The sequence below is a fragment of the Streptopelia decaocto genome (assembly GCF_964273445.1).
Source record: "Streptopelia decaocto genome assembly, chromosome: 3".
Lineage (NCBI taxonomy): Eukaryota > Metazoa > Chordata > Aves > Columbiformes > Columbidae > Streptopelia > Streptopelia decaocto.
The window spans coordinates 61,565,067-61,709,245 of NC_138656.1; the positions used below are offsets into that span (position 1 = coordinate 61,565,067).

Genomic DNA, 144,179 nt, shown 5'->3' on the forward strand with positions numbered 1-144,179 from the left:
CTGTGATTGCAGGATAAATTAGCAATACCTGCTATAGGATCCTTCAGTCTGCAGTATATGAGAATGAACTGAGAGGTAAAGAGGGACTTGAGAATTTCATATAGAATTACCCCTCTAAAGTGGGAATTTTTTGGGAAAGAAAAAAGTACTTTAGTCAGAGTTCAAAGTATAGTATTAATCTGAATGAAGCCACTTTTCTTATTCATCTAATGATGTCAAACCTAATAATACCATATATCTCTTTTCAGTCTGACATAGCTTTACCGATTCAGTTCCGAGTCTCACATGCAAAGGAATGTGATTCACGAAAAATTCCGCAGGTAACAGATTTCCAAGAGAGGTGAGTATGGAGGGTTTCCCTGACACAGCGGCCATGCCATCCCTGCCACCAGGATGCCTGTGGTTTGACTCTTCTGCATCACACAAAACTAACTGAACCTCAGGTTGCCTGCAAACCACAGAGGACTGTACAGCCTTGCGATGTGGAGGCATGGCAACGCTCCACCGCCACAGTGCGGGGTCATCAGAGTCTGCACACCAGTATGGCTGTACTCAAAATGAGTGTAACATCATGTAGCTGAGATTTCTCTGTCAGGATAGCCCATGAGTTGCCCAGATCCCATGTATGAGTGTTCACTGCAAATAAAATGGATACATATTAATTGAGGTTGCCACAACCTCAATTAATATGTGAATATCAAACAGTAATTCTTCTGGATGTCTTCTGGAACTTGGAATTAATTTTTCTGCTGAAAGCCTTTGTTGTGTTTTCCATGTGTTAGGAAACTTCCCACCCTACTCTAGGACCGGGTTTTGTTGTTGGTGGTGGTTTTGTTTGGTTGGTTGTTTTGTTTGTGTTTTTAGTTGTTGTTGTTTGTTTGTTTGTTTTTTAAATCAGTAACCAGAAAGGCCAAAAAATGAGTCTCTGAGAGATTAGCATATGGACTTTTCTTGATGCTTGACTGCATCCCTATATTCAATAAATCTACCTTACCACAGATGCATTGGTGAACACACAGTTTATGGTAGTAGCCAGTTTCCATGACAAACTTGTAAAGTGCTTGCTAAATTGATGTGTACAACCATATACAACAGAATGCTGTCTCTACATATACATATGAGTCATTATAATGTGCTTTAGTGCAGAAATGTATACCACATTCAACCAAGTCATAATGACAGCCTTTTGTTTTGTCTTTTCTTTATGTCTGTAGCTTCCATTAATATATCCTTTCAGTCACCTATAACAACTAAAACTGGATTGAATCACTAAAATGAACATTTCCATACCTTGCAGAATTTGTATACTGATTTTAAGTATTTACTGTGATCATGTTTAAGTATTGTCATCTACGCAAATAACCTAAACTGTTTGAAACCTGATAAGTTTCTGGCCTTGATAATTTCTTCTGGCAGTGAATTTTACAGTCTAATTCTGTGCTGAATGAATATTGTTTATTTTAGTCAGTTTAAAATTTGCCTTCTTTCAGTCCAAAAGAATTTCCTCTTTTACTATGAGGAAAACAACAATGGCTATTTATGAGCCATTCCCTAGTATTTTCTTCTGTCATGTCCCATTTTATACATCTCATTTCTAAGGCAAATTCTTAATCCTTTTAATCTTTCTTCATGTGAGAAATTTTCCATTCCCCTGATGTTTCTCATCACTTATCTCACTTTGAATCAACAACATACTTCATAGACCAAAGTGAATGCCACTCTCTGTCGCAATCATATCTCACTTTTTTATTTGCATTCAGTGGTAAAAACAATTGATGAGGGATTTCCAATGAGCGCTTCATAGTGGCTACAGACACCATGCTCTTGGCAACTGTGCTTGAACTTGAACTCATGCTCTCACAGCTGTATGGGTTGAGGAGGTTCCTCTCCATGTAGAGACTGAATTTCCCTTTCTGGGCTGATGTTTGGGTCACTGCAGACGAGAAGCAGTCTGAGAGCCAGCAGGCAGACAACAGGATGATGGGGCAATTCGGGATTACACCCACAGCGTTTCAGGAAGCACATGCATAGCTAAAGTCACTGATTTTATACCTTATTGTAAGTTTACATACTTGTGAGGAACACAAATGGCCCATGTTAAAACATCCAAATAGGCAACTTTTCCAGATCAAGTTGCCATTACATTACCTATTAATCTAACTCAGCAAGAAGTTCTATAAGGTCTTGACTAACATAAATCACTTATATGTGAAACTCGTTGTTGTGCAGACTGATCTAGCCTCAAAGAAATAATAAATATATTTAACAAGCCCATTCATACTCTGAAAGAAAGGAGACATTTGCTATTTACCATATGTACAAAATGATCATTTATTAATACTCTTCACTTTCTGACTCCTAAATCAGCCTCTGATCTAGATGGTGTCATTTTAAACAAAACCAGACATGTATTATTGGCTGCAGTTCTTTTGATCTAGTCAGACCATTTATCAGCTGGAAAAGTGCTTAGTGACAGTGATAACATCTATATTGTAAAACTTAACCCCCATACTGCATAGTGTGGTATAACATCTGGAATAATGCTGCTTTATTCCCTGACCATGTCATGCTTAAGTTTGGTTTAAAAGGAAATAGAAATAGACTGATTGTTTTTTAACTAAGAACTTTAAAATTACCAAAAAGCTTGAGTAACTTCACTTTAAGAAGAAATAACAGCATTCAAAAGACTTTCTGCTTAGCTAAAATACATTATTAAATATTTTATTAATTTATTAGTTCTGTTAAAAAATCATTAGTAATGCTGGGGCTGGGAGTGCCCAGGAGACTGCTTAAAAAACAGATTACCAGTGATGCTGTCACCTGGATTAAGACCAGTGGTCTTGGTTCACTTCATAATGAACCTATCTTAAAGTAGTATGTAATCTCAGTGGGCAGGAAGGAAATGAACACTCATGGTGTTTACCAGCAGTGACCTGGTTAGTGATTCCTCAGTCAGAGCTGCTGGAGCCAGACTGATGAGGTTCTCGGATGGTATTTTAATTGCTGCTGAAGGAATAATGTGTAGTTATAGACTGATTTGCTGTTGGTTGAATACCTTTCATGAGTGTTGCATTCACTTACAAATACCACAAACTGAGGTATAGCTTCGGCTTGAGGACTAAAGCTTATTATTTCTTGCGCACGTTTCCCTAAAACAATGATATGGGTGTCAGACTTAAGGGGAGGCAAGAAATGTTCACAGTGTATTAATGAGTCTTTGAAGATACTGCTGAAATATGAAATTATTGTGCTTCTCTATGAAATCGTTGTTCTTTTGTTTGTTTGTTTGTTTTTGTTTCCACCACCCCCTGCCCAGGTCTTCATATAATACAACCTCCTACATTTTAAATGAAAAGAAATAGCAGCCTTCCAAGTTCACTGTTAAAGCCATGGAAAGACTACATAGTGTAACATCTATGCTGGGCTTAGACTGTCTTTATGTTTCAGAACTACTTTTTTCTTAATACTAATTTTTAAATCTGGAAAACAATGCTACATTTGAGTATCAAGCAAATGAAATGTGGGTCACATCTGTGGAGGACACAGTCACTAAAAATCAAGAGTGGTAACATAATAAATCTGAACATAAAATTCAAACACAAAAAAATGATTATTTGGTAAGCAGCTGATGATTAATGTAAACAACATGAATAGGAAGGATAAAAGAAACATCTTTGCAATAGCATGGCCAGGTGTGAAATAAGAAATGCCACTACTTGAAAGAAAAAAATGCTAAACTTACATGATTAATATTTACTGGAGATTTTAACATTTGAAAAATAAGGTCTAAGTAATTTTGGAACCAGAAAGAGTGTCATTTCTCAGGCACAGCTGTTGGAGGCAGACCGGCAGGATGCTCTGAGGCCTGTAGTGCTACAGTGTCTTTAGTTACTTCACTAGAGGCTCAGCCCCTGCTGGAATCAGGTTTGAATTCAGAAGTGTGTCACCCTGGCTGTGTAATATTAAATCAAAGTGTATGATAGCAATTTTTCACTTTTGCGTCTTTGAGCCATATCAAGAGATTGGAACAGAGAAGGATCAACACAACTTCTGTCAAACCTCTGCTGGAGACAACATGCGGGTCACTAAAGGTCAACAGGACATCAGCATTAATTAGAAATCCTTGTTTCCTATTCCATTTTAATCTTGGCACCATATGGAAGACATTATACAGATCCTAAGTTTTTGCAGCTGCATGTGCTGTTCTGTACAATTTAGTTGGAAATATGCAAATAACTTAAGGAAACAATCTTTACATTTGCATACCATTTGTATACGAACACAAACTTTGGCTTATGTTTGACACACCCTGCCTCTGGTGGCGACCAGGAAGGATGTGGAGTCACAGATAGTGACAGTTTTGGCATGTGGGCCGAGATGAGACAATAGTTAGGTGGCAGTTACAAAAGCAGAGTACGTGTGTTGGTAGGGATGTGTGGCTATGTGGTGGGATATCAGAAGACACACAGGTCATGCAGGTGGCTGGAAGAGGCTGGATTTCTGGAGTTGCCAAGACCAGATAAAAAAATGGTAAATAAACTACTAAAAGTCTTGAAGACGGAGACATCTGACTTGAGAAATATTAATGGGATTGTCTGCCTAGCAGCTCCTGACAATGGAGATGAACGCAGGTATCTGGGGAACAGCTGGACTGGGGGATGTAGAAGCAGCCGAGTCTGTCAGAGCTGGAGCTCAGGAGTGACCACTGGCAGGGCCTGTGAACAGGGATCTCTCTCCCACCTCTCTCTGCCACTGAAGCTTCCAGACTTCTCTGCTTGCCTTTCTCTCTCTGACCCAACAAGAGGAGTAACTGTAGGGACATTCCTTGATTACCTGATCCCTTGGAACTGCAACAGCACTCACATGCTGAAAATAATTTTAGACGGTGCCTGCATTAATGTGCCAATAAAGTCAAATCCAAACCTTCATAGAGCCTAATTCTTTGACATTTTGTTGCTTAACACTGCCAATAGCAACACTAATTAATAAAGTTTGCATTTACCTACAGCCAGCTCATTTAATCCTGGCCACTAGTGAGTCATTGGATTGTAATGGCTATAGGTCACCAACAAGCAAGGTCAATTCAAGCTGTTTCAGACACAGAATTGAAAAAAAAATTGCAGTTAATCTCAAAGCCTTTTAAATTCTGCTCCTGTGGTGGTACACACATAGAAACACAGTATTTTGAGAGTGTGTTTAAAAGAGCATGCCCTTCTTTGAACTTATGCCAACCCAGAATACTATGTTGTCATCGATGATTTAATTGCTTTGAATAATCTTAAATATGCTTGCTTACATATGTGTGCACGTGCTTGCTGCAGTTTATCACATTTTGAGATCCGAATAATGATGTAGCAACGAGTTAAACGTCAAATGCCAAGACTGCAGCCAACTGCAGGGTCAGACCCCTGGCAGCCTCTGCCGCGGGGTGGCCGGACGCCGGCACTCAGTGTCAGCTTCAGCATGGCGCGGGCGGGGCTGGTTCCCCGTCCAGGAGCAGATGAGGCGAACAGCCGTTAACGCGGGCCTGGCCTGCCGTGCTCTGCGCGGGCCTGAGCCCGCCGCCACGGGAGGCTGCGAGCCGAGACCTCCCAGAGCCGGCGCCGTAGCGGCTCTTCTCTCGCCGTCTCTGAGGAAGCCAAGGGCAGCGGCCCGGGGCGCAGCGCGGGCCCCACGGGCTGCCCAGGCCAGCTCAGGCGGCGCGAAACGAGCTCCCGCCGCTGACGTGGAGCCGCCCCCTGCACGCCACGCCACCGGCCTACCAGGAAGCGGCCGTACGAGGCGTGAGACGCCGCGCATGCGCGACAGCGCGGCCAGAGCGGAAGGGTGCGCGGCGCGCCTGCGCAGGGGAATTCCGCCAGGCCCGCCGGACACCAACATGGCGCCCTAGGTCCGCCGCACCAGCGCTACCGCGAGCAAGCGAGGCGGCCGCCGCCGCCATCATGTCCCGGCACAGGAACGTCCGAGGCTATAACTACGACGAAGGTAGTGGCAGGCAGGAACCGGCGGCAGAGCTGTGGGGGCCGCCCCGAGCAGCCACCTCGACTGCCGGTCCCCTGGCGCCTCCCCCCCTCGTCCGCACCCTTTCCGCCTGCGAGTCCTCCCGCCCCGCGGGGCTGCGCGGCTGCGCCCGTGCTTTGGACGGTGTAGCGGGTGAGGGGGCGGCTGCTCCGCTCCCAACGCTGTTGAGAGCCCCCGGCGCCCCGCGGCCGTCAAGGGCGGTGGGAAGGGTGGAGCAGCCACTCTGCTCCGCGGGGGTTGGACCAGGCTCCGTGCGAGGCCCCGCCCGTTTCCCGCCCTCTCCGACGGCGGGTCGCGCGCACGTCGCGGCGCTGCCCCCCGGGCCGCCCCCCGTCGCCGCGGTCTCCCGGGAGCTTAGAGGCGGGTATGGCGCGGCCATGGCGCGCAGGGCGAGCCGTGTCAGCGCTCGCCTGTGTTGCCCGAAGCTGCCCGCTTCTCAGTGGGGCGGGGGTGACTTGAAAACCAACCGCACTGCAGTTGAACTTTGAACTTTCTTTAGTCTTGTAAAGCTTACAAGTTCGTGTTCCCACTATGTCTCTAGCCAATGTTGCTGCTATTCACTAATAATATAGATAAAGCAGTTCCTAACAGAAGAAATGCAGTTTTTGAAGATGGAGTTGAGCATCTAAGGAAGAACCTGTTTTTCACACACCTTTCTGTCATATTTTACTCAAGCTTGCATGGAACAAACAAGCTTTTGTGTTAGAACTTGGCCCATACCTGCAGTGCTGCAGCTTTCTTCGTGACCTGTCCCATTAACTTACGCAACCTGTAAATTGCACCCTTTTTTCTCAATGGTTTTGTTTGCCTTGGCTTGAGCAGTGGAAAAATGGACACGCTTCCAGTTGATATTGGTATTTTAAATAACCCTTTGGTATAGGAGCAGCTATTTTATTGCTTCACTGTCAAAGTTGCAAGAAGTATTTCTGCCTGCCTCTGGTCTTTTGCCATTGAGTGGACAAATTGGGGTTTGCACTGTGATCTTGGAATTTTTGGAGAAGTAATGTAAATCCATGTGAGCCATAACGTCTTTATGGCCTGCTTCACAGGTTTTACTAGTCCAAATGTACCTAACATAGGCAAAATCTTAGACTGGATTGAGGGTTTTACTGCCTGGTTATTTCCTCCTGTAAAGATTTTCTTCCTCACAGATTGGTTGAAATGTGATTTCAACTGAACCTCTGTCATCTGTGGAGTTGGGTGCCCAGTCTGTAGAATTCCTTTCAGTGTTTGTACACTCATTAGAGTCTCTTAATGACATTGCTGAGATAGACAGTAATTTGCTGTAGCCATATGAGGTGTAAGTTGCTAGTGCTATTTGAAACTTTACTGCATCTGCATTACACATCAGGTTTAATTAAAGTGTGTATATGCATGGTCTTTATACTTATACCATATAATACTTTTGCAGTCACAATCGTTTCTGTCCCAAACGAAGTACACTGCTGTGTCTTTTATTTAATGTAATGTCATATGTCCCTTTTATGCCACTTGAAATTCTGTAATGCCCTGTCTGGCCCAATTGTTTGTCTCCTTTCCGAAGTAAGTATTTGCAGTGTTTTTTGATCTCCTTTTCTAGGAGACCTTAGGTTTCATGGCCTTTATTTGACTTTATTTGACTTTATTTGACCATATTCTATTTCTGCTTTCTCCTTTTTGCGGTATTGTGACCACAACTGAATGTGATATTCCAGCTGAGTTTTTTGGTGATACAGCTGTTGATACTGTGGAGTGCTTCTCTCTGTGGCTTCTACTCTGTTCTCTGTAATTTCTGTCATTTTTTTAGTGTTTATTTTTATGGTCAGTGCAAGCTGAGCCATTTTCACTGAGGTGTTTCATAGTGTAGAAATTAAACAGTACAGGAGATACAAATGATTCAAGTAATGCACACTGACAAGACTTACCTTGATTTCACTTACTACTATGAATGCTGACCATTCACAGAACTCATCCTTGACACTCTACAAGTATTGTCTAAACTACAAAAAGTGTTCCTACCTTGGAAAAAATGTATAGCTCTTCTCTAGACTTTTTGTAGGTTAATTAGTTCTAACATGGAACTAGGAGACTCTGTGTTCTTTTTGACATGATCAAAAAGTAGATAACAACGTGCTCTTTTTAAAGAAAAAAAACAAAACAAGCCTATAATATATTTTCTTTATCCCATGATACTTAATTTCCAAAGTAGCTTCCTGGGTCTTTCACTAAACTTTTTGTACACTTGTGCCAGCCCTTTTAGCTACTGCTTTTCCTTGCCATTTTTCTTCCTCTTTTTTTTTTTTTTTTTGGTGTGTGTGTTTTTTTTTTGTTTTTGTTTGTTTGTTTGTTTGTTTGTTTTTTGTTTTGTTTGTTGTTTTTTGTGTTTTTTGTTGTTTTTGTTCTGTTTTTTAATTGCAGTGGATTATAGAGTGAAGTTTACTTTGATTTTTTCTCATTACATGCTAAGAACTAAATGAACTTTTCTTGCCCCAAATTTCAAGCCAACATAGATGGATACAGTGTTTGTAATGTCCAGTTCTGTGGTCTGCAAGTTGATATCAGAATGCAGATTTTGGGTTTTTTTGGTGTTGGCTACTTTTTTTTCTTACTCTTTCTAAACAACAGAAAAAATACATGTAATTTGTGAAACTGCCAAGTCTGTGCAATAACACATTGAAGAATATTTCATTACTTTTCATATATTTTAGTAGTACTTAGTGAAAATCACACAAGCATTTTAAGATTTATATAATAGTGGGATTTCTTGGGGGGGTGGGATACTTTGCTTTCTCTTTGTGTTTCCTGGTAACTGATTCTTGAGACTCTTTTTTTAATGGAGAAAGTGTATGGCTGTGTTTATGTAACTGTATAAGATTCTTGCTTTTTGGCTGAAATAATTTTGCATATACAAAGGGAATTGTCAATTGTGTCAATTTTCAATTGCCTTGCTGAACCTGAGTGGAAAGGTAGATGGCTGTGAGGATAGGCCAGAGGAGGATGCTGAGAAGTAGGTAGGTATGGAGTAGAAATGCTGATCCTGAGTTGCTGGAGTAGAGATTGTAACTGAAATGTCTGCGGTTAAGACTGTTGAGAGGTCAAGCATAAATATGAAGAGAAGTACTGTGGGTAAAGATTTGTGGAACTGCAGAAAATTTGATTTGGTGTAGCCTTCCAAAGGAGATGCTGAAGGAGGAAGTATGAAGCTTGGCAGCTCTTGAAAATGTTCAGCTTCTGAATGGATAGAGTATTAAATGTTAAAATGCTATGATTGTAACTTAGAATTTCTTACCTAGGTAAATAAACAGTACTTAACTGCACTTCTGGAATACTGGAGATGCATAATTTCTTAAAGCCTCATGTAAAAAAAAAATACCCTTTGATTTATAAATTAAGTACTTAGAGCTTATGCAGACTAATCTTACTGTTTCTGCTTCATAGATTTTGAAGATGATGATATGTATGGCCAATCAGTAGAAGATGATTATTGCATTTCTCCTTCAACAGGTTAGTTCAAATGGTTACACATAAGCATTGTCCATTGATTTCTACTCTGATATTAATAATAATAATATAACTAATATTTATTTATAGAATAAAACAATATTTAAAAGCTACTGAAACGTCAGAAAAGTGCCTAGTGGCCATAATCCTGTAAAGGTGTCTGTTAGGTGGCATTAGACATTGTTGTACTTTTGGAAGTCACAGTAGACAACTGGGCACATCTTCAGTTGTACAAGCGTATTATCTTGGATGGTCAGAATGTACTTGCTAATGTAAAAATCTGATTTACGGGAATGCATTGATAGTCTTGAAACATTTGGTATTTTAAAAAATTATTAGTAGGGCTGGGCTTAACGGTTGTGATTCTGCACCTGGTAGTTGATGTCTTTTACACAACTTTGAGTAAATGCAGGATAGGGAGTCTCATTGTAGGATGCAGCACAGGTCCTCACTGGCTTCTGTTCTCATGCAAGACCATGGGGACCTAATAAACGTTCTGGCATTTGTAATGTTGCGAAGTAGATATAAAAATAGTGATGCTGTGTGCTCAGGTAAGACATAATAGGAGCGGCTCAGCCCAGATGAATTCAGCCCAAGCGTAGAACCTTTAGGTTGTGTTCTCCAGTCAAACCTCTGCAAGATCATCAGTTCAGGGTTTCCTCGGATTTGGTGTCGGTGTTTCTAGAGCTGAGGAGGCCCTGAAAGTAGTGTGGCTGATGCTGATGTGGAGCTGTGCTGCTGTAGGTAACAGGGCTGAATCCAAATCCATTGTGACTGTGATGTAGTCCATGACTGCTGGCCACAGGTACTTGAGTTAATTAGGTCTTTAAAAATCTGTTGCTCTGTCATCCTGTTGATTTTAGATAAGTGGATCTAGGTGTGTATTTTTATTATTTGTAGTCACATTCCCTGAGTTAAATACAGATTGTCTTCCATTAAATTTATACATTTAATTGCTGGAATTTTTCAAACCTTTCCTAAGAAATAAGGTCACCTTGTATTTTGTGATGAAAATGTGCACTGTGTTTACTTTTTAATCAAGTAAAAACTGCTAAATTGGAAAACAAATTCTTGATTATGCACAGTAATTTTCCTAAGAATTACATAAGCTTCATTTGTAAAACAATCTGATATAGATTGTGTAGCAGTCTTTTAATAATTGCTTCAGGTATGGTCATTGAATATGAAATAGTATGCATTTGGATAACAGTTGCTAAGGCTATACTGCTTCTGGATATGCTTATGGTTTCAGCATGTGTTTCAGAGCTGGGGAGAATATTACAGAATATAAACAAAGTTGTTTACATTATGCTTTGTATATTTCTGAGTGTATGTAATCACCAGGGCTCATGTTCTGCAAGAAGTTTTATCTATATATGCCTTAATGTGTTTCTAAATCAGAGTGGAATTATGCACTTATTTAAAGCATTGTGTGAATATACATTTTAATTCATGAGCTGTATTTCTAGTGAAATTCGGAGAAGGATGTGTTCAACTCCATTAAATTGTTATCAATAGTTTGACAGTGCTATACTGTAAAAACAATGTTATTTTCATTTTTTTTTTAACTTGTAACTGAGGTAAAAAAAAAGTGGAGTAAGGTTCTGAAGATATTAGGCCATTGATGGTATTTCTGTATAGAAAATACTATTTTTCAAACCTGACCTATATTCTTTTATGTGAATACTGAACTTTGCAGAATTATTGCATTACATGGATACAGGGATATTGCCCTGTCTGTGGTTTCACTGTGATGATGACTTCTTTATATTCTAGCATGAACTGCTGTATGCTCTGTACAGTCTTCAGGTAGTAGTAATTACGCAATAATGTCCCATCCCTGCCCTCTCCCCCACCCAAAACCACTGCAACAGGTCAGTGTCCTAACTTTTTTTTTCCATTTTAGGTATATTTTGTTTTTAAAGGAGGAAACATGATTTGACTTTTCTTTTTTTAATACTTGTTTTTACCTAAACAGCAGCTCAATTTATCTACTCCAGACGAGACAAACCAGCAACATTTGCTGAGCCATTAGAAGAAGAATATGGTTATGAAGGTACAGATGATACTGCTGATTATTTTACATCCAATCATCAGTTGACTGAAGTTGATCGAGGTAATTACAGAAAATAAGTAATTCTCAGAACAGTATCTTTTATGAAGTAAGGATTTACTAAAATAGTGTCAAATTAGTGTTTGTTACTTGACTAACACTGCTCACAATTATGTAGTCTTGTAGAACAACACTTCATGAGCATAGCTTCAGTGATGGTTCTTCAAGCTCCTAACTACCTTTTGTGTACTACTTGTAACTTTGTTGCATACACTGAAATATATTCTTAGTTTCTTATTAGAAATAAAGAGATTTGGTATGAAGTTCAAATGTAAGAACAGCTGTATGGGCTCAGGCCAAGCACCCATGTAGCTCAAGGTCTTGAGTCTGCAAATGGATGCTTAAGAAAGAGTATTAGAAGCAGAGTATTTGTAGAATGATCTTTTGCTTGTATTGCATTCCAAATTATGGCAAATAGTGGTATTTGAGAGGTTTTCGGTCACACATTCGCTTTAAACAGTAACCAATATCTTTAGATGCCTGTATCCTCTACAATCTTTTCCTGCCCTGTTTTGAATTTATTAGGTTTCAGTTTCCATTCAGTACTGCAGCCATGAATTCCATGTTACAAGCCAAGTTCTGAGCTGAGTGGTTGGGAAAAAATACTTGCTTTGTTTTGTAAACTTGCAGCCTGATAACTTAATGACATGAAAAAGATTCACAAGTTTCTTTCCTAAGTGTTAGTAGTTAACTTAGTTTCTGACGTTTTGGAAATAATCTGGGTTATTTTAAAAATGTTTATAAGATCAGAGTAAAGTATGCTGGTGACTGAACAGACAATAAAATGCATGAATGAAATTTGGTATTTAAAACAAACAAATTGCAGAAAATTCAGAAACAGTAGTTAGAATAGAAACAATCTAGATTCCATGTCAAGTAAATTGCTAGAAGCTATTCTAATGCACAGACATATAGGTAAATATGATAAATCGGGGTGTAATATACATGTTTTTACAGCAGGAAATAAAACCGTAGAGGGCAATTTGAAAGAATCAGCCAGTATGTGGATACAGGTGATCTAGACAATAGGGCACCCTGGCTTTTCAGAATGCTTTTGACAGACTCCATCAGTTAAGAATTGATATTGGAACAAGAAGGAAAGTAATATTGTGGACTAAAAAAAGATGGGAAAGAAACCTAGAAATAATAATTTCTACTCTGAAAACAGCAGTGGTCCCACAAGACTTGTTGTGTTTGGTATAGTGTGTGGTGTTGGCCATTAATACAAAATTATTGATTGCAGTCAATCTGGTTTATTGCAGGGTTGGACTAGATGACCTTTGAAGGTCCCTTCCAACCTAAACTATTTTACGATTCTATTTTAAGAGTTTGTTAAGATTGTGTGTGTTGAGGGTTGAATAATAAAATGGCCAACCGGCACATTGTGCAGGGCTCTGCCAGTACTTGTTTTGCAGAGCAAATGTCTGCTTGAGCTTTAGTAACCTTAGGAAGTTGCAATTCTGTGGTGCTGAATTCCCTTAGCAAAGTTCTTTAAACATCACCATCTTTGAGCAGGTGTTCAAATAAAGAATCTGTACTTGTCCTCCTGTTCTTTGGTTCCTGTTTTCTAAAATCTGAACTGACAGTAATTGTGACATGCAGGAAGATTTTCTTCTGTTCTCTTGTATTTTTATGTCCGATCACACAACTTTCAGTGAGTGGCATCCTGGTGAACTTTCAGTCTCTTGTGTGGCAAGTCAAGACTTAAGCAACCTGTCTTAGCCAGGGCTTACACGAGTTGCAGAAATATGCTCCAAAGAATTTTTTTTTTATCAGCCAAAAAATATATTACAGTTTTAGGAAAGGTAAATATTGAAGGTAGTTTCAAACCTGGTGTCTTGGTCTAGAGTTTTCAATTTTTAAGGCCTGAGGCTCCTGAAAATGCTGTTTTACTTGGGATGCTAATTATAGGATCTGTAAACACTTAAAATATGGTGTTCAATGGGATTCCATGTTGATTTACTAAATTACTCTGGACTTTTAAGGTGATTATTTGTATTTCTTCTCTGCAGTGAAGACAGTTAATTTTACAACATCAAAGTACTTCAGTAGTGAGGCTTTATAGACTAATAATCAGTGGTATGTTCCTTGTAGCAATATCTGAAATTGGTCAAATATTATGTAGGGTTTGGAGGCAAAGTTTATCATGGCCATGAGTGAGAATGAAATTAATTTCTGAAGATTTTATCTCTTACTGTGATATTTTTCTCCTGTTTTTGTTAATCAGATGTATTGTGCTAGTGGTTAGGCCACTTAAGACTTTTTTTTGGTGCAGCTTATAACAGTAATATGTCTCTTTTAGCCCGTCTTAATTCATGCCTTGATCAAATGAGAGAAGTTTTGGCAGAGTCTGTACCAGAGGAAACAATGGTGCAAGCAGTACTGGACAGTAAATTTGATGTACAGAAGGCTTTGGATCTTGTGCTTTCACAAGGCACTAAGCAAAATGTGAAGAACAAGAACGAGGATGCTGTGATTGTAGGAAAGACAACAAAAGGTATACTGCTACTTAATTGTTTATATTCAAGATGATTCATTTCTATGTACAGTTTAATTTTGGCTTTACAAGCTGTAAAGATGCTTGTCATTGCATTAGATATTTATTAGAAAATTTAAAAAATTACTCTTCTATTTCCATATTCTAAAAACATGTAAAGAAAACAGCTTTTCTTAAGCTGAAAGTCAAAATAAAACCTTACTGTCAGCTTAAATTCAAGCTGCAACCATCTGCAGTTCACAGTAAATCTCTTATTTCTGATATGACTTAACTGAATGAAAAAGCCCTGAAAGTCGGACATCTTTGAGTTTTATGCAGGTCTGTTATTTCTTTGGTGAACTGGCATCTCCCATGCCCAATACTTCCCTTTTTTTGGTAGTGTATGTACAGTAACTTTTAAAAAATTACACTTAAATCTTTGTAACCTTTACTGGCATTCTTTGCTGATTCTTAAAGTTTCTTAGGTATTTCAGTAGATACCTGTAATTTAGTTGTAAGACATTGCATATCTTGGAATAACACTTAGTAATTAAATGCCTTTTCATGTTTCTTCTTGATTTTTTTTTTTTGTTGCTGCTGTCAACTCTAAAAAAAATGGAAATTTCATTGTGACTTCACTTCCATATGAAAATTACTGGCTACTGTAAGGTAAGGAGACTTACTTTGTTGTCCAGAAATGTGTATCGATACAGGCAGTTTCTCTTGTGCAGTAGAAAATGTTGCTGGGAACTCGAACAAAACTGGGTTTGGAAACTTGACAGCCAAAAGTGGTTCAGCTTGTTACTCTTTAAATACAAATGACAAAATGTTCCTTAATGCTGAAAAATCCAATAGGCCTTCATCTGAAAGGAAAGGATTGAAATCCTCTTCATTTGCTCTGTCATCTTCTTTCAGTGATGATTTGTGTAAAGGATCATTTTGTGAACTTGTGAATAAACAGGCAGAGAATCAACTATCAGAAAATGCTAATGCAGTAAGTTTGATTTCTGACAGTGAAGATGTTTATTTTAGCATAGGAAGTAACCCATCTGGAATTTCTCCCTTTAAGAAGTTGGAATGCAAGGAAACACAGGACTTGAAATCCTTGCTGATGCAGAATGTGGTTTCTGATTCTCTCAGTCCTGAAGACAGCATTCCTCTTCTTTCCTCAAATACTTCTGACTGTAATAGTAATGCAAATTTTTATGGTCTTCCATGTTTAACAAGTGCTTTAGGAAAATTGGCTCTTGATAAAGAAGTGAGTCACACTGTAAACAGAAAGAATGAACTTGAAAAGTTTTCTTCACTTGTGCAGAATAGAAGACAAGAAAGCCCCTCTTCAGACATGGCTGCTTTGCCAGTGTTAAGGTCTGCGAGTACATCATTGGCTGACTTACTTCAGGAGCACCAGGAAAGCAGTGCCAGCCACTGTTATTCTTTGGCTGATCTTTATACCAAATCAACAGCAAGTCTCACTGATATGAATTTGGGAACCTCACCATTGTCACAACTAGTGAGTCAGCCCCAAACTTCAGGTGGGATGCCAGAGTTAACAGGATCTTTGTCTTCTCTTGCCCTCTCTAAAGTTTCTCCACTAAAGGAGGTTGAGAATTTATCACTCTCGGATTTAATAGCAGAGACTATTGAAATAGACAAAACTCAACAAAAGATGGACTTCCCCCTGCTCAATGTAACTGAATTGAGCCCCCCTAAAAGAACCAACATTGATTTAAGTGTCCTTGTAAAAAGTGCAAATGTATCTGCAGAACAAAATGTGTTAGGGCAGTCAAATATCTTAAACCCTGAAACCAAACTTTTAAAAGAAAAACAAGGAAAGTGTTCTGGTTTTGCCAAAACAAATAAAAAAAATAAAAGAGGGCTTATTCCTAAGAGGCAGGATTTGTCCCTTTCATGGATGAAGGCACTTCGTGCAAGACCTTCAGCTTTTGCTTTAACCTTGTGTCTCCATTATCCTCCAAAAGGCTGTAAGCGCCGCACACTTGGTATACATAAAGCTTTCCTATACAGTAGGCAAGTACAAGACATAAAACCCAAGGAAACTGGTCCTATAATAGCCATAACACCATTTGATTTCAAATCAGCATCTCCTGATGATATTGTGAAAGCCAGCCAAAAAAAAGCTTTTACAAGAGAGTAGTAAGAAAAAAAAAAAAAATCAGTGTTTATATCTTGGTATATTTTAAAAAATAATTAATTATGTAGGACCTATTTATAATCCAGAATTGATTTTATTTTTTTAATTGTTATATTACAGTTCTCACTGTTTAGTAAAAAATTTGTATGTGGACTTCTAAACTGTTGCACTGAATATCTTTATTTTTGCCTAATTTTCACTGACAATTTAACATTTTTAACTTTTGCAAAGTCTTGAACTTTAGTATATGGATATTGCATGCACAAAATTCCATAAACACCGTTAGACTTCTTGAAACATCTCTCTAGGTGTTGAAGATACAGTTCATGGGGAAGAACACTAAATTATTATTTTGTAAAGTAATTTAGTTTTGCTACATGGTGTATAGTTTGGGGAGTGGGAACCTCGGTTTATATTACGACTGTTTTATTAAATGTTCTTAGATTTTCTGATAAGGTATGTTATTAAACTGCCAGTTTTGTAATTGGTATTTCCAGTCAATGTCATTATTCTGTTTTTATACTGAGTACAATATTGCAACAGAAATATCTATAGTTTTTAAAAGCCTCACTAACCTCAGGTTTTGACAGTTTTAATCACGGTAGGACATGTATAGTAGGACCAAATTTGCAGGGAAGCAAGCAATTAAAATTGTGTGCCCCCCCTCCAATCAACTGTCAAAATGTGGTATTCAGAATTTTAAAACAGCTATTTTGTGGGTATATACGTGTTGCATGGGTTTAATGAGAAATTTCACTAGGATTCTGTGGTTTATTGTCAAGTTTTTCAGAAAAGTATTGGAATAACAATTCTTTCAACTTTAGCATGAGAGTCTCTGCTCAATGGAAAAAAAGTCAGGCAAAGCAGAAGTATTTGTGTCTGCCTGTTGTCTGTTTTGAAGAAAGCTTCCTTTAGTAATGGAAATATGTTTTCCTCTTCTCTTTGTACCCATTGCTGTTACTTTGAGTCTTTAGATGGAAGATCAGAATCAGGACATTCTGGATGTATTTTTTTAGCTGATAATGACCAGATTCTGGTGTCCCTTTTAGTCAAATTAGTAACTGCGTGTATGTTTCAACTTTCCTTTTAGTATGTGTAACTACTTTTGATATATTTCCAGTGTCAAAGTCAGTATTTTAGATCCTGAACAGCAATAAGTGCAATAAACGTACTGCTGCAACTAGAAAAATGGTTGTTCATATACTACCATACACTTACTCATGCTAAACTTGGCAGCTAGTATGGAACAGTAGATACAATTTTAGTTTAGTTCTAATCTAATTTTTGTTGAGCATGTTATGTCAAAAAGGAGACAAAAAACTTTAGGCTGATTCACGACTTCAGGTTGGACTACAATTTTGTTTTAAATAAAAATAAAACGTTCCAGTCCTCTCAGGTACAAATTTCATGTTGTATATATTTTGCTTGTTTGTCTAGTTGATGGTGTTGTCATTTAGGACTATGAGCAGTTTGACCTCTGACCTCTTGAATGAAATTAATGTTTCTTACCCTTACTAATAAAAGTTTTCTATAATGTCAGTGCTGCATTGTTTATGTTCTAGTTAATGTGTTAATCTAGTCATGACCATCTTTATTTATTTTGAGTGCCTTAAAACATTGAATCTTGTGTACATACTGTGATCTGAGAAGTTAATGAGCAGAAGCTTAATTGATTTATTTCTTCAGAAGAGTTCCTGTGGAAGTCCAGCTGAAACTGATTGTATACTGGTTGTTTTGTTAATTAGTCTTTTTGTCCAAAAAGCAGAATTTACTGCTATGAAATGCTTTTCAGTGATTAGCTTCTCTGTAGTTAGTCCAAATATTAACTTCCCACTGCTTTAAAGGCCAAGTTTATTTTTCCCACTGAGGAAAAATGTCCTGTTTGGAGATTGTATAATTGAAGTTCAGTTTTTCCAAAATTGTGTGTGTGCTTCTAGTAGAGAAGTTCCAATTTTTATAAGTAAAATATGAGTGCAAAGTTTGGTGTTGTCATGCCTGGTACGTTGTTAGCTGTTTTTGCTTGCTTATGTTTGAAATACTCTTGAGGCTCTAATTAATGTAGGTAGAGATTTCTAGTACTTGCGTGTTTAGCTTCTTTTTTTTCCCATTTAAATCTCTCTTATTCTTGTTGAACTTCTCTTTGGTTTTGGTCTGTTTTCACATTACTGTGTCTGTTCTTCTTTTCATAAAACTTCTTGGCATTTTTAATAATTTTTGAGCTTGAACTGGACATAGACCTGCGTGTATGTCCTGTGATTCCATTGGGAAGTATGTATAAGTAGTAAGTGGCAATGTGTAGTACCTGGAGCTCAGTTTTGCCATAGGCCTCATGCATATTCAAGTCTGAATAAGTGACTGAAGCCAAAGAGCATCAGCATTATAAATTTATCAGAGATCTTACTGTGGGGTTGATACGTTAGTAAACAACTTTAAATCTTGTTAGGTAGCTAGATTTTAATATATAAATACTTTTTAATTTGTGTTTGTGTTAGTATTGTTAGTGATTTTAAAGAAGCAATACATGCTGTTCGGTGTATAAGAAGTAAGGGAGGGATTTTTCTTCAGTTTGCAATCCTGAATCCTGAAGTGAACCTTGAATTAGTACAGAGCTGCAGGCTGAACGCTGCGGAGGTGCCTCAGTGGTGGATAAACCTGAATTCCAGTTAATTTTCAGTAGAGATTATTTATTTCCATGCTCAGAAAATTTTACAGTTTTGTTTTTATAAGCAAAAGGTAATGTGTTACATTTGCTTTTTAAATGAACTAGGTATTTTAATAATTTCTTTCATTATTCCTTAATTTCAATACTGAGAACTGGGTTCACGTCATTAGTGCGAGGTTTCATTGCCTTAGAATACTGCATGATATTATGGTACATGGCATTTTTGTATGAGAAGTCTGTGTTTGGGCTTTGCTCTGAAGTGTTTCTGCTTAATGAATGTTTGAATTCTTGTTAACTAAATCTGTCTATTTGATGCTTAACAGTGAGCTTATTTTATTGATGGATGTATAAAACTTCTCTTCCCCCCCATTTTGCAGCTAGTGTGTATCTTTGTCCAATACGGGTAATTGTGTTGTTTTGGAATTCACGTATTAACATTGCAAAGTACTTGTGTCTGTGTTTGCATATGGGCATAAAAAAGATAATATTAAACTACATAGACATACTAGTTTTGGTATTCGGACTGTATTCTCCTAAGGTATTTTGTACATTAAATTTATTTTGTACATAATTTTTATGTGGCTGCTGACTATTTTTAATATAAAATTGCCTTGTGGACATCACTTTGTGTACCTAAATAAAATGCACATTCTTAAAGTACTGACTTAATTACAATTTATTGTTAACTTACCTGATAGTGTTGTGATTGAATGTTCTATAATGATTGTGTCTACTGTGTAAAGAGGCTCCAGTTCTTGTCTAGGTTTTAATGGGCATACTTCTTTCCATGGAAAATTTTTTTAGAGAAAGTAAGGCAAAAATTGAGATGTACTCATGTGTATTCAGATGCCATGTTTAGGTTCCAGTTTGCTTTTGGTTAGAAATGGATTTGTAAAGTGTTTTTAATAATTTTGATAGCTTTTTTAAACCTTATTTGCATCTTGAAAAAGAAAAGATATCTGTGAAATAAGAGAAAAGCAACTTCGTAAAGTTAGTTCTCAAGCTCTTTGTTAAAGTGGAAATTAGAGCTACAACATTCTTAACATGTCTCTAAATACCTGTTTCATTTTTCTCTTTTGGGTTTCCTTTTTGTAGCTGATTTCTCTGAACTTGTTTTGGGAAACCAGGGCAAATTGAAAATCTAAGTATGAGAAGGGTAGGGAAATAACAGCCCTCATTGGGATATCAAAAATGATTGACGCTTTGGACCCCTTGGGATGTGACTAAACATAACTATATTCAGCTGGTTGTTAATTACAACAGAAAACACTTTTGTTTTGAGAAAAGTATAGAATGTTAGGAATGTAAGCTTCAGATTGAAAAAAAAAACATTGGATTATAACTTCATACACCTGTTTTTTACTTTCTGTTCAGAAATAACTTTATAAGCAATTTCTCATTGAATTGTTCAGACAGTTCTCAGGATCTCAAGCTTCAGAAGCAGAAAGCTACTTGAATTTCTGGAACTGTTTTGCAATAGCATTTCAAAATCTTATTTTGAAGAGAGTGGTGCAGTGAGGTAGTCTTTGCAATTTTGTGTTTTACCCTATTTTCTCTAATCATGTATTTCAAATACATTTTTCAGTAACCTACATTTTCTGAAAATCTACGTTTCTGCAAAAAGTTAAAGAACAACTAGTACTACTGCAAAAATTAATAACTGTACAAAATATTTGTATAGATTGTGTATATTAAATGTATATAGTTTATAACAGTACCTTTATACAAAGGCAGTAGTTAGTTTAGGGCTATATATATGCACAAGCATTCGCATCTCTTTCCTATCTAAAATACTCAGCTTTTCAAAGTTGTTAAAGCATTTTTGTATTAAATGTTGATGATGAATTGTGGTTAGGAGGAAAAAAAAAGGCAAAAATGTCATCACATTGTAATTCATGCAGTAAAAATAAACTTCTGAAGTGCTGAAAGTGGATACTTCTCTGCTTTTCAGTTTCTTTGGAAATTGAGTTGAATTTTTATGGATAATTTACATACTTCGTTGGTTTGTGTGAAGTATAGACAGCTGATAAACTCTTAACTAGATTTTGTGTTCAACTCATTGTGTCCAAGCTGCTGTTCAGATGATGAGGAAATGTCATCAGTCCAAATTATCTATACTGCTGAGTGCTGATGGTCATTTTGACCTCAGAGGATTTTCTGTAGGGAACTCAGAGAAATTCCTTTTGTCAAACTGCTCTGTTTACTCTGCATCAGAAAACAATGTGATGAAACAAGAGTCAAAGGCAATGGTGATGTATTTATTTTATTTCTTGAAGCCAGCTCTCTTGGTCTTCCCAAATTGCTGTCCTAATGCAGTTCAGTGGGAATGGGTCTCTGTTTTAGTATCGCAGTGCCATACAGCCAGTTCCTTCTTTATGCAGACTGTTTGCTGAAGTATACATTTTTACCAAAAGTAAAAAGCTAATTGCGGTTTGTGTTTTTGGGTGGTTGTGGAGATGAATGATTCTTATGAAATGGTTCATGGTTTTCTGGAGTCTGTGTTGTTACGGAAGTGTTCATTTGGTTTGTGGACATGCTACATTTCTTACTTAAAAATGGTCCATTAAAAAAAATTGTGACTTCTGATGCGTATCAGTGGTTTGTTGGTCAAGTAATTGATTTGGATGCTTAGTGTTGGTAGGATTACTTTAGAAAAGAACCCGTTGCCCTTCTGTAGAACTTTCTGGTAATAAAATGACCAGAAGATGACTAGAGCCTGTAAAGTGGTTGTAGACTGCAGAGATTAAAATGATACAGTTTGAAAGAACTGCCGAACAATTTGTTAAGAAATACAGACTTAGGAAGACTGAGTGAAAATTGTCTTACTCTTTGTAATGAGAATATGGGGATTTTAGAGGAGAGTTTCTTGTGGAGTATTTACTCATCACCATGTCAATGTATGGAAGTAATAGCTGATGAAGATGGATATTATTTTAATATTTCATTTGACTATTTTGAGTCTCTTTGTCCATAAATCAAAGAATGGAATCTTAATATAAATTTCTGTTTAACTGGTGACATATGTGGCATTTTTCAGGTGTCCTTTGTTTCACCTCAGCAGTGGGTATTAGTGACGTTCAGAGATTGCAATTTGAAATGCACTATTGTAAGTTTGCATTCACTATGGTGAAGAGAAGCAAGAATTTTTGTTTCATGAAATTTAGCTAATTTTTATGGTTTCTCTGAGAAACCTTTAACAAAAGCTCAGATTTCTAAAAAATGTGTATGTAAAAATGGTACCCTCTTAGTCAAAAGGATCTGCATTCTGTGCATATTCATTTCATTTCTGCCTGCTTTTTCTAGGTAAACTACATTTTCATTTCTTTTTGCTGGTGTTAGCATTGTAGAACAAACACAGATACTGGTGAGTGAGCTAGATTCTATTCCATTTTGGCACCATTAACGGAATTGTTAACCACTTTATGACACTAAGATTTTTGGTTTTAGTGATGTCTGAGCAAGAAGAAGGTCAGATGTCTGTAAATGTGCAGTCCTTGCAGGAAATTAAAGCTACTGTGAACTGAGCATTTTTAGTTGGATTGTTGTCAGGGTAGCAAGGAATCTAGTCTTTTAATGAAGTTGTTCTTATAGTTGTGCTGTCTTTATGGGGGCACGGGCTATTTTGTATTATGGTGAATTCCTCAGGAACAGCACCAAGAACAGGGCCTTTATAGGAATATATATGTATAAATATTTAATAAGCAACAAGCTTTGACAAGAGTCAGAATTGAAAGTAAGGCACAGGAAATTGAAAAGCCTTACTAATTATATGCCAGATAATCTAGGAATAGAGCGCAGGTCTCAAGCTTAAGTCTAATTTTCTAAATACTGTGCTATACTCTTTGCTTGCAGCTGTTAATAGAGACGCAGGTATTTCTTCACTGGCATTTCATTTTGATTTATGATTTTTATTTATAATGCCTGTATTCGGGTTTTGACTTATGTATTAAGGACAGTGTAGGCAGTTTCAAAAATATAAGCCACAAGTAAAATCAGCAGGTGCTTAGATTGCATTTTGTTAATGTTGTTTATCTTAATTTTCTGTGATTTGTTTTTGCCTCTCCTGTATAGATATCTTCCTTCACTTTTGCTTTACACCAGTAACAAACAAACAAAAATCCATGAACATTACCACAGTGACTTAATATAATTAGCTTTTTGTTTTCACTCGGTTGAATGCAGCAAGGTTTGGTTTTGGTTCAGAATGATGAGCATTTTTCAGTCCATGGGCAAATACTTCTTTGTCTTCTGACTTTTTATGCTACAGATACACACTTTGATAGCAGCTGCTTCCTAGTGCAAAGTGTCAGAATGCAGATTATTGTGCTTTAACAGAGAACTTTTAGCACTTCTGTTTTGTGGTTAACAGACAAGCGAAGTTGGGAGTCTTAAAAGAAAATATAAACAAACTGGTACTTTGGATTTTATTTATAGAGAGAATTCCAAAGAAATCCTGGAGGAGCAAACATTCTAAAGTTTAATGGTGATGTACAGTGTATTATCATTAGCTTAGAGTCCCTCAGGTTTATCATACTATGCTTTGATTTTGCACATTAGAAAATCCATTATTTATGTGCAGGTAGCTCAGAAGAAATTTTTGTCCTCAACTTCAACTGGCTGTGCTAACTTTTCAGTATCATGACAGGTCTCAAATGCCTGCGATAGTGATGAGGGCCCATTGTACTTCATGACACTCAGATGCGGCATGTGTTCAGCCTGGGACAAAGAGAATGTGTTCTTTACTGAATGGAAATGTTTGAAATCTGACATGACTGATGATATAGTTATATCTTAAATCATGGAAAGTATTTAGACTTTAAGACTTCCGTGTTTTCTGTAAGAAAAATATATACACAGACTTCGAGAAGTTACTGAATCTTGACACTGAGGTGTTGTGTGGGTTTTGGAAAGGAAGTGGCTTATTTCAGGGAAAAATGTGTCACCAGCAATGAAAAGCTTTTCAAAATCCTTTGAGATACCTTTTTGAGCTTCTCCTCATACATACTGTACACCTACACTGGAAAAAATGACACTCCAGGCTTTTTCAGAGTGTTCTTTTATGGTCCTTTAACACTAGTTTGGTTTACTTTTTTCTCAGACAAAGTGTAAACCAATACAAAGTCGATAATTTTCGCAGTTGATTATGTCATGCGTGAAAGTTGCGTGTTTTGCTTGCAAGCTAAAAGAGCTTAGATAAAACTAAAAATGATTGTGTCCTTTTTAGAATTCTGGTATTCCAGAAGAACCAGAGATCCTGGGGAGACGGTGGCTCCACTTGTTCTTACAGTGACCCTCTATCTCAGTCCCTTCAGGTCATAGCAAAGATCAACTGTCAGTTGGTTTTCTCTGTGTCTTTAAAAGATAAAATGAAGAATTTACTAAGTTGTCAGATGTGAATGCTGGAGTGCCAGGAATGTATGGTTAGATTCACGTGTTTTGTTATTTTTTTTTAAATCCTGTTAAGTTTTAAGGATGAATGATTGCTGCTGTAGCGCTGCTCTATATCAGTTTAAACATTTTAAGTCCTACCTGAAGTTTGCACTTGAGTACTCAAGTACTCAAGGCAAGGCTGTTGATAAGGCTGAGACAGTAGCATTTCCAGTGGTAAACCAATGTATTTCAGCTGTGGAAACTAGTAAGACATCTAAACAGAAATATAGGCATATCAAATCCAAAACTGGGGGAGCAGAAGAATCCATTTAAAATATATTGGTTACTGATGAAAAGGAGCTTGAATGCTAATAGGAAACGTGTAAAAAATTCAGAAATTAAGTTAAAAGGTAAAAGTCAGGAAGGTGTAAAAATGCAGGCTTAAAACACAAAACCACTTTACTCTGTCTGTTTGTGCTACGTGTCTTTCACTACAAACTCTATTGTTCCTTCCCTGTAAAATTTGTGTTATCACTACCTACCTTATCTCTGTATTGTCTTCTGATTGCGTTTCTGCGGTATCATTTTGCATTCTATATGATTTAATATTGTTATAAAAGACATTAGTTGCATAGTCTAGTGTATTATTCCCCATATATACCAACAGAAATGCTACCCACCAGCTACTTGTGTGCCTCTGTTTGCGCCTGAACTATTTTGTTCTTGGGTGATAAAATATTATCTATTTGTCATTATCTCACCTTCTGTATTCTTCCATAAAACTAGCATTTCGGTCCTCAGAGTGGACAGTTACAAATGCTTAAAGTACCAGGTTCCCTCCTTCTGTTGTACTTGTGATACCTGAAGTGGCCATTAAACTTAAAACTCATGATCTTAGCGTCAGAATCCCTGGTAGAAATTCATGCCAAAGACTTAGAAAACTAGGTAACTTTAATATGGAAAATACCTGCCTCTGCAGAAGCTGGGACACTCAGTTGGCAGAGATATGGAAGAGCTCTGACTGGTCGTTGCTTCAGTTCTTCTGTATTTTTACTGCATCTGAAAGCTCAGTCTAAATGGAAATTGTATATCTAATTAATTCCAAATGGAGTTAAGTTGTTTTGGGTACTCCTTGTTTGAGTCCTTGTTACCAGTTTTTGTGGTTTTAGAATCACATTTTCCTATTTTTAATGTTTTCCTCGTCCCTATTGCTGACCCGCATAAACAGGAAAATGAGTGACTTGTCAAGCAGGCAAGATGGTGAAATTGCATATACATAAAGAGCTCCTGAGTGCTTAAGTTGAAAAAAGGATGAAAAGTGCCACTTAGAGATTTTAAGTAAATATTTTTCAGGCAAAAATGTTATTTGAATGTTATGTTTTAACACTATTTTTCTGATAACATATGTATACAAACAAGCCGTTATAAGGTTGTCGATGCTGCCTGTGTGCTTGCAGATACTAATGTAAACATGAATTTTCTCACCATCCACTGCAGCCATGAAGAGGAAAATGTTAAGCAATGAACGTGAATGCATGCAAGTTCCTCTCTAAAGTCACCGTAGAGTGAAAAAACTACTTCCGACTGATAAATGAACTTTTCCTGGCTTTTGTCTGCATCTGAAAAGCCCGTAAAAGCTTATTTAAAACTACAGGTTGCATTTTAGTATATTCAGTTTTTCTTCTAAACGCAGATATGCAGCTTTTTATAAATCAGTTTGTGTCTCTCAATGATTTTAGCAATGAGGAGTAAAGCCTCCAGTGCTATGTTCACATCACATGTATACATAGGTTCTTATATTCCAAATATAGGTCTCCCGTATTCAGACTATGGTGGTGTTCAGTCTCCATTTTTCTAGACATAATTAAACAAGTTCATCTTTGATAACTCTGGAATTCGGATATATTTGGCTGGCGCCAGAGTAGTTCATAGGAAAATGTGGAATAAAGAAATTTTCCAAGTAATAATATACATAAAGAATGCAAGTGTAGATTAGTAATGCAGATAATGTAAAACAGGCTGCAATTAAAAAGTGAAAACTTAACTATGTAAGTGAATACATTACTTATGCAGAACAGATTTTTTTTTTTTTTTTTAATGTATTGTGCTTCTTAAATGTATGCTGCTATGTATGTCAAGTGGCTTAGTTCTACCTTGCTTACTTCAGTTTGGCCAGTACCTGCACTTCTCCTCACAACAGTTTCCATGATAAATACAATTAGAGCTTAATATTAGGATTTTTATATCAGTTAGCTACTGAAAGCCCCACTGTCAGCTTTATCGTGTAATTAATGTTGAATTCACTAAATCCCTAATAATGTCCATTGCTACTGGTCTGTCTTTCTGGTGTATAATCTGTTGTAGCTAAGTGTTTACGCAAACACTGTGGTATATAGTGGTGGGCCAGGAAAATTGCTTTCATGGCTTTTCAGTTAGCTTAAGATTTTTCTCTAAAATTGTGGTAATAGGTGTGTGAACTTGTTTGCCTTTTTTTTCTTTCTGTTAATACGTTGTTTTTAATACTCTGGAAGTTCTGGACTGCAGATAAATTGAGTAGGCTCGATAAGTTTACTGCCTTGATGCAGCTTGAGTTTGTTTTGCAAGTTAGATTCAGAGATCTTCAACAGTTTCACACGTAGGTTTCAAAGATTCTTTGTCTGTAAATGTGTTGCCACCGACGCATTTAAATAACAAAGAATGCTAAAGCTTTTATTTCTCCTTATTCTTTGTATTTTTAATAGCCATTTCTTCCTGTGCATTTCTGCTTTTGCTTAAATGTACTCTATATGTGAACAGGGCAAGACAGCAGTGTGACAAACTAATTCTGTTTATTTAGGAAATGAGCAGAGTGCCTTCAATTAGTATTAAAGGAAGCCTGTCGATATGACAGAGAAGACAAACAGAAAATTTTACAGAAACAAAACAGAAGAAAATTATGTGGCAGTAAATTATGGTAGTTTCAGACTGCTTTATCTAACAGCTTGCATCAAAGCCATGCTTTGAGAAAGTGGTCATGCTCTGCTATGAATGTATTTAGTTATTATCTGTCTTTTGTTAAAGATGGCTGCTGTTAAATAGGTTTGTCTGTGATCTATTGAACTTTCATCTGTGTAGCACTGAGGACAAAAATGAGATTGTGCTCTTTTTTTCCAAATGGCAGGAGTTGGTCATGTTTAGGAGGAATACACAGTGAAAAAAAAAAAGGTCCTTAAACAACACAGGAATATCTGGAAAGTCTACCAGCAACACCTGCTAGTGGTGATGTAGCAAGCTATGTCAGAAAAGCTGAGCTTTGAATCCCTGTAGTAAGGTAGAAGAAAATGCTGGTTTTCTAGAATAATTATGACCAATCAAAGTGTCTTCCAGTAGAGAGCAGTCACATGTGGAATAGCACCTCTTCATATGACCCATTGTTATGGATATAGTACCAAAGACTGATAGATAACAATGTGACCAGACTTTAAGCCACATTTCCCTTTGTTTCTCTTCACATGTTCCACCGTAAGTGGAAAATAACATCAAGGAGAGGAGTAAGATTTCAGATGACAATGGGAAGATGTTCCGATTTTACATGGTATCTCATATAGAAAATAGGGAGAGCACACTGTTAAATACCAGCACATTGTAAAATGTAATCTTTTGTATGGAATTGGTAGGTTATGAGCATATTTTAGAAACATCTTGTTTGATCGTGAACCTACAGCCTTTGATTTCATCATGTAAGAAGACACAGAAAACAGAATTCAGCTAGAAGGAAGAAATCTGAAGTGATTTCTCCTGGTGTTACCTTTTTAAAATTGATGTTGAATGTCAACAGAATACTTAAACCATCCCATCTACATAGAAAGAATTTATAAATCTCATCTCTTTTTAATTAGGCTGAGTTGGATAGAAGAAAAAGTGCTAAAACTTTAAGTAGTGTTTCTGAAATTTCTGTGATCCTGCGGTTGATTTTTTTTAAAAAGCTAATATTTTGTAGTTTAGAATAATGGAAAATTAAACTAATGGCACCACCCCTTAATCTGAAATCGGAGAAGAGCAGGTACTTGATCGATAATAGTCTCTAATTTGGAGGAAAAAAAGAAACACAGCACCTTCTTAATTGTTCTGTTTTGATAAGTGTATGTGTTTTGCTTCATTATTTTACATTTAGTCCTAGTAAAACAAGTCCTATAAAAGGTGTATGTTCACTCAGCAAATTTCCTTTGAACAGATTGTGTGAAATAGTTAACTTTACCTCATTTGCATGTGCAAAGGAGAACAATGCATTTTTAATGCCTTTTGTTTACAACTTGTCCTTTCTTAACATTTATTCTTTCTGATATATTAAAAATGGTAAAAAACTGGACATGTTTAACATTTTTGTCTTCACGTAATTGTTCAGGTGGCTTTAAAATGTACATGTTCAACTGTTTAAGATTCACAGCTTTTAAAAATAAATGCAGTTAATGTATCATTTAACCTTTTATGGGGTTATACATTTCCAGTAGCTGCTTAAGTTTTGGATATTAACAAACTGATTAGAATAGCAAAAAATGGGGATTTTCAAGTTACAGTACCTTTGAACTATGCTGTTTTGTAAAACCATGTAAAACATCATCTCTCCTACTCTATCCTCCATCTTTTGATACAACTCTTGTAATCGGGGGCTTATCAGCTGCTAGGTCTGGAAGTTCTTATATATTTAGAGCTCACTGGCTATCAGAGGTATCTTTTGCATCATTCCATCAGCTCTATTATTTGTTCATGTGAGCAGACATCTTGTTGTTTTCTTTAAAAATTTTGTTTGCAATAGTTAGCTACTTATCTTAAGTAAAGGTATCCATGTGCAAAGCCACAAACACTTGTGCCAAAGAAAGGTTCCCATTGTCTTGGGGGCACACAGACAGCTGCTGTTCTGCTCGACTGCCTTAAAAGGTGAGAGCACCTATTATGTGTAACTTGCTAGTTCCTATTTCACTGCTTATTCTTGTTCCTTCAGAAACTTTTTTCCATCCAGAGTAAAAGACGTTGCTTATTTACTGAGCTGGAGGCCTTGCATAGAACATAGTTGTTTCTGCAAAGCCGACCAGCTTGTACAGTGTGAGTCTTGTGTTTTACTGGTTTCATCTTCATTGGAACCTGCCTTCCAGCATCATTCTTTCCATTCTGGTGAATACTGTCAGCTTTTTCCTTGCCAGTTTCCTTGGTTTATTAAAATCTCTCGTGGTCAAAAAACACGAGCACCAAAAACATTAAGTGGCAATTTGGAAAACAACCTTATCTAATTTCTTTGGTCAAACGAATATATTTTAATAGTTTTTATTTTGGGATTTATAATAGCACAGTAGTTTTCATCGTATTACAGGGTGGGATTTTGTCAGCAATGACTTTCTCTTTGTGTTCTTGTATGTAATGGTAGTTTTGAATTTAGAGGGCTGCTGTACACTTTGGTACCTTGCTTGTTTTAAGAATATTTGTGGTTCATATAGAAAAGGTTCTGTAACTTTGTACCTTAGTTTCTTTTTCTTCAGTAGGAATTTTCTGTCGTAGTGGAAGCAGAGCAATGTCCTGAAGCAATTCTTGTTGAGTTCAAGTCTCTGCTATGGTCATGGACTAGAGAATTTAACCAGCGTTTAAGTGTTTGTACCAAAAAATGCAAGATAGGTCTGCTTTGAGTTCTGTATATGAACAAATGCTGAACATCCCACACAAAGAAGGTTGTTTTGAAACTAAGGCTCACACCCAAAGCTAGTCTACAGTGAAATAATTAGGAGTCTATAGTGAAATAATTTTTAATTGGAGGTTTGTAGCTTGGTGAAGTGCAAAAACAACTCCTGAAAAAACTGTCAGGAGTCTGAACTGTGCTGTGGATGACATATATCATCAGTTTCTGTTGGTTATAGTAAGGCCTTTGTACCTGGCTCTACCAATCTCAGAGAAGTGTCCCAAGTACTGCCTTGGGAAGATGTCTCCACCTCTGTTGAACAGGAGGTGGTGGTGGACATGGCAAGGATGATCAATAAGTCAGTTTTGTCACAATGCAAAGTAAAAACACTTGAAATGTGAAGTGTTCCCCATAATGTGCTTCCGTCTTTTCAGTCCTGTTTCTGTTGGCAAACCCGTACCACCATTCCTACCATCTTTACCTTTGATGAAATGCTAATGCATACTGTCGTTTCCTTTCATCTTCATTATAGGTAAAGCTCTCCAAATTGGAGTCTTTGGCTGACTTTTTGTAAAATATGTAAGTAGCATATGTCTATCTTTTGTCTTTTAAAGGAAAAAAACACTCACTAAAAGGGGACATTTCTGAGGATTTGCTATTTAAATACCATAACCTGGCAAGCAGAAATGCAAAAGTCAGTGTCAGTCAATGAGTCTGTCTTCCCTGTACTCATGAACAATTCCTGTTTTTTGCTGTTAAATGCATTTGTGTTTCAGTTTACAGTAAGGGTGTGTGTGTGCATACATAGTCTTTTCAATAATTGCTATACTGCTGGACTTTTCTTTTTTTCTTTTAAACCATGCTCAACCTGTTGAACATTTTTGGTTCATTGAATCATGTCTTACATAAGCCCCTCAACTGCTTTTTTCAATACTTGTTAAATTCTTGATATATGATTTAGTTATTCTTTCGGTCCTCTGAAGCCACACATCTTCCCCTCTGAAATGTGCCCTATGCTGTGACATTGCAATCTGCACTGCCATCCCTGAAAACCTGGAGAGCTATCAAGTACATGTATTTTTCTTATACAGAGCTGACTTTGTGGAGAAGTAAGTGAATGTATGGACAAATGAAAACTTGCAAATTTGACTGACTTTTAAGAAAAAAAAATGGATTAATTCTCCAATAGAAGCTCTCTGGCCCAGTCAGGGTTTAGTGTGGTTGTAATGTCACCAGAGTAGGAGAGGTAAGAATTCAGAGAAAATTAAATTAAATAAGGTTTTAGCTAATCTTACCTCGAACATCTCACTACAATAAAAGTTTGCAAAATAAAATTTTCCAGAACTTATAAATGCTGAAAGTACTTGCAGCTTCAGCATACTTAATTGCTTGGGACTAGTAAATATATTTTTTCTTCCTTAACTTTAAAAGGCTGCCTCATTAAGTTTCTCCAGAGAGCTTGCAGTGGTTGTGGAATAGTTGAACAGATGTAAGATGATTTTACTTTTTATATACTATCATTTTGCCAGTATGCTTTTCCTGTTCACTCATATAGAATTTTTATGTTTTTAAAAATTCTTATTTAGAATAGAATATTTAAACTTCTGTTTCACACTGTAGTAATTTTGGTGCATAACTAGAAGTTGTGGATGAGGAAAAAAGCATTATTTTGTCAAATGCCTTGCACTCCTGCAATCAACAGGAATGCACTTGCGTAGAAAACGTCAATGTGTAAAGGGCCTGGTGTTATTTCTGAATTACCTGGATGATGTAGAGGGAAATAGCACCATCCTCTGGCATTATAATATTAGCTAAGAATTAAACCTGAAATTGCTCTCTGTTATTTTTGGAAATTCAATATAATTGTAGTAGAATGTACATATTGTACTTTCAGTTTTACACACTCATTTTGGGCCAGGGTTTTAACAGAAATTCTGGTAATTTGCATGGACTCTGTGTATTCTGTTCGATTAAGTGACTGGCTAAAGGGGATATCTTTTTAGGGTTATCCTGCCTATAGTGCTGACTCTGCTCTTTACATGACCATTTATGGTAGGAAGCTGCACTTCAGAAATACCAGACCGAGGTTTTTCTAAATCTCAGTGAAAGACAATTCACAGTCATTTAAGAAAAATTCGTTGAATTAGAAAACACCACCAACGACTTACAGTTGTGTATGTGTGGGAGAGTAAAGGTGCTGTTACAGAACAACTGAAGATGTCTAATAAATTATTTTTACAGCAGATCGTAGCTTCAGTTACGGATTGAGAAGGGGCATCATTGGCATTGCTAGAGTGCGAAGCAATGCACCTCCCACAAAACAGGTTTCAGTAGTTACAGGATGAGTTGTACTGAGTTACGATTATGTGAAGGACTGGATTTTAGTCCATTTACCTATAAGCAGTAGGCATGAGAAATACCGCAGGGACATTCTTTACAAAAACTTGACAGATGAGAAAGTCTCTGTTTTGATTGTTGTGAATTCCTATTGGACCTTTACGTGTTTACGTATCAGAAACATCAAAAGGAGGCGGCTGATGTTTGTGTAATCTCTAGAAGAAAACAGACACCCCCCCAGATCGCCTTTCTGCACAGCAGGTCTCCGGACTTTTACATGGGAGGCGTTGGCTTAGTGAAATAGGAAATCTTGAGTGTTTTAATCCAGTGACAGTGCCTTTCCTTCCCCTAATATATTAACTGTGAATTTAAACCAGACCAATAATCCATGTTTCGGGAAAGACCATACCAGTGGTCTACATATAGAGCTGAACTGTGTGTTCCTTTGTTGATCTATGTTGCTTTAAGTGCAACTTGTTAGAGATGGATGCTGATTGGAAGGTCGTGTTAAGCATCCAGATATTGAGACATAAAAGTTTAATTTGCTAAAACACTGAATGCTCACAGATGTAGTAGAGCTCAGTAAAAAGTTTTGTATAAAAATACATATTAAACCATTCTCTGAGACATTAGGTTTCTGTGGGACATCAGATATTCTAATGTAAATGAATGCCATTCAACTGAATTATTACAATAATCACAGGGAAAAAATACCTCTAGTAGGTAAAATTAATTGTGTATTGCTTGAGTATTTGAATACTCAGATATGAATTTGAGTAAAGTTCCATGGAAAGGTGTTTATTTCTGGTAAGAAGAGCAAGAGAGTGCAGCTGTAGCTGACTGCTCTGTTCTGGATTATTTGGCATCAGTTGAGGAGGAAGTGTTGATGGCAGAAATTTTGGCCAAGTTTCAGGCAGGAAAGAAAATGTGTTATTGCCTTGTTAAAACACACTCCACCTCATCCACTTCCACCTGATCTAATGTCAGTACCCATGTTCTTCTCATCCTCTGATTTATTTAGTGATGTTCAAATTTTTTATTTAATTCCTGTTTGTGCCCTAAACACAATATTTCCGTATGTCATTCCAAATTTTTCATTGTAGTTCCGTTTTTTCCACTTTATCATTCCAAACCCCTTATCTGGCCATTCTCGGTTTCCTGCCTATTTTCCAGTCATTTACTGTGATTCTTTTCCACATTCAATTTTTTCCACCCATAGTTTGTGTTCATTTTCAGTTCTGATCCTCTTCTTCCTTTGTTCATGTTCAGCTCTGCATGTAACATGCCACTGAGTATGTGGCCTCTTTCTTTCTCCCTCTCCTTACATGCTGTTTTTTCCCCAAGTTAGGCTGTCAACTCATATTGTCATTTTTTTTTTTGTAGTCACTGTAGCTTCTCTGCTTTATTGATTTTCATTCTTGTAGTCTCTGGTCTGTCCTTGATAATCTGCTTGTCCTGCTGCTTGCCAGTGCTGACTGTACTGTTGTTTTCTTTCTCTTGCCCCCCAGTTTTGTTTAGTTTTTATGATTATCCGAGGCAGATTCACGCCTCCAGTTTACTGATGTGGTGGGAAACTACAGAAACCACAGGAGAGGTAGGGTTTGCTCTCAGGTGTCACAGCCGAGTCTGTCCTGGTCAAAACTAGCAACAGCAACCACATATCAAATGTTCGTGAAGTATTTTGAGTATTTAGTTGTTAACACTTAAGCTATAAGAGCATGTGCATACTGTTCTCTAAGGCCAAATTGAGTGGCTTTTCAGAAGGTGAAAAGATCACTTGAAAAATTTAATTTATACAAATAATAATTTCTTCACTTGCCATTTTTGAAAATAAACTGTTCTGTCTCATCTTTTCCAGTTTCCCTGTTCTCCCTGTCTGGAAGGAAAAAAAAAAATCAGCCCCAGGCAGGTACCTCTCTTGAACAAATTAATTTTTGGACAAAGGAGTTCTACTTGCTGACAATTTCAAGCATTGAAAGTAAAGCCTGAGCAATGAGAAGTGCCAGCTGACTCTAACAAGTGAGGCTGCCAGCCCTTCTGTCTGTGCCCACTGTACATCCAGCTGTTCCAACTGCATGTAGTGAAGCAAAATGTTTCTGAAACTTCAGCCTTGGAGGAGCAAATTGTGCTGTTTGTATGTTGTGGGCCATAGAGAACTGGCCCGTGCTGGAGATACTCAGAAAAATCACTCAATAGCCTGTTGTATCCCTCCTCCCTCCTGCTGTATCAAACCTTAAAAACAAAACAAGAAAATTCTTGTAGTCAGGTGCAAGCAGACATTTATATTTTCAGCATTTTTCAGTGAAAATGCCTACTCCCAGTTTCATGAAAAAAAAAATCAAATTCACTGTCTGAAACTTTGCAGAGAAGGTAATAGTTTAAACAAGAAGATGAAGCTACCTGGAAAACCCCTGACTGTGGTTTCTTTTAGGAAATAACCTTTCTTTTAAAAAGAAAAAGTTCAGTGTTCTTGTTTGGAGAACTGGTTTTAGTAGTATCTTTAGAATGGCTGTGTCTCAGCACTGGGAGGTGACTTAGCAAGTTGCCTTTTCTATTATTTTGGGCTGTTGCATTATTTTCATAAGTGCTGTGGATGTTAGGTAGCATCCATTTGTACATTGCAGTTCATAATAGTATAATGTCATGCATTTTCCTAAAAATGAGTGTTTTGAACTGGTACAATTTAAATGCTAAAGTAACATTTTATTTTGATTTTTTTTTTCACGTGTAGCATTTTTATTAGAGTTAGGTGATGTTTCTGTGCTATCGGAGGCGCTCCATGAAAGGCTGCTGATGTTTCTAGGGTCATAGAAGAGTGGGAGAGAATTTTCTAAATAATTTAATTTTTCCTTTCCCAATTATCCTATATGGCTTTATATATTTGCATTACAAAGTACTTCTGTATGCTGAACTTACTTCTCACATTGATATTACTCCCGGCAGTGTGATGTGTTGCTAATGGTAATACTCAGTACCACTGCCACTGAAGAGCTGGCGTGCTCTGTGGGAAACTTAAGTAAACTGTGCTGCAAGTTGCCACTGTGTCCTACAACATTTTGTAGAATTTAGCAGTGTCAAATAGCTCTGTTGAATTAAAAAAATATATATCTTCAGTAATGTATCTCTTTAATTTGATGAATTTTTGTATTTCATAGAATAGAATGTCCTGAGTTGGAAGGGACCCACAAGGATCATCGAGTCCAACTCCTGTCCCTTATGTTATTTTTCCCGTGTGTTGCAAAAATTGAAGGGAAAAAAATACAATTCTACTGTTTTTAAGGCAAATTAAAAGTTTTAATTAAAAGGCTAGAAGCTCGTGAGGTTTATGGCATAAATAGAAGGATGTAAACAGTTTGAAATTTGTCAGCTGGAATATGTTACAGTCAAAATTTTGAAATAACTGATTAGAATGATGGATGGATGTATTAGATATTGGTACAAACCCACAAATGTGGGAAAACAGGTGAAACATACTTCTTAACATGGAATTGTATGTAATCAGGCTGGCATCTCTCATCTGGTTGTCTCAGGTGTAGTCCGTATTTGGAGTATTTTCACAATTGTAGGACCTTAAAATTAGTTGTAGATCATAGCACAGCATATAGGAAGGGAAGTATTAACTTGATGGAGGCCTCAGTTATTAAATCTGCTTTTCAGAAAGGACTGTGTCTTGTCTGTGCTTCTGTTGTTATTATACTAATACACTCAATTGTACTGCCAGTAGTGTACGCAAAAATTTTTTTTTTAATCAGTGAGTCACAAAACATATTTGGAAGAAGCTCATGACATGATGCACAAGACCAGCACAAAACCATTGTACTGTCTTTTTTCTTTTCTGGAATTTGTGGCTGTTGCTGTATAATTGGTAGACAAAGGTCTAAGTGTCTTGCTTGTGGTTATATAGAAAGTCTGTAGCAGAGTAAGGGATGCAAACCGTATGTTCTAGATCAGAAGGCATGGTGTTACATGCATATGTACTGATTTAGTGCTAGGAGGACCTGCTTTAGTAAACATGTCTCTTAAGTGTCAATAGCATCTAGGATCCTCAGCCCTGTTCAAAACTGAGATAGTGTGCAGCCTTCTTCTTTAAGTGCTCATACCACTTTTGAAAATAGAAGAATCAATATAAACTAAGTAAAAATTTCAAAAGCATGGAAATTACTTAAAGCTTTAAAGAGAAAGAAACTGCAATCTGGACACAGTTAATTAGCATGTAATTTCCTTGGAGGTACATTCCTTTGCCAGTGCTATACACCGCTAGTAGTTGTTTTGTGTGTGGATGTGGATTTATTTCTATGGGATTGCCATCTGGAAGAGCACAGAGTCAAGACATGGTTAACATATTGACCTTCTTCCTTCCTTGTTTTTCAAGCCGAATTCAGGCATATTAAAAATTCTGGTTCGTCTTATTAGAAGCAGGCTTCTCTGTGCAGTGGTGTAGTTGAGCTTATTCAGTGCCTTTATACAATTTGATGAGGGGGAAACAGATTGGGAGGAGAAGCCTCTGCGTATAGGAGCTGAAAATGGGGGCATTTCGTTTGTATTGTCGACAAGGTGTGCCCATCTGATTGAAGCCAGTGTGGATTTAAAGACCAAGTGCTAGTACGCATTTCTCCAAATATGCCAGTATCCCTGCTTCACTTGGTATCAACATGTCTTTCTTGAGATGGCGATTGCTTAACAGACTCCTGTTTGTTTTATGCTCCTCTAAACTACCTTGGAACAGAGTAGTCTGGCAATCAACTCTTCCAAGCACTGAAACATAACTTGCAATCCTCCAACAGAATTAGAGAAAGGACCAATATTCCTGTTACTTTCAATGTAAGTATATAAACCAACAGAAACTGAAAAAATAACTTCTCGAGCTTGTTATGTATGATAAAGAAGCCAAAATAATATTTTGATTTGTTTGTTTAAATCTTTTACAGGTACTCCTTACAAGCATTTTTACAAAGGAACCCCAAAATCTAGGGAGTTGCTTACAGTAAAGGAACTTGGTTGACTATATGCATACACTTTTGCTCCTCCAGCTTGAACATCCAGAGAGGCTGTTGCCATTTTTAAAGACTGTTCCTACGTTTCACTTGCTTCCTCCATATATATGTGTCTGTGTCCTGTGTATCAGTCAGCCCATACTTTATGGTGCTGTCAGATTTTTGGGTTGTACTTTTAATAGTTTCAAAGTTATAGTAGGTGTCATTAGTAGTACTTTTTGACTAAATCAAATGGCTTTTAAGTCAGAAGACCAACTGGAAGTCATAGGAAAGGTAAAAGGAAAGAGAAGAATAATAAAGTTCTCACACCCTGTCATAGTTGTACCGGAGTAACGTCAGTGTGGGACTGTCAGTTTCCTGTAGTATTAGGCTTGTCCTAATGTAATAGTGAGATTAGGTGCATCAGCGCATGTTTTATTTTGTAATACTGTTTGACTCCATAGCTACAGAATGCTTTAGTCTATGTATTCTGATGTCAGTGCAGTCTAATTACCCAATATCTCTCTGAAAACTACTTTGCTTAAAATAGGCTAGAGATTTTGTTTTGTAAATATTCTGAATTGTGAGACCTGTCATGCTGACAAGCCTTTATATTTTTATAATTTATGAATGTATACTTTGGTTTTCATGGAAGGAAAGCTTTTTTAAATTTTCCTAGTGTTAAGTTAGTGGATTGCCAGGATTTTTATGGAGTGTCCTCTTCAGTAAAATCTCTTGCTCTGCAGGTTGACACTGTTGGCCAATTGATGCATTTACTTGCATGTGATCTAATCTTATTTTTGCTTTCTGCAATGCTAGAGTAAGTGAAATCTGTCAAGGAGGTATTGGCACTTCTTGAGGAGTTTATGAAAGATATATCTGTCTTTGTTATTATTTTATGTGTACTTTTGATTTAGGAAATGTATTGCCACAGAATTACTTAGGTGTGTGTTTAAGAATGTCCAAGTGGCAGTAGGCATGAAGAACTTTATGAAGCATTTCTTGGCAAAACCTAATATACCTTTTATATCCTTTCCCTTTGGAGGTTAATTTTCCTCGTAGCTGCTCTTGTCCTAATCAAGTTTGGATTACTGCTCCTACAATTTTCCAGGCTTGTAGTGCACTTCAGTTGCCATAGGATACTCTGCTTGTTGATTAAGAAGTGTTTTAAGAATAGCATGAGCATTATGCATTGACTTCCTTTTAGTTCCAAGGGGCAGTTTAAGGATTTGCATGTGATCTGTTAAGTGCTGAATAGCTTTTGTTTTGCCTGCTAAAGCAGATAAGAATTTATCATGCAGTTTTCTTGGATGCCCAATAGATTAGACAGTAAATTATATTCCTTTCCTGGGCTTGTATCTTTTGTAATGAAGCCCATAATTACTAATCTTTAGTGGTGCTTGCAGTGCATGAAAGGCAGACTTGGTCCTTACCTCAAATGAGCTGCTTGATTTTCTGGTACTTGGTTATAAAAACATTAATGTTAGAAAATTATATTTGATGCTTCTCTCAGTAGTGTTACGAATAATTCTTGCGTTGTCTTTGCACCTATTTGAATGCCACCATTGCAGGACTATGTTCTATGGTTTGGTTTGTTTTTATATGATCCTGGTCTGTTTCTTCCCTCTGCCTGTGCCAAAATATTAGTGCTTTATAAAAACAAATAAGGAAAAAACCCACCCAAACCATCAGTGCTGTCAGTTGACAATTACTTTATTTCCTCTTGCTCTTTGTAATTTTATTTTTGTATGTTCTTTAAACTTCTAGTGTTTCTTTATCTCTAGTTCTAAATTTCTATGTTTTCTGTGTCAAATACTTGATTCATTGAAAGTATTTTGTCTCCTTGTACATTTAACTTTGTATCTCTGTCAAACACCCCATAGTATTTGTACAGAGTAAAGCTTATGATTAGAGAAAATGTATTTTGTAAAACCTTTGACTTTTTATTTTGGATCATAGGTAGCAAATATTGCTAATAGATCACAAGTTATTTTCAAGTTGTATGATATGAACTGTTACCTCGTTTTTTTTCAACTCATCTCATTTCAATTTCATTGCGATTTTGTAATTATTAGTTCCCAGCAGCCAGATTTCAAACATGGTTGTTTTCTGAGAATTAACTGTAATTCATCTTTCAAATGACATGTAGGGCATTCATGTTTAATTGACAGTTGAAAATGATGGCTGCTTGAAAATTATTAGAGTTGAAGTGGAAAAAAACATACCAAATTGGCAACAAAAGTAATTTTTACTGTAACTCAAGTGATTAACTTCTCATTAAAAAAATGCTGTAGGTGATCTCTGTAGGAGCTTGGAGGTGAAACAAAATCTTTATGCTTAACTAGTAGTCCTTGTCCAGTGATCTGAGAGTTTTATATTCCGAATCTTTACTATTTGTTTGTCAGTTAGATAATTTGTGATTATTGTAAACCATTATTTGTGCTGTTGCCTTTATTTATCTTACTTTTTTCCTTAATTACAGTGTACTTGGTATGCAACTATTAATAATACACATACATACTGCTTCTTCCAGGGAGCTCCAGGTGGCATATAAATAAAATGAGTATTAGTAGATAAGACAAATGAGGGAGATGAAGCCCAAGTCATCAGTTAAATAAGAATGTCTGATCTGTATTGTGATTGTTTGGGAAAAATTGCACAACAGTTTTTTTGGTATGCTGTCTATCATAGACATGTCTATGGTATTCTGTTTCCTTACCTGAAATCTTCAGCCACTTTGACCCCAACTTTATATATTAACCTGCAAAGCAATATGATTTTGTGGTTTTAAAGGTATAGCCAGGACTAAATTACTCCAACAGTTTATCTTAAAGTAGTAATCTAGAATACTTAAAAGATTAACTTGTTGTTCAAAATAAGTATTCACTCCGACTGTTTAAACTGGTTCATTACTAGAAGAGTAGTGGCATTTTTCTAGTTTTCAGATACGTCTGTAGGTGAAGATTTCTTAAAACTTGCAACTTAATTCTGAGTTCAGGTTATTGTTTTGCTTTTCTGTGTGTTTAACATCCTTTAGAACACAAGGTACAGCCACTGCCACTCATGCTATAAAGCTGGAAGTCTTCCTCATTGAAGAGAAAAGGGATCCTAACATATTGAAGAGGGAATTCCAGAAAGAAACAAGCTAGCTTACTTCTTTTGCTTAGACTCTCCCTCCCCAGAGTAGATATTATCTTTTTTTTCCCCAGCTTGACAAGAAACTAATAGCTGTGTCATGCTATTCGTTATGAAACTGTAGTTTCACGAAATTAAGAATGAACCTTACTGTAATTGTGTTTTCATTGAAGTTATGGTAAAAACTGATACCTTTAAAGTAATTAATGCTACTCAACTCTGGTAATTATTTCTAAATAACCTTTAAGTCAGCTTGCTTTTGGGTATTGCTTGGCTTCTTTGGCGTAAGTCAGTACAAGACAACTGTTTCCATGTTTCAGGGAAGGCCTGGTAGCCACACATAGCTGTGCTGCTGCTAGATGTATTTGCTTTTACCTTATAATAGTCTTGAGCTTCAACGATGTTAAGGTAAAAGAAAAGCTATAAATAAGAATTAACCTAATCAGCTACTGAGCTGCTGCAGAGTGTTTCTTCATGCTACTATTGCATAAAGTGCTTCTGGCATTCAGCAGAACTGCTGCGAGTAAAGCTTTTCAGTGGTGTAGGCGTCACATGAATACTTGGAGATACAGATGAGATTTTCACAATAAATATAACTGTTTGCAAGTATTTGAATAACTATATAATATATGTAAGTAAGACACTGAAGTATGAGAAATCATCATCACAAACTGGTAGCTTTGGGTTGAAGAGAAGTAATGTAACTTGTTAAACTTTATATTTAACACCTGTTAGTCACAACCTTAAGTTCAAACTTACTTTTTGTCTATTACTAGGAAAAACAAGGGATTTCCAGTCAGCCAGAGTGGAATCTGAAATTGTGCCAAAAATTACCAAAATGACAGTGTCTGGAAAGAAACAATCTATGGGATTTGAAGTTCCATGGTAAGCCAAGCCCTTGTACATAAAGGTACATCAGCAGCTCTTCTTTCAGACTGGTGCACCTGTAGCAAGTTTTCTTCTTCATTTTTTTTCTATTTTTTACAGCAGTTTTAGTGTCACTCTTCAGAACTAACCATCTCAGCTTTTTGTTTGACTCAGAATCACTTTCAGAAGATGGTACCTCACGTTTTGAGTTTAACAAATCCTTTCACTATGAATAGAGCAGAGACATATCAGCTAGCCAGATTATTTAAACATCCGTTTCATAGAATACTGAACTTTCTTGGGGTTCGTTTATTTTAAATTTAGTTCTCTAAGTGGAATTATGAAATCAATAAATCTTAACTGTAATTGCTTGTTCTTCAAAGGAAGTAATATATTTAAGAATAATTTATGGGGAAAACAATCACTTATGGCTAAACTTTGCCTTCGTCTGCAGCTTTTATTAACTTTAACAGGTGTCCAGGGTACAACTATTGCAGAGAAGAAATTGGTCCTCCTTAATGCATTAGCCAAATTAGAATGGCTGAGCAGTAATTCTGATTTTATCCCGACTTGGAACTGTTGAGGGACTGTCTTGTGAGAGTGTGAAAACAGACATTTGGATCAGAGTCCGCCTACAAGAATAGCCAGCAGTGAATACTTAATATAAAGAAGGGGCATGCATGTTGGGAATACAGTCTGTGAAATGTTATTCCATGTAGTGTTCAGTGTCTCCCTGCCTATTTTTTTTTTAATTAGGCTGTTTCTGTTAAGAATGGTTAATGGATTTTTCTTACTTGGATGTGCTTATTCTGTTTTTGAGCTCAATGTTGTAACAGCCACCTAAGCTGTGGCAAGAAATTCCATAGTTCATACTCAGGAAAAAAATTCACGAGTGTAAACAGTGCCAACATCCCAACCTCATCCTGCAGTGTTGGTACTTCTGATCTGGAAAGCATTTGTGGGAGGGAGGGGGTGGCATAGCCTTTGTTTTACAGTATTTTGTGCATGTTTGGTAACTGAGTGGAAAGTAAGCAGTTGAATCTGCTTAGTCTTAAGCATATTTAATACAATGTATGAAGCTGCTAAATGCCATTGCTAAGAGACATCACTTTCATTCAGCTACTTAGATGCAATAAGGTCTGAATTAAAACCTGGACCTTTCAGAATCCTCTTTCTGTGCTGTTTGAGATTTGCAATATATAAAAGAGAATGTATTTTTTTTTCTCCTTGCCTTTACTAATGAGAGACTCTGGGTGTGACAACTGGACTTGATAACGGAATTCCAGTCAACATCATGGCACATTTATTTCTGCTGTTTCTACTACTTACAAGTTGTAGTTTTTCACAGGGACTTTTGTGGATTCAGTTAATTTGGATAGAAGTTTATAAAAAGGCAGGAATCTTGAGTGAAAAAGATCTGCCAGCTAGTCCTGGATAGTAGTGATTGAATTTTTTTAGCTGTAATAATGATTATTTAAAATGTTTCTTTATAAAAAACAGGAAATGCAGAATTTTGTATCCGGTACTTATATAGCAGCTGCCACACCTTGTGTATGTGTGCCTGATCCATAGGGAAGGAGGAGATAAGAAGAATGCTTCCTCTTCTTCAGAGTGGAGTAATTCCTGGATAGGCTAGTGATGACTCAGTCTCTGAGGAAAGACAGTTGGCTCTAATATGGTTCTCACCCACTCTGCTTCTCTTCAGGGACCCTGAAGTAGTTTTTATCATGCTTGCGTCCAGTTGAGTGACATACTGTTTTTTGTGACAGGAAAAATTAAGCCTTCAGAACCTGGTGGTAATCCCTTTAGATAAATCCTCAGTATTGTGAAGATGTTTGTTAATTCGCCTCACTTACTTAGTGGTACCGCTGAAATACTAATCAAGGACAAGGCTCTTCTGCTGTAGAAATTGGATGCATTTAGGCATTTAGCTTTGAGTGGGTAGAATAGGTAAGAAGTGGAGCAATCTGTAAAAGAGCATGAGATTTGGAGCACAGTCAATCAATGAATATGGGAGACAGTGCAATTTAAAATTTAAACTTATCTGCCTGTCTGAAGACTCCTGCTTTAAGGAGTCTGTGGTGACTTTCTTTCTTCCTTTGCCCTGCAGGCCCCTGTGGAAGCACTGCCAAGGCAATAGAACCTTGACATGAAAAGGTGAGGAGGCGTTGACCATATTTGCATCACATTTTTCCTCCTCTGCTGTAGGACAGTGGCATTTGCTCTCCTGATTGTTTTCCTTACGGTTGGAATAACAGAATCAAATAATTGTTTTGGTTGGAAAAGACCTTTAAGGTGATTGAGTCCAACTGTTAACGTAGTACAGTCAAGTCCACCACTAAACTATGTCCCTAAGAGCCTCATCTACGCTCTTCTAAACACCTCCAGGGATGGTGACTCAACCACTTCCCTGGGCAGCCTGTTCCAATGCTTCACAACCCTTTCTGTGAATAAATTTTTCCTAATATCCCATCTAAACCTCCCTTGGTGCAACTAGAGGCCATTTCCTCTCATCATGTTGCTTATTACCTGGGAAGAAAGACCAACACCCACCTCATTCTTTTCCACAGTCTCTGCTTAAAGTCTGTTCTAAATACATTGTGGTGTGCTGAAGCACAAGCATTGTCTTGCAAACTTATAATGACTTTGTACACCTCTGTTTCTGAACCGAAAATGTGAACCCCTACCTCAACACCATGAGTATCAAGAGTTGTTTTTTTCTTCTGCAGTTATCTGCTGAATTATTGACAGCATAAGGTTGAGTTGTCAGGGAACAGAATGAATCTCTGTTTATTAACACCTAAGAAAGGCTGGTTCTTTTTATTATTTTCAGACACTTTTTAGGTTATTGTTGTATTGATAAATACACATTTCTGTGTACATAGTCTATATCACTGACCAAAAAATACAGCATTATAAATTATTTATAGCAGTTTGTATTCTGAAACATCTGTAGTTGTGCCCCCTATTCTCCTTTCCACATATTTGTGTGATGTTGGCGCAAACACCATTAGAAGGTGATTACATAGTATGTATGAACTAGTTTCTGTTGTCACCTTTTATGGGATCTTAAAGGTAATTCATGGACCATGTTTTTAAAACCAGTGGTCTGGCACTAGCAAAAAAATCACCATTCTTTGACTAGGTATTCAGTCTTTATGATTCAATCTTGTTATGAGGTATGACCTCATAATAAGAAATCTTATTTAAAATGGATGGATTATTAGAAACCGTGAATCGCTTTAAGCATTGTTTGCCTTTTTTTGCTGGATTTTCTTAGTGGGATTGTCTACAGAAAATGGAGTTTGCTCACTTCTGGTGAACTGTTTTTTCTGATGCACTAGCAAAACTGTTTACCAGGCTTTTTCTTCCTGTTAAGTCATGAAGGAAGCCAGAAGAAGTTGTGAGCAAAAAAGCATGAATATTTTAACCAGCCTGAGCAATATTGTGTAATTAATAATTTTGAAAGGGGAAATAGATGTAGACATTCCTGTAATGACTGTAAGTACTCCGAAAGAGTCGGTTGTGTAAAAATAATTCACTAAGCGTCCAGACTAGAAGACTGAAAATAATGTTTAAAAGGTAAATTATGCAGAGTTAACTTTCAGCAGATAAGCTTTCAAGTTCTTCTTTGAATGCATGGGAGTGTGAACCTTTCGACAGTTGTGTGAGATTGTCTTATAATGTCTTATAAAAACATATGCTGTATTTCTTAATTTTCCCCATAAAACAGTGATGTAACCATAACATTTTTACTCAGTTTACTCTTATGGTCCTTGTTGACAAGATGACATAGGCAGTTTCTGGCCTGGCAGTTTTAATTTTGACTAATGTTGGTCCTTGCCAGGCTTTTGTATGTCTGCTGATTTCCTAACAAAAAGCTGTGGTAAGCTCTTTTGACATTTGTGCCTGAATTGCTGGCGGTCAAGCTTTCTTGAGTACACGACCTCAGTGCACACACGAAGTGCTTAATGGTTCTGTCCTGTCAAAGAAATCAAGAGTTGCTTAATCAATGGCTCCACATTAGCAGGTAGCAGTGACATGGCAGATGGGCACAGATGTCTGCAAACCAAGACTGCTTTTGGTAGCTCCATCAAGTTCTCATGCAAAGATGCAAGCAGTTGGTTAGGAAGTTCTCTTCCTCCAAATATATTTTTTTTCTTGATCTGGTGGTTCAACAGAACTCAAACTAATTTGAAACTTTGCTACTCAAGGTGCTTGCTAATGCAATCGACTTGTTTATACCCTCAACTGCCTGCACTAATGACATACTAGGTATGCTATCCTATATACTAGGTATACTATCCTATATGCTCTGTCTTCTGACAGAAATTTTTCAAAATCCCAGTGGAAAAGGCTTACTGAAAAACATTTTCAGTGTCATTCATTTTTTTCCTTGACCGTTAGAGATGAAGCTTCTTAGTGTTTCTCTGAGCTGTTATCAAGCTTTCAATAAACAACTCATCTGGTTGTCATGAGGAATAACTAACTGTCATGGTCTTTTTGCTGCATCTCTCTTCATGTACTTCCATGAGACTGGAACTGCATGTTTCATCTGCTCGTCTTCCCCTTAGGTACCAAGCAATAACCCCACTCTCCCTTTTCCTGACATTGATCAGCAAAAAGCTGAATTATCTCATCAAGATGCTCTGTAAGTAGATCATGCACTCTATCCATTCTGGTATTTCTCCTCTGAAATGGCAAGTCTTGGTTTATCATGGCACAGGTTGTTTTCAGGTTTCTAAAACATGGTTGTATCTGAAACCTGTAAAACTCTTAACTGGAGCTGTGTACTGACTGTTCAAATATTGCACCCTTGAAAAAGTAGCGAAGCCTAATGTTATGATGACTGGAGTGAAATGTTTTGCTCGTTGTTTCACTTGTATTTAGCACTTTTTCTTTGCACCACACAAAATAAAAACTATTTGGGAGCCTTAAGCAGTCGTAGTCACAATAAAGCTACTTAGAACTGAGAGAGCAGTTATTTAATCTGGCAATAACTGTGATTCTTTCAGGTGCTGTAATTATTTCAAATTCTACCACTTGGCATCCATCCTTGTTTTTTGAATCCTTACTGACATAGGCTTTGGCCTGCAAGAAGATCTGAGCATCTGGGATTAGAAAAAAAAAATCATTACCTACCTAAACAAAACAGAGTTTAGAAGCTTGCAAATTACCTGTCTTTCAAAATACATTTTTGTCTTTTAACAGGCTTGATATGATAGTCTTCGAATATATTTTGGAAAGCTATAGAAAAACACAAGAGTTATGTTTGTAGGTCTCATCACTTGAGCTTCATCTAAATATCTTCCCATAAAATTATTTTTCATTTTTGAAAACTTGATTTGGGAAGAAATGGAGACATAGAAAAGGAGAGAAAACTATTGCCATCTGCAAAGGCTGCTTTGATATGACTTCTTATACAAATACTTCTCTCCAGAACTTCAAATACTAGAATTTCAAGGCAGAAAACTTGATACCCATGTGAAATACCATATTTGCATTACAGTGTGACCTTTGCCTATTGGCACCGGTCATAGGAATTCAGTGTGAAAGTGCTAGGTGATATGCTGACACTCAACTGAAGTTTATCTGAAAAAGGAAAAAGGTGGAAGAGACTTAATCTTGATGAAAGATGTCTAATGCAAATTAATTATAAGTATGAGACTCTTTTAATACGTGATTCAGGCAAAAATGATCTGGTGTACTCTGTATCATTCAGATGATTTTAAACACATTATTAAAATATGTAGAATGCTTTGTCACTGCAATTGTCTGCATAATTGCCTTCTATCAACTCGCTTATTTTCAGTCAATTTTTATGAAGTAAAATGTGCCTGAAGAGACATTGCAGAAAATAATTGTTGTGCTATTCCAAAGTAGATTTTCAGCTTGAACTTCATGTACTATTTAAGGAATTTTAAAAACACAGAGCCTTCTGTTCAGGCTCATAGAAATGGACTTAGCTTTTCCGGTAAAAGAAAGCACAGATAACTATAGTGAATATTTTTTCTGTGGTGTGTAGTCACCTTTCTCTCTCTAAAGCAATGATGACCCACCAATTTTCAGAATTTAGGGAATCAAGTGTATCTTCTTATAAAGGGTATTCAGCTTGTCAAGATACGGTGTTATATACCGAGTTTGCCTAATGCTATAGTTGGTGATACAGTGCAGCTGGTTTTGTAGTGTCAAATCTAAAATGTTATGATTGTTTGATCCAAGGCAGTAGTTTGATATACACTTTTTCTCCTTCAAATGGTTTGGAACCTATTGATAATAGACTTGATACAGAGTTGTCTGTCCATTTTGCAGAAGTGCAGGTACTACCTGTGCTCCTGCAACCAGTGTCACTGGCATAAAGTAAGTTTTTTACTTAACTAGTTTGAGAAATCTGTGTTGTTATATTCAGCCTTGATGTAAGACCCTGGCCTTGGGTTGTGGAACTGTAGCCAAATGAAATGAGTGCTTACATTTCTGCTTTGGGGTCTCACAGTCAAGAGGAAGACCTGGCTTTGGGCCTTAAGAAAAAGGTGTCAAAATAATTGTCTGCTGCAGTACTGATTACATAGGTGGGTTCTGAAACTGCAGGAAAATAGGGAAACCTATAAAATGTCCCATGTTGCTTAGTGCTATAAGGAGAAGCTAATTTTGTGGTCAGTCTGAGTATTTCCTAGGGCTAATTTTTTAGATCATAACTCTAGAACTGCTTTGTTCAATAGGCTTAACATGCTTGCACTGTATCATTTCCTGAGAAATATGTAGTGGAAAGAGACTAATATAATGCAAGTGCTCCTATGCCAACAGAAAATTAGAAGCAATGTCAAATAAAAGCAGAGGTGTCAAGATGTGGGATTCTGAAGTACCAAAATAAGTAGTTTTGTTTATAGAAGCTGAAAGGAGGAAAAGTGGGAAGGTAAATGTGGTGTGTAAACAGAAAGCGGAGAGTGAAAAATTCACAGTGCATGTGGAGACACTTGCGCATGAGAGCCTGCACTAATCCTTTCCATAGAGAGCAAGCAGCAGCATGGTGGTGCTACGTGGGAAAGGATTTCCAGTTTTCCAGGAGAAGCAGCTGCTTCTCCTTGGATAACATTTTAGTGTTTTGTAGTTATTTTCAATATACTGTAATAGGCAGTGGTTTATATTTTGAAGTTTGCTGTGATATAATGATGTCACACCTGTAATAACTGCTTCTGTTCCTGTCTTGCTGCTTATGTTAATGCCTCACCATGGAGCTCTGTCAGGCAGTAAGAAAGCTTCTGCTGTCCTGAAGATATTACTTAGCATTTGTTTTTAGTGGCCAACTTTGCTGTAACAGGTTAAGAATCATACTGTTTATTCTCAGAAAGCTTGTGTGAATTGGGGAAAGATCTGCATTTACAAATCCGAGAGAAAAAGAGTGAGAGAGTGTAAGAGAATGATACTTGCATTACTTACTATTAGGATTAGTTTGGTGATCTGTGGGAGAACAGGATGTTGGAGAGTTGGAGAATCCAAATCTCCTTGGTCCTACATGCCTTGTTTTATGCATAAACAAATTTTCTCAGCATTGATAAATGTAACTTGTTTGTTATGGCTCTATGTAAGCATTGCACATTAAACTGCAGCTCAGATATGCTTAGTATTTACTCTTTATACTGTATTACTGTTCTCACAATAGAGCATTGCTATGTTCAGCCGCAATACTTGTAGTATATGTAGAAGCTGTTGTAGGATTGATGCTTCAAAGTTGACTCGGCTTTTACTTCAGAGACAACCAGCTCTCCGTAGTTGTTCTGCACAACTGTCTTTTCCCTCCCTGTTAAAAGAAGTGCCTGTGGGAAGCTTTTGTTTATCTGTTTCATGTATTTTACAAGATTATTTCTTATCTTGCTTTTGTACACAGTGCTTTTCAGACAAGATGTTCAGAACTGGTATCTGTGCAGTTTGTATCCAGCTGCTTATCGCTTCCACCTTAATGGGTTTATCACAAACTCTTTGTCTGGGGCTTACATGATAGCGAAGGGAAAACTCAGTTTCTCTCCTGTATTTCTACAGCCTCTTTGTATTTTGCATTTCTTGTGTTTTCTTTTTTTTTCCCCTAGTGTGATTGCTGAAGAAAATGGCCATGCCAGCACACTTCAGAAAGGACTGTTAACTGGAGACACCAGTGTAGCTTCTGGGGTACTTGAGGCAGTCTCAAAATCTGCTCTTTCACCCCAAGTAGTGCAGGTTTCAGAAGAGCAGAATACGGTGCCTACTCCAGTAAAAAAGTCAAGCAAGACAAAACCACAAATAGATGTGAAAGCAGAGTTGGAGAAGAGACAAGGAGGAAAACAACTGCTTAATTTGGTGGTAATAGGTAATACTGTTAAATCATATTTTTGACAAACATAGAGATTAAAAACTGTGTTGGTTGCATCTGGAATTGATAAGAGAAGCAAAACTCCTCTCTCCAGGGAAGGGAAATCTCACACTGTTTTCAGTCGCATCTGCTTGACCATTATTCTTTGGAGGGAGTACATTCATATGGCCTTGACTAGGACGGGGAGGTTGACTTAGCTTCTGTTTGACAGTATAGTGAAATGTACTTTGGTTTGGTTCCTTTCTTGCAGTGTGTTCTTTTTAGTATGAATTTGGAGGTGCTATATGGCCACCATGCTGACTGTTTCAATAAACTATCTCTTTGTATCTCTTTCTGACAGAATTGTGAAATTCTGTGGATTGCATAAGCATTATTAGTGCATGTGATTTTCATATGTTTTAGTATACTTCTTCTTGTGCTATACTTAAAATGTGTAAATTAATAAAATTGATGCAATACTTATTTTCCTCTACAGGACATGTTGATGCAGGTAAAAGTACTTTAATGGGTCATCTACTTTACCTTTTGGGAAATGTGAACAAAAGAACTATGCACAAATATGAACAGGAATCCAAGAAGGCTGGCAAAGCTTCGTTTGCCTATGCATGGGTCTTGGATGAAACTGGTGAAGAAAGAGAAAGGTAGAAATATCTTTTAATGAAAATTAACTTTTTTCCTTGAAAGAACAGAATTTGTTAGGAAATACCAATCCACTAATAATGCTTTGGTAGAAATATTCCAGGTATTTAAAGATGTTTACTCAATACTTATTAGCAAATATTTTTCTTTGTCCATATAAGTACATGTTATCAAAATTAAAAAATAATGAGAATGAATGAGAATGAGAATTTGAGTATTTCTTCACATTTCTATGCTGTGTTGTGCAGACTAGGACTACAATGCAGAATGCTTTTACTGGCTGAGTTGGTTCATTTAAAGCTCCCTTACTGGTTTATTGCTGCCTAATTTCTTTCAGTTTGGCTATCGCTTTATGGGAAAGTTCTAGGTTAAGTTTTTCTATGAAAATGTGTCAAGATTTATAGACTAAGCACTGAAACGTCAGTTAATCACATGTGACTTACATTTAATATAAAATCTGTAAATTAATAAATTCTATTATTTATAATCTGCCCTTAATTTATTAACTTGAAATACAAAATTTAAAATTAAATTTTATCATATTGAAAAATTATGTAATGGGGAAGCAGTGAAGCTAATTAAAAAAATCTGTAAGAACTTTAAAGAACACTCTGTGGGAAGCTAAAGACATGATATTCTGTGTTCACAAAACAGTAAGAAAAGGCATTTTCTTATGTGTTTATACTTTTGCAATCACTTGTCACCCATGGTTTCATAGCATATAAGCTCTTCTGGTTGGAAAGACAAACTTCACAATGTAAACTGATCCCAAAGAACACAGTGTGAGGCATTCTCTGTCACGTGTGTAACCGTTGTGGTTTGTAAAGGTGGATACACTTCTACAGCATCCCTGTATGTAGCTAAACTTTGACCTATGGGAGTCCTTTCATTTCCGAAGTGCACATACAAACCTGAGTGGGGGGGTGGGTGCAGGTATGGGAAAGAGGGGAACAATCCATCCAACACAATTTTAAAAGTAGCCTTACATCAGTTATGGCTGATGATATTGTAGTGGTGGTATGTTGTTATGACATTATAGTCTAAGGATGTAAAAGAGGAAAAGCTGATGGGGGAAAAGTCTTTTTCTTAATCTCTGTAGATATAGCTGGGTGTAAAGCAGACAAACTTTGAAGATTATTTCCTTTCACAGATCTGTAATAGAATAAGTAAACACCATATTAAGTGTGTTATCAATACAAGCTGCCTTTGATAGGATGTAATTAACATGAGAAACCGAAAACAGAAACAAGTATTTATTGTCTGTGAAGAGTAAAATATTAACAGAAAGTAAAGTTTGCGGAATAGTTGTTATGAGCCTTAAAAGTGGTATTCCTTGGTCTATGATTTTTTTAGTATCCAAAAGTTGTGCATTTAGATACCAGACTTCTCTTCAGGTGAATTGTAACTATTCAGGGAAAATTTTTTTAAGTGGTACTTTTGATTTATTCTGTTTTCTCTTTAAGCTTTGTATTTTTAAAGGAAAACTTTCTGGAGCCATCTGTAAATGTTTGGGCTTCTAGGTTGTTGTTTTATTTTTTTTTGAGAAGGGGGGCTTGGTCATTTGAAGTAACATGTTTTAAGTGTCTGTGTTCCTTGAAGGTGCCTGTCTGTCCTTGTCGTCTGTAAATGGAGATGCAGATGACTAACCCAGACATCTGCATGATTGATGTTTGCATTTGATCAGATGCATCCCATCCTGTGTGCTGTGCAGGACATGTGGTTGTTAGTGAGATGTGGAACTGAGTCAAAGAGCTGCAAAAAGCTCTGCAATCCCTCCTTGATAATCAGTGTTCTGCGTGTGGATCTTTGCAAATGTGTAACTGTATTCCTGTAGTCCCACAGCGTCTATTTTCCTATTCTTTGCTATGTTTCTGTTATGCTATGATGCTCTTTTCTGAAGAGCTAAGTATTAAAAGTAGAATTAGTAATTATTTAAATATGCAGTAGAGTTTTCATGTTCTCACTGTGCTTGTTGGGTGACAGTCTATAGGATTTAGTACTGTGAATTCTGAGTGTTTGTGACTCAAGTTACTGAAAGGCAGCTTTAGAGGTCTGCTTTTCCAGCAAGCAGGTTTCTTTAGCAAGCAGGTTTCTTCTTTAGATTGGGTTTATTTTATTATTATTATGCAGGCTAAATAAAATGAAAGCTATAAAGTATATAATTTCATGATTGTGTTTTTAATAGCTTACTTTATGCAGCTTTCCAAGCAGTTTTAATGGTGCATTGCATGTATGCTTCGTTTAAGGGGAGTGACAATGGATGTGGGTATGACCAAATTTGAGACAAAGACTAAAGTAATTACACTGATGGATGCTCCAGGCCACAAAGACTTCATTCCGAATATGATCACAGGAGCTGCACAGGTAGAGATGGTCTAAAGCTGTTTTTCCAATAGCATTATTATTTATAACTTTTTCTTAAATGGTTTTCTTCCTACTTTAACATTTAATACAAAATGCAATCATTCATGGTGCTAAAACATCTTTGACATTTTCATGATTTTTCTAAACTGAAAAAAGAATGTGTTTAAAGACAGTTGCTATTCTTTTTTGGAGACTTTAACTTTGTGGATGAGAGTTTTCTTAGGGAAGAATTCGAATACTAAGTTGCAGTTTGTTAAAATCAGAGTTGAGCTTTTAAAGCTGTTTGAATGTGGGATATGGCTATAAGAAGTTCTGTGGAAGTGGTCTTGTTGGTAAAGATTTTGAGTGGTTTTCAGCTTAAAGAAAAATGATTTGGAGAGGTCAAACAAAAAGCTTTCTTCTGTTTAACAATGTATTTTATATGGGATGATAAAACACACCGTAGATAAAGAAGTTTATGCAGAATGCATCTGTGCTGTCAATAGAACATTTGCAGAGATTATTTGCCACTTGCTTTAGGAACAGTAGGTAAAGTCAAAAGTATTGTGCACTACCCATTGAATTCAGTATGGTACTTACCATTCTCGTATAGGTTAGCTATTTAATTTATGGAAATAATAAATCAGAGGGGGGGAAGAACAACATGTTTACTTGACATAAAATGTGTAATTTTTTTTCCACTTAAAGGCACCCTTTTTAAAATAATAGAGCTGATTCTCCAAAGTAGTGGTGTGATCAAAGATTTTTCTTCCTAAGCTAAGCTACTGTGTAGAGTTTTTTTGCTTTCGTGCATGTCATTGCAGTCTGAAATATGAGTCTTATCTAAAAATCTCAGTAAGGATGAGTAGTGATAGTATGATTTTACAGATAAAAGAGAACTATATTATGGGAAGACTGGTTTGCCCCAAATTCCTCTCTAGCTCTGAAACAGAACCAGGGTAAGAATTCAGACTGTGCGACCCAGCGGTTAGGCTGCAGGCCAGTCAGAAGTTTGCAAAGTGTGATATAGTGCTTGTACAGACATCTATATTATGGAGCATGTGTTGTAGGAAATTCAGGAGTTTAAAAATCTTTAAAATCTTTAGTTTCAGAACACTGAAAAGTGTCGACTCAGTCACACCATCTTCTTTACAGCTTTAAATTCAATAGGTGTGCCATTTTTGGGAAAAATAATACTGGCAGCAAGTGCTACGAGAAGACTTGCAGATCCACCATCAGTTCAGCAGAAGATGGGACTGGCCAAGGAGTCTTGGTGTGTCTCTGTGTTCCCTCAGCTCTGAGGATGATGAGGGGCTGGTCTGTTCTGAAGCCTGTTAAGGAATCACAGAAACTTTGCAACTTTCTGTTGCCTGTAGGGCAGGCGCAGCACCAAAGCAATGGGTAGAAGAAAGCACATGTGGAAGTGGCCCTGGTGCCTTTTTATTGTGGAGAATTCTGTTAGGAGGTGAATCCCCAACTGCCGTTATACAAAATGCAAATCAGCCTTATCAGGGCCAGGATCTGGCCTTTGATACATATGGTTAATTCACGTAAGTCCTGAGTTATGGTTTTTATAATTTAGAAAATACAGGATGTCCTTTTTTTTGAGGGAGAAGTTTACCACAATGCACTTCTGAGGCTGACAGCTGTGCGGAAATTCATCCCTCATCCTTTTCCCGTTCTCACACTTGCACTGTCTCTATATGAGCTGTGGGGATTTTGTGTCTTGGACAAGGTGAGGGGAATTCAGAGCCAGGATGTGTTCTGTCTTCCCACTCGTGGCATCCTGAAGCATAAGCATGTAAAGAAAGGGAGGAAATACTGCTTTTTCTCCTCTCTGTTTCCATTTTGTCCATCTCATCAGGCCTATGAAATTATCTTGCACTTGCCTCTTGACAGGAGTACCTTTTATTGTTCACGTCTGGTGCTGTTGCTTGGTGCATGACGATGGCTTGACTGGCTGTTACTTCCCAAAGCAGGAAAAGCAGAAGAAATACAAGCAGTATTTAAGGCTAACAGCAAAATCTGTGGTTTTCCACTGTGCTTACATGGCTGATTCTTGTGCAGTTTTGTAGACTGTGTGATACCTATTTGCTCTTCATGCTGTGGCAGAGAGTTTGCCTAGATAGCTACTTAGTCTTTTCCCCCTAGTGATTTTTGGCATGCTTCAGTGTGTTGAGTAGACTGTGAAGCATCCACATCCAACAAGCAGTTGACTGGTTGTTCCAATTGTATAGTGAAGTGACTTATCTGTAACTTCTGCAGCTTCTCACTGTGAGGGTGTCCAGACTGAGACAGGAAGAACTGGATGTTGTGGTCATACCCATTCTTAAGTTTCTGGAACACAGGCTGCTTTCGTTTAGCTGAAGTCTCTGCAGCACATGCAGAATCAGTAGTCTGAAGATGACATGTTCCCAAAACCAAGAGTTGGCTTATGTTTAACAGAAAGTGGTGGTTTATGACATGAAATGACATAATGCCATAATCCCTCATCAAAGTGGGCATAACACAGATGGAACTGAGCAGTTTCAGTTACATTTGAACCACATCAGGATTCCTCCCGTATAGAGTACATTTTGTGTGAAATGTTGCTGATTGACATACTAACCCAAATTATTTCCACCTCTTAACCACTTTTGATTTTTTTTTTTTTTTTAATCTAGGCTGATGTGGCTATTTTGGTTGTGGATGCTAGCAGAGGAGAGTTTGAAGCAGGGTTTGAGACAGGTGGACAAACTCGAGAACATGGATTATTAGTTCGCTCTCTTGGAGTGACACAGCTAGCTGTTGCAGTCAATAAAATGGACCAGGTACATCCTTATTTTTTTCATTTAATTGAAGGGCTTCCATCTAGGATTGTAGACCCTAATTTTAAGGATCAGTATTGTGAAACTAATAATTAAAATATTATTTCTTTCTTTAATTCAGAGCTCTGTCTCTTGTGTCTAGACTTTACAATACTTTTTATTTATGAGTGTATTTTCAAAGCGCACAGAAGGACATTTTTGGTGCTAAAATGAGTAGAGGTCCCTCTTGTACTTGTGAAAACCTCACAGAAGCAGTTAACCCAGTGGCATCTGCAAGAGCATCTTGGTGATCATTCAGGTCAAGACCCCAAGAGCTTTACCTAAACATGTAAGGTGTGTTAAGTATTGCCACCTGTGTTTTAGATTGTTACTGTGTTACATATAATCTTGTAGAATCTGAATTTTGTGTGAATGTTAAAAAAAAAAAGGTGCTTTCCAATGACAAATCAAACTAAAGGGGCTTTCAAGTTAAGTGGTGTCTTGTTTGCTATAAGTAAGTGTTAATGAGTATGCTTTTACATTTTCAACTATGAATCCAGCTGGGAATCTTAAATATCTTTAAATCCATTAGGTGTTGTGTGTGAAGTACACCTACAGGTACTACAGAGTTGATGACATGCAGCTGTATGTTCAAGTCACATTAAAAATCTATTATTTTATTATTGTAACCTGTTTTCCATTTTAGGTCAATTGGCAACAGGAAAGATTTCAGGAAATTACGAATAAGCTTGGCCAATTTCTTAAACAAGCTGGCTTTAAGGTAATTTAAATTTCTGAGGTCTGTGTTGGTTTGTTCGGGCATTTGGGTAGGACGAGCTTTTCTGCTGTTACAGTCAGGTTATTCTGTGTCACTTTCCTGCTACTGCTATGTGCACGTAATGTAGCAGGTTCCTTTTCTTACTGGTTCGGTGTACACTGAGCCCTGGATAAGGTTAGTCAGTTCTCTAATACTCTTTCTGTCATCATCTCTGTTTAGGTCTGCTGAATCTTTGGGGCGCTCACCTCATTTGTTGCCTCTTGGTATTGTTGTCCATAAAGCAAGACAGATCAGGGATCTTCTGTCTTAATATTCAGCATTACATTACAGTAGAGAGTTTTATACCAGAGCAGGTGTCATTGTGGATTATGAACTCATAAGAACACTCTCCATTTGGCCTGGCTATGGCCTTCCTGAAATCCATATGCATGAACCAGCAATTTAAACCGAGGTTTTGCCTGTCAGATATGGAGCTGGATTTTGTTATATGATCTCAGTTTCACTTAGTTATTAATGTTGCTATTGTCATTTTTAAATATCCCCAGTTCTTTGTTGGCGCACTGTGATCAGGCAAGAGGCAAACAGAAGGGGAATGGATCCACTGATTAATCGGCCTTCTCCAGGGGATATACGAATCTGCCAACTGTTCTTTTCTAGCTTAGACATGTAATATTGAAAAAATGCACCTCATGCTTCTGCTAGAAGATCCCATTGTTAATGAATGGTTAACTTCTGTTTGTTTTCTTAATTAGGAATCAGATGTGGCTTATATCCCAACGAGTGGCCTTGGGGGTGAAAATCTGGTCACAAGGTGTCAGTCAAGTGACCTCACACAGTGGTATAAAGGGAAGTGTTTGTTAGAGCAAATTGGTGAGTGCAGTTTTCCTCATTTAAAAACTAACATATCTTAGTCCTGTGTGTGTCAAACTTATATTTTGGGGAAATGTGGGACAAAGTCTTTGGAATGCAATATAGTTGATTTATCCCTAAGTGTGAAGTTGTTGATACAGTTATTGAATACAGAAATTCTAAGAGGTTTTATCAATTTATTTGCAGATTCTTTCAAGCCACCACAGAGATCAGTGGATAAACCATTTCGGTTGTGTGTTGCTGATGTTTTTAAAGGTTGGTTCTTTTTATGATATTTTCATCATCTTTTCATGGATATTCAACACAAGTGTTGAAAAATGATGTAAGAATAAGACTTAAAGTAGGAGCTTTATGTGTATCTGTAGTGTGGAACAGAAATAGTACGTTTTCAAGCAGTGTTCTTTGTAGAATTTTAGATAGTATTGGTGAAGGAGAAACACACTGGAAGAGAAATGGAGGGAGAAAATCTGCATGACCAGCTAATTGGCTGTGTAATGAGTTGATGGTTCTGTGGGACAGAATTTGGAATGTTCTTTCCCAAAGTGGTTCTTGTTGCCTAGATGAATATTTCTCAAACTTTTTACGAGTGTGACTTAGGGCTCTTTTACCTTCCATTCCTAGATTTTAAAAAAGTGTGACCTGTTGCCTTTCTTTCCATTGTTGTAGCTGTAAATAATAATAAATCCCTTCATTTTCATATAAAAATTTGGCAGAGTGAAGTGGAAGGAAAGGATAATGGTGATGAGACTGTTTTAACCAGCCAGGGATTTAATGAAAGGCAGTTATCTATTCCCTAGCACTAACAGAGATATAGACAGCAAGTAACTATAACCAGTTCTTAATCCCATTATCCAGAGAAAATAGACTGCCGTGAGTCCTTAAGGTTTTCATTGTAAACTTGATTTTTTTTTTTTTTTTTCAGTTAAATGCTTTTAAATTTACAGGTAATTTAGAAGAAATAAGGTTTGTAACACTCATCCCATTTGAAACATTCCGTAGATCCCTTGAGAAGTGTGGCAAACTAAATGACAGCGTGATTTGAAATATTGTGAATATTTGTAATCAAATGTGATTATTGAAATTCATATTTTAAAATAAGTATAGGGTGTTTATAGGGGAAGTACAAACCAAGCAGAGCAAAATACTGATTGCCATTGGAAAAAACAGTTTTGTGCAATTTTGATATGTATCTTTGAGAACACACTAGACACTGTACATGCCCTGGGGTAGCTGTCTTAAGGTCCTGAGTCTGTGATGTTAAATATTGAAACCCTGCATGAGAATTTACATCATTTTCATCATTTTTTATTTTTGTGAGCTGTGGGAAAGTGTGTTAGGATTATTGAGATCTTTCAAAATATTATCACAACTTTTTTGTTGCAATAATAATTTTTGTCTTGAGCTAAGTTTTACAAAATGAGCAATTTAGACTACATCTGTTCTGCGGAAAAGTGATTTTTTGCTAAAGTATGCAAAAAATAATGACTTTGGAAGGGTCTTAGTTTACATATACAGGGTTTATCACTAAATGTGGACTTTTAGGTGTTTTTAGGCTTTTTTTTTCCTCTACCTTGTGATCTCAAAACTTAATTAATGTGGATGCCACCAGAGGAAGTGGCTGCAGGTAGGAGTACATGAAGCAACAGTTGTTCTTGGCTCTGTCACAGCGCCTGTGCCAGCTCAGGAGGAGGTGTCCATAGAAATGTGTAAAAAGTGAGAGTTCTGAGCGCACTCTCACGTAGTTTGGAAAACCCCTTTCTTAATTAAGGTTACCCACACGTATGATTCATCTACCTCAGCCTGATTTTAGCTGTTATCCTCCTGATATTCTCTGCAGGCAAACTATATCCTGATCCAAGAGGTCTCTGTGAATTCCTTCACTGCTGCATCAATCCCCACTTACCATATTATAGTACTGTCCAGGGTATGATTTGACCTGACTTTAGAAAAGCTGTGTGGCTTTAGAAAATCCTGAGGACAAAGAACATGTCCTGGCAGAACACAAGTACCATGATACACAGAAATCAGGCCCTATTTTATGCCCTGATTCTGTCCCCTACTCTCTGTTTTGTACTGACATTGGTTTCACAGGGAGCTGAAGGAACTTGGCACTTTGCAGGAAGCTGTCAGGATGGGAGAGATGTCAAACACCACACTGGTTTACCAAGCCAGAGCTGGTGATTATGTGGGGAAAAAAAAAAAAAAAGTTCATTATTGTGGTTGGGGAACCTGCAACCAGTTCACATTTCTGGTTGCCTGCAAGTGCTTGCAGAGGTTATTTTGTGTACCATGTTGAGGTGGTATTTGTACCACGATTTGGGGATTCATTTTCTAGCAAGTATCTGCTTCTCCAGTTTTCTGTTCTTTTGACATCCTATGCCATCTGTTAATTGTCTGCATTCATCTCATTTGCTGAAATAAATAGAGGAAAATCAGCTTGCAGGCATACTCCTCTACTGTGGAGTCTCCTTATCTGGAGACATTCAAAACCCACCTGGACACATTCCTGTGAGATCTGCTCTGGTGAACCTGCTTTAAGCAGGTGGGTCAGACTAGATGATCTCCAGAGGTCCCTTCCAACCCCAACCATTCTGGGATTCTGTAATATTTTTCCTGCTAAGTGGAAGCATTCATCAATAATGGTGGTGAATGCAAAAGAGCAAGTTGGTAGTATGTGACCTCAAGATCTGAAGTTGACTTTCTCTTTTGAATTCAACTTTAAATTAATCTTTTAATCTAATGTCACATACAAAATACTAAGGTGCTTGCTTATCACTGAATTCTAGTGTTCAGCAAAGGTAGATTTGCTGTTTGTATAGATACCAAAAATGTCATTGTAGATTCACTTCAGAGGATTCTTTTTAAATACACCTGCAAACATGTGCTAAGGAGATGAAGCATTTCTTAAGGTGTATGTGCATAAATGTGGACAGGTAGCACATCTATTGAAAATAACTGACATATCATTCAATTAATAAACAGAGTGTTAGGACATTGAAGAAGAAAAACTCTGGTCTTTTATTCAGAAATATTTAAGTCATACACGATTATAATAACTCCTCATATTAAATAGGACTGAATCAATCTTAGACTTTCCAGGAGTAAAAGTAATACACTGACAGAGCTTGTAGGATTCTGACTCAGTTAAACAGTAAATGGCATAGGAATTTGCAGCTGTATGCATGAGGACTTTTATGAAACGTCTGGTATGTTTTCTTTTTTATCTGTAATTGTAGTGAGCAAGTGCTGAATTAAATAAAATTTCTAGAAATTCAGCTGCTTAATCTAATATTGAAAAATTAAAAAATATTTCTTCATATACCTACATTTGTTTAAAGAAGGATATTTCTCCCTTGGTTCTGAAAAACATAAGATCTAGAGGTTTTGAATTTAATGTTTCATTTTCATTATGATGCACAGCTGCTAACTTGCAAGTACTGAACACTCTGCTGGGGGGGGCGAAACTGTCTTCATTATATTAAAAACTTATCTATGCAATGCTGAAGGTCTAACTTGTGATGGGAAATTGACCTCATTATGAAGTTTTTTGAAATAATTACTGTGTTTATTTCAGACCAAGGATCAGGATTTTGTGTGACTGGTAAAATAGAAGCAGGTTATATTCAGGTTGGAGAACGACTTCTGGCAATGCCTCCCAATGAAACTTGCACTGCAAAAGGTACAGTCTTCAGAAGTGTGTTTACTTTCAGGTCAATATTGGGCTAGAAGCAGTTACTGAAATGGTAACAGACTGTCAAACTGATACTAACTGTCAAACATAAAATGTGAAAGCATAAAACGAATTTCTTTAGATGTGACTGTGTGTCTGTATAAATATGTCTATGAAGAGTATGTGAAATCTTGCCTCTTTTTTTTGTCTTTTTTTTTACTATATCAGATATTCCAAATGTTACAGCCTCATGACTTTTGACATTGCTTTATGAAGAACCTGTAAAAACATCTGAGTTCCAGCAATGTCTATAAAAATGTGCAGTACAGAATTCATTACTATTCGGCTCTGCTGTAGAGTGTTACTGCTGTTGGGAAGTGTGAGGATGTTGAACAACCTTTAGAAATGAACCTTATGAATTAGATGTGAAAGAGCTTGAGAATTAAGTCTCTCCTGTCTGATGTTCTTGAGATTCATCACTGATCCTTTCATAATATAGAAACTGTCAGGATATAACTGTGCTGAGCAGTCACAAAAGAGAAGAAAATTGGATTTAAAATTCAATACATTTGATTTCTGAAAAGAGGAATAGCTAGGTCAAGACATTAAATACTTGGCTGTTTGATTAAGATTGCTGGTTTGGTACTGCAGAGTTGTCTGTTTCATATGCAAGCAGAAAGATAAAATTATGATTTTCGTACATTGACCAAGGAATAAAAAAATAAGCCCTCAAAATGAATGGTTCCTGTATCTAACTGTTTAGCCTGAACTCAGTAACGTGCTGGTTCGACTGTCCCGTTCTGTTCCAGAACCCGCCTGTTCAGTGCTGGTGGGGAAGCTCTTCAGTGTGCCAGTTCGTGTGGGTTTATTCACATTGTTTTCATGCACAGGAATGTTACAATAATGTGGATGAATATGGGTGTCAGATCACTGTAGTCACTCCTCTGCTTTGGGAATGCAGGAAGTAGCATGGGAAAATATGTATTTTGTCACAGTATCCCCAGTGGTACAATTCTATGATTTTTCTTTGTACTGCCTCTAGTATGGCTGAAATGTGGGTAAAGGTTGAGAGTATTATTTCCATTTCATGTAAAGAAGAGATAATTGATTTATCATACAATATTTACAAAAGGTAGTGTGCACATTAGGATTCCACTTTTTCATTTAAAGAGGCTGAGTTTCACTTTTTCTGTGAGAACGACACATACATGTGAAGTAATTTTCAATACTGCTTCAAAAACTATACTTAACGTGCTTGTAGTTGAACAATAGTTTCTGGCATGTTTTTGACAAGTGGTTTTGGGAACAGATTTGTGAACCAATAAATACAATTTGTAGTGAAATAGAACTAGATTGTACAAATGTATGCAGTATTTATAAAAAGTGGGCTTTTTTTCTTTACTTCTTGGTGTCTGCCAGAACCTCAGAATGTTAAGTCAGAAGCAATTACTTTTGTCCTCACCCACCAGCCAGATTATCTTTTAAAGCGATTAAAATACATCACAATCAGAATAAAATTACTTTTAAAGATGCTTTCTAATAGACGTGGTGTCGTGAACGAAAGGCATCGGTTACGCTTTTTTATGAAAGAGTCAGCAAACCCACTTAAGGTAAATGAAAGTTGACATAGTACCATTAAAGTATATGAAAGATGCGGTCTAGGGTGTGCATGTGCCTGAAAGGATGGGTGGAGATATCAGTACTACGGCGTTTTCAGGACTGCGTCATCTGCGCTTGTGTGACAAGTGCCAGGTCCTCTCTGCTGGCTTAAATAAAGCCATGTTATTGTGCAGGGTGGGGTGAGAGAAGTCCTCACCGAGGGGAAAAATAGCTTCCTCAGTCTTCTCAGTTAAAAAGCTTTTACTCTCAATCCATTCATTCTGAAAATTGATGAGTAATGGTTGATGAAGCACAAATGGCCCAAACAGAGCTGTTTGTTTGTAGCTCAGAACCTAGGTACTTCACTGAGAGGTTCTGTTCTTACTCATTTCCAGGAATCACACTGCATGATGAACCAGTTGATTGGGCTGCAGCAGGAGATCATGTTAGTCTCACTTTGACCGGCATGGATATCATCAAAATCAAGTGAGCAAAACTGGGTTTCAGTCTAAGTAACGGTTTGTTTTTAATGAAAAGCTTTATAACTATTACACTTAACAATCAGCGGTTTACTTGAAGAATGATGTGGCTACCAGGATATTTAAAACCAAAATGATGCATATCACCTGGCGTGCATGTACAAACGTTGGAAACATCTGCTGCATGTGCAACGGCAACCTCAGAACACTGTTAGTCTTCATTCTTTGCCCTAGTGCTGACACTGGTGACTTCAGACCCTTTTGCCTTAAGACTTGTCCTTGGACATTTTAATAGATGAGTTAAGGAAATCCTTATCACTAAATAAAAGATTTTTGAAGAGCTTATCAAATCATAAATCATTCTGACAAAACACATCCAAACAGCTGCAGTTGTGTACCAGTAAGTAAATCTGGACAAGTGGAATTGATAGAAACTGTTTATTTAACACATTTAGATGTTTGTAATGTTTTGGTGAATGTTTTGCTGACCCTTTTTTGGAAGGCTCTGATACATTCAGTGAGACGCAGCACATCTCTGTGTGTGTTTCAGTCTATAGGTTTCATGCTAAGCCTTAGCCTCAGGCTTTTAAATAAGAGTGAGTTGTTGGTCAGGCTAGAAAATTGGATCCATACTTTGTTCAGCTTTTTCACGTTCCAGTTGGACTTCAGAGAGCAAACTTTCAAGCTGCTGTTTGAAAAACTCCTTGCATTAGTAGTTTTGCCAATTTATGCTCTGCTTTTAAGAGAAAAGAACAGGATTTTCTGTATTGCCATTTCATAATGGGGCGTGATTCTCTGTGGTAAATGGAGAGGGGAAAAAAAATTTGTTCTACTTGTTGCATGAAGGCTTGAGTCAATTTGTTACTTTGATGTTATTCATCTTTTGGAGATATGTTAGATTTGTCAAGGAAATGTGCAAAGTTTGAAGTACTCTTGATATTGATTAAATCTGATTACATCTGATATATACGTTTAATCACGCAGTTCATTCTCTTCAGTCATGTTTTTTGGTGGGATTAATTTTCCTTCCATTTTAGATAGCTAAAACTAGCCACTGTGAAAAAGCTGTGTCAAGTCTGCTTTATTGACTTGTAAGGAGCTTTCTTGTGACTCCATGTGGGGTTTGATGGAAGTGAATGCTGCTGAGAGCTTAAGTTTTGAAAGTCCTGATTGTGATGTTCTTTTATCTACAGAGTAGTTGAGTTACAGGCACCAGCACTGCAATTTTGGGCACCCAGCAGTACTTTATGCTATTGATCTGGAACAATTAATCTCTGAATGAAAGTCTAATTCTTCAAAATACCTACGCACAGGAAACAGTGACGTTTTTAGAAACTGATTAGCAATGGACGTTAATTGTTCAGTGAACTAGACAGACCTTTTTATGCATACCCACAAAATACTGTAGACATTGTCTAGGAATTAATTTCATTATAGGTTTTAATATAGTGATCCTGTTCCCCCCCCCCCGCCCCGGTTATATTACAGTGGTGTTGTCTTTGCTTTGCTTGTCTTAAATATTTGTCTTTTTCCAGTGCAGTTATTAACATTTATATGTCAAGATATATATCAGTGTCTATTATTCCCCTCTCTTGTAGTGTTGGCTGTGTATTTTGTGATCCTAAGGAGCCCATTAAAGTTTGCACTCGTTTCAGAGCTCGGATTCTCATCTTCAATATTGAGGTTCCAATCACTAAAGGATTCCCTGTAAGTCTTTGTGAAAGTTCTTGTGTTCATTGCAGGTTGCTCAAGGCTTTTCCTCTACATGTCCAATCCCCCCAATATAAGAGATACTTAGTGTGCAGAAGTGGTTCTGTCCCTCCAGAGGAAAACAGATTCTTCTTTAGTTTGAACAGGATGTAAAGGACTATTGTGGCTGCTTACGCATATTCATACTGGCTTTTAATATGTATCCGAGCTGTTTCAGAGGACATGAGTTCCACCATGGTCAAACTAGGCTGTCCTTTAAATAACTCATGCTTTGTAGGAGTATAATGATGCATTTAGTTGTAAGATAACCTTTTAAAATAAATACAATATCAGTTCATGGTACAGAACTGCACTGACCTGGCAAAAGCAAAACACTTAAGAATGAAAAATGTATTTATGGTGAATTAATACATGACCTTTGTGTCATATCTGTAGAGATCACAGTTTAGGAACAAGGAACAGTTTCTGAATGTGAGGCAGAGACTCCTGTGAGAGAAGTTTTATAAACATTTGTTTAAAAAATCGGTCTTAAAAGAAGTCAATGTTTTCAAGTATTAACACACAGGATTTCTGATTACTGTAGAATGTTTAATAACTGAAAAAAATATTTTAGGTGCTGTTACACTATCAAACCGTAAGTGAACCTGCGACTATCAGAAGACTGTTGAGTGTCTTACACAAAAGCACTGGTGAAGTGACAAAGAAAAAACCTAAGTAAGTGTTTTGAATAGTTAATAATTACTCAAGAAATGGGCTGACTTTAGATTAACGTATGGTATATCAAGTAGATTCTGTTATGAAGCAGTAGTATAAGAATCTGCTTTTATTGTTTAAGTTGGTTTGATGTGTAGATTTCAGAGTGTTTTACGAAGTGAAAAACTTCCTTCCTACTTGATAAATGCTGAGCACCTGAGAAGCAAAATGACTTTCCTAAGGTCACTTGCAGAATTGGGAGTGAATTCTAGATCACTGCACTTAAAGGATTTTTACATATATATATATATATATTTGTTTGTTTGTTTGTTTGTTTGTTTTACATTATCTCTTTTCCTGTAGTAGCAGGGGATCCTTGGCATAATTTTGGAGATGGTTTACTGTCTAAAATAAACTCTTCTAGACAGTGCGTCAGAGAAAAATAGATTTAGGGAGTCTTCCCATACAAGTTAAGCTATGGGAACATCACTTTAGTTACTTAAAGCTGTATTTGGGTAGAAATGTTGTTTGATACATCCAACATTATCAGAATAATCCCTTTCCAGAATTGCATGGTTGAAACTCTTGCTGAAAGGTAATGGGAAGAAAAATCATTACTTCTGCAGAGCAGTGAATTGGTTCTTTAGGCGTTGAGTTTCAAATAAGACTTGTTTTCTACTAGGCATGAAAAAAACAGGTTTTAATGAGATAATTAACTTCAAAGCCATTTTCTAAATGTTACAGTGGATGCCCTTCTCTGGAAGTTTTTAAAGAAAACTCAGATGCCTTTTTAAAAGGTGTGCTGCAGGCAAATGAGTTTTCAGTCTGGTGGCTTGGCTTATACTTGAAATCAAGCTTGTTCATTATACTTTTGTCTTTGTAAGTTGATTGTTTTTTTCCATTTGTTCACTGTTCTCTTTTTAATTTACACTATCATATTTATAATAGAGTTTTCTGCTTATTTACCTGCAGGTTCTTGACTAAAGGGCAGAATGCTCTAATAGAACTACAAACTCAAAGACCTGTTGCTCTAGAGTTATATAAAGATTTTAAAGAGCTTGGGAGAGTTATGTTACGCTACAGTGGTTCCACTATTGCTGCAGGAGTTGTCACAGAGGTATGGCATTTTTGTAATGGACTTTCTATACTGTAAAGGAATGGCATTAACTTTCTGGTAGCATTTAGATTTTATGGTTAAGACCTTTTTTACACACTTTGGCCTAAGAAAATAATTTATTCTGCTTAAAAAGAGGCAGTACTTCATGAAGACATAAGGAAAACTTGCTGTGTTCTGTTAATTTTATCAGGAGCAAAAATTACTCTGTTCAGAATTTTTTAATGTTGTGCATTTTTCCCCTCTCTCAAATTAAAAAATAACCGTTCAATATTTTAACATGCATCAGTCTTTCTGAAATCTATTTGCCTACATAAATATACTGGAAGTAGTTTGTAAATAAGAAGTGTTGGCCATTTTTACTGTGGCTAGTTTGGGTCGCAGATATTTTTATGTTAGTATTAAAAAGAATTGTACATTTGATTCTCACTGATGGCTATAGACATTTTTGATTCTGTGCGAGAGGAAGCAAAGGCTATGGGGCTGAATATAATGCTTTGCCTCTTATTAGGAGAAAAAAATATGTATGTTCCTCTGTCTGTCACTTCAAAAAAACCTTGCTCTGAGTTTTGGATTATAATTTAAGTTCTACTTTTAGGCCTGAGGGAGAGCAGTTTAGTCACATTAACCAAGTTCTACTACTGAGACTTAAAGCTGAGTCATTCAATGTCAAAACTTGGAACTAGAGTGTGAAGAATTTCTGGCTTCTCCCTGTGTGTAGGAATGCTGTGCTAGCACCGTCAGAGGCTCTGGGCCTTGTGGAGTTCTAATGCTCTTAACAATCTGTCTGGTCTTAAATAGGATCCAGAATGAGGGCTTTAATCTTGCTCCTGTCTTTCACTAAATTTAACCTGAAGTGAATGGGGTCCTCTTTACATCTCTGATGCCCAGTGTTCATAGAATTGTAGACTAAATAACTCTGATTGTTATTTGAGATTTACTATCTTAGTATTTGTGATCTTGTTCTGGAGAATTTCATAGCAAAAGGAATTATTTTTTCCAAAGCAAACTATATCATGTTGAAAAAAGCTGTGATTGTTTTACATTTAATACTTCATTTTTCACAATCGGCTTGTGTTTTTTTGCCATTTGCATAACTTTTTAGATTAAAGAATGACAATGGTGCCAGAACTTAGACCGTCCAACCAAAATGCAACTAGATATCTAAACTTCTGTTTAAGAACCCAGTTACTTCAGTTGAAGGAACAAGTGCAATTAACTGGGGAGAAGATGATGATGACAAAAGTTCAATTGTGTGAGACATCTGGGGAGCCCTTCATCAGCCTCTCCCACTGCAGAACAAGATGCCAACTGACAAGGAGCTGCTAACGTTGCACTTCTCGAGCTCAAGAATCTCGTGTTTCTCCATGTGGAATTTAGCCCTTAGGGAGTCTGATGGAAATATCTTAGAAAGCTGAATTAGAGAAAAAGATGTTGCATCATCATGAAACAAACTCCTTACTTCCAGACATAAATTGTTTACATATTTTCTTTGATTTGCTTTTTTGCTGCACATTAAATCAGTAAAGTAACTTTATTGGTCTAATATATTTTTAGGTTTGAGTTGAATGCATATTCAGGGGGAAAAAAAAAAGAAGTATTTACTTTGGTTTCAGGAGAATGGCATAGTATTATTCCAGGATTGTTTTCCCTGTCCCAAAATTTATTTAAAAAAAAGGAAGTTTTCTTTTGCTGTGTAGTGGAAGCTGTGCCAACATCGGCTAATTTTATTTTTTAAACTGTAAGAATAATAAAATAACTTTGTCTGAGCATTATTTTTGTCTGCTTCATATTTTGTTATTTAAACACTTCTAAATTGTAATAAACCATTCTCTACTTTCCATAACTGAGAAGTTTCAGAGTAAACTTACGGGTTAGAATACGAAACTGGCATGTGACTTATCTTTCTGTGGAAGCAATTTCAGTTTTTCTCACGTTACTCAGTGCAGCTACTGCACATACACATCTGTTTCATCCAGACAGTGCTCTTCTGAACAGAGGCTGGCAGTTTAATCTTGGGATGTCTGCTAAAGCCAGATTGTTGTGCTTACTAAAGCCTGGAACTCCTCCTTGCATTTCAGTAATGGGGCAGGTGAAACCACCTGTTTGAAAAGAGGTTTTCTTCTGCCACCTCCAGCATAAACTCAGGACAGGCACACTTTACTACCAGCTTAGAGGATTTTTATTTAATAGAAGTGAGAGGACCTCGGGTATTCTAGGACCTGTGTGAGGTGGAAACAACTCTGCTGTGACCACAGTTAGTGTCGGGAAGGGACTATTGTACAAGAAGAGGTGTTATGATGACAGAGCAGTAAAGGTGAGCTGCAGACATGCCCGTCCAAGTGTCTTTTCTCTGTGTCTATTGATAGTGAGGAGCAGTTTCCTGGTGAGGTGTTGGGGTCTTGAATTATTTTGTGTGGTTCTTGCAAAATGTCTTTCTTCAGAGTTGAGCTTGAAAAACTGGCAGAGGGAAAAATTGCCCTGTCGAACCATTATTTTTCTCCCCTTCTTCATTATTTTATTTCCTATAGACAAGAGCTGTTTTTGAACAGCTGCTCCTGCCTCCCTGCATCAACTCCTGGGAGAGAACCAAATGTCACAGAAACAGGTTCTGGACTTTTTTGTTTGTTTGGTGGTTTTGTTTTTTTTCCCCTTTTTTTCTGCTGTTGTTGCCAGGGTTCATTCCCACTCATGAGCCAGCGGTGCAGGGAAGAGGGAGAGAGAGGGGGAGGAGATCAGACTCGCTATGCAAATACGTACGGAACAGCCAATCTACATTGATACCTTGCAGAAAAAAAAAAATCCCAGACGAAGCAAGCGGCTAAGGATGGCTCAGTCAAAGGCTCACTTGGTGCTGGAAAACTTTATAGCTGGGAAATTTGTTCCTTGTTCCTCCTATATAGACTCCTATAATCCATCCACTGGAGATGTCTATTGCAAGGTGCCAGACAGTGGCAAGGAAGAGGTGAGTACTATCCAAATGCACAAAGAAGTGAAAACGTTAAATGCACGTAACATTAATATTTTGAGTGGGAGAGACTGAAGGTGAGAGAATAGAAAAACACCAAGGAACACCAATGCTTAAAGGAGTTAGTGCTTGACTGCATTGTAGCACTGTGTGATCTATTGCTGTGGCAGCAAATAGTGGTTTTTTACATTTTGCTGTTAGAAAGTTACAGGCTGGATCCCAGGCTGGTGTAAATCAAAAACTTCAGCTACCATGGGAGATGTCTTGTACGTAAGTTAACAATAATGGTCGGACTGGCAGTAAGTATAAACAGTCTGGAAGGAAGAAAAAGGTTTATTGATCTGTAAATAAACTTAGAGGTACTGTGTAAAACTAAATGTGTTCTTCCTTAGTTTCTTGATGATTTGCAGTTGTCATTTAAAAGGATTTTTGGCTTACTGGCTCTTCCCTGAAGTATGGTAGAAAGCTCCCAGGCCTCTCTGGTTTTGATATTAGCTGCTGGATATGAAGTGGAGCTGATGAAGTGGCTGCGATGAGTGTACACTACCTTAAAATGCGGCCTGTCCTCTGCATCAACGTAATGCTTCCTAGTGCTGTGCTCTCTAGTGCAATGAACATCTCCTGGTACCTTATACATGTTCAGATGTGGATGGGCAATGTGACATTCTTCTGTGGAGCTGCAGTTTCTTTAATGCTACTTTATAAAGTGTGTGTCTGGTGTGTGTCTGAGATTTACTGAGGTGAGAAATGACTGGAAAAGCCTGGATAAAGTGAAGGGCTTGGAAAGTGTTGACAAGCAGCATAGAGTATTTTCATTTTCAAAATGTTTTTTAAAACACACTGCTACTATGTGTAGCTCTTTCCTTCGCTTGCTTTTCAGTCCTGTTGACATCTTTTCTCTTTGCCTCTCTCAGCAGAAACCTTTGCACTGTAATTTCAACTGAGTAAATATTTGCTAGATGCTGATGACCAATGGTTAAATTGTAACAGATTTGGTTTGCTAGAATACATCTGTGTAAGTTCATTTCAACCCTAATTATACCTGAAAAGACTTCTCTTTGATGTGCAGGTGCAGATCTTCCTGTTCATTCATTTGCAAAATCATTAAAACCAGAGAGATGTGAGAATGCCAGAGCAGCCTAACAGAAAAAGTCTACCGGCCATTCTGGAGCTATAGTTCGAATATATGTTAAGAGCAATGGCTTTTTTTCTGTCACCTTTCTGAGTTAGTGGTTGTGTGTAGTAGTGGGAACCCAGTTAAAACACCCATAAAGTCAACGAGTGCTTCTGCCTTTAGACAGCTATAAAAGAAGACTGGGATCTGCAGAGCTGGTATCTGCTGGAGACTGATGGAATAGGCCACAGGAGAAAGTGCAATCACATACTACTTAGAGGATATCTGGAGATTTAAAAATAAACATCTAGACTCAGGTTCAACAAAGAGCTTGGGATGCTGGTTTCTAGCAAGGCTCAAAGTCCTGTTGGATTTTTTTCCTGTTAATTTTAATGGAGGGTTAGAAGGCAAAACAGACTGCAAATCTGTTGCTGACCCTGGAATTTAACATCAGGTCAGCTGAAGGGGCTATTTCAGCCAGTCTCTGCCAAAAACATTGAATGTTTTTCAGGGGTTAATTTGCCTCCTAGCTAGATGTCTTAGATTCCAAATAGCAGCACCAAAGCACACTGAGCAGGTGCCCTGTATTGCCAAAGGACAGGCTGGTGAGGGCTAATTAGTCCTGGCAAATATCTCCTTCAAAAAACCATCTCTCTCTAAAGAACCTTGATCCTGTGCATCATCCACTGGAAAAGCAAACATCGTGTCCCGAGGGCAGTTTGGGGTACTTTGGTATCAACCTTTTACAATAGTTGTGGATTGTGTGTTCTTTCTGTGTCTGTCTTGTGCAGAAGAGGAAAGCAGAAGGAAGTGTTACAGACACATGAGTTCACAGTTGAATTCTTATGTGCGTTTTCTTTATGGCTCGACTTTCTTTGCTGCTTTTTGCTAGTCAAACTAAGTACCTGTTTAACCTTTGTACACTGTCTTACTTCTGTACAAATCTCTCTCCTTTTTTTCCTCTTGCCTTTTTTAGATCAATCTACTGCCTCTTCTTGCCTTCCTTTGCTGATTTTTCTTCTCTACTGTCTGTGAAAATGCGACATCTTCCTTCTTCTAAAACCCACTGGAGGGTTGAAAATGCAGATAGCCTTAACTGCACACCAGCCCTCTCTTGATACAGGCAGCACAGGGGAGAGGACAGACCAGAAGCAGCACCACAATGGCACCTAATGACAGGAGGGTAGAAGGACAAGTTAATCAGTAAGGGTGGAATAGTTTTGCAGAGGGTGACCCTTTTCAGAGTGGCATGCCATCCCCACAACTGGCTCAAGAAGCTGCAGTTCCCCATTCCCAGGGCTGCTGTGGCCTCGCTCCAGCAGTTCGGTGGCTGACAGCTGCCCTCGGCACCTAGAGTTGAAGGAGTCAAAGCTTGGCCGGTGATCCATGTGACCTCGTGTGAGTTGGAACTTTTTGCGCCTTTCTTAGTAAAACTTCAGTGGAGTCCCTATAAGTTATTTTGTAATGTTTTTTTATAGCAGCCGCCGTGATCTGAAGGAACAAATTTGGAACTCAGTTTTGTGGAATTGATGAGTCTTCAGCAGATTCATGGGAACCAGCAACACTAGGAGAGGTCAGAACTATCTGACTGATCTTGCATCAGCATCCTCCTAGTTATTGACTTGGGCAGATGTCCAAAAGCTGAATAAATTTAGGAGGAAAAATGTTGGGAAACAACTAAGACAGATTTGCATATGTTAGACATTGGAGGCAATTTAGAAGTGATATATGGGAAGCAAAAACTGGGAAATAGGGCAGTAAATTAAAATACGGAAGGATGTTAGTAAACATTTTTAGACTGGTAAACAACTTTGAGAAGGAACTACTTATAAATCAATAGATGCAAGTAACTTTCATGTAAGATCCCAGAGGAAATGTTTGATGGAAGACAGCGCTTTTTGGTGAATTTTAATCCTTTGAAGCCTAGTCTGCCTCAGAAAAGTGCTGGTATTCTGCCACTATTCAGAAAGGTCAGGCTGAAGGACCATGCATTACTTATGTACATCTTAGGCAAAATACTTACAAGACTGGTATGTATCTATATAAAATGTGTATAATGAACTTTAATATCTGTAGAGCTCTGTAGGTATCTGATGAGAGAACTGAATAGACACCAAGAGTTTTAGGAAGAAGCTATTTTTTAAATTATTTTTTTATTATTATTATTTTTTTTTAAATGTGAGGGCAATAATGAATTTCTAGCTGTGATCAGGCAAGATTAAAAATTTTCTCTGTCTATTCTGTAAATATATTCTCAGTCCATGCTAGAACCAGCTGGGGGAAAGGCAAGAGGAAATCAAAGTCTAGCAGGGCATACAGTTTGCTCCTTCCTCAAGTTCTGACTTTCTTTATTGCCTGGTGTGGCTCAAGTCCCATGTTGCGAGGACTGTCAATGTTTAGACTGAGCCTGAATTCACTCTGGGAGACTGTTGTACTTTCACACATGAGAAACGAGATTCTGCATGGGTTCGGCCAGTGGCACTTGCTGGTGCCAGCTGACCAGCCCAGCATTTCCTCCAGGCCTGGAGAGTTGCCCACAAGTTTCTGGAATGTACAGAAAAGCGGTGAAATAAAGTATCAAGAAGATAAACTGCCCTGAGTTATGGGATAGTGTCTTGCAATGAAAATGGAGGAGCTATCAATAGTTACAATTCTGAAGAGAGACAGTCTTCCCAACAATGTGATTTGGATTACTAGCATCTCAAATATAAATCAATCTGCTGATTGTTTGATATTTTTTCTAAGGCCTTTCATTAATATTCACCATCCCTCTTTTGCTTTTTTAGGTGGAAGCTGCTGTCAAAGCTGCCAAAGCAGCCTTCCCAATTTGGTCCTCAAAAAGCCCATTGGAAAGATCTCAGATCCTGAACAAATTAGCAGACCTGATTGAACATGACCTGGAAGCATTTGCACAAGCAGAGTCAAAGGATCAGGGTAAAACTTGGAACTGTTGAACCAAATATAGAGTGTCTTGCTGAATATTGAAATGGAAGATATGGTGCAAATTTTTAGCATGGTATGAGCTGTTGGTGCAAATTGGAGTAGATGTGCATGAACTTTGCAGAAGTTGCTGATTTGGGATTCCTGGGGCATTCTTTCTGTTCAGAATTGCTGACGTTGACTTCAGTTGTTAGATATTTAGAATGCAATACTACAGGGGGCTGCTGTTCTTGACTATGGTTGCACTTGGGCATAGAGCAAAAGACATTACCTAAAAAAACTTGCAAATGAGCTTTCAGAGAGGAGTTTACCGCACTGTTTCTGCCCATGATAACACAGCAATGTTCTTGGTTTTGTTTCAGGAAAAACTATTACATTTGCTAGAACAGTGGACATCCCTCGGGCCGTGTACAACTTCCGATTCTTTGCTTCTTCCATCCTTCATCACACGACAGAGTGCACTGAGATGGCAACCATGGGCTGCGTGCATTACACCTCGAGGGCCCCTGTGGGAGTTGGTATGGTGCTCCAAAAATGCTGAAAAGCTTGGCAGAGTTTCTGCCTCAGCAGCGGCTCAACAAAGAAAGTGGATTTTCCAAAAGCATTTGTTGTCCATACATCATGTGTTGAACACGACTAGATTGCTAAAGCACGAGCAACATTATGTAAAATCAGTTGTGCTACTGCATGGTAAAAAGAGTGTTTATATGCCTTAAAAAACATGTTTTAACCTGGCAGTTCTCACCCTCAAAATCTCTCTTGTGTTTGTACATGTGTGTCTGTGTGGGTAAGTAAACAGTAGGCTGTGGAGCAGTGAGGCATTGCAGGAGCACCCAGCTGCTGCTCCTGTGGGGAGAGCTGGATCCTCCTCACCTTCTTCTTGGGAAGAAGCAGGAGTAGTTTGCAAGGAGACATTTCAGGCTGTGAGTGGAGTGCCCACGGGTGGCTAAACCGCTTTTCGCTGGGGAATTGCTGAACACGGCCACTAGATGCTGCCAGAGCTCTGGAAATCAAGCAGCTGCACTGAGCTGATGATTAATGGTGTTGTCATGATTCCATTATTAGGTGTTTTGTCTAAATATGCATGAATGTTGTACATTCACACTTGAATTATTTATGAACTAAAATTGGCTAATGTAGAGGACTCATTTAAAAGTTTTTGTGAGCAGTGGAGAATATGAACGTTCCTGGTGAAACTACTCTCATAAGGAAAAGTCACTCACAGCCTCTGTTCTGGCAAACAGCGAGCAATCCTGTGGCTTTTCTGAGCAGTCACACCTAACGATTACAGATGGTTTTTCACTATTTCTTATAAATATATAAGGTGAAAGTATTCCCAAAGGCAATTACTGAAAAAATTCTGATCATTCAGCAATTTGTGGAAGCAGCAGTTTGTACACTGATACTGTGACACTCACAAGTTAGGCTAAAATTTCTCAAGAAAAATACGCACTGTATGTTATGCATGCTCTTTTTAATATTAAAATTGTGAAACAAAAAGCAAGAGTGATGTGAGCTCACACAGTGCCTTAACTTCCTGTTTGTTAACAGAGATTATTACCACAGATCAGTTGACTAGGTGATTGTTATGGCTAACCTTGCATTAATGATCCTGAAAAACACTGAAAATCTTCCTGTGAATGTAAGACTCTGCCCTGAAAAATCAGCAAAACTTATTCGGAGAGTTTGGTTGATCACCTTAAGCATCATATACACAAAACTTTTAAAGTTATCTGTCCATGAGAAATGTTTCTAGCTGTAAATTTGTTGTACGATTGGCTGGAGATAAAAGCCATAGCCAAATATACTTCGTAAACCTGAATTGGTGTGCAACTGCTTGAGGTTAGAGAAATGAGTTTTGTATCGCAACAGACTGAAATCCTGTCATTTGCACTTTTGCTTTTTAGCTGGTTTAATCAGTCCTTGGAATTTGCCACTATACTTGTTGACCTGGAAAATAGCTCCTGCCATTGCATGTGGAAATACTGTGGTTGCCAAGCCAAGTGAGATGACATCTGTCACAGCTTGGATGATGTGCAAACTCTTGGAGAAAGCAGGTAAGGGGTGGGAATGCGATGGAACTCCTTGTCTGTGCACTATTTTTGTTGCAAAAATGAGTGCTCAACGAATTTGGGAAAGACTGTTTGCTGTAGCTGAATGTTGCACCGGAGAACGAAAAGCTCTCCCTTGTCCTCATACTATCCTATCTCCCTAGCCTTGCTATTTCGCATGTTTTTTCCACTATCTTCTCATGAAAATTCTTCTTGTGTCCCCTCCTTTTCCTCTCCTGCCCTCCCCTTAAGAATGTCCTACACCCATGGTGGTAGCAGAGGAACCATGAGACATAAAGGAATGAGAATAAGCTCTTGGTGTCTGTGCTGTGGCTGTATTTGGTGCACTGTTAAGAAAAACTTGGAGGACAATTGCTTCTTCCCTGAATGACTGAAAACTGGGTCTCTCTGGTGATGGGTGTCAAGCAAGCTTGACTGATCAGTGGAATTGGTTTTATCTTTTAACCCATGACTCCCCAGACTTATTAAACATGATGTGTTTTAGTTCCCACATAAGTGAAGGGTCAGTCTTTGTCACCCTTGAACTACTGGTAACTTTCTGACTTCAGGGACAAAACACAGTGAAGTGAAACCCACAAAGCAAGGGAAAAAGGGTATGATGACTGTGTGCCTTTCTTTCCCATCAGGGGTGCCCCACGGGGTGGTGAACATAGTGTTTGGAACAGGCCCCAAGGCAGGAGAAGCCCTTGTCTGCCATCCTGACGTGCTTCTGATCTCCTTCACGGGAAGTACGATAACGGCCCAGCGGATCATGGAGAAAAGTGCTCCACACTGCAAGCGGCTGTCGCTGGAACTGGGAGGCAAAAACCCCGCCATCGTCTTTGATGATGCTGACTTGAGCCAATGTATCCCCACTACCCTGAGGTCCAGCTTTGCCAACCAGGTGCCTCCCATCTCTGTGCTGTGTAAAGCCTGTTTGCAGCAGGAGGTGTGCATGTGTGTGAGAGCATGAGTGTGTCCATGCATAGGTACATGCCTTTGGATCCAAATCCTACATTGCCAAGGTCTGTTCCAAGAGTCTGTGCTGTGAGCAAACCCTTAGTATAAAAATACAAAAAAGGTTTCGTTATTCCAAAACCAGCAAAACAAAATAATAAAGGGCTGTTCTTTGTGCTCCCCATAGGAAGATAACAAGGTGTCATTATCCCTATCAAAATAGATATATTGTTTATTCTCTTCAGGAAGCAGCTGCTTTAAATCCCAGCCTCTAAGTAAGTGGGAAGCTTGCTGACTTGCTGGAATTAGATTAGGAGACTTCCTGCAAAATTCTATCAAAGTTCCTATTACCCTAACAGCACCAAAGCTGAGAGATCACCAAAGCCAGTGAACAGTACTAGGGCAAATGTTCAGAAAAATAGCTTGGTATCAGAAAGGGATTTTCACTAAGTGAAGACAGATCATTCAGATTGGAATTCAGGTTTCCTGTGAACAATGTTAGAGAAGACATGTAATCAATGAGAAATCAAATTTACTTGCATTAGTGGCTGTACAGTCCTGTTATTGTGGTTTTGTATTTTGTTTCTGTTTTCCTTTTTAATCTGGGAAAAATCCTACTTTGGTGAATGTAATTTGCTCTCTTGAGGATGTCGCAACACAAGTCTTATTGAGGGATGTGACTCCTAATATCTATCAATAGCACAATTAAGTATGAACTGATATTGTTTGCTTTACTTTTTATTCTTTTTTTTTTTCTCCCCTCCCTGGTAGGGTGAGATCTGTCTCTGCACCTCCAGGATCTTTGTTCAGAGGGGCATATACAGTGAGTTCTTGAAGAAGTTTGTGGCAGAGGCTAAGATGTGGAAGGTTGGGAACCCCTCAGATCCTACAGTCAACATGGGAGCACTAATAAGTAAAGAGCATCTAGAAAAGGTGATGTTACATGGAGTTTACATGATCTCATCTCATCTTTTGGAGGGCTATGAAAGGTGATTTCAGAGGTGTATGGAAAGGACTGTGTCCTCTCCAAGATTGACTCTGAGGGATGATGATCCAAAGCCATTACAAGGTATCTTTTTGATAAGCTTTCTGTTGCCTGTGGCCTGGTATTATGTGATTTCTCTGGAAAAATTGTCTCCATGAGGAAAATAGTTTAAAATTACAAACAACATTTATTGCTGTTTGAGGTGAAATAATTCAAAATGTTTAATTCTAAATCCTGAATTTGTATTAACCAATCTTAGAGTTCAGCAACATCTTCATGGATTTTAATATTGCATTTGCTAAGATCACTTATTTGCCTAATAAGGCAGTTAACAAGGTAAGTCTTTTGTATCACTCTGGCAAATTCTGGGGAATATAAGCACACAGTTACTTAGGACTGCTTGCAGTAATTTGGAATTACATGTATGTGGAGGGCAGCTGAGATGTTGCACAGTTAAACAAAGTCTGCTTTAGTGGCTTATATGAATTTTTTATGGTGTCAGACAGTGTAGAGGAGAGCAGGTGCTCACATCCTAGAACTATCTGACACAATCATCATAAGCAAGAAGCAGATTGCAAACCACAGGGTGAGAGAGAAAGCCAGACCTTTGTCAGGTTTCCTGATGCCTCAGCAGGTTCTTCGGGCCTGTTCTGAAGCAGAGTGAGAATCACAGAGAATCACCCACTTCCCGAGGTCCTCAGTCTGCGGCACCACAGAGGACTTCCCGAGTCTAACCTATCAAGGTGGTTAAAAGATAAAGAAGCTTGATGGTATCTCTGTGGTGTTTTTATAGGGAAAGAAACCAGTCAATGATTTCAGAACAGCAGAAGCAGATTGATAGCATGTCCTGTGTGCTCAAGGTAGCATATGAGGGCAACAGCCATGGAAACAGCTTTAATTATTTATCGATGAGATTTTCTATAGCATTCATGGCTTCATCATCCTAGTGGCATGTAAACATTTAACAAGCCTGCCTGTGAGGTAGGAAAATATTACTGATCCCTTGAAGTAAATGAGTGAATTGTGGCATGGAACACATGGCAAACTGCCCAAGCTCCTGGAAGAAGGGAGGGAGGCTCTGTGACCACTTGTGTTTTCATAGAGGCCCTACCCTTTTGAGAATACTTAGCGAGAAGGGCCAGTGGTGTTGCTTGCTAGGCTAGTAAGTGTTTGGAGGAGGAGAATAATTGTTTTACAGCAAGAAATACCCAACCTTACTTGTACAGAAACATAACAAAATCTAGCGAATGACCCTCTGTTAGGAGGGAAGTAAAGGCAGCATGATCCAGATGGAGATATTCATGGGCTCCTGTTGATGTGCCCAGACTGGAGAGGTGAATCCTCAGGATTTGATGTCCTTTAGCAGTGATATTTTTCTGCTGCTTCCCCAGGTAAGGAGCTATGTCAAGAAAGCCCAAGCTGAAGGAGCCAGAATACTCTGTGGAGAGGGAGTGGATTCCTTGACTCTCCCACCTGGCAACCAGAAAGGCTACTTCATGTTGCCCACAGTTATTGCCGAAGTCAAGGATGAATCTTGTTGCATGCAAGAAGAGATCTTCGGTCCCGTGACATGTGTGGTAGCATTTGATACAGAAGAAGAAGTGATTGAAAGAGCCAACAATGTGAAATATGGCTTGGCAGCCACTGTGTGGTCCAGCAATGTGGGACGTGTGCATAGGGTGGCACAAAAACTACAGTCTGGATTGGTGTGGACCAACTGCTGGCTTGTTAGAGATCTGAACTTGCCGTTTGGTGGGATGAAAGCCTCAGGCATAGGAAGGGAGGGAGCAAAGGATTCCTACGAGTTCTTCACTGAGGTCAAAACCATCACAATAAAGCACTGACATGTTAACACGAGTATATTAGGGTAAAACAAATGACAGCACTTTGTGTAACTGTAAATGTCTTTCTGGAACACAGACTGCTATTTGGGCCATCTTTTTCTTGAACTTTGGTCAGGTAATATCAATGACAGCTAAAAATAGTCATCCCAAATGCTAATGTTGAATTCAACCTTGCCTGTTAAATGAGAAGATCAGTGCTGACTCCGCAATCAACCAAGCCCAAGCCAGATGACTTGCTTATCAGATGGATCCTAAAGCTTTTTTGAGTATTCTTGCCTCAAAAATCTCTCCCTCTAAGGCAGATCAGAGAAAGGATGATCTGTAACTGTACCTGTGGTTGGTGAATTACCTTGAGGGACAAAATGGCAAGCACATTGTGAGGCTGGTATTGTGATGGGAATCTCTCAGCTGTACCTTCCATGTACCAATCCATATTGCACTTCTCTGATGTCAGACAAGGACTAATACTGCAGCACACTAAATGCCGAAGGCAGTACCTTTAATCTGTTAAGTGATGTTAAACCATAGGGTCATGAAATCCTCCTGATACACAGAGACAATAAATGTTTTAGTTATAACCTGTTTTATGGTATGCAGCTGAAGCATCCTAAAACTTGTTCTCTGACTATGGGATTGTCATATGCAGGGACAGGAGTTGGACTCGGTGATCTTGTGGGCCCCTTCCAACTCAGGACATTCTATGATTCTATTTTGAAATTACAGCCTTTAGTCACTTTTAGGCCTCAGCGATGGTGTTTTTCACATCCCTGCCCAAAGATCTGGCTACATTACTGATGGTGTCATTCTGCATTAGTAAAGACTGGAAGTGACTCCTAAGACAACTAACTGTTGGAAATGAATGTCACAAAAGTGTAATACCACTGGCAACTTTCCGTTATTCATTTAGAGCTTTTATTTGTTTGTTTGTTTGTTTTTTAATCAGGTGTCTCACAAACTTGTTCACATTCCCCAAAGAGAAATAGAGTTGGATACCTGTTTTGTGCCCCCCACTGCCCCGCCTGAGAAGGTTACGTTGCTATTGGATTTTTACAGCAGCCCTTCATGATTTGTTTTTCAGGTTTTGAGCTGAATTTCACAGTAAACAAAGCTGCACAGAGTTTTATAAATGCCTGTGTTTTGAGAAGAGCCAATGAGTCACTGGGATATTTTTTCAGGGCTGTTAGGGAAAGAAAAGGCACATCTAAACCACAAAACAACTGATGAAAAATCATTACTGATGAATTGTGAAGAACAGAGTAGCAAATTGCTCTGCTGCTCCTCTGCACACCAAAAAGAAAATACATGGAGAAATTTTGGGGTAATAGAAAAAGCTTTTTTGTTTTGGTATAGTTTATAACATTTTTAAGGGTGTGGAGCTATGATATGCAGGGCTGTAATACCTTATAAAACTGATGGAGACAGTCTAGAAGAGTCTCTAGGCCTTGAGTACTAGGCCTAATTCATACCTTTATTTGATATTTCTAAATAAGATGATAGGGTTTTTTTTGCATAATGTACCTTTCAACAGTATATTTTCCAGAGTGGATTTATTTTTTCTTTCCAGAGTCTGGCCAAGCAAATGCTGGGATTTACACTTTTCTTAGTAAAAATGCCAACAGGGTGCAGAAAGGCAGTCTTTTCTCTTTAAGTGCTTTTTGGCAAGTGGAGTCACTGGAATAAATAGTCTTTGCAAAAAGTGTGCCAGAGGCTGCTCTAATGGTTTTAGAGCAGGGGATGGAGCTCATGCCCCCTCCCCTTTCAAAAGCGTTTGCTACGTGTGTCTTGAGTTGGCTGAAAAGCTGATTTTCTCTTTGAGCAGACTTTTTGAAAATAGCTTGTATCCCAGAGCTGAGACCCGAGATTGTGATGAACTTTGAAATCTCTGGGTCCAACCCGCTTGCAGGGCAAACCGAACAGGTTGGCTGGGAACCTGGATGGCTTTTTGAATTGATGTGTTCTGAAGAAGCACTAACATTGTGTTTTAAAACTCTACCTAGGTCTGTTCATGACCACGCGGTGGCAGCAGAACACTTGCGTTGGTTTTTTATTCCCCACTCATTTTGCCGGCAGGGGAAAGAATAGCTATATCTGTGCATATTTCATTCTGCCAATTTATTTATTTATCTATTTATTTATTTATTTGCAAATCCTGTATGGAAGAGCAAAAGAACCCAAAAGCTGTGAAATGCTTCATTAGTTTAGGGGAGCAGGCATTTTCAGCAACAGCAGGTGGGATGTTACACAATTAGTAGATTTGAATGGATTCCCTCCCCCATCTGGATCTGGTCGAGGTTCTTGTTTTAACAAGCTGAATTTTCTTTCAGGTGTTGATATTGGCTTGGTGTTAGATGTGATGGGAAATTTCTGTATATGTTTCATGTACAGGAGATAAAGGCTTGTGTGTCATCTATGTGTTTCTGGCCCAAGATATCCAAAGTATTTGATAGAGAGGTGGAGCAGTAGGTGGGGAGGAGACAGAGCTCTGCAGGATCCCCAGATGAGGGGTATGGAGTTGGTGGCTCCATGTCCAGCATGTCTCTGAGGGTTTCTCGGAGGTGAGCTGCTGGGGTGCCCCATTCAGTCATCCCTGTGTCCAGCACCTCAGAGTGGGTAATGGAGGTCAGCTGGTGCTAATGATTTCTCCCTCTTCATTTTCCATCTGTAGTGGACTCCTTCCTTCTCTAGTGCAGTTCAAGTGCCTTGCTTATTCTGTTATTCCTTGCCCCTTTTAGATGAGTGGAGATTAATCTATGTACATATAACATATATATGGGTGACTGGGCGGGTGTTGCCTGTTGAGGAGATTTCTTTTCTTGCCTGTAGTAATAGGTAGTTCTTGCATTTCACATGCCCACCTCCAGGTTCAGGTCCTAGTGCACAAGAGAGCCACTGGTGCTGGTGGCTGTGAAGCAGGTGACATGATAGAGGTCACGTGCTTGTACTGGGGGTTGCCTGTGAGGACACTGAATTTTCATACCAAATGCTATGAACTTTCCCATATTTTCTTCATTCAGACTGATTTCTAGTATAGCAATGTGCGTGGATAACTGTCTGGCATCTTACAGATGAAGTAGTTTGAGGACTTTTTCCTGCAGACGATGAAGGTGCCTGTTGCAACTACTTTGGTTTTGGATTTTCTGCTCCTGTTCCCAGTTCACAGTGGATACAATATCCTGGAGGACAAGGCAGGCTTATCCAAGGCATCAGGCTGACAGCTCTCACAGAGCTCTCTGGGCTGTGCGACCTGGAATTTTCCAACCCAGCAGCAAAGGTTTTTTTTGTAGGCTGCCCTGGCTTGTGCATGAAATCATGTGGCCATTGTGAGGATTTGTTTAATTACTGTTACGTAAAGCCTAAAGAGCAAGTACAATTCTGTTTAACACAAGAAGATTATTTCACTGGTGTGAGAGGATTACATGGGTAGGTAGTAATATTTTTGCCATATTTCATGGCTCTCAATTAGCATAGGGTTATTTTTGTTCTATTTCAGATCTTTTCTTAGCATGATTATATCTGTCTCCAGCTATTGTATGCTTGGAAGCAGCTTTGCTTAGGGAGACTCTGGGCATACTATGGAGAGAAGACACAACAGTTCTAAAGTTTATATTAAAATCAAGCTATGTCCCTGTTCCCATGGTGTTTGTAACTTAAGCAAAACAAGAAGTATTTGTAAAACTCCAAGGGATGAAAACAGACTTGATTTTTTTTAGATCAAAGAAAGTTTCATGCCTAACTTGAATGTGCAAAACTAGAATGTAAGCTAGGCTAGGTTTAAAGGAATAGCTTTGAATTTTAAAACTTAAGAAAGCTATACCCTAAGGTTCGGCTTCACAGGCAGAGTCAGATCTCTTATCCCTAAGACCTTCCTGTAACAACAACAACAACAGAAGAAAAAAAAGAAAGGGCAGCGGGATCCTGAGAGACCTGTGAGGACTTTCCCGTCAGGCTTGTCCTCCGGGCTGAGGTATAAGCTTTTGTTCAGCCTAGTAGGATGTTTGCTCAACACCTGTCTCATCTCTAGAAGGGATGCCACTTGAAGTGTCCAAGTACTTGACTTCAAGCTTCCTATTAAGCCTATGGATTTCCTATGCGGTGAGGAAGTGAAAAATAAATATGGAATACAAATTTTCCTGGGCTGGCGGAAGACCTGGGTCCCACTCTTCACTCTAGTTAGTAGTTGAGTAGAAAGCTAAATGTAATGAATGGAGGAGACCCAGAACAGTTGCAGGAAATCCTGGTGACTGGGCCATTTTCTTCCTTGAATTCCGTTCCCCTTCTTTCCGAGCATTTTTTTTTTGCACCTGAAGGGTGATGCTTGCACGTACAGGGACTCAGTGCACCGGCTTTGTTGTTCTAAAATATATAAAATCCTTATTGTTAATGCTTGTACTCTAGATGAAGAGAGGTGTATAATGAGAAAAAAAGGAAAGTCCTCCAGTATTATATCTGGGTAAACTAGATGCATTTTAATGCAGCTGAAAGCTAGTTATGCATCCAGAAACTAAATGTGTATAGTGCTGGCTTCTGAAAAGGATCAGTTGCAAAGGATTTGGAGGTCATGAGGGAAAGCACAATCAGTATGAGAATATCAGCTCAGCCAAACCAGTCTAACAGAGTAGAACTCAGCATGAGCTCTGCTACATCATTGCAATTACCAGGGGAGCCAGCATGATCCCAGGGAGGATAAGCAGAAGTGTGCTGGAAGTGCAAATAATCTTTACCTTTGTATGTAATATTACTGTCATGTTGTGCCTTTATTTCTGATTTCTTTTAAAGAATGTGGAGGGAGGAAAATGATTCCCAATTTTGAAAAAAGTCCTTCTAGTGTGGGACTTGGATCATGTGTTGCCACATCCTTTAGCTTCAGAAGCACCTGCTTTACTAAGACAAGTGGTGTGTGTACTCTTGTGTGTGTTCAGATGCAGGGAAGTAATTACAGGGGTCAGTGATGAGTCCAAAGGGGCAGATGCACACTACTAGGCTGGTATTTCAAAGAGTAACTTTTGTCTTCTAAAATACAGGAGGTGGTGGAGCACAGCAGATGTCATCTCTGTTGAATGATGAGTTAACCATGGCACAACCTAGCTTATGATGTTTCCCTCTGGCATCTGGTGTGCTTAGTAATTTCCTAGAAAATGCAAATGCTTCCACAGAAGAGAGCAGGAGCATCCTAAATGGGCTACAGTCTGTGGTTTAAAGCATGCTGTTTATGGAAAGAGGGAGATGTGGAGTCATGACCTATCAGGTGGGTCAGGCCAAGGTTTCTCACCTGGTTGTGACCACTCGGTCTTTGTCCTGGGCTTTGGGAAGATGTGCTGGACCTTGCAGCTCAGCTCAGGTGAGGGCAGAGGTGTCTGGTCCAAGGAACCTGCTGGGATATGAGTCGCTAAGAGACAGATGCTAAACTGTGGTTGAGACTGAGGCGTAAGTACCCCTGCCACTTCACTGTAGGCATGTGGGGCCTTTGCACAGTTATGTGCAAAATGAAATAAGAACATTCCCTGTGTAAGAGTGGTATTGTGGAGTGCTCAGATATGACTATGATGGGGCCTATATAAGTCCCCAAAAGAACAAAAGTCTTTTTTCAAAGTACTGCTAATGAGAGCTATCTCCTGGTTTCAGAGAAATGGAAGTAATTATAGACCATTTATCGTGGAGAATGTCAAGGACACACATTCATTCACAAGGTGCTAAACTTGTCTAATTAACTCTGGGCTCCTAAAATAATAATGAAAAGATTATGCTACGATTTTAGTAATTTAATATTCTCCTCCTTTGGGAACAGTGCATATTAAAGTGAGGGTTTGCCCTCAGTTACAGAGAGATTTCTTGTTTTTCTTCAAGTTTGGCTGACCTAACACAGAAGTCAGGCAGAAGTCATATTTTCTGCAGCTGTAAACCAGCATTTTCAAGACTACATTTAAAGAGCTCAAATCAACCAACCAACCAAAAAAATCCCAAACAAAAACAAAAAACAAACAAATAAACAGGGAAGATCTTCTAATCTTGCATTCATTTTTTAAAAATTGATTTCTTCACACTTACTTGGCTTAAGTGAATCAACTGTGTTTAACTGCTGAAAATGCAAGCTTTTGTCCTCAGGAGGAATGCCAAAATCTTTGTTGGCAGAAATAGCAGAATGTCAGTCTGGGATTCTGTTTTGGATTCTTGTGCTAAAATATCCATGTTTTCACATGGATACTTGTTAGCTCAAAATAGATAATTTCAGTCCAGCTCAATGGCTGTATGTCAGACACCTTTTTCCAAGATGACACTGGAACCAGTTTTCCTTGTAGAGGACATTGAGTAGCTTTGATAAGATAGTCTTAGAAGTTTGATTAGGAAATTACCTCCTTCCTGTGCTCTTTTGCTCCCAGAATTGCACTAAGCTTTTTGAGGATGGAAACAATACTTTTGTAGCCCATAACTATATTCCTATAGTTAATAATTTTTGGTCAGAGCTGTCAGTTTTGCCTCTTCAAACACACAGTGTGTAGGGTTTTTTTAGATCAAGTGTGTATTTGAACTTTGTGGCTTTGAGTCACATGGGATGGGGGTGAAAGCCAGCATCCTGCAACAGCCACGTGCACAGGAGTTTCTTGGCAATTCCAAGAGAAACTTGCTGTTACAGCGCTGTGAGATTCTTCTAAATCAGCTGACCCCTGGAAGGAGCTTCAGGGTGCTTCCTCTGTTGGTGATATGTTTTGAAACCTTTGCTTTGTGTTTAAAAAATAAATATGTGTATGTGCATAACTATTTAGATATGTAGTTTCCATAGTGTAGTGCTCCAGTAAGAAGGGCAAGCTGAGCTATTGATCCAATGTGCTTCCAAAGAAAATCTCACTCTGTTCTCAGACCTTACCTTCCTGTTCTGTTTCTTTCCATGAGCAGCCTAAAATAAAAACCGCTTTTCAGATTCCTGAGCTCTTTATAGCACAACCTGCTATTTATTTGTAGTGCTTAACACCATAGACTCATCTAAATAATGAAATTCCCTTATTTTAAGAACAAGGGTCCAGGGGACGTCATTTTCCTCTCAGCTGATACACACCAATGTCTACTTTTGATCATCAGCTGATGGTTTGGTCCTGGTTTTGCTGTCGTCCTCACAGGACTCACTTTTCCTCCCAGGTCTCATCAATACCACTTTTCCCTAGTGGAATTAGAACATTGTTTACCAAAGCATCTTGTGCTTCTTCGCCTGAGAGATGTGACTTTTCACCACTGGGGGAGGAGTCATTCTTCCAGTCATTGTTCTTGAGGTTTGTCTGGGATATTGCAGTTTATGGAGATCAGTCATGAAGACAATAACATTCAGTCCAAGAGCAAAATTCAGTGAGAGGTGCATTTCTATCTGTTTTTTAAAATATGCTTAATCTTTCTTTCCTTCCTGATTAGTATTTGAAAATGAGCTCACACGCACTCAGGTTCATTTGTTGTTTTGCTCCTAGATACCATTTCTCACTAGTGTTAGCCAGTGATATGAATTATTTAATGGACATACGGTGCTTCAGAAACATAATTTTTAGTTGGGTTACTGTGTACTTGAACAGACACAAAAGAGACCACTTTTTGAGGAAGCTGTCAGAAATCTCCTGTATTTTAAACGTCAAAACTGTCAGCCCTGGATGTTGAAGAAAATGTCATAGTGTCCTAGCAATATTTACTCTAATGTCCCATTTGAGTTGACTGTCAAAAATAGGTAGTGAAATCACATCTCTGAGATACAGCTTGGAAATGCCAATATCTAAACAGTCCCTGAGGCTCCAAATAAAACTTTGATGAATAACCCTATGATTGGACAGTTTTTCTGGCATACATTTTCTGTGCAACATGAATCTGCTTTTTATGTTTTTATACCAGAAAAGATGGATTTGGGTTATCTCTTCTTAGCACTTCATTCAGAGGTCTTCCCATCTTCAAAGCAGTATATGAACTTTAGCTAATTAAACCTCTTGGCACATCTTACATCTGGAAGTGTGAAGCATTTTTCATTTTTCTGCTGAGGCAATTTATGGACAGAATATACTCTTATACCCCCAAGGTATTTCTTCAAAGGGAGTCAAGTGTGTTTTTTTCCTTGTGCAGTCATATGCTGAAGGGCTTGAATAACCTTGCCAGAGAATAAAGTTGCTTTGGAGGGGCAAGGCAGAAGGTTCCTGGCTGAAATTTTTTTGCTTATTTCTTTATTTGGTTTATATGGTCTCCAAGCATTCAGGAAAACTCTTGCTACTGGGACTCAAGGAAAAAGGTGTTGGCTGGTGTGTACTCTGGTTGCTGGTTATCTGGTGGGGATGAACTGGAGCACAGCTGAGGTAGGAAAAGTAAGAAAGAAAGCTTTCAGTATGCATTACTGGGAAGTCAGACTACTTTAATTCTGTCTGGGTAGTTCTTATTTCACTGGAGCTGACTCTTCTAAATCCATTTATATGCCTCTAAACCATAATGAAACCTTATAGTAATATTAGGTGGTATTTATAGCAGAAGAGAATTCATAGATGTAAAGAAGCCAGAATGTGAGAACTACATTCAGGTAAAGCTCAGGAAATAAAAAAAAAAAAAAAATAAAAGAGGTTTCACAGGTGTTGTTGACTTTCACCTTGAGAGCACTCAAATCATGTACCTGAACACAGAAAAAAAAGCAACTTCTGACTCTAATTCATTTGCAGGACAGGAAAATCACAAATCTACGGCAATATTCTGAGCAATACTAAATTTTCATTTACATTTCACTGCCATGAAGTAGTGCAGGAGATTAACTTTTTTTGATGCAAAGAAACAGCCATCAAGGGCTGGACTTGTGCTTTGTGGAGCTGCCATTGGGATGCTGTCAGATTTTGATCTCTCTTGAAAGAGCTCCATTCCTTGAAGCTAAGTAATATTTTTGTGATTAATTCATAACATTATTTCTCTTTCCATGTGCAGACCACTTAGCCATTCTCTGAGTTAAATTCAAGAAAGGTGATCACTCAAAGCGGTGATTGTGCATGGACTAGGCCCTGCATGGTCAGAGGAGCAGGAATATTTGGCATATCGCATCAGGCTTTTGTTGTCTTAACTGGAAGTTGCCCAGGGTTTCACAAACCTCATGTTTTCTTTTTCTGTTTTCTTTTACTATGCGACCCTGAACAATTTGCAATGCTTTGAATAGCTACAGGTCTAACTTCTGAACCTGCAGATCTCCACGCAAAACACTTGACATCTGAAACAGCAGGAATGGGAGTAACTCTTATTTCTCTGTAGGGGGGACTGGTCCATACTTTGTTAATGGAAAAGTGTGAATGAGGAAAGTTCTTTCTGTTGCTAGGGAGGGTGTTGAATGCAGCATTTTGTTTTTCCAACATAAATGGATGTCTCTCTGCTGCCAGGGGCAGCCCTGCTCCGGACGGGGGAGCTCAGTTGTGGAGCTCAGACCAGCCCCACAGAGCTGGAAGGACTCAACCTGTTCTCATCACTTTGCTTTGGGTCATTGCAATAGGAAATTTAGCCAAGCACAGTTTAAATCTGAAGCTCCTGCTCTTAACTTTACACTTAGAGCTACAATTCTCCACTGCAGTGGGATGGGGGCGAAGGTCAAGAGACAGTCATTAGGCTGTGTGACCAAAGTATTGTTTAAAGGTGACTGTGTATCCCAGACCAGTGGCTGTCTCATTTTCCCTCTTTCCCTCCATGAACCCCCCAGAAGGTTAATACGGTTCATATTCTTAGATAGCAGTCATGCAGAGCCTCACTGCACCCTTTCCTCAGGATGTGTCCCGTGCAGTCTAATCTTTATAAAGACCACGTCCTGAGCTGAGAGGTTAGGGTCATATTGCCACACATGGAAAAGAGAAACCTTTCCCTATGCTTCTTGTAAACGTCAAGACTAAGTGATGAGCCCTGTGAAAAGGTGAGAGGAATCTCCCCACCCTATCCACAGACCTTTTGGCACCACATTGTGTGATGTGAAACATGCTCCACCTTGGGTGGTAAAAGGAGTGCTGCTATTTCTGACTTTTGGCACTGCTGGCTCCCTGCTCCAGGGTCATGGTGATAAAGAGGCTGCAAATTGCTCCTACAGAGTGGCCACAGCAATGTCTGCACTTTGTCCCTTGGTGGCACGGCAGACCGTGCCATGTGTGGATGAGGAGTGGCTCAGGTTGGTAACAATATTCGTGACACATCCCCACCTATTCTGGAGAAGAAATATGGGCAAGGTCACACACTCCTTCCTCGACAAACACCCTCATTACCTTGAAATTACAGTTTCCAAACAGGCATTGTTCTTGCTCTGTGTAATTTAAAATGATGGCTTTGTGCTATTTTTAGGGTGGTGCTTTCCTTCTACTGTAAGACGTTAACATTGTGGTTATTTAGACTTGTTTCCTCCACCACCCCTAATTCTGAGGAAACTGTAGGGAAGTTATGAAGAAATGCTGGTAGAATTAACAGCCCAAGAGACCCAAATTTCCTCCTCCACAAATGGAGGCACGTCAGGCAATAACTTTTGCAGAAGGACATTAGCTCTGCCCTACTAGGACTGAGAAGACCAAACTCATGCTTCGTGTGCACAGAAACTGCCAGTAAAGGTGCCAGCAGCCATGTTAGTGCCAAGGGTTGGATCCAACTCATTCACTTGGCGCTGCTCGTCAAAAGGGCATCAGGCAGCATCAGCTTTTCAACTGCTGCACTAACTTGATCCAGGACTGAACCCACAGCCTAGCTAACGAAAAGTCCTGCATGTTATGGCTGGCTCCAAGGTACTTGGGAAGGTGCAACAAAAATGTTGTTGCTACCAGGGTGAGCAGGTGTGTGTACACACTCACTCTACACACACACACACTCATCCTGCACAGTACGATTGCACTAGGGTCTTTGTAGTCTCCCTTCTGACAAGGGAATCGCTTAATCTCTACAGTGGCAGTGCATCTTTTACTCGGTACAGTGGTTAACTGCTGAGATGTGTATATATATACACATGTGCTCTACCTTAAATCTCATTATATGGAAATTCTCTGCAGTAGCCTGGACCTCATTTCCTGCTGCCTTTGCTCCTATTACAGGTCAGAGAGAGAAACTGAGCATGTGAATAAACTCAATTTTTTCCCCACTCTCTTAAGGAGCTCCCTGAGAGCACAAGCCTGCCATACGAGCACTCTTCTCTTGTAAGCCAGCTGGAAAGCAGTAAAAATTCCAGTTCCCTCCCTGCAAACCCATTGTATTTTTTTCTATTCTGTCCCTCTACATCTGTCACATTTGGGGTGATAGGGGTTCGATCTGCAGCTGGTACGTTTGGGCAGAGCTTCATTGGTTTACACTGGTTACCAGTTTGACCCCATTCCTTGGGGTAGTTCAGAAGGAATTCTACTAGGACAAAAGTACACCACAGTCTGTTTTAATGCCCTCACACAGTCATTTTTGTCTGCAGGCACTTGTGAAGCTGAGTAGACTTATAGAGCCAGATTCACCAAAATTTAGATGGATGAGGAAAGACTTCAGTGCTATTTAGGCAGTGACTTCTCACATTGCAATATCTCAAGCCTCTGCTTACTCACCACATAAACCTGCCACCCTCTCTGCATTTAGCATCAAAATGTTCCAGATTTCTCCACCCTTTCACGTGTTTCTCTAGAAGCACCTCTACTTCTGCCTTATGCCAACCTCACTAGGAACTGTGTGAGAGGGGGCATGAATGTCCCCGATAAAGCTTTATTTTTCATACTTTCCCTAAACATAAATTGTGACAGAGCGGGAGAGCTAAGTACCCAAAACTATTGTTTTCTTGCTTGCACGACAGCATCTCCAGTTAATCTAGTGGAACGTAAAAGCAGTTTTAATAGAAACACCTGGAGCTGTTGGAGTAGGAACACAGAATGGCTCTTACCCAGAGCTGGGTGGTCACATTCACTTTCTCTGGCCTGTTTATCCATGCCTGCCACTCTGGGTTTTGCTTTGCATCTAAGTATTTGGAGTTACTAGGCCTAGATTGCACGGGGCTGTGAGTTGTCACATGGCGTCTTGAATGTTTATGAAATGTTAAAGCTGAGTGGAGAAAATGGTGTTATCGAGAGAAAGGAAGATCACACTTTTCCTATCGCTCTGTATCTGATTGCCTGCTCTCTCCTTCCTCTGCCCTGCCCACACTATGAATAGGGAGTTTGGAGGTGTTTCCTGCAGGCCAGCTGCAGTATCATTGCTGGAAAGTCTCAGTTACCACTGAGGAACACAGGCTGGATCAAAAGTGATGAGTTACTGGTGACTGATCTCAGCTTATGGGGGGAAGAAATGACTCCTTGGTGAACTGGGCTAGTTCCCAAGAAAATAATCCATCACGTTGGAAAAGAGATTAATGGAGTACATTCAGCAGCTCTGTTGGCTGGTGGACAGCGGTTTGCACTGCAGCCACCGGATGAGGCTGCATGTTGTGTCATCGTGTGATTATTTCTATCTTCCGTTGACTAGCACATTTGTTTCCCCAAAGCAGAGAGGGTGTATGATTTGCTATTTTTTATTCTTTATTAAGTTCTAAATATAAACCAGCCATGAAGGGTGTGTAGAGCTGCAGTGCTGATTGATTTGGACGGGATGGGTGGAGGCAGAGGAACTGTCTCTGCCCACAGAGATCTTCTCACCTTCTCAGCGTTCACAAACTTCTGAGCCAAGCCATGAATTTCCCTTTCTGCCTGGTTGCTGTTTATTTGATAAACAGTTTGCTTTAGTCTGCAGAATTAAGACTATTTTATATCTTTTCTCTGGAGCACCACGAAGAATTTTAGCAATAAAATAATTTGCAGTGGGGTGTGTGTGTGCGTTTTCATGTTGTTTGCTACAGCAAGCATCTATTCTGATAGTTTAAGCTTCTGTGGCAGTACGTGGCAAAGAAGACTGATTTTATGGGGTATTTTAGTAGTGTTGAACTGCAAAGTGAAATCTTCTTGAACCAAAGCTGTTCGTAGTTATAGAAAACTTGTCTGACTGATCATTTATATTAAGAGAGGAAGGTTCTCTCAGTTCTCTCCCTCCTCATTTGATAAGGGATTTTTTAAGTCTTGTATGAAGTTACATTTCAGTCTTGTAGTAATTTATGTTTTAGAAATACAAAATGATCGGTTACATATGTATAAACCTAATGTTATATAAATCAAAAAGAGAATGGATGAAACAATTCTGTTACTTCTGCAAAAGCTGATTAATGTCAAAGTAAAAAGGAACATCAAGTTCTCATACTGGGTCCTGTATAGCTGTTTAAAAGTGTCAAAGGTGTATGGCTGGAGGGCACCCTTAGTTTTGAGCAGGAGACCCAGGGTTCATGACGAACGTTTTCCTGAGGCTTTCCCATGTGCCTGTCAAAGATGATTTCCCAGCAAGTAATTCTCTAGTGTTCTTCAGGACAAGGAGGAGGTACTAGTTTCTACCTCAGAGCCTGCTGTTCTTTATCACAGGGGTTTGTGTCCAGTGTTAAAAACAGGGAAAGACACAAAAAATGTTTTAAAAACATAAATAAGAATTTAAAAGAAGTAGTTAACTGAAGCTCACCAACTTCTTGAAACAGATTTTGGTGCTGGTATTCGAAACTTTTGTTCTCAGCTTTTTACTGTGGTATTATATTACTACCTGTTTCACCTTTGCCTCTGCAAGTTTGAAACAGCAAAAAGGACAAAGCACTGAAAAACTAGCAGGAAAGTTGCTCCTGTGAGAGAGACTTGTCCCTAAGGTTTTAGATCTGTACTAGACCAGATCCAGATGTAATATACTTTGAAACATGAAGTCTTTATGAAATTTGTCTGAAATTGATGCGAACCTGTGGCTGTTGAAATGTTCAGGCACTTATAGTGGCAGATTATAATTCTATTATGGTGGGGTTTTTTGTTGTTGTTTTTCTTTCGTTTGTTTGGGGGGGGGTGTTTGTTTGTTTGTGTGTGTGTTTGTTTGTTTGTTTGTTTGTTTTCCCCTCAGTTTTCACTGGCTGTGCTGAGACTTAAGCTAGTATATTTTAAGTGGAAGAGCATGTGACATTTACAGTTGGTATAAGAGCCAACTCTAACATTATTAATTAGACCATAGACATCAGGCTTTACAAAACACAGTTTGGCTGAAGTAAGGCAAGCTCAGTTACTGTGCGTGAAGAAGTCTGGCAGTATGAAAGAAGTATGTGGGGCAAAGCAAGAAATGCTTTATCAGCTGAAAACAGGAAAAATCTAAGTGATATGATTGATTTTATCATAAACTGTTTCTGACAAGTCAAAAAAATAGCTAGCAGAGCCAAAAGAATTTTCCACCCATGCATTCCCATTTCAGAGCTAGCTTAGTTAAGCAGAGCTGAAGTGGCTTTTTGGATTCACTGTGAGGTAGCACTTATGAACACTGTTCAGTCTTTTTACTTATTTATTTTCTTTTATTAACAAGTGACCATTCTTTTACATTAAAACTATCTGAATAAATACAGATTCCTTTAGGAATATGCTATGGAAAGTACCTACGTTTTGTTTCAGGTGTACTCTTGGAGAATTAGTATATGCCTCTTGCTGTCAGAGGTATATTTGAATTGAATTTCAGGGATGTTGTCTCTGCTTTACTTTTGAAGCAGAGCATCAGAGCATGCTGAATCCCAAGTCACCCTTGGGACCTCAGTGTTTCTGTTGATGTTGTCTTTTGTGGCAGCCTGTATGCAGATAGCATATAAATCACTTACACCTTTGTGGCAGGTGACAGCAAGATGCTGGGTAGAAATGATCCCAGGGTGACATCAAGGAAAGACATCTGACATTTTTGTATCAGGCATGGTCACTGAAAGGGCAGAAGGGAAAGCTGGAAGCCACAAAAGCCCAACCGTGCTCCATCTGATTCATGGGGACATTGTTGGGGAACCAAATTTTCCTGTTAAAATTCCAAAAAGGTGGTCTAGGACCAGCCTTGAGAACATCTCCTAAAAGCAGGCAATTTAGCATGTCTAAGGTTTTTCAACACAGAAAACAGTTTCAGAAATTTGTATGGACTTGCCTATGACCTTCAGGCCAGACACTAACTTCTCCCTTCTTATTCTTTCTTCATTGATATTTTGTATTTATTATTTCCCATGAATCTATTTTTTTTTTCTTCTGCCTAGTTAATGGTATTTCTCAGCTTTCACAGGATAAGATGATACTGTATGTGTTCTTTGCTCTATACGATTCTGATAGAAATCAAATGTATATTGTGCACACACAATAAAACTATAGACCTGTGGTCATGGCTTGGATATCCCTTCTCATACCTGCTTTGATCGTGATTAGCATTTGCATAATAGAGTCTATTAGGTGTTAATTTTTGAGGAGGTGAATGAAAAGATTTCCTTACCAAGGCAAAGGTACACAAAATCCTTGTAGACTGAATATCTGTTCTATACTGTCATCTTTGGGCTTATGTACAGGGAGTCAATGCCATGTTTATTATGCAGTACTAACTGGTCTTTTAGAGCATGCTGTACAATTATTGTCTTGGTGCTGCTTATCAGTGCTAATAAACACTCACTGAGGTCTGTTGAGCCAACAGGAGGGAAATTAGATGCTAGTAAAACAATTTAATTCTGAAGGTTTGAATCTTCATTTAATAATCAAAATGCACTGCCTTTCACCACAAGTGCTGTGCTACTGATTGTTGCCATAGCAGCTATATTGTATTGGAAAAAAAAAAGTCTATATACTGACTTAATCACAGATTTATTTTCAAACGAAATTCTGACTGACCTCAGATGACAACTTGCATGCTTAAATTTAAGTATATACTTAATTTTCTTAACAGAGTCAAGCAGCTCTTGGAGGTATTATTAAGCCTGAAGACAAAAATCTTAAATTTTGCTCAGCAGATGTGCCTTTTTAACAGTCTGTGGTGGCAATATACAATGGAAAACATAACGTGGCATTCAAAACTAATGCCCTGAATTTAATGTTTCCTTATTTCAGAATGACATTATATTCAGAAACAATGGAAAATAAGGAGCTTTGCTAGGGTAGAATATAGGACACAGTTGCCAAATAATTTGAGAAATAGTGAAGCTATTGCACTACTCAAGCAAGAGCTTTACTGTAGTGTTCAGTGGAAGTTGTCCTCGCTTGGTATCCTCTCAACTGTGGACATAGGAATAGCTCCACCCATGATAAGTCAAGCTGCCCAGAGTGAAAGACATTGACAGCAGTGATGAAAGTGGCCCAGATACCCTGCTGAATTAGTGGCCACTGCCTCCCGCTTCTAAATACTGATTTCCTAGCACACAGGCAACTCATGTGAGCAAGTGTTTTAAGGTGATTCATTCATGCCTTGAGCCTGGGCTTTTGATATCCACAGCTTCAGGTGTGTCTCACTTAGTCTTGGCCTTCTCTTCATACTGAGCTTGATAAACTGTCCTTTATTAGCTCCTGGCATGAATGTCTTGTTCCACTTAGTTTACTCACATTCAACATTTATCTTCAGAAGTGGGTTTAACAGGAAAATGTCTTTGTTACTTTTAGGATAAAACTGTCCACACATGGAGGGTTATATATAACCACTACTACATGTGATGCTCTGGGGTATTCATGCAGCTAGGTAGACTGTGCTTCCACCTTACCACTGAAAAGAGCTGATTTCTACCCAGTAGTAGATGGCATTAGGCTGGTCCTTGTCAATAAATAAATTGCCTTAAACCCAGTGTTGTACTGACTACCTGGCCCTTCATGCTAAATGGAAGGGACATTTAAATGCTCTTGTATGCAATGAAAGCTTCCTGCAGATATACAAAGGGGCAGCCCAGCCTTTTGGAAGGTAATTGGGAAGGGGGTTCCCCTGGGACAGGATGCCAATGCAGACATAAAGGTACCTGTTGGAGGGTACTGGTTGTACCAGAAGCAGGCGGGCATCCTGGAAACAAAGCAAGAAAGCATGAGCTGATCCTATTCTCACTGGGCTGCTACAAATAAAAACCAGATCTTCCAACTATTTTCTGAATTCTATCACAAGTCCAATAAATAGGAATTAATTTCTAAAATTGTGGTTGGAATATCTGCTATGATCTAATTTAATAATTTGGAGATATGCAAAGCATAATGAACTAATCATCCAGCAGACATCTAGGGTGAGAAAAATATGATCTTTGTGTTACAGGCAGGGGAAACTGGGGCACAGAGAAGATCAAAGATTTAGCTAGGCCCTTTGGTCCCATTTTTAATTAATACAGTTACCATGTACAAAATTAGACAGTTAAAAAAAGAAAGTTGTGTGGAACTGTTAGCTACAGAAGCTGGAGAAATTGGTTTGTTAAGCAGAGCCATATAAAGAATGTGCTGATCTCCAAACCTTCCACCAGTGGATTTCAAATATGGTGCAGGGTCATCAAATCAGCTTACTTTTCTCCTGGCTAATATTATTTTCCACCCTGCTACACTACCCAGGTACCAAGGTAATGAGGTGATGATACTCTTATTGCTACAAAACCCAGTATAGAATGGAACAAGGAAACTAGTGTGGGTACAAAAGTGTCTTGAATTTGCTGTATGTTACCTTAAAATCCATTAGCTTAATGACCTTGAATGCTATCTTTTTGGGTTTTACAGCATAATTCTGCTGCCTTTAGCTTAGTACATCCTGATTTACACTGGTATGTGTGAATTTGGACTGTACTTGTTATTTGTTTCTGTATTTGCAGTTGGAAGGGAGCTCATTTTTTCTAGGCTAGAATTTTAATATCAGAGACTCATAGAACAATAGGGCTTGAGGAAACTCATGAACTTGTCTAGGCTTTGCTTCTACTTCAGGCTAGAGTAGTTATAACTGTATGTTTATTAAATTTGTCCTTAAAAACCTCCGATGAGGAGAGTCCACAGCCCCTCAGGAACTGTGTTCCTATGTTGTTACCTGCACAGCTAAAATGCTTTGTGCTAGCATTCTCCTAGTTGCAAATGAAGGTCCTTACATTTTCCTCCCATCCATGATGGACAGGGAGATCTCATATCTTTCCCCTTTCCGCTAGCTAAGTTATTTTACCCTGTGCAAGTCTTCCTTGTATGTCATACTTTCTGGAGCTGTCTTATTGTTTGCTGCTTTCACTAGATTTTTGTACTTACTTTGAGAAAACGACACTCAGTCCTGGCTATGGTATTCAAACAGGAGCTCAGCAGGGTGGAACAGGGCAAAGGACTGCTTCCTGTGCATCATGGAATTTGAGAATTATGTGTTAGTGTTGAATGAAGATCAGCTTTGAAATATTACAGCCCTCAGAATCTGCTCCTCTACTGTTTGAGAAGCCTTTTCCCCATTCTTTTCAATAGACCTTCTTAGACTCTGTATGACTATGATATCATTATGGCCCAATATGCAAACTGTAGTTTTCAGGGAAGTATTTCCAGTTGAAGGAAAAAATATTAGAAATGGGGAAAGGTAAACACTGCATCAGTAAAGATAAACTAGCTCAAACATGCACAAGTTCCTATTTGGTTCTGCATCAGGAATTTTACTTCTGCTAGCATATATTGTTAATTATCACTCAAAGAATATGGGGGAACAGTTACTGGTAATTCTTTCACAAATATGTTCCTTCTTCACCAGCACTCTTTTTACAGTGATGAGAAAATTCATGTCCCTGTGGGAGACCCCCTTCCCCTCCCCAGTACTGGGTTAATCCCAAAGTCCTCACACAGACAGTAAAAATGCATCAAGCTACCTGGGACATTCTTCCCAGGTGCATCTGAGGAAAGGCTGTCCTTTTGTAAGAAATCCTTCTTCCTCCAGCTACTCTGGTGCTGTATTAGAAAGTCTTAGAAATGCATGAGTTCAGTGCTTTGACTTTCAATATGAAACATGGTTATGAAAATGATAACAAATGGTACTATTAGCATTCTTGGATATTCTTAATGGCTTTAAAGGTAATAATTTGCTCAGTGTTCAGTGTTTTAGTGCTTCTAATTAGTTTTTTCTCTAAACATAAAAATAGTCCTTTTTTGTGTGTGAATCATGAAATTGTTGACAAGATATTTGCTCTTCTAAACATAATTTTTCAGTTTTTTTTCAGTTGTCGGGAAATTCCTCTCACCCATTTTTGGTTTTATAATGCTATTAGATAAGCCATGGTAGAGATGGTGCTATTTGGAATAGTGCATTCAGCACAACTGAACGAAAACCCCAAACAGTCCTGTACTGATGCTTATTGCTTCCAAACCTCTTTCAGCCTCTGGTTCCTGAGTGGCAGTGCTTCCTTTCACACACTGGTTGCATGCTGAGCACATCTTTATTATGGGATGTGAACTGACAACTGACAGAACCAGTTCTCCTTGACATCTTCTGTTATTCATGGCTGGAAACCCATAAGGAAGGTTGAGCTTGTTATTTCTTGAATTCCAAGTAGGTAGGAACACCCTGCTAAAGGTATGTACTTTACCTTAAACTATTATTTTATAGATATTAGATGTATCTAGTGTATCTGATTATCTATATATTATACCTACTAGGTAACTACTCCAAATTTGACAGTGGCACCACTCATGCCATCTGCCCTAGGTGAACCTGCTCTAGCAGGTGGGTTGGACTAGATGATCTCCAGAGATTCCTTCCAGCACCAACCATTCTGTGATTCTGTGACTTACTATAGGAGGCACAACTGTCTGCCAACCTTCGAATTGGCTTAGGACCTCGAGGTCCTGATTGCTATTTGGTTTTCTTATACCTTTGGATGATTGTCTTTGAACAGGAAGGGACCAGGAGTCTAGAAACCAGTGTAAGAATTTGGACACTTCTCACTGAAAAAGTTAATCTTTTCAACCCCAGATGACAGCCTGGGGGTGGCAGAGGTTGGGAAGCAGGAGGGGAGGAAAGAGGTTACTCCTAACCACTTCCAGCTAGCTGTGCTGCTTCTGACACCGAGCTGTAGTGTTTCTTCAGGCTGGCTCACTCACCAGCTTGTAAGAGCATGGACGTGTCGCTGCCTCCTGGGAGCTGTTATTTAGCACAGCAGCAGCTAATTAAGTCCTGGGAGGCAAAGTGCTGGTTAAGTGAACCTCAGCTACATCTGCCAAAGCTGTGCTGCCTGTCACATGGGCCTTGGGGACCCTTAATACTGCAGCGTCATGATGCGTTGGCTTCCTGAAGATGGTGAACAGATATGGAGGCCCATTGGCCTGCCCAGGGCCAACCACTGAGGTGCCACCCTGGGTCCCCATCCCTGCAGAACGTGGTGGAGGTGGCGATGTCTTTCAACCCAAACCTCCTCAGCAGCTATTGCCTGCAATGTAGAAGCCTGTTTACACCTGCAACCTGTTAAGGGACTAGGCTACCTGTCAGACTCCCTCACCCAACCCGAGGTGTAATTTGGGCTTTTTATTTATTTATTTATTTATTTTAACCTGGAGATGTAATTTGGTGGGTTTTTCTTTTTCCATTGGAGGAAGAAATCACTAGATGGCACTGTATCACCGCAGAACAAGCCACTTCCCTCTGTCTCCAGGATGAATACAAGACATTGCTACGTCTTTATTCCACCTCTCTGCTTTCAATCTTTACCAGGGGGAAAAAAAAAAAGAAAAAAATAAGCTGGGTCTGTGTTAATAAAATGTGCTTTAGCACAGTTTCCCTCTCTAGCTCCGGGAGTGCTAGCCTTGAGTCATTTGCCCCTGGGACCTTCTGGTTAGAGTACTTTACATGACTCGATTTTTGTACCTTGTTGTTTTGGCCTGTTTCTCTCTACCTGCTATCGCCAACGCAACCGACTCAGAAGGCTCAGTGGAAAAAAGTGAGATTGTGTGTTTAGTTTAAGACTAAATTCCCTCAAATGTGGGTGATGTTTGTGAATGGTGGTCTCCAGCTAGGCTCCTAAGTTCTTAAAACAAATCAAAATAATAACAACTGGATATGCTTAGCTACATGCACATAAATGGCTAATTGAGAGCCATCCACTGGCAGGTGAGTATAGATTTCATTGTTCACTGAGCATAGTTTCAATAAATTACTGCTATTATGCACTGCAAATATCCTTAATCAGAGGCTTGACCAAAATTACCTTCAGACATCAAGCTTGCAAACTTGGGCTGTTTCATGGCAACGAAATTAACTGCAATAGTTTAACATTTCTATACCACAAATTCACAGTTTGGCAGAAAATGAGAATAAATTCATCAAAACAAAACAAGCAAAAAACCAAACACATTAAAAATGCATAAAGTGTGTTTACTTTGGTCTGAAGCCCGAATGAAAATATTTTGGTCATTTCCTGTCTGCTCAATGAACCTTAATATACTAGTGTTTCTTTCTTCAAGAAACGTTGCCAAGTAGTAGCACTTGGAAGGAATGGGTGTTTGAGCTCTTCTTTGCAGTCTCAGAGAATCAGTCTTATCCTTGAACTGTTCTCATTAGCAGCTGCTGTAGCTGCAGCACAGTTTCAAAGGGCAGAAATATAACTGTTGGGAGGGAAATCAACCTATTCACAAAATTTGTGAGAAATTGCACTGCAAACAAAAATGTGATTCTTGGCTTAATGGTGTTTTAATCCATTTTTGTGTTGCAAGACAGTCAAGATTAAAAGTATTTGAGTTTTAGAAGTGAAAGTCTTAAAAGGAAAGGTGACACAGCTGTGTCCAGTTTCCTCTCTTTTCTATTAAAGAGGTTGGTTAGGCTAGAGCTTCAGCCTACTGATAATATAGGATGACAGACTAGCTTTGCCAGGTAATTCATGTTTGCCAGCAGCCAATGGGCACAGATTTTCATAATTATTTCATTGTATTTCCCTTTTAAATTCACAAATAGATATTTATTTCTGTGAGATCTTGTTGCAATTGGAGGATGTGATACTTCTGCATGCTTTGGTCTCTCCATGGCAACTGTAAATGTGTCAGGCGTGGGTTCAGTTTGGCACACAGCAGCTGCAGGAGTCTGTCCTGACAGTGCCCTGTGTGATCCTCACCTGGAGCTCCCATGCACGGTGCTTCTTGGGACAGAACAAGTACTGCAGCCAAGAGGTAATGTGGAAAGGCTTTCTTGGTGGTCACTAACCCTCAAGCATCCCCTGGATCTGCTATAGGTTTCATTAGAAGCTACCCATTCAAATATCTGGTGTTGCACAGACCCGTGCTTCAGGTCCATGTGGTTGTTGCAGGTACATTGTAGTGCTCTCCCATCCCAGTGCAGAGCTTGTATCAACCCAGGTTCCAGACCCATGACCAAGAAAGCCTGGGCTAAGGCAGTCTGAGAAAAGTGCTCCGGGAAAAGAGAGGATGGTTGTGAGACTGTCACGTCGCATGCAAGAGGAGGAGGAGAGCTACAGGCACAATGAATACAGGCTCTGCTCACTTGCAAAGTAAACTCATTTTCAGGACATTGGGATATAGGGAGAACTCACTGATGGCAGTGACATGCAGCAGCAAGGAGGGGTGTCTGGGTACCTCGGCGCAGGGCTACCTTGGCATTAGGCAACCCCATTTGGATCCCACATGATATGGTATGTGAGGCTACTTACCTTCCATATGGATAACCAGTTATGTGCTCTGAAGTTAACATGATTCAGTGCTGCAACTAAAATGGAGAAGATGAAACAAGAATCAGAAATGACCCAACTTTGCAATACTGTGAGAGTAATTCTAGATTGATTGTTGAGGGAGAAAACCCAGATGTGTTTAACCATAAAATTATAGGAGTGCTATACAGATGAAATGGAAGCATGCAGTAGGGGTTTGTAATAGGGACACTGAGGATGATTCATGAGGCCAAAATACAATTTACATTTCTGAATATGTGCCTGTGGAAACTGAGGTGGGGAACTCTTGTTACAGGATCTTTTCATTCCCACAGCAGTCTTGATCATTTGGTGGTTGGAATGGAGTCATCTTTCTTCTCTGCTGATCTGTGACACGAGGTGTTGAAATTTGTCTGAGCAACTATTTCAATTGCTGGAACAAGAAGCAGCCTTGTCATTATGCTCTCTCTGAATATTGGTGTCTACTAGGGAAACTGATGTCCAATCAATGGTCCACATTAATTGAATCTTGGTCAGAAGAGACACTGATTATCACTTCATTTAGGTACAAGTGAGTTTCTATTCATCATTGGGGAAAAAAACAAAACAAAATGAAACAAAGCAAAACACAGTACCACCCCCTCCTCCCTGCCCCCCCCCAAAAAACAAAACAAAACAAAACAAAAACCAACAACAAAACAAAACAACAAACCAATGGCAATCACAGACCTTATAGAGCTATTAATGCACAACGTTTACCTGGAAATATAATGTTTTTGTCTTTGTGGCCGTGTTTACATAAGAAAGTAATTCTATGTGAATGAGGCAGATCAGTAGACTGGAGCAGATGAATCACCATCTAATATATAAAAATTGTTAATGGTTTGGGTATTTTACTCTGGACTAGATTTCATGTGTTCCCCTGATATCCCCATCTCACACATTGTTTGAGGCTATCCAAAGGACAAGTCAGTGATTTAACCTTTTATTTTTGTTGTTATGGACTGGGGTGAGTTTGGTCCCTAAGTGGATTGAGGAGAACTTTTGGACGAGTTTGCTCCTCAAAGAATCTAGTTTGAATGTCTTAAAACCACCTTTCAAACCCACCTGACAGGAGGTAGATTGGAATGCTCAGGATTTCACTGCAACATTGAACCCAAAAGGTATTATGGGCACAACGTGGCAAACACAGCAAGAGCAGGTTTTTGGGGTCAAACACTTCTGGTGTCTAAGTGGAGATTGTTTTGTTCCCAAGTCATAAAAAACTCAGCAGGGAACTAGTTCCTTTGTCTGTAATATTGTCTAAATGGTCACTTAGCTCATCATGGCAGTTAATCTTTTCTTTCTAAAATGCATATCATGACACAATCATTAGATCATTTGCCCTCAGGATGTTCTTCATACTGTTTTTCTAACCTGTTAGCACAAGCCACCTTCTTTTTTGAGTCTCTAAACACATAGGTGAACTTTTCTCTATATATAATCTCTTGTTCTTCAACATCATGCAGTGATGAGTTATTCTTTAATTTATGGATAGCTAATGACCATTAGTTCAAATGCATACATTCAGGTTCAAATGCACCCTTCAGGTGCCGAACCTGAGATACTGGGAGGAGTGGCTGACACACCAGAAGGCTGTGCTGCCATCCAGCGGGACCTGGACAGGCTGGAGAGTTGGGCGGGGAATAACCTAATGAAATTTAACAAAGGCAAGTGTAGAGTCCTGCATCTGGGCAGGAACAACCCCAGGTTCCAGTATAGGTTGGGAGATTACATATTAGAGAGCAGTGTAGGGGAAAGGGACCTGGGGGTCCTGGTGGACAACAGGATGACCATGAGCCAGCACTGTGCCCTTGTGGCCAGGAAGGCCAATGGCATCCTGGGGCGTATTAGAAGGGGGGTGGTTAGTAGATCGAGAGAGGTCCTCCTTCCCCTCTACTCCACCCTGGTGAGACCACATCTGGAATATTGTGTCCAGTTCTGGGCCCCTCAGTTCAAGAAGGACAGGGAACTGCTGGAGAGGGTCCAACGTAGGGCAACGAAGATGATTAAGGGAGTGGAGCACCTCCCTTATGAAGAAAGGCTGAGGGAGCTGGGTCTCTTTAGTTTGGAGAAGAGGAGACTAAGGGGGGACCTTATTAATGTTTATAAATATATAAAGGGTGAGTGCCATGAGGATGGGGCCAGGCTCTTCTTGGTGGCAAACAATGATAGGACAAGGGGTAATGGGATCAAGCTGGAACACAAGAAGTTCCACTTAAATTTGAGAAGAAACTTCTTCTCAGTGAGGGTGACAGAACACTGGAACAGGCTGCCCAGGGAAGTTGTGGAGTCTCCTTCTCTGGAGACATTCAAAACCCGCCTGGACATGTTCCTGTGCGACCTCACCTAGGTGTTCCTGCTCCAGCAGGGGGATTGGACTAGATGATCTTTTGAGGTCCCTTCCAATCCCAAACATACTGTGATACTGTGATACTGTGATACGAGGAAGCTACTTTTGGAGGGATGTGGAGCACCACCAAAGGTATTCAAATAATTGAGGCTGTATTACTTTAGCCCTTCTGAATATTATTGACTACTCTGAATTGAGCATCTTTGTTTTTTAAAAATGCAGATCTGTAAATGAAGAAATGTCTCTTGATTTTATTCAGCAAATCTCACCATCACGCAGTCTGTGGCTGTCTGAGTTAAGTTAAATTAACTTGTGTCATTGTTAGTGGCAGAAAAGGAGAAAATGGACAGCTGGTAAAGAGATTAGTGTTATTATCTTCAGTTCAGGATGGTTACCTTAGCCTAAGATCTTCTTGGATCACTCCCTTTCCACAAAAAGCTATACATAGCTGAGAGTTGCCTTAAGATGGTAGGTACTTCACTATTTCCTTTAAACTGTCATGGCCTCTCTCAGTGTAGGATCAATTGGATCAATCAACCTGAACTTTTTCTTTTTTTTTTTAATCAATATTTATCCTGCATATACTTAGTCTTGTCTCCATTATAGTTTTGAGCATCTCAGAGGTGGCCCCTTTGCTGTAGTCCAAGGCAGCGTGTGAAGAAGGGACCAGAAACTAGAATAGAGTGTGTGGGTTAGATATATGTGTGCCAAGTGGGAGCTCTTGGTTTGCTGATTTCTGTCCCTTGCTGCCACAGACCACCATGTCATAATTGTTTTCACGGACTGTTCAGTCTTTATCTTAAGACTAGCTAGATTTATTCTCCCTAATTTCTGCTGTGTTATTTGAATTTTCCAAGACCTCACTAGTCTGCTGATTAGATAACTTCTGTTTTGCAGATTCAGTTTATTCAAAGCCATTTGTTTTTGGCAACACAATTCATTATTCAAAAATAAAATTGTACCCTTTACTTTGGTAGGCTAATGTAAACAGAGTTCTCCTTGTCTCTATTAATGAAGATTTTCCATTCACTTAACTAATTTAGTTGTCCTCCCCCTGCCCCCGAAATCCCTCTCTATCACTTACCCAGTTTCTCTAGTCTTCAAGAGCACTCAGTCTCTCTGTGATGATATTCTGGTTCTCTTCTCCATTAGAAGTGCTTCCCTGGTTTGTCAGTCATGTGTCCCAGCTTTGTCAGCCATGAATTTCATTACACTATTCTTACTTTTTGGTATCAAGATCAGTGATAAAACAGTAAGGAAAGATTTGTTCAAAGACCACGGGCCGAATTAGTAACCTTCCTCTGACCTAGCATGTCTCTTCTGTCCTGTCTGTTGGCACTCTCACATTCCTTATCAGTACTCTAATTCTCTTTTCCAGCTGAACCACTAATCTCCTGGATAGTACTGTATCAAATACTTTGCTAAATTAAATCCAGTGCACTCCCACAGAAATACAGAGTTTCTGAGGTGGGAAGGCACCTCGGAAGATTGTCTAGTCCAAACTCCACCTCAGAGCAGGGTCACCTAGAGCAGGGTGCTCAGGGGCATGTCCTGTTGGGTTTTTAATATCTCCAAAGAGGAAGACTCAACAAGCTCTCTGAGAAACTTCCTCCAGCCTCTTATGTTTAAATAGAATTTCCCGTGTTTCAGTTTGTGCTCTTTGCCTCTGGTCCTGTCACTGGACAGCACTGAAAGCAGCCTGGCTCCTTCTTTACCGCCCTCATTAGGTATTTATACACATTGATAAGATCCCCCTTAAACTAGACTTTGTGCTGCTTTTGCCACCCTTAAGCATGATAACTTGTTTAGATAGAGAATGATCAGGTTAGTCGTTTTACGTGCGCTTGCCAACTGCAAGTTGCACTTCATGCAGGTTTGGTTTCACCACTCTGTCTTTAAGAGGTTTCTGATTAGAAACGTATTCCAAGACCTGTACCTTGATAAGACAAGCATTATGAGGTTCATAGCTATGTTAGAGGAAGAAATCTGTACTCATGAGTAGGAGGCTGCTGTTGTATCAGATCTGTGGAATATGGATCAGCTGATAATCTGTAGGGCCATTCTGGATTTTTTTTATTTTTGGCCAATATTATCAGCACTAGTAAAATTTCAAGTAAAAATCTTTTTTGTGCCTGCAAATTAGCTTTGGAATTGGGATTGCTTCTGAGAAGTATAGTTTTTGTTATAGAAGGAATCTGCACTGTAGAATAGATATAGTTGGAGTGCATGAGGATACAAAATTTTCCTCTAGCTTTTCTATGCTTATTTCCATTCCACATAAAAGGCTGTGCAGTGGATATCAAACAAACATACTATCTCTTGTCTGCTTGAGGAAATTTAACATAAAAGCATCTGTAAGAAGGAAATGACATAAAATTGAGATGACAGAAGTAATGGAGATTTAGATGAGGAGAAATCAGCTCTCATTATGAGGTAATAAGATTCCTTATCTGTCTGTGTGTTAGAATAGAGTTAATCAATGAGATTTCTGTTGGTGAAACTAGATAATAGAATGAACATATTTTTTTTACCTTTGGAGATGGTAATTTCTATCCTTAGTGAGTGTATTGCTCACGTGTTCCCAAATATTATGCATATCACAAATAATACACATAAGGAATTCAGCAAAGCCAGCATGATGGATGTGAACATAAAGAAAATCAAAGTCCTTGCAGTTTAATGAATTATGTCTTGACCAAAAAAGAAAGCAGTCGATCAGAACAACTGGGGATCAGAAAAGCAAACCTTCAGCAGTAGTTTGTGGCAATTATATTCCCCGAGATGCAGGAGTTACCAGCTAAATACATTGAACACACTGCAATACAGTCTTAAATACGATTTTCTGGCAGTGTTGTAAACTGTATTGGGAAAAGCTAACTATGGGGACAGAGTCTCTGATCCTGTAGATGCTTATGGATGAGTTTAACTTTAAGCATTGATTTCTACTGCAGTCAGGACTATGAGCTACCTGTTTAACTAGACCAAAATACATCTATGTATTTGTTGGATGGGGAGCTAGCTTTTCTTCAACGATGCCAAATCCTCATATTGTCCATTAGTAGTCAATGGAAAAAAAAAAAAATTATGACTTCTCTTCCTTGGCATCATTTCCAGTATACACATCTGTTTTTTTTTTTTATTTTTTTATTTTTTTTTTATTTTCCCTTTTACTGCAAATGATAGCTTTGCATTTATAGACCTGAAAGCAACTCTTCAGTACTTGCTTGGCAGTGCGGTCTTGGTGTAAATGCATCATGTCAGTAAGCAACATACCTGAGAGGGTGTATGAGACAGATACCCTGTTCTCTGAGCTGCTCTTGCTCCTGCTGGTCCCATGGGTGCAATTTAGGGTGTTGGTTCTCACACTAAATGGGTTGGGAGTGGAGCCATGTTTCTGAGCCCTTCTCTTGATTCCTCTTCCTATAAAAGGCAGGGGAGGGTGGGCAGAGAGTTGTCTGCCATAATCCCTTTGTTCTGAAATTCACTTTCTACTCTGTTTGACCCAGGCTGAACTTGGTGGAAATTGGGTTTCCAGGCTTGGTTGTTTGAGAACCGCTGCTCAAGGCAGCAGCAGTTGATAGATTTCAGGGCAGGTTGCATGTCCCTTCTTGCTTCCCAAGCCAGGACTCCACTCAAACTCATTTTTCCTTCCCAAACTTAAGCTCTTTGCTTCCTTCTACACACCCACCCTTCTTAAGCAACAGTTCACTCTCTGTGGCTCTTATTTCCTCCCCTTCCTTTCCTCTCTGCCAAAACGAGGACTTCAGTCCCTCTCCCTTCTTGATTGCTTTTCTCCTTTCACCTCAGGGATAAACATGATCTAGCTTTTCTTCCAATGCTCTCTACTACATTCCTGCAGTTTGCACTGTAATTAGAGGCATGGTTGTGCTGGATTCTAATTGTATCAATGCCTGATTGTCCTTTAGGAACCCTGTGGGATTTATCCAGCAGCTCCTGTGGAAAATTCCATGCAGCCACTGTCAAGAACTGCTGCTGCCACCTTCCCCATTCACCTGAAAGAGTATTCCATACCCTCATGTCATACAGACCATGGATCAGGAAACTCAGATCCTGACTTCTGTCATGTGAGACCACTAAGAAAACGGAAAGACTGGGTTTTTAAGTGTGACAGGTATATGTTGTGGAGTTTCTGCATATACTAAGAAAGAATGTACACTTGGTTAAAGAGAAGGGAAGGAGGGCTTGTACATAAGTTTCAGGAATGTGGACTGGGCATCCATAGTACTTTAGTTTTTTCCCATATTTTCCAACATCATATCAATTTTACCCATGAAGCACGAACTTCTCCTTAAAATTAACTGTCTGGGAGAACAAAAAAATTTATCAGTAAAGCAAATTTAATCTTTTACAGGTGTATGAATCATAGGCTTGAAGTGATCATTTTCTGTCAGCACCAACCTTTATAATAATTGCTCTCCAATTTTCAGAATACAGTAATACAGTTTTGGTTGTGGCTTTTTTTTTTTTGGTGTTTTTTTGTTTGTTTGTTTGTTTTTTCCTTTCGGAAATATTAGAAGAAGAATGGTGTTTCTAAAAGATATCAAGTAGCTGGCTCCAAATTTCAGTGGCAACTGTGCATCTAGCTTACTTAGATGGGTTTGAGAAATTCAACCCCATCAAAGAAAAATCCCCAAGAATAAAGTGTCTGGATGTTCAGTATAGTCTTATCCACATGTGAAAAACTAGACATGCTTTGTATTTATGCTATGCTTAGTATGGGTCAATTAAACAATCATTGGACATCTAAATAAGCAGTTAATTGATTGTGAACTCCTTGTTGATTCTGCTATGTTGTTATGCTCTTTACAACCATTGCCTGTGCCTACATGTAAAGTTTACTGCTAATGGGCTTCTAATGCTGAGGAGGCATGCTTCTCTGATCAGTTAGTCTTTCATAAACAAAGCAGTGTGTCACGCAGAAAACTGATTGAAGCCTGTGGCCTGTTGTGGCATAAGATTCAATGTAAAAGCTTTCAGACGCACTAGTAAAGCATGTCCAAATAGCAGGAAAACATGATTTTTTCAGATCAATGTTTATAAAAGCCCCATTAGTATGTATTCACAGAACTATTCATAAAGAGGATGTGTCTGTGCCTGGAATGCTTATTTATAGCCATATTTTAGAGACAAGCAGCATCCATTTTAGCAGCTTTGAAAGAAAGAAGGTTTGGGAGAGGCTCTCTAAGAGCTCAGGTTGGGTGATCCAGCCACCTGGGGTCATGTACAAGGCGTTGACGTAGAAGCAAGTTACTTTAAGTTCACCTCCTCTCTGTGCCATTGTCCTCCTGAAAGATGGGAGACATGTCTCTTGCCACTCTTGGCTGTCCTTTTTCATTTTCATTAGAATTGTCTATTTAGACTGCAGCATCTTTGAGACAGAGAGGTTCAGGTCCAATCCACCAAGATTACCTAAGATCTTCAGAGGGGCAGGTCTTCTTTTCATCAACTGTATCTTTCTAGACTGAATATAAAGGGAATCTAACTCAGATGACAGTAGATAACAGTCAATATTCAAGTTTGCTTGAACTGCATAGTCAGTGGCTATGCGTGGAGTATACCACAGCTGGATTCTCCAAGGACATCTGTAACTTAAATGACCACTATGCCAAGAAGTGTCAGTGTTTTACCTCCTAGGATATATGCTAGCTTTACTTTATTTTAGCCTAATTCTGATTAAAGGTCTTAGGCAATATGAATGTATTTATTCAAAAGCCATCTGGACATAGTCTTGGGCAGCTGGCTCTAGCTGACCCTGCTTTAGCAGCGAGTTTGGACAAGATGAACTCCGAAGGTCCCATGCAACATCAACCATCCTTGTGATTCTGTGAAATACAACAGAAAATTAGAGAAAAGCATGCAAAGGAGAAAAAGAAAAGGAAAACCTACACTAGTGTTGTAGGATAGCCAGAAGCAGTTGCTGTTTGCTCATGAAGATGTTTGCTTCAATATGAATGTAAAAATCTTTGGGGTTTACTCAGACTGAGCTGTGATTTAGCTCTGTGAAATGTAGTTAAGTGGCAAGGGGGATGAACACAGACAATTTTGCCTTTGGTTGGAAAAGACGTGGGCAGCAGCTTGATCCTTTAATCATTGAGTATATTGGTGCAGAAGTGAAATCCCTTCCTATCAGCCATATGCTTGCCCTTTATCTATGCCCTTTGTGAGCCTGATACTGAAACTCAGAAAACATTATCTTACTCTTAGCAATACATGTTTTAACAGTAGCTGAAGGTGGAAATTACTTTTTGCAATTTTAATCTGTTATTGTAGTATAAAAATAGATGGTACCTACATACCATCTTAGGCAATTTCTGCTCCTTTGGATTAATCTACCCGGTTAACTTCCTTACTCACTTGTTATGCCTTGCAAATTACTTAGTGCTTACAGCCACCTCCCATTTTAGAAGTTGTTTGGCCAAGCTAAACACATTTAATGATTTTAATCTTTCCGCATAAGTCAGTCTCTCATACTGTGTACTCTGAGCTTATACCAGTTGGAGGAGGTGAAGGGAGCTAATGTCATGGATTAAGGTTCCCACCCCATGTGTGCTCATCTTGTTGCCAGATGGTCGAGGGAAGAGATTTTGAACATATTCCTGTATAAAAACAGTCCTGGTTGGTCAGGATGGGAATCCTTCTTACCTCATTTCAAAAACCTATACAACCCAGCAGCGAGGATAATCCAGGGGCTGGAACACGAGAATTTATGAGCAAATTCAGGAACGCCTGAATTTATGTTGCTGTTTCATCTTCGACCACCTTTTCCCTATTACTGTTGGCAAACTGCTTAGGTTTGGTCCCTCAGAGGTGCTTGAATTCAGGTTTTCTCCTCAGCACTACAAGACTTGACTCCATCATGATCACTCCAAGCACTGAGTTGAAAGTGCAGATTTCTCATGCTGTGTGCAGGGAGAAGCAGCCACCTGCAGGAAGCAACCATGAATGAAATGCACAGGGAAGTTTAATGCACCATCTTGACAGGTCTCATCACAGCTGAATATTTATTTTATAGGATTCTTATCTGTCGAGACTTTTTACTGAAGTGGTTTAATCGCTCAAATGCAGGGGTGTGGTATTGAACCATATTAATGAGTAGCTGCTGATCTGCATTGAAAATATCCAGGATGGCTGAGAGAGGAACTCAATTCTTTCCTTTGCTTAATCAAGAGCAAAGACTTGAGGTCTTCCTTGTCCTGGGGAGATGATGTAGCTATGGGTCATGTCTCCCTGTCCCTTTACTGGGAGGATATCCTGCTGCCTTTGGACTTTTGGTTGCTTAGGGCTCAGCTCTGATCTCCTGGAATGGACAGGACAAGAATTGTGCCTTAGGAACATTCCCAGAGACCTGTGTCCCCGGTGGTTTGGTGAAAGCTTGAGTGAGCACCAGCGATAGCCAGGGCACATGTGGCGTTATGTCTCTGCCGAGCAGCAATCTCCAGGATTTCCCTGCTGTCTGTGCTGGGGGCACAACTTGGCAAAGGATGCGGGTGGGCAAGGGGCTGCTTCCCTGTATCAGCTCACCTGGCAGATGGGGATAGCAGTGCTTTGCTGCCTCTCAGGGGTGCCATAAGGATAAATAGATTAAAAGATTGTGTGGTGCTTGACGGTGAGCAATGGTGACTTCAGAAGAAGTTAAGGTCAATAAATTGTCAGCAGCACAGCAAGAAGTCTCCCCCAGTTTAAGAATTGCAACATTAATGCTATCTTGACAATAGAGTCTACCTCTTTCTAACAGAAATGATCAAAATAATTTTTTTTTGCAGTTTTTGGGAAGGAAGCAATTCTGTCTAGCTAAAATTGCACTTCTTTTGAGTTTTGTTTGTTTGTTTTGTTTATAATATAGTGAACTTGTGTTCAAATGCTGGGATCTTTTATTTCCCTCTTTTATTTTTTTTCTTGGGAGGCGGGGAGTGGAACAAAGAGAAGTTAGAGTTGACCAGTTTTTGAAAAAAAATTTCAGTGTGGGTTTTTTCCACACTGATATTCCTTTATAATACGGGTGATTCACTTGAAGCGTTTGTTGTTTATTTGATGACACCTGATAAATCAGTAGGAATTGGCTTAAGAGTTTTGGTTTGTGTCTTTCAGCTTCATATCTTAACAACTGATGTGAGGAGACCTGCTACAATCATCAGACTTCAGACCAAGAAGCTGTGGTCACTCTGTTTTATACAATGATGTTGTTCTTAAGCAAATGACTTTTGTGTCATAATCGCAAATGTAGGAAAGATTAGTAACAGTTAAAATATTTTTTTGATTCCAGAATGTTAACTTGTATTTCCTATTCTTCTCTTTCAGTTTTATATCAATATCTGAGAACAGGAATTAAAGTAATAATAAAAATAGTGCAAAGTGCATAGTTGGATAAAGTTGCCAATTTTTGATTAAGATCAAAAACTGGACTTCTCTTTTTCCCTGGTGTAATTTAAAAGCAATCAAGAATGCTGAAGCCCTCCTTGTTTTTCCCACTGCTCTCCCTTGTGACATTTATTTATTCTAATTCTCAGGGCCTCAAAGATGTGTGTTTGTTCTCTGTCACTCATTAGCATGTGTGGGATTGGAATCTGTGGGATTTCTCTGTTTAAAAACACAATGTTTTCTTCTCTGAAGATGTCAAGCTCACAGAAGTGTTGAGTTATTTTAATAGCATATGTTGAAGTAGATGAATGATGAACATTACTCCTCTCTTTTCAGATGAAGGATCAATTACATATATGTCATTTATGTGCTTTATGTTTGCTCTGTTTCATCTGTGGTGCCCAAGTACAGTATGTCTTTCATTTACTTGCTCTCTGCTGGTGGGGCAGTAGGTAGTGTACTTTTCATGGCAAAAGTCAGATTCAATTGAACTTGTTTGTTTTAACCCCAAGGTGATGTCTTCAAACACTCCTAATTCTTTCAACAGCATATCTAACAAGCAGAGCTTGTTTGCTTCAGTAGTGCATGGCACAACTGCGAGGTTCTGTTTTGCCCAGCATATTGCCCATCGTATTCTAAGTTCCATCTAAAGAAGCAGAGATTTTCTATTCAGATTTTTGTTATGACGACACCACTGGTGTGAAGCAAAGTGAGAAGTGTGCTCAATTTTTGGGAAGTAACTGTCTTGGGAAGTAACTTGCTTCCAAGTAGGAAGCTTCTTGCTTTATGTGTATTATAGCATCTCTCTTATTTTTAGCAACATACTCTGTTCGGAAAACTGAAATACAAACCTGAAAAAAAGAAATGCAGTGTAAAATAAGTTGAACTGATAATCTAGTGCTACCTTTGTACAGGACTATATGAGGAAAATAGACAAAGAAGAAAAAAGTGATAGGGAAGCGGTAGATGAGGTTCTCTCTTAGACCTGAAAATCAATGACAAGTAGCTTGAAAGCTTGAGAACTGTTGGGTGAGTTAGTGCTAGTTATGGTAAAATGCCCCAGAAGCTGAGATGCTGGAATCTTCTATGCTTTTAGATGTCCCAAAGAAAAAGTGGTAGGATAAATTCCTGATGAACTCCTGTCTTTCACTACAATTTGGCCAAAATGTCTTGGTTTTGACCAGTCAACAGCTTAAAAGGAAACTTTCTTTTGTTGGAAAATTCCACAGAAACCATAAAAAGATCCATATTGAATTGTTGGTATGATAAGCTATGAACCAGTAACAGCCATTGCTCATGTGTCTGAAAGGACTGAGAACATCTAGAAAAAGCTACATTGAACTCTGGTGTTCATTTGAAGCACAGTGTGAAGAATGCCGATATTGTTACTAAAGACTTGCTGACTCCATCAAATGCAGTCCTGTTGAATGATTCTGCCCAAATGTCTTCATAGTCCTTCCTGTTGCTTTCTGTTTGTTTTTAATTACACAGACTCCTACAGGAAGACAGAATTCTGGAGTTTAGCCCCTGAGTTCATTTGCTTCTCCATTTGGTCGCTGGCTGAACTCCTAGTCTCCTGTGACATCATTGTATTCTTCATTTCAGCTGTCACCCACTGGGATCAGAGCATCTTTTCTTTGTCCCTTCTGGATCGTATGGGTGGAAGAGCACTACTATCCCCCTGCAGAGCCTGCATTCCAACTGAAGTGATGTCCTCTCTCATGCCTAGCTCCGGAGCCCCTGGAAATAAACGCCAGCTGGGGTGCCAGTCACAGCAGTAGCCATAATGGCTGACAATTTGTAACCTGCTGATTAATAATGTCAGTGGCTAAACAAGTCTCATCTGTGTAAATATCCTTCACAATGTAGTGGGCTAGATGAGGAGAAACCCCAAAACAGGCAGGAACAATAAACCCTGAAAAGAATGTCCTAAAGTTCAGGACAGTGGGGGTGGAAAGCCAATGAGGGATCCTCCAGAATAGGAATGAAAAGACAGGATATGTTTTTTTGTTTGTTTTTTTTTTCTTGCAAAGTTGAAAGTAATTTCATGTGCATGAAAAAACCTTGACTTGCATAGTGCTATATATATATATGTATAGTATCTGTATATAATATATAGATGTATGTAACAGAAGTTCACATTTAAATATTACAGATGCTGTTAGTAGATTCTAACTGTTGGAAAGAAGGAGATTTGAAGGATTTAATGATCAGATTATTTCTTTCTAGTTTCATCCTTTCCTGACCTTGTAGGAAGTAAGGAGTGCAAGTGTAAAGTATATTAAAATGATGCACAGAGATATCAGCTATCTTTCCCATAATATCTTAATTTTCAAAATAAAGCACCTGGGACTTGCAGAGTTCTGTAAGACGTGCAAAGAAGCTCCCTAGCTCCTGCATAGCAGAGACCTGGAGCTGCCTAAAGAAATCTTCAGTAAGCTAGCTGTGCGAAAACATCAGAGAACAATCCAATATCAGATAAATCAGGTTAATGCAGGTTTTTTTTTTTTTTTTATTATTTTTTTATTTCCTGGTGACACCCCTTGGTGAATAAGAGATTGAGATAGAAGCATGAACTTGAACCCTGACTAGATTTCTATCTTTTCAAGTAGCAGATGGCCACAGCTTTGTCTCCTCTTGCCTATGTACCTTAGACCCAGGCAATGTTTAGGGATGCTGCAGTTTAGACAGAAGACTGTTACTTCAGACCTGTAATATGATTTTCAGTTTTGTAACTCTGGAAAGGAAGAGATTTTAGGGTATCACAGATACTAAATTAACTTTCCAAGAGACAGATAACAAAGCAGCAGCTGTGTTATCACAATTAGAGCATGACTGGTGACTTGGAAGTCACTGGTATGAAAGAATGGGGAGGTTTTAAAACTCACCTCTTGAGTCATGCAGCATAACGGTGCTCAGAAGAGCTTAAGAGGTTAAGAGCTACCCAAATAAAATATTCACTGTCCAGTAGCATTGGAGCTCATTACCCATAAATACTACAGGATTTATAGTTAGGCCAGGGAGGCAAAGGAGATGAAATTCAGAAACAGAATTAATGTAATAGCATTCATTCATAGTGGTGTTCTCCAGGGGTCAGTATGGATTCCAGTCTTTTTCAATGTGTTCATCAATGACCTGGATGAAGGGACAGAGTGCACCCTCAGCAAGTTTGCTGATGATACCAAACTGGGAAGAGTGGCTGCTACACCAGAAGGCTGTGCTGTCATTCAGCGAGGCCTGCACAGGCAAGAGAGTTGAGCAAAGAGGAACCTATTGAAGTTCAACAAAGGCAAGTGTAGGTTTCTGCACCTAGGGACAAATAACCACAGGCACCAATACAGGTTAGGGATTGTCCTGCTGGAAAGCAGCATTGTGGAGAAGGACCTGGGAATTCTGGTGGACAAGAAGTTAATCATGAGCTAGGAATAGGCCCTTGTGGCCAAGAAGGCAAATGGTATCCTGGGGTGCATCAGGAAGAGTGTTATCCTCCCCCTCAACTCTGCCCTGGTGAGGCTAAATCTGGAGTATTGTGTCTGTTTCTGGGCTTCACAGTTCAAGAAAGACAAGGAACTACTGGAGAGAGTCCAGCAGCAGGCTACAAAGATTAGGGGATTGGAGCATCTTTCTTACAAAGACAGGCTGAGACAGCTGGGTCTGTTCAGCCTGGAGAAGACTAAGAGGGGATCTTATCAATGCTTAAAACCTTATTAAGGGTGAGTGTCAAGAGGATGACACCAGACTCTTTTCAGTGGTGCCCAATGACAGAATGACAGGATAAGGGGTAATGGGCAAAGATCAAAATACAGTAAGTTCCATCTGAATATGAGGAGGAACTTCTCTACTTTGAAGGTGACAAAGTACTGAAACAGGCTGCCCAGAGAGGTTGTAGATTCTCCTTGTCTGCAGATATTCAAAAACAGCCTGGACACATTCCTGTGCGATCTGCTCTGAGCGAACCTGCTTTATCAGGAGGCTTCACCTATATGATCTCTAGAGGACCCTTCCAACCCAGATCATTCTGTGATTAATCTCTTATAGATAATACTGCTATTTAGGAAGTCCTAAAGTACATGATGTCTTTGCTGATTAAATTTCCTGTGTAAGAAAAATGTTCATAAAGTTACATAACTGCATTTTTCTTCCTACCTCCCTGCTGGCAGCAGCCGTACAGGTTTCTGGAGCACTGCAAGCCTTGCTTGGCTTCCTATTCTAGGTGGTCTAGTAGTGGAGAGAAAAAGAGTGGAGGGAGAGCAGGGAAACTGAGAGACAAAGACTGATGCTGCTGCAATAAATCCTTTATTAAGTCTGTCTAACTCAGATGTGCTTCCTGCCTTCCTCTAGCATCCCTTAACACATCTAGGCTCCTTGTGGCCTGATGCTTCCGACCTTGAGTCATTTCTGCAATCCTGACCCAACAAAGTGACTGAAGGCATTTCCCTTTTTAGCCCTGATGAACTGAGCTGGAAAACCAAGACCATAACTCCTGCTGTGCTCAAGCCTGCTAGACAGCTCTACCCCTCTCCTGCTTATGCCACACAGTCTCTTCCCGTGGTGTGGGGCCCATTTCCATAATGTAACTTTTTGTGGGTGGTGATAGCGTTAAGTTGTGAGACAGACATTTAGTCAGAGGATGTGAGACAGGCATCCTCTGCATTATCTTCTGCAAGCAGTTCAATAGAATGATGGTGGTGAGGAGCATTTTGGGCATGTCCTCTAAGGGAGAAATTATAGGGCGTAATTTTGCTGCCTCTAGACTGACTTATCTGACTTTTGTGTCCTTTTGTGGTAGAATAGGCCATTGTCCTGTGGTTTTAGTCAAATTAAAGAGTGAGTCAGGCCAAGTAGAGTCTATTTCAAAGTTTCCATATTAATTCTTATGAGTCAAAGTAAAAATGAATGTAAGATTAATTGTTTTGCTTAAGTAGCACTGTCCAATCTGATTAATATGTATCCTTCTGCTGACCTCAAAATATGTTGTAAAACTTCTTCAAGATAAGAACCAAAAAATGTACCAAGACACTTCTGCTGTTCTTGTATTTGTTTATTGTACTTCTGCTCCAGTTTCCTTTGCTGCCAATGGCTTTTAAATACAAACGAGCAAACTGTAGGCCAGATTAAATTAAAGAAAAAAAATTAAAGAAAATGGTGGGAGGTCAGAAGAGGAATGTGTATGAAATCAAAATTTTATTGTGTACAGTTTTGTAATACAGAGATTCCCTCTTAATAGATGAATCATTGTCCTGATGTGTATAGAGAGGTGGTGTCCTCCTGGCTAAACCGCTTAAGAGATCCAGTGCACTTGGATAGGAGAGCTTAAAACATCCTGTGTATGGTTTAAAAAGGCAAGCCCAAAAGCTGTTAGCACCAGGAAACATTCAATCTGGAAATTAAGAAAGGGAAAAGTCAAATGAGAAGAGGAGACACTTCCTAAAAACACTCTGAAAACACCTTTGGTTTTCATCAGTGTTCTGTTAACTATTATATTACATTTTTGAGTTGCTTGACATGGAGTGATGCAAATCTGCTGCAGGACTCTGGGAGCAGGAAGGACTGACAAGCTCAGCACATGCTGGCTGTTCATTCTGAGTGTAAGGTAAAGACACAAACTGTGCTGCAAGCCTTTGCTCCAAGAATCAGGAAAAGCTGCTCTTTTGTCCCATTCTGCCTATTCAGGAATCAGCAACAGCCCTATTTCCGATGATGCACGATGGAAGGGTCAACCTCTCTTCAGTCTAAGTCTTTCTCTGTAGTGTCATTTGTCTCATTTCTGGCAATGATCAGCAGTTTTGCTCAGTGTATGTGGGACATTTGCTGCAGACAATTTACACACATCAGGGAAAGAAGGGAGTTGGCAGTGTTTTTTAATTCCCATAGGCTCTTCTTTTTCTATTGTTTCTAATGAGTAGATGAAAAACAAAATGGGTGTTTGATTTCCTGATGAGTGCAAATATTTGTCCAAAATAACTTAAATTGTTTATTAAAGTGACTCCATTTGAATATTTCTTTTTTAGGCATCATGTGAAAGCTCTAATTTCTTCCATCATGGATATTTGTCATTGGCTCATGTGAATCTTTCAGTGAACCAAAGGATGGATTGTTCTGTTTTGCTTGCCTGGATTGTGAAATAAGAATATCCGTAACATGACAGGGCATGAAAGACCCTGAAATTAATTAAGGCTCCACTTTAATGAATGAGCTTTTCATTTAGCAGATTCTTTATAAGCAACTGTGGTAAATCCACTTTCAGTAAATCCAAAGGATGGTTGACACATACATATGGGTGGATACTTCCAGACTAGAAATGATGATATATCATTCCAGACAGACCATTTTTCAGCAGATGAGTGTTCTAGCTATCATATTTCAACTGGAAGGACTGCTCTGGTGTAGAGCCAATACAGTATGCACTGTTTTTAATCTGATTATCTAAGCTCAAAACCCGGCCAGATGGGAACATTCTCAAGTTTGGGTACTCCAGGAATCATTCAAACAACATGGAACTTTAGCCTTCACTGTAAAGCAGTCAGGTTTCTACCTGCCGAATTATTTGCTAAGAAGTTGGGCTGAAGGTACCAATAGATATTCCATGCTGAAGGTGGAAGAACTGACCAGGCATCACAGAATCACAGAATGTTAGGGATTGGAAGGGACCTCAAAAGTTCACCTAGTCCAATCCCCCTGCCGGAGCAGGAACACCCAGATGAGGTTACACAGGAGTATGTCCAGGTGGGTTTTGAATGTCTCCAGAGTAGGAGACTCCGCAACCGCCCTGGGCAGCCTGTTCCAGTGTTCTGTTAACCTTACTGAGAAGAAGTTTCTTCTCAAATTTAAGTGGAACCTCTTGTGTTCCAGTTTGAACCCATTACCCCTTGTCCTATCATTGTTTGTCACTGAGAAGAACTTCATTCAAAGCTGTGTATTTATTCAGATGAGGAGTCCCTCTAGGCAAGTGTTGCACCTGACTGTCTTTCAAGTTTTAAGCCATCAAAAAAGATAGCACCTACAATCCATCCTGCAGAGAAAATTAAAGGCTTCTATATCCAAATTTGATTATGATGGAAGATGTTGTGATTATGCAGTTGTTGTAGTATTTGAAAACTAATTTTGCCAAGACAATTGTGCCATTAGAAAGCAAGAGCTGTAAGGAAGTGCAGGCAATAAGTTGGATCATTTCGCTTTACTGATCTTTTCAGGAAGCACAGTAATTGAGGGTAAACATACTATTTCTTCCTTAAGGGTTTACTAACCCCCTTGAACTAGAATTTGATGTAAATCTAGCCATCTAATTTCTCATAATGATGCAGAGTTACATCACTTTTTGCTTTCAGATGCACCTCCAAGAGTATCAGTGCCCATGTGCCAGTTTGCATGGGAATAGTTCCAGGTGACCAGCAGTCTCTGTGTTCTCCTGTTCACATCAGAGAATGCTGGAGCTGAGTCGTATAATCACAACCCCAAATAAACATCTGGGATTCCTGATTGCCAGCAGGTTCCTTGGAAAGTCACGTACATCCAGTGCTAGTCTGGAGAAATGTTTTTGTGGGATATGTGGCAAGAACACTGTTAATGATATCTATGTCCCTTGCCTGTGGTCACTTTTTATTGTTGAAAATACGAGTGTGTTTTTCAGTCCTTGGTGATTTCTTTGTGTTAGATTTTGTATTAACCTGCTGTTAGGCATCTAGTTCCAGCTACAGACACTGACTCATGCCCGTAGAGACACCTCCTACTGCTCTGTCAGGCAATGGAGTGTGAAAAAATTTAAAGTAATCAATCAAAATGATTTCACGAATTCGTTCCTAACTTTTGTTGACCCTTCATTTTCACAGTTGAGAAAGCGAAATGCAAGCTCTGTAGCTCAGGGCCGAAAATTTGGACCAGATAAGAGATAGTGTTCCTTTACACTCAAGTATAAGGTTATAATTGCAACCAGATTACTGGTGTCACTACTTAGAGAAGTAAAATGTAAAATCCATCTCTGCAGATCTTTTAACCTAATTAAATAGGTGCTTGAATGTTTCCAGGAAGAATGCATGAGAAGATGTGAACACAGCAGAAGACAGTTTTATCTTTTAAAAGGTTCACAGATTTTTCACCCTAGTATTTGCACAGCTCTTGCTGGTCATAATAACAGATATACCTAATGTAGCTGTAGATTTATCATGCACTGAAAGACACCAACCAGTATATTACATACATTAGACTGTTAGTGCATCACTGACCCAGTTAGTGTGCAGTAAACAGATGCATACCCTGGAAACATGACCATCTCTGTAACTATGTTAAATCTATTTCTATATCGAATAGCAAGTCATTATGATAGATAAGGGATGGAGGATACAGAATTCAGTCAAATGAGTATTTCAGGCACCATTTAGCTATTGTAAGCAAGGGGTTAACCTGGAAATTACACACCAGAGTAGACATGTTAAAGCAATTTATCAAATTTAGCAAGAGTGTCCATTCCAGTCTGACCATGATGTAGGTTGGCACTGAACTGACGGTTATTGACCTGATCTGGTTTGCATCTGACGGTGTTGATTTTGAGAGCAAATGAGTTCTGGTGCCTATGAGCTCATGGGGCTTCCAGTTTCTCAGCAGATAAGCTTTGGCTGGCCTCCTCTTTCAGACCGGCTTGCACAAACACACCCCTAACGATTCCCACAGATCATGTAACTGGCGTGAAATGGACTGCTGGAAGTAGCCATTACCGAAATCTGGCACTGGCCCCCTCTGATTGTGAAGGACATGATGAGAACTTACACGTGCATTAATTATGCACATGGCTGCTTCCACTCAACCTAAGCAAGAGGAAGGCTCACGCAGCAGAATGACACAGGGCGTTAAAAGGCTGGGGCATGCATCTGACTCCCTCTGGCTTTAAATTTTGGATAGATAAATAAATTTTAGATGCTTAGATATTGCCAAAGAGTCTCTCCTTCAGCAGTGACCTGTACTGATGCTAAAAGCCATGTAAAGACATGTGCTCTGTAATGCCCTGTGTGGTACTTCCAGTTCTCCTCTGGCCACGTCTCTGGAACTTCTCAAGGAGGATGAAAATGTGGCTGCTTTCATAGCCACTGTTGATCCATTGCATTCTGAGCAGAGCTGCACTGGACAGCTGAACGGCAACCCTCTCAAAATATAGGATTTCTTCTTAGAAATAGAGTCAACTGAGCTTTGGTTTTTCTAAGACCTTGATCTTCTTTGCACCTGATGTAATCAGGGTAACCTGATATATCCAAGGTAACATTGATTATCATTGAAAGGCAAACAATCCTGTTGAAAATGGTGTCTTATAATGTTGCAATAATCTGTGGTGCTTTACTAGGGGTCACTATGGACTAGTTGCTTTGACTAAACTGAGAGGTGATCCTAGCCAAAACCAAAACTTTCTGAAGTGCTATCAGTCTTCTTAGTCTATATATATTTTTTCTGGATTGAAAACCTGTCTTCATAGCATTTCACCTAAACTTTTACAAATATTCGGCTGATTTGAATTTATATTTGAGGTTATTTCCAATACATTCAGAAAAAAATAGCCCATGTTAAAAACCAATATTCTGAATTTTCTAAGGCTTCTAGTGCGTCTTGAGCAACGAAAGTGAAAATATTCTGTGTAATAAGAGTTTTGAGACAAGCATGTCTGTGCAATGCTGCAAGATTGTTTTGTTTTGTTTGAATTAAAGTAGAGTTTAATCTCAGCCAGATGTCATTCACACTGGCTTCTTGCATGGGTTTTAAGCTGGAAATAAATCTGCAGGAATAAATGGCATGCTCTTCTGCTTCGTTCGGTCTTGTGAAGAATGCACCTGATGATTATGGTGTCAGGCCCCTGCTCTTGCTGCACCAGTATTAGTAACAAGGGCAGGCAGGCAGGTGGGCAACATCCTTTGGTTTTCATCAAAATCTGAACTGTTTGGAAGTGTTACATGTGTCTGTTCTCATGCGCTCTGCCTTCCTCTCTCCTTTACTTTTTTCCCTACTCCACCCTCTTCCCTCCTTCCTGTCAAAACAGCGACAGTTTATGTTTTGCAATAGGGCAAGTTTTGTTTTTAGCAAAATGTATTATAGCAAAAAAATTTTGGCTATCTCCAAATGTGTACTTTCCTATGCTACCTAGCGTGGGGGTAAAAAGTACCTCTCCAACCCCACCCATAAGCTATTAATATGAGACAATATAAGACAATATATTCCTGCTAGTTAAAACATCCCTTTATTTTTCTGGCGTACAAGCAGTGTCCTTTCCTCACCCTCTGTCCTCCCCCCGTAGCAAAACAAATCAAAGGCCAGCACGACTAGAGTGTGTGAATTCCACTGCCTCCCTCCTCAGCCATGCACCCCCTTCCCTCCCGCAGGGAGGTGAACACCATCCACACATAACTTGAGACAGGAACAATATAACACAATCATCTGTTTTCAGATTTTCTAAATACTTCCCAACTTCCATTGCAGGCTGTTGTCTTCATGCTGTAAATTCATGCCAAGAACTCCCCAATAGCATTCTTCTCTGCCTTCCCAAATCACCCGGAGAGCAAACAAACCTTCCTTGAGTCATTGATTTCTTCAAGAAAGCATTTGTGTTTATAGCATATGAAGGAAGAACGGTTAGACGGCACATTTTACAGCTCACAGCTCTCCAATGAAAGCTATAAATAAGATCTTTGACAGCACAGAGCTGCCTTCTCCTCTAAGCAGATATTTTGATCTGTGAACAGGACTTCTCCCTTCCCAGAGCTCCAGGGTACTGCTCTGCTGGGTAGGAAACAACTGTCTGGCAGTTTTCTATCCCCTTCAAGCCCGTAAGGCTCTGGGACATGTTGTGCCATCTATAATTGGTTTTGCTGCCTGAACAAAAAGCTTCTGATGTAATAAACACTGTATATACAGTGCAGTTTCACAGGAAAAGATGATCATCTCTATTTCATTGAGCTATACTGAACAGCTCAGTCTAGACAAGAATGTGTTAAATTACTACTGGAACAAGTTAGCAGACACTATATTTAATTTGGAGAGGATTTTTTTCCTACTGTAAAAAAGGTAAGATATCTAGCACCTAATAATTAAGTTGGACCATAGAAATTTTCACTATTCATCATCAGAAGTACTTAAAAGTGATCCCCATCTTTGCTAACACTTGTCTGTGAGGACCTATACTAGTGACAGTAGCAGTTTGCCCTGCCCTACATGAGTGTGTTTGTGCCCAGCCATGACTTTATTTTGAGGAGACATAATCCTTGATTGCAACCATTTATTTCCTCACTGCTCTAGCAACATAGCACATCTGTATTTCTCTTATTTTTCTCCTCTGGGTCAAAGTCACCATCACTTTGTACTTTCATAAGGTGTTATTGGACCAACTGTCCTACCATTTGGTGTTGATGTTTCAGCTCTGCCACTCTTCACAGAACTATTCCAATGCAGAAAATATGATTCAGTGATTAAAGCAAAGAAAGGAGGTAATAGACTGCCGTTCTCTTTCTCAATAGGGCAGCAGTAGCTGTCAAGTAAAATTGCAAACAACTTTTAAAGCTCCTAGAGCCATGCTACAAAACAATACTCTGGACTGGGATGTAACTCATTCTGCAGGTGCTCAGCTTCAGGCAAATAGTGTTTCCTTTCCATTCAAAAAGGTTGTGTACCTGAAAGATTGTCTGATCTTCTGTCCCTAGCTATATCTCCTCATTTAAAACACATACTACCTCTTCTTCCCAACATACTCGTATTTTTGTGCTAGTTCATAGTGCAGTCAACATAAAGACATCAGTGTTACTTTCTGAGGTGTGAAAGGCTTGTATTACCCACAGGTCTGAAAACACATTGCCACAGCCTGATGCCCGAAGTCTGAAAAGCTGAATGAATATGTCCTAATTTTGATACCCAGATCCTGAGGTACCCATGTTAAATGGTATCTGATAATTATGTCCTTTGGTCCAATGGCCTAATACAAGCGGCCTATCACAAAGCTTAATTTTTTCATCCTTACAAAATGTGCCAAGGTACCTATAAATAGCTGATATATGGATATGAAACACCACCCCTATTGCTGTGGAATAGTTGTTTTGCAAAATTGTATTTTCCAAAATAAGATGGCTGAACTTTTCTTCATGTTTGTTTGTTTGACCCTGATAGAAACTGAAGAACAGTATTTCTGTCTCCTTTACACTGAGCTTAGGGCAAAGGTTGACAGAGCCTGCATTTTGGTCTGCATTGACAAGATTTAGTCTGAGCTGGGGATGCTCCTTCACCAGTGGCTCTGCTCTGCTGCAGCCCTGAGCAGTCTAAGTTCTGACTTTTAGCACCATGACTGAAGTTTCCAGTCACTGTTCATGGCACACTCCAATAAAGCCTATTTCTAATGCCCATTAGCAAGAATATTTTGCTGTCACTATCTGCAAACGCTTGTAAAGAGTGATAGAAAATGCTGTTAATTTACTTCAGGGGACTTTGAAGGCCACGAAGCAGGCAAGCAAGGCAAGACATGGCAAGACAAGCAGAATATGTTTATGCTAAATTCTGAGGTGTGACCAAGGACGGGTTCCAGTCACTATATGTGCACAACTTCACATGTACCTCAGGCTGTAGAGATCCAGAGCATCAAGTATATTGAAGACATACTTCAGACCTGAGTTTATTCATTTAGGAAGCCGTGGGGGGGATGAAAGAGAGGCAGGCTCAGGTCTCACCACAGGTCTCCCAGAAGCCACAGCAATCATTTCCAGATGCAATTTACCTTCTCAGAGGCAAAGAATACTGTAATCTCTTATGTGTTTGAACTCAGGTTATGAGTGGTGGGTGCCTTGGCCTGGACAAGCTTGGGTCAGGCAAAGCCTGCAATGTAGGTAAAAATCTGAGAGTCAAGAGGAGCAGAAAGTTTGTGTCCACACTTGAATCTGCTCCCATCTCCACTTATCAGCATGTGGTGGTCTTTTAACAGAGTGCACTTCAGATTTCTCCTCCAGTATGGGCTAATACGGAGCTGCGGACACTGTGGGCCATGCAGGCAATTCCTTTTGAGGCAATCTGCTGCTAAGCCTGCTCAATAGCTCTCCCAAGGGATGTGAAGGCTGTTTTTACAGCTGAATATGGTGCAAGGATTGAACTGTGAGTCTTTCATCTTAGAGGTGGCTCCCTCTGTAAGTTTTTGTCATGAAGAACAAGGCCAAATCTTCCAAATTTTGGTGTTACATAGCTTAGAGTCTGCATAGAGCTTTTTTTTAAAAAAAAAAAATCTGTGTTATTGTAGAAACAGAGCTGTTACTTAGGTGTAATGAGCTAAAGTGAATATATTACAGTTTAGCAGCTGATTTGGAAAGCCCTTATCACTAGTCCCATAATTTTAAAGCCCAGGAGTATGAAGAATCTTTGAAGAAACTGAGCATCTGTAACTGCCATGGACAATTTAATGCAGGAGATGAACTGGCTGTTCAGAAGAATAGTTCCTGTATTGCAGAAGAACTTGCTTTTCTGCTTCCTGCCTCCTTTGAACAAACTGCCTGTGCAGAGCTGAGGCAGTCCTGTTGGGGAGCGATCAATACGCTGACACATTCCATCTGTAATTCTGGAATTTACTTCTCCCACTCACACCACGGTGGTTTCACAATGTGCTCTCTTGTGCTGTGGCAGGAACAGCCTCCTCAGGACATGTTTTCCTTAGTCACATGGATCTGTCAGATCTAGTCTTTTTTCCTATTCAAATGAGCTTTTCAGTGTGTACTCAGCACTGGATAAGCACAAAGGCTCACGTAATAAGTCCAGATCACTCTTTAAGGAGACTTTTAATGTCTAATTTACTGCCTGTGTTTTCTTTTTTTTGAAACATACCTTACTTCCCTGTTAAGACTGAGCAGTACCATGGCACCTGTTCTGACTAAAAAATGACAGTGTGGTCCTTCATCAGCAGTGAACAATACTTCATCTGAATGTTTATGCTGCAAAATTGAACTGACAAGGACCTGTGCAGGGGTGGATAGATTGGGAAAACCTATGGGACAGCTTGAGAAATTAGCAGGGCTTGCAGACCTGACAGATCTGGCCCTGTCAGACAGAGCCTGAGCTCCTGTGGATAAGTAGAGCTCTACTAAATTCAGAGGCACTACAAACAACAGTTTATGAAATGTGAGGTGCTTTTCATTTTTAATATCCTGCTCTCTGGTGACCACCCTGACTAGACAAATTCCTTTTTCTGAGGGCGCATTTCCTAGCTGTTAAATGTCAAGTTATGCAGATTAAAAACCTGCCAGTAAGGCTTTAGTTTGCTTCCTGCATTGCTGTTGTTAGTTAATGAGCACTGGTATGTGGCTACATGGTCCTCTGAGGCTTAATCTCCCAATCACGTTAATAGCTGGTTATATCGCAGAGGCCCACTGAGTGGGGACTATTCCCTGTTGAATAATTGCTCTCTCCTCTAAAACAGAGAATCTGTACGAGAAGAGGGGCATATTCTAACCCTGGTTTAATTCTTCAATAGAATTTTGAAATGACTATAACACAGATTGTCTACTTTATTAGTGTCATATAGGGACAGGAGCTGGGTCCTGTGGGCTGCCAGACACATAACATCGCTGTGGACAGCTTTGTTCTCTACATCAGGGAGTCTTGTGAGCAATCATCTTGCTGCTGGTATTGTGACCCTTTACTGGTGAGACTGATCTCTCCAGTGTGGCAGTGTGGACCACAGCACAGCCTGCTCAGTGTGCTGCCTGAGGAAGCTTATTCAAAGTTAGTCTGGAGCCACTCGCTGCTATGCTTTGGTCTGTATTCTGGGCATGTGTTAAATATAGGAATAGCAGCTGAAAGAATAGAGGCAGAAGAGGGAACCCGAGGTGAAGAGAGGACAATACTGGTCAGATACACTGTTTTTCACTAGTTTCAGTCAGTTTTCTTCACTTCTCCGCTAAAATTCTGTTTGGAAAATAAAATCCCTGTTTTTCCTTCTCCTGCTGGGGTTGTGATTACAACTAAAAATGTACGCATGTATGTGGCCCTCTTGAATCACATTTTCTACATAGCTGTATTGAATTTGGATCTTCCAAAGATGGCAAGCTCCTTTCAGATTTCTTTTTTCTTTCACTAATGTTTCCCATCAGCCTGCAACAAGCACTCAAAAAGTCAGTGTTTAATTAATGGAGAAAAATTCCAATGCCAAACAGAATGCTGAGTTCCTGCAGGCCACAGGTTAAAAAGAGAAGGGTTTTGACTGCTAATTGAAATCTAAGTGCGATTTTACAGTATGCTGCTTCCCCTGTTTGTTCTCTCTTTGCTAATATTTAACAGGTCTTTATTGACTACAGTGGCAGATTTGTACTCTAACAGAACAGAAGGTTACTTTCTTCTCCCCTAATCAGTGGCTGTATATATTTCATATATAAATTTATATATATATGTCTCATACATATTTCACAAATCAATGCTGGAAGAAATCATGTCCTGGCACAGTCGACTGTAAAAGCAAAATAGCATTAGTCATTTTCTAAATTGTAAATGTCAGTATCTGAGTAAATTCTTCACTGAGAAATGTAGAAAGTCTTCATTACTGCTGCATCAACAGCCTGTCTGAATCTAGCAATGAACTCAGCTTCCCAAGCTGCATAAGTTCTCTTTGAGTCTGCAGTCAGGTCAGCCATCTCTCCCCTGTTAAAGTGGGAGCACCTCAACTCCCATCTGCAGCAAGACTCTTTCAGATTCAGCTGGCAGCTGCAGATCTCTTTTGGCTAGGGTTTTTCAGATTCCCATCCGTAGAGAGCACCGTAAGGTTCTACGTGTGCTCCTGCTTTCCTGTCCAAGTCCCACGTGAGGCCATTCCTCTCTGGGCTTTGGACTGCCTCTGCATAGAAAAGCTCATTTCCCAGCTGTGCACACACCTCTGGAATTTTTTGCTGATTATCCAAGATTTTTAGTCAAATGGGGAGGATTTATGAAGCTGATATGAATTTGTCAATTTGTAAAACTTACACACAGTTCACTTCTTATCAACCAAATAACCATTAATTTGCAATTTCAACGTGTTTCCCTCCTCCTTTTTCTTCTTCTGCTGTTGCCAGGGCTTCTTGCATCCATCTGAACTTTGACAGTGAAGTCGATTTCCATAATCCATGATACTCTCAGTCCTACAGCTACGTGAAAGCATGTCACATACATGCCACGAAGGGTGGTAGACACTGCCACTCTGGTCCTTAGTGCCTGACTGAATTTGTGACCCAATTATACGGCACATTTACAACCACATTTGTGTCATTCCCTCTCTGAAAGATGTGCTGATGCATGTAGGGTTGGAGGGCTATGGGTGCAATTTCTTCAGCAGAAGTTTGTACCACTACTTCTCCTGATTTTTGCAGAATTTTGTACAACAATGCTGGTAACTTTATCAAACAAATGTGAAATCTCACTGAAACAAGGAGTTAGGTTTATCTGGCAAAATTTGTTTTCCCTTTGCACTCAAATCCTGTTAGTCATAAACTTCTGCTCCAGCTTTGCCCTAACACTGCCTGAAGTTGATGTCACCTACATTTAAATGGGTTATCTCACTTTTTGTTTTAATTTTAATACAACATTGACACACTTCTGAAATTTTCACCCAGAACTGAGAATTTATCAACAACTAACACCTCACACACATCTTTTGGGGCACCTTGCTATGAATGATCTTGTTTTACTCATCCAAGAATATTTATCTCCAGATAAAATTGTTTAACATTCTTGCTGCTACATTGCAGATTGACTGGAAGTGTTTCATCATTACCAGTCAGCTTGTTCTTGACTTTCCTCAATGCTGGGAATTTAGCTCTTTGGAAATAAAAGAATAAATGCTATTGATTGTGACTTTCTCTGATTTCCTGTAATTCAGTCATCACTCTTGCTTATGAAGCAATGACAAGTCGTACAGGGGAAAACAAACCACTAACCCACATGAGGTACCTGGGAAATGGTTAATCTCTAGATTCAGTACTCATATCCATATCACTATAATAAGGTCAATAAAGGCTTAGATGCCTTTAGAAAGATGCCATCTAAAGTTTTAGAAGATACCATACTCCTATATGGCTGTATGGTATCTTGAGATTACATTACCTATATGAAAAATCTTTCAATAGCATATTCTTTGAATCCTCAGATTCATTTCATTATAGACAGGAGTAATTTCTCCTTTGGACCAGTCTCAGCAGCCTTTAACAGGACTCTGCTAGGACTGTGTACATCAGAGCATTGTTCGACATTAGTAACTCATGGTTTGAAATCCACCTGAGATGGTTCTGGGCTGTTTGTTCTTTAGAACACAACCACTACTATGACCAAACTGTAACATATGGTACCACAGGAACTCATGTTTCCCAGCTGATATTCTTCAGCTTTTCATTTCACCACTCATCTCCCTGTGCATTTTTCCTTGACTCTTCCTCAGGCTCCCTTATAGACAATCCCTCTGTTTTTCCCACTCCAGTCTCATTAGTAGGTCAGCACTGGGCACTGTAGAGTGGGCTAATGGTGCTCAACTCTACCAGGAGTACTTGCTGCCCAGGTCCATGTCAGCCCCCTAAACTCCTGGGAGATACCACCCCCTTGCTTCCCAGCAGCCCAGGGCTGCAGGTGGGCTGCAGTGAGCACCATGGACATTTAGCTCAAGGCATCAAATAACATCTGCAAGCGGGAATTGTTAAACATATTGGTGTTCATTCCTTAGCTATAACTAATAATGAATTCCTTCAAAAACTGTCTATATCCTCTCTTTCATTGTTCTTCATTTCCACTGCAAATAACTTGTAACAATAAAAATGAAGGGATGCCAAATTTGTGTGGCTCTTCAAAGCAAATTCTTTCCTTGAAATGAAGTTCATTTGAAAAGTCTGACTCTCCTCCCTAACATTCCTGCAGGCCAGATGGGCTAGTGCTGTCCTTCCATGTGAAGTTGTTCTTAGGGTACGTTGTTCCTCTTTCCTCGTGAGCCTGAAAGAAAGGGATCAGAAACTTTACATCTCCCTCCTGCCTTGCAGAATTTTTCTCTGCTGTCTCCTCTGGGTGGAGTCCCTTGAGGCCATATGCATAATGATCCATCCACTGGTGTTCACTAATATCTTATTCTCCTGAGACATTCTATCATTTCTGTCTTTCCTTACAGTTCTGTCCTCAGGTTCCTCTGAGTTTTCTTTCTTTGCCACTAACAAGAGTTCATTATTTCTCCCTTAAACCCCACTGTATCCCGTGGTGGGTTTTTGCATCTTTTAATTTCCCAGAAGGGATATGAGGGGTCTACAAGTAAAATGCTTTCCTTGCTTTTATCTGGGAGATTACAGAGGGGAATCGGATAAAAGCAGGGGCTGAATACTCAATGCTTTGCCATTGTCAGCAGCTGGGCACTTTTGGTAGAAAATAGCATTATCCTTATGCAGCAGGGTTTTAAAAACTTTTCCCAGGCACAAAAATGAAGGAATCAAATTCTTTGGACATTATTCTCTGCTGCCCTGAAGTTTCATTTCATTGCACTGGAGACAGAAAAAGGAAACAGAGTGAATGGATGTCCCAACTCCTATGTAGCATTCGACAAAGAGGGACAGTCCTTATCATAAACCCATTTCCCCAACATTGTTCAGACTTCAACTGGACCCTGGCTGTCTTAAAGTCCACCAGCAGAAGCTGCAGGGCTGTTGTGATTTGTGCAGGAGATCTAGCTTTGTCATCAATATGTAGAGTTTAAAAGTTTCTGTTAGTGTTTTGGTATTTGAACTTCTCAGAAGCTTGAGTTTGTGTCCCTTGCCTGCCCTGATGAGAAAAATTTAATGCTTTTGGACGAGTGAGAAAAAACTGCAGGTCAGGCCCTTCATTAACCTGGAGTGGAGTGGCCAGAAGAAGTGTAGTACTGGGGAAAGATATCCAGGCTCATCAAGGGTCTCATGAGGGACTGTGAACCTCTCTCAGTCCCCTGGCAGATTCAAGCAGAACTCAAAGTAAGCACTTTAAACTTCAAGCAATCACTGAGCTCCGCTTGAAAGGAGCTGAATGAAAACCAGTGTCAGCAGCAGTGATGTGGACAACTCCCTTGCAGGGGGCTTGGGCTGTTTGGCCAAAGCACCAGCTGCAGGGTGTGATGTGGAAGACACAGCTGCCCATCAGCTGTGTGACGGACAGGCAGCTGCAGCTTGCCCAGTGATAGGTCTGGTTTGGCCAACTGCTCCGTTCAGATGTTGCGTGGTAGGACTCTGCGATTCACACTGGCATCTCAGTTCCTCTGGCCTTTTAAAAATCAATCATTGTGAACATCTTCTGCACTAATTATTTTTGAGAAGTTGCAGTGAGCAGCCTTATAAGACTGTTGGAGTGTGTTCACAATTAAGAAGGGCTGCCTGAAGGATAAAGATGCCTTTTTTTTTTTTTCCACAACACTGATTGAACTCTGATAAAACACATTTTTCCTTGTTTTTCTTGACGTACCCTTATGCTATGAGATGAATAAATTACACAGCAGGAAGTAAATGAGAAGATTTCATTCTGATAACCATGCACATGCTTTAGTTTTCCCTGTCGATTTGTTTCACCGTATTCCCTACTCTAAAATGAAAGTGCACAGTTACACATCTCTGTGCTCCCCACAGTCCTTCTTTTTCAGCTGAAATTTTCTTGTCACATAAAGTTGATTTTCATTCTTCTTTTTGGAAATGCCTCTGGAAATGCAGAATTGTGGTAAGCAATCTAGAGGTGGTAGATGAAATAATGTTAAATGTCTGGCCCTACTTGTCTTAAGTCCCTATACTTGTATCTGTAGCTGGAAAAACTGGAGCTCAACCTCAGAATTTCACTGCTGACCTTTTTACTTGCTTTTACACTTTCTCCTATTAAATGTTATTGATTTCAAGTTGCATCTTATAATGACAATAATGCCAGAGGCTGAACTGGGTGACTGTGGGAACTACGTCTATGCTCCTGCTGGTAAAAAGAACACGCTAGTAGCTTCCAGCTGGGGAGGGAAGGAAAAGCCAGACCAGCTTTGAAGATCCAAAGGAAGGAGAGTATTGCCATTTGAGAGAGTAGAATATTAGTATAAGACATAGTTTTAAGCTCCATGTAATTTTCATTTTATTTCTGCTTGTGTTAGGTGGAAAGACCTCTGCACCTAGCACATGTGCCAAGGAGTGTGGCTACCCTGGTGTACAGAGCACAATGTGATGTCTTCAGCAGTGAAGTGGGACTAATGACTACAGGAGTATGGCAAGGTTTCAGTCACTCTTATTTGCGAATGTCTTTGATTATTTCTCAAGAAAAATAATGACATAAAGCCATGTCTATAAAGCCGTATATTATTAATAGCCTAAATATGCACTCAACTTATAACCCAATTAATAAACAAGTATTTTTACCTAACTACTCTATATTGCATATTAGAGGTTTAGACGCCTTACTGATAGTTTAACCAGGATTCCCCCAAAACAGCCTTCTGTGAGCACAGTTAATTGCATAAAAATTTAAAATTTGTAAAATCAGGTTTTGGGATTAAAAGGCAGCACTGTCAGTCATGTCTCTGAGGACTGCCTTATTTCTGTACATCTGATTGAAAGATTTCAAAAGCTTCTCTTCTTACTTAACTTGACTGGTGAACTTAACAGTCATTTTGATTTTTTGTCTTATGCTTGATTTTCTAAACTACCAGACAGTTCCAGGAACTCAAGTTTTTTTAAAACAATCTGCCTCTGTAATAGTAACTTCTAATAGGAAGGTGTATAAAGCTTGTGGGTCTGAAGCAGAACTGGTTTTCTTCTTGGTACCTTCTCACAGTCAAATATTACACATTAAAAAATGAATCTGTGCAATTTCAGTTGTTCCTGTGTGATCAGAGTTTCAGCTAAAGGAAAAATGTGTCTGTAATGCCTGCTCATTCATAACACAATTCAAGGACTCGCTTATGATCAGGTTAACTATTCTTATGCTTCTTAATCTCTTTCAAGGACGATCTTTGTGAACTGCACTGAAAGCTGGCAGTTTTCTCTCTATTGAGAGGAGGATCAAGGCTCTGACAGCCACCGCCTGCCATCTGTCAGCCATAGGCACCACATCCCATACAGCATTGCCAACAAAAACATACACATGCATAAACACATATATATACACATATATATAAGTGACATAGGATTCCATTTGTAAGGCTTCTTCTCTAAGGCTGTTGCCCTTTGAAAGAAATTTAGTCACTCTTTCTTTGGTTGCAGGCATTTGAACTGGTTTGAACAGAGCGGAGTGATGCTGTGGGTGGCATCGCTGTGCAAGCATCACTTTGCTGTCCTCATCCCTGCAGCATGCCTCTGACAGAGAAGTGAGGTGCTTGGTCAGGGTCTGAAGGGTACAATGCTCTGGAAGATCCCACAAGTCTGATATAGATGTAGACTCCTTTTCACCACTGTTTGACATGAAATGGATAAGGCAGTGTGACAATATGACAAAAAAATAACCATACTAAATGGCATTTTCTTCTTGGAAGTGACCATCAGTTTTATTTATTTTCTCATTACAAAATAAATTTATTTTAAATTGTCTTCTTTTTTTACTGATGCAATATGAAGAGACAAGAGTATGTCTATAAGGTACCAGGTATGGGATATCATTGACTGATTCTCTGTCAGCAGTTTTGTGATGTAAATGTACAGTAATTTTGAAAAAGTGTCTCAGGACTACTGTGAGAGAAAATGTGGTCAGAATAAAACAACTGTATCTAACTCTTTTAAAAAAGAATGATCAGTTCCTCCTCTTCTGTGAATCAGACACTGCAGGAGCGAATACCATATATCTCAGCCACCATGGATGACTGGGGCAGGGTGGAAGTGTTTCTTTCACTGCGATATAGTTTTGTTAATTTTATTTGTATCCTTGGTCATAAAACAATTATGAAGAAGGAATACACGGAAGCATGTTCAGGGAAATAAATTCTGTTAGAAGCCATCTTTAGAGTTGTAGCTGTAATGTGAGAAACTGCTTCAGATCTTTCTAAAATTATTAGAAAAACTTATTCAGAAAGGGACATGACTTTGGAAGTCAATATTGAATGACATTCAGCAAACAGACCAACAAAAATGATTCTCAGCAGAGTGTTTGAGGAGGCTCAGCATAGCTGGAGGAGGTTAATCTCCTCACTGTCTATGATCATTGGTGGAGACCCTGTGAGTTGGAAGGGCTGAGTGTCCTGCTCCAAATTGTGCTTTGTACAACGGGTTTGTCTCCAGAGGCAACAGGAGCCTGGAGAAGGAGCCCCAGTCATGGCCCAGGGATGCATAGTTGTGAGCACCATAACCATATGTTAACAATTACACTGACAGACGATCAGATTCTGGTGGCTAGGAATTTCCACTGATTAATTTGCTAGCATAGGTTTTAAAAAAAGTTTAAAAAAATTCTGACTACTTAACTCAGATTTGCCAGACCGTAGTATCACTGAAGTGTCAAAATGGAAGCTTGGGGAAAATTTTCTATTTCTCCTGTGGAAACGCTTCATCCAGGAGACACAGCTGTGAAAAGCTAGAGCTTTAAGAGTAGTGGTATACTTCCCAGAAAGAAATAGTACCACTTCTGTACTAGTATAACTGGGACAAGAGAAAGAAATGGGAGGTGTTTGAATCTGATTTGTGATGTTTCTGGTCTTTTCTCATGGATTTGAAGAGAACCATTAGTGTAAAGTGTTTAATGTTTAACAACAACAAAAAATAACAGCAGTAGCTCAATGAACTTTACATTTGTAGAAAAGTTTCACGACTTGTAGCTGGTAAGTGGGGATAGTGCAAAAAAAGAAGTTCATTCCAGCATCTTCAATTATGTAATAAGACTTCAACATCTAGGTCTTCACAGCTTTTTCTACTGTATGAATTGGTTTTATTATACTTCTGTTAAACTCCTGGCCATCTTAGAGTCTAAGTACAATCTGCCTCCCTCTTTATTGTTGGCAGAAAACTGAGGGGGGGTCAGAGGGGGACATCATAAGGAAGTAAGAGCCTTTTCTCTTTTTGAGGTTGGTTCTTTGGAAATTTTTTCACTCTCCCGAATAAGGAAAAGACCAGGGTCATTTAGCCCTCATCTTAAATACAAAAACATCACTACAAGTCTGTTTGATTTGCAAGAGAACAGTTTAATATATTCCAAAACAATTACTTGTGAGGCCTACCACAGAGAAACAACAATATCTCTGTTACCTCATTGCTGGGGATTGCACTTGGAATAATAACCTCAAAATGAAAATCAGAAGCAGCCCAGAGACTGAGTTTCTCTTCACAGGGTGTGCTCAGGAGGTGGCTTTTAAATGCACGGGTACAGAAATGGTGCAGTGTTACACTTTATTGCACATCTTTGTTTTACTGACTCGCTAAGAGAGTTGTTTCATGATGTATTTTTAGAGACTTTTTGTTGTCTGCATTGTCAAAAATTTGCTGCTTACACCAATATTATGCTATGAAATAAAGAGAGGAAGACATATATAATCCATAAACCTGTACTGGGCCTTAACAATGCAGTAGGAAATAATCCTATCAGGTAGAATGCCCAGCCTTATAGCCATACAGTGATGTAGTATATTCATGAGAAAACCAGCATCTGGATTCACATCTCTTCCCCTCTGTTGAGACCCATGCTTGTGTTTGAAGGCACTCTGCAATAGTACTAGTGGACTGTGCCTTCCCCAAAGGCTGAAGATTGATCACCCTTAATGCAAAGACTGAAGACTGAGATCTGCAGAGTTTTTCTTACTTCAGATGATTTCATGAGAAGCTGGAGAGATGTGACAGGTTCCAGGAAAAGATCCAGGCATTTTACAGTTATATTTGCAATACAGGTATATTTTGTCAACTGAAGTAGCTTAGCGGGGTATGTCCTGCCCCCCTGCTCCACCACAGAAGGATGTGGAGGTCCAAGGGAGAGTGGTCACAACTGTATCTGTTTAGCATAAAGGTAGAACGTAGCTGGAGAGAGCATACGAACCCAGCCTGGGAAGTCCTCATTCATCTCACACAGTGTATATAGATTTCAGTCCTGAAAACCTTCCTCTGAGTGATATTATTTACTTTCATGCTCCTGATAAGTTATACCTAGACTATATCCTGACATGGCTTGTGTAAACATATTGCCATTCATTCATCGGTCTAGCTGACATGTCTAGGTGTAAACAAAAGAGAGGTACCCCCATTGTAACTTAGGTAAAACCAGCAGTGTTCAAGACTAATCTAAAGGACATATGGTGTAAAGTTTAATGCTGTTGTAGAAGACTGTGTTGTAGATGAGTTTTTAGAGAAGTTATCTACCGTCTTATGAGAACTGCTAGCAGCTGCGGTCAACGCAGTTGTGAACTGGCACTCATTTCTGCCCCTAGAGATTAGGGAGTTCTCAAAGTTTTCAACATCTGATTCACATTTTGGTAAAACATCTCTTTTTGGATACATCTCTTTTTACTTGTGGACCAAATATTTTTCTCTCATTATTGGGAAAACTGCCTCCTCAGCTCTAACTGCTCTTTCATAATTTCCTGGTCTCTCTAAGGGCTGCCAGTGTGGTGGGAGAAATGATGGTCAGGATGGTTATGGTGTTCTTCCAAGACAATAGAATATGCCCTCCTTAGTCAGGGAGGGCTATTAAATACAGGTGGTAAGACACTATCTGCTATTTTATTCAGTGGATTCATGTGCCGTGCATGAGCATATAGGGAGGCTCAGCAAGATCCTCAGAGGACGAACGCTACAGAAATTACTAGTGTGTGCAATTAGAATCAACCCTGTCTAATACTGCCCTGTGCCTAGCAGATTGTGTAAGTACATGAAAGGCTTTTTGTCCATGCATAACTGTAGTCATTAGCAAAGGGATGGAAAATTATAGTAAGTAACATAATAATCTCAAATACCAGAGGTGATTGCATATGACACTAGAGAAAGAGTGGATTATTCAGTATTTGTCTAGAAGAAAACAGACCACTGAGAAATCAGTTATCAGTGAAATGCAAGGAGAAACCTTTATGCAAAAAAGGCTATAATGTTTCATGCAAACCTGAACAACAGTGGCCCTCCTAACCACGTTTCTCATGGCTACTGCTGGTTTCATATATCCCTAAAGCTGGCTGTATTCAGAGGAACTGATGAATTTCCCTTAGGCATACCTGTCTTCTTTATTTCGTTAAAAACTCTTCCTTTTTCAAAGAGAGCAGAAGCTGCTCTGATTTTTCCTTGCAATTAACACTCTTTCAAGAAAGCTGCTTTATAGCAGCCCAGATAGCAAGCTAGAAGAGGATGCCCCTGTACAGTGCTTATATAAAGTGCTTATATCAGTGTGGTTCTCCGTTAAGAAGGCAGACTCTCAAGGAGGATTGTAAGGAGGATCAGAGCAAAGAATGGTGACGAAAATATTTCTTAACTGAACTCAGTTTCTCAGGTCACCGTAATCATTGGTCTATTATCTATAAAAGGAAGAAATATGCTTCCATACTATTTGCATAGACATTTGGCTGTCCTTTCTCCTAGTATAGCAAAGTCATTCTGTGCATCTCTCTCCTTTATTAAGGGGTGACAGCTGCTACATAGTCATCTAGACCCACTAAGCAGTCTCAGTGCTGGTATCAGGGAATGACAGTGCTGGTAGCAACTGCTGAGCATTAGGGTAAGAAGTAAAGCTGGCTCAGGATGAGTAGGTTGTGATGTGTGAGTGGGTGTCACAGGACTCAAGCAAGGGAACATCTGGGCCTGGATTAAAGGAATATTAAAATTACTCAGCACAATTTAAACAAACAATTAAAAGCTAGACAACACTGAAATAAAAGAAGAAATTCCTCTGTGGAAAAATTAAGCTTTCATACCACTAGGCTGGTTGGTCTTCAACAATGTTGTTTAGTTCATCAGAGGAGATTACCCTCCAGGGTTATGCTACTTAGTCCTATCAGCTAGTTTAGGTGTCTGTTGGGATATGAGCAGGCAAGGTAGCATGGAGCTACGTTTGCTCTTTGAGAAGAAAGGTTAGTGACTGTAGTGGAGGCACACACTTGTTTTGATTCCCGGGGGTGGGTGATGTTCAAAAATGCTCTGCAAAACCTGCAATCAACTTTGTTATAGAAATCATGCCCTTTCACTACACATTTCAGTGAAAAGCTTGCCTCAAGTTTAAACTTTCCTGTACCAAATTGTGAGCTCACACTTCCAACTCATGGGTCAAAGTAGGTATTCTCCATTTGTAATGTATGGACCAGCAGAAGTCAGAAGATGAATTTTAAGGTAAGTGAATGTTATGTTAGCTACAGTATTTTTGCTTTTGTTAATAGAGAGGACTACATCTTAGGAGGATGAACAATAGAACGAATCTCTTGGCTTGTTGCCAATCAGAACAGTAATATTTCATAATCTTTACACTATTTTGGGCAGTCAGTGACAGCACCAGATGTATGATATCAGTGAGTCAGATCTTGGGAAAGTAATTAATAGTGTTAGCTGAACAATTTAAAACCTGGTGTTAAGAGATGCTCAAAAGACAACAGCACAACTTGACACAATAGAAGCTCAAAGAACTGCAATAGCTGTTGACAGATAAGCTCTGCTCCAGGGGCTTCTTGAACATCTCTATAACAAATGGTGGGACCAGTAACAAAGCTTTTAGGAAAGAAAATACTATGTTAGACAGATAACATTGTCCAAGACTTTGGCTCAATTACAAGTACAGGATCATTGCAAATAATAACCAGAGGTCAGATTCATTCTTTTTTCTTGAAGTGTGTAGCTCAGGAAACTCAGCAATATAGAACTCAGCAATTCTATTGATAGACTCAACTGAATATAACTTATGGTCAGTGTGAACTTGGTTCTTCTTCAATGCAACAAAACTCAGGTTATCAATCAATTAAGACAACCATGTATTTTCCCCTAGAATTACCCTTTAGCTGCTTCTCTTAAATATAATATGAATATCAGCTTTGTACTGTCAGAACAGAATTGTTGGGCTATATATTCAGAAGTGAAGAAAGCAGACAACCCAGAAAAGCTCTTTGTAAAGGAGTGGCATCTTTCTCACGTCATAGGACCAACAGCTGAATAAGCTGAAATTCAACTTCAGGAGGGGTGTCTATAAACTACTGTGTCTGCTAAGAGGTGAGTCTTTAAAGTTGGTGGAATTAATCAACAAGGCTAGAGGATGCACTTATTGAGCTGACACTTCAGCTGAGACAGATAATGCCAACTTCAATATGTATGTACAGCTTCTGTCAGAAACCTTCCCACTGCAGACACTCTAATCCAGATACCTGTGACGTCTTGGGAAATTCAGGTTCTGGCAGTATCTCAAATTTGTATCTCTAGAGAACAGAAGCAAGCCTCAGTATTCTAGAGCTTGTTATTTTAACGGTCTTTCAGTTAAATTGATCCTGGGCTACTTTGTATGCCAAGGAACAGGGCTGGGTATATGGAGCTGTATCCCCAGAACAGGGCTGAGCCTGAGCACAGATAAAGAAAGGATTGGCCTAAGTCCTCAGATGAATGAAAGTGTGCAGAGTTTTCTGAATTAAAAAAAAAAAAGGGTAAACGAAAAAAAAGTTATCCAGGCTGGAAGAAGGGATAAACACAGGGAATTAGGCAGGCTGGGGAGGCCATGCATGTGTGACCCAGTCATGTATGACAGTCCCTGCAGCTGCTATTACTGGAAATGAGCTATTAAGGTACCAAACGCCATCAGCAAGGAGAGGAAAAGAGGTTCCTGAAAAAATTTACTCAGTGACAATTTGCACAAGTTTTTTGTTGGCTTCATTTTTTAATGTGCCCATTTGGTCTTTTAAAAGTAACCCTTATCTTGCATTTAGAAGTTCAGCAAGGCTCTGAAGGCTGAAGCTCTGGCATCTGCAGCCTGTCACTACACTAAGCAGCTGTTGAGAGGTGGTGGCACGTGAAGTATGTAATACAGAGGCTCACTCAGGGACGGAGCTCTGGTCTTCTAAAGAGAGATGATCATCAAATTCAAGGTTGAGTTGGAGGGTTTGCTCAAGCTCTCTTTTCACCTAACTTGCAGCTAATTTCCACCTTGAGTGCATAAGGCGACAGTCTGTATCACTCTAGGTGTTTATTTAGAGGTTGTATGTACAGTTTTCATTAAGAAATTGGATACAGTTGTCTGGTTGGCAGAAAGCATTTGGCAAGTATAAGGTTAATGTAAAAACAAAGACATTCCTTTGAACACTCTCCAGAAATAGTTAAAGAATTTACACAGTTCATTTCAGAGGTATTACCTTATACCTGCTGAGTTATGTGAAACAGGTGTAATAGCAAGGACATTTTAATGAACGGTAACTGCTGCTGAGGAAAACAATATTTGCTGTTAAGCTAACTTTGGTAGGTATGTTCTGAGTGCTTGGTGACAAGCCCTTGCAAGTATGTATAATAACTGCCAAAGGCATAACTTTTAGAAGGTGGTAATGTGTACTCAAAGGGTGCCATATTTCTTAATCTTTCCTGATTTTGTCATAGCTGTTCTTACATGCACATTAATATATTGAACTTACTGATAAGTACTATTTGTGGACAGAAACACACTAATCATAGCAATCAGTGGTCACAGCAGCTTAACACTATTACAGACCTTGAGGCAGTACAGTGAAAGAGGAACAACTGGAATAATTTGAGCACATAAGCTAAATTTGGTTTCATACTGGCTGTAGGAAAAGAAGGAAACTGCAGAGATTTCAAATTAGAAGGTTCAGCAGAGGTAAGAGGGTATCACTGTCAAAGGTGCTATGGCCCAGCAGAAGTTCGAAGGTGAGATTGTGAAGGTGAGAAGTTCGAAGGTGAGACAGATTAACACAACAGCTCAACAAACTGGGGGCTGATGAGTTTCAAAAGGTCTTGTCATAATTAGAGCTAGCTGGCAAACTTCTGGCAAAGCACTTTAACCAAAACACATCTTGTCTCTTAAACTACAGCGTGTTGTTTAAAAGGTCTTGGATTCAACAAACTTCTGCAGCAGCAGGGAAAATCTTTTAGTCCTCTTGGGTCTTCCTGGAGATGTGGGAGGCAGGAAGGAGCCCTGTCCCCAGTGTGTGTGGTGGGACTTCTGAGGCAAGGAGCTGAGATCTCAAGCAGCAGGCATCTTCCCTTCCACTGCTCTCACCTTTAAATTTCAGTATCAGAGGTCTGGCTGGTCTCTGGTCTGGTCTGGTGGCCACTTGGCCACCGCCTGCAAGTCTGCAGCTCTGAGACGCAGCCCTCAACTCCAGTGCTGGAGGCATCCACCAGTCTGACTGGGGAGGTCCAGCTGTGTTCAGAAACCCACACTCCATCCTTTGGGAGTTTATCTCAATGCAAGGGTATTGTTTCTTTTGTAGGAGAAGCAAAGCAGTACTTTAATGAAGGATTTTGAAACAATGAACATTTTATACATTTAATCAAAGATGTGAGTTTATCTAAAGCCTTTCCAGTCCCACTCATGACAGCCCAGAATTTGTGCCAGTCACTTCTTTTTTTCAGATAGTTAGGTAGATGCCTTCTTTTAGATCATGTTCATATTTAGCAAGAGAAAGGGTGGAAAGGGATGTCCTTGTGTCTGATGGGGCTCACCCTTCACCATTGACGCCTTGGAAACAGTCTTCAATAAGGCTGATGCTTACTCTTAGGTAATAAAAGGACTTCTTAAGAGCACTTCCATGGGTTTCAGCTAGTCCAGATGTTTTGCTGCATCCAAAACCCTTTCCTGGAGCTGACTCTCCAGCCCTTATGCAGACCTTCCCTCACGCATCCTGAGTGTGGGCTAAGACAGGGATGGGTCCAAAGTCAATGGGAGCTTTTACATCATCCCCTGTGGCCTCCTGAAGAGGCCCAAGGGTGGGTTTGATTATGTTTCTTCTTGCTCCACAATCTCAAGAACAGAAAAAACATCTATTGAAGTGTGCATGAGACATCTGCATCCCACAGGAGAGCTCTGGATGTTGCATGGATGGGAGAACTCTGTTGATAAAGTGGCAGGCTACAAGTTATAGGAACAGTCACAGGAGAACCATTCTTGAAACAGCTCTTCCCCTGCCACCTCCTTCCTCAGACTGACATTTCTACATTCTGAATATCCAGTGGTACCAATTAAATGCTTACAGATTATTAATTAATGAAGCAGCCTGTGAGGATTTATGCTGCAAGGCTCCCTGGGCACTAAAGCTGCTGTTCTCGATACCCTGGTTCCTCTGAGCCTTTTCTTTCAAAAAACACCTTCATTTTAGTGCTGAGAGTGGTTTAGCATTTGTTATGTAGTTCGATATAGCGGTGATAAATAAAAGAAAATATTTTAAGGAATTGATAACAGTAGGATCAGCACTGGCAGGAGCAAGGAAACCAGGGGAATCTGGTATTGGGGAAGAGAAACCTCTCACATGTAGCAGCTGAGCTTTCCACAGGCTGCAGCCAAGTGCTGGTGCCTCACATGTGCGACCGCAAGATCAGCCAGCTTCCATGTGACTGAAGAGGAATGGTGAGCATGGCTTTCAGTGTGCCCTGATGTATGCCTGCAAAGGAAATTTATACAGCTGTTATGTAGTCAAGTGGATTTCTTTTATGAAGTGCTTATGAGATGTGAATTAACAGCATTGACATTGAAAACTAGCTCCTGTTCTTTCCCTTCTTCTACGTAAGTGGGAGTTTTGTGGCAGGTAAGTTTTTGCAGGCTACAGCTGTGGTTTTTTTTCAAAAGGTTGTTTCCTAACCAGGTCTTGAGTGCTCTTATCATGTAAGAGGCCCAGAGTCCTGGAAAGCCCACACTACTTTGGAAGCTTGACATTCCTGTATTTTCATCAATGGAACATAGGAAAATTCTGAAATCCTCTATGCAGAAAATATCCTATGTGTAGACCTTGTCTGACTGCTCCTTGTCACTGGATGCCTTTATCTCATACTGCAGTCCTGTGAGAAATGCTGGAGTTAACAAGTTGCAGAGGAAGGAGCTGGTTCCACTGTACAATCTAGACGTGTAAGGGACTGAATTTTGCTTCAAGGTCAAACCTTCAGAACCAGACTTTCTAGTAATTTAATCTTTATTTTAAAAAATCACTGTAGAAGAAATGCTGAAGAGATTTAAAATTGAATTTATAAATAAATTTACAGTCATTATCAGAAGTTTCCTTTACAGTTATATGTAGACATGGGATTCAATGTTACATTTGGCACTGAAAAGCTATCATCCTAGAATAACCACTTTATGAACTCTTACAGCAAAAACTTTGCAAAGGGACTGACAGAGGACACCCTACAGCCGGAGGACTGACAGAGGACATCAGACGGTGCTGCCTGACAGCTGGCAGGACTTGGCCGTGCTTGCGTGGTGAAACAGATTCACAGCACAGGGTGGGTGAGGTCTCTATTTAACTGGGGTAGGAGCAGGTCACCACTCCTGCAGCCAGTTCAGGGCTTCTCCCAATAGAGGCAAAGCTCTTGCTTCTCCAAAGAGGAAGGGATGGGGCTGAATTGAAGGTGTAGAAGGGGGATTTTAAAAAGGAGATGCAGGGGAACATCCCTGAAGAACTGAACTTTGCACATGTTGTTGTAGGGAAATGGGATGGGAGAGGGGGACCATAGGTGATGACCCCCTTTACCTGACAGTAGAAGAAAAGCCTGATTTTTCCCAGGCCCTGGTATAAGGAAACTAGAATACAATTTATTGCCCTGATATTACAGTGCATGGGACAACTACTTAAGCTTATGGATAGTCCTGAAGCTCACCCATACTACCCTGCCAGCATCTTGCAGTCATGATTAGCAAATGCTACATTTATGTCTGACAAGGGAGTTTCTTTGTCAAGTCCGTTCCATCCTTCCCTCTTTAGAGGCTTTCAGTACAACAAAAAACCAAAATACATTGTCACAGCTATGCGACTGCATTTTGTATTGCAGCTGCTGGAAAGAAGG

At 39.2% G+C, this 144,179-nt stretch overlaps 2 protein-coding genes and 1 long non-coding RNA gene across 4 annotated transcripts in view; all 3 read left to right on the forward strand.

Moving 5' to 3' along the window:
• The first annotated feature begins 5,743 nt into the window (after positions 1-5,743).
• Positions 5,744-68,033, forward strand: HBS1L (HBS1 like translational GTPase). 2 transcript variants are annotated; one of them, XM_082048657.1, is made up of 18 exons: positions 5,744-5,985; positions 9,439-9,504; positions 11,480-11,617; positions 13,917-14,111; positions 41,146-41,254; positions 49,321-49,577; positions 50,056-50,221; positions 52,466-52,583; positions 55,226-55,372; positions 56,055-56,129; positions 56,879-56,996; positions 57,183-57,251; positions 60,571-60,675; positions 62,661-62,751; positions 64,343-64,451; positions 65,068-65,168; positions 66,120-66,264; positions 67,367-68,033. In XM_082048657.1, exons 1-18 carry the CDS (start codon positions 5,943-5,945, stop codon positions 67,376-67,378), a joined length of 2,064 nt encoding a protein of 687 aa, XP_081904783.1. In that variant the 5' UTR covers positions 5,744-5,942; the 3' UTR covers positions 67,379-68,033. The 2 variants fall into 2 exon arrangements, with proteins under 2 accessions (XP_081904783.1, XP_081904782.1); XM_082048656.1 differs by lacking the exons at positions 41,146-41,254; positions 49,321-49,577; positions 50,056-50,221; ... (9 more) ...; positions 66,120-66,264; positions 67,367-68,033 and adding an exon at positions 14,765-19,564 and having other exon boundaries at positions 5,809-5,985.
• A 1,055-nt stretch (positions 68,034-69,088) lies between these two features.
• On the forward strand, positions 69,089-79,807 carry ALDH8A1 (aldehyde dehydrogenase 8 family member A1; the record flags this gene model as incomplete). Its single annotated transcript, XM_082048143.1, has 7 exons — positions 69,089-69,226; positions 73,130-73,277; positions 73,646-73,801; positions 75,191-75,340; positions 75,982-76,238; positions 77,063-77,224; positions 78,668-79,807. 7 exons carry the CDS (start codon positions 69,089-69,091, stop codon positions 79,118-79,120), a joined length of 1,464 nt encoding a protein of 487 aa, XP_081904269.1. The 3' UTR covers positions 79,121-79,807.
• A 63,018-nt stretch (positions 79,808-142,825) lies between these two features.
• LOC309438088 overlaps positions 142,826-144,179 on the forward strand; it is a 19,891-nt gene continuing 18,537 nt past the window's right edge. The window contains exon 1 of the long non-coding RNA XR_014183707.1: positions 142,826-142,927. This is a non-coding gene — a long non-coding RNA (uncharacterized lncRNA). The remainder of the gene's footprint in view (positions 142,928-144,179) is intronic.

What these genes read in the sequence shown, in the direction of transcription:
- HBS1L (XM_082048657.1), top strand. Translation starts at nt 5,943, where the DNA reads ATGTCCCGGCACAGGAACGTCCGAGGCTATAACTACGACGAAG. An exon ending in TTGCATTTCTCCTTCAACAG is followed by an intron (nt 9,505 to 11,479) that starts GTTAGTTCAAAT and finishes TTACCTAAACAG; the next exon opens with CAGCTCAATTTATCTACTCC. An exon ending in GTGTTTGTTAGAGCAAATTG is followed by an intron (nt 56,997 to 57,182) that starts GTGAGTGCAGTT and finishes ATTTATTTGCAG; the next exon opens with ATTCTTTCAAGCCACCACAG.